Source organism: Lepidochelys kempii, chromosome 6 (genome assembly GCF_965140265.1).
Source record: "Lepidochelys kempii isolate rLepKem1 chromosome 6, rLepKem1.hap2, whole genome shotgun sequence".
In the NCBI taxonomy this organism is placed as follows: domain Eukaryota; kingdom Metazoa; phylum Chordata; order Testudines; family Cheloniidae; genus Lepidochelys; species Lepidochelys kempii.
This window is the reverse complement of record NC_133261.1, coordinates 121,520,919-121,665,097: the sequence shown is the minus strand read 5'-3', so window position 1 is coordinate 121,665,097 and position 144,179 is coordinate 121,520,919. Positions and strand designations below refer to the sequence as shown.

The 144,179-nt window shown below is 42.5% G+C and overlaps 1 protein-coding gene across 5 annotated transcripts; it reads left to right on the top strand.

The window, feature by feature from the left end:
* The first annotated feature begins 26,743 nt into the window (after positions 1-26,743).
* On the top strand, positions 26,744-105,457 carry LRRC9 (leucine rich repeat containing 9). 5 transcript variants are annotated; one of them, XM_073349955.1, is made up of 33 exons: positions 26,787-26,824; positions 27,633-27,674; positions 29,411-29,629; positions 30,261-30,401; positions 32,797-32,860; positions 33,493-33,563; positions 35,635-35,817; positions 37,620-37,775; positions 40,945-41,153; positions 42,559-42,690; positions 48,001-48,177; positions 51,133-51,250; positions 55,339-55,474; positions 56,745-56,891; positions 58,410-58,531; positions 59,644-59,856; positions 61,152-61,271; positions 62,518-62,709; positions 65,039-65,164; positions 66,206-66,346; positions 68,433-68,610; positions 69,769-69,989; positions 70,988-71,110; positions 71,501-71,631; positions 77,680-77,788; positions 78,215-78,354; positions 81,857-81,993; positions 82,959-83,176; positions 83,364-83,432; positions 86,738-86,863; positions 96,969-97,152; positions 97,458-97,629; positions 104,393-105,457. In XM_073349955.1, exons 3-33 carry the CDS (start codon positions 29,477-29,479, stop codon positions 104,430-104,432), a joined length of 4,449 nt encoding a protein of 1,482 aa, XP_073206056.1. In that variant the 5' UTR covers positions 26,787-26,824; positions 27,633-27,674; positions 29,411-29,476; the 3' UTR covers positions 104,433-105,457. The 5 variants fall into 5 exon arrangements, with proteins under 5 accessions (XP_073206053.1, XP_073206054.1, XP_073206056.1 ...); XM_073349952.1 differs by lacking the exon at positions 27,633-27,674 and having other exon boundaries at positions 26,744-26,824; XM_073349953.1 differs by lacking the exons at positions 27,633-27,674; positions 104,393-105,457 and adding an exon at positions 100,353-100,931 and having other exon boundaries at positions 26,744-26,824.
* Positions 105,458-144,179: the final 38,722 nt, after the last annotated feature.

The window sequence follows — 144,179 nt, the reverse complement described above, 5'->3', positions numbered from 1 at the left end:
CTGCCCATCCTTGTCTATCTCCCCTCCATCCCCTCTGCAAAGAATGCCAAAGTGACCGATTGCCTCTGGTGGTTATGAATTGCCAAACCTCCTCTCCCAGACTCCTTGGTGATCAACTGCTTTCTTCCTTGAACAAGAAGTATTGACGTTTCCCAAACCTGGCTGTCTAGGAACTCCTCAGCTTCTCAGTAGTATCTCTCCTTGCCCCTCCAATCCAAGAATCTTTTCCTACAAGAAAGCCACCAACTTGCGCTTCATGCACAGGAAGTCCCTTCTGGCCTCTAGCCTCATGGCACATCCTTTGCAGGTCACCACCACTGTTCCATTGCTGACCATCTTGAATTGCATGAAGAGCTGACCCTGACAGATAAGCCTTTCACATTCCCTCTCCAAATGCCCTCCACAACTTTCCTGTTATCTGCTTCCATTTGCTGCTCTTGAGTTCATCTAGCAAGTGATTTTTTTATATACTGAGTCTCTCTGCTTAGTTCAGCTCCACCCCTCACCATCAGGGAGCAATTAACCACTCACAATTTAAAATCCCTGGGTATAGCCTTCGGAGGTAGAACTCTATACAATGTTGTTTCAATTATTATTTATCTCTCTGAACCTAGTTCTGAAAGCAGTTTTTCTGTCAAGTGATCCTGGGTTGCATTTCTGATTGAGAAAGTAGAAGCCAACATTAGTGACAAAACGATGTAGCGTAGATTTCAACAGCTTGCAAGCCTTCAGGGACTGACTGAGGTTTAGGGCTTATTTTCCCTCTGTTATCTATAATGATGGTTATTTGGTTATCCTCAGATTTCTAACAACTAATTCTCTTAGGTTCACCAATTTCCACCTGGTCTTTATTTTAGTGTTCTCTAGCCTCACTAGCAGTCGGTATATCATCAAATCAGTGCTTAGTCACCAGCATCAATAGCAGAGCTTTTCAGTACAAGGGGACAGTACCAGAAGCCACACTTCAGAGAGCAACCTCCTTCTAGGAAGGCTATCGCCAGTATGTACTCATGATGGTAGAACATATTTTCCTATGCCAGTTGCTATAAATAGGGTTGTCACACCGGTCTCCCCTGCCCCCATCATGACACCCTCATTTGTTTAAAGCCACCCTTATCAAGGCAAGGAGCCAAATTCAGCAGAGCTTGTACAGTGAACTGTAAAATACAGCAAAACCCAGTACATTTGAGCCCATTGCATTGAAGGAGAGATTTACCCCTCTGTAGGGCAGCCAAAGTTCTGGACATTCTCCCCCCATCCTCTCTATGATCTTTTATAATTTGTGGGCCTTTAAGGATGTGGCATTTTGCACTACCAACAAAACATGGTGGTAATGGAGCAGAGGGGTTTGGGATCTAGCAGTGTCCTCTTTTTGTAAGGGTGAGAGACACTAGAGTGCACTAACTCTGCTCATGGCATTCACATCACCATGTTCCCTATTTGGTTCTACCTTCAGTATGCTCCAGTTCTCCCGTTCACACGACACAAGCATAGCACAGTCCTCTTCCAAAGCATGGAAAGTTTCAGTGCCTTGAGATGCCACTTTCGCCTCTAGCCAAGCTGCTGGTCCTGTCACCATGAATAGGCTCCTCCTTTTTATAGCCCATAGTGACACAGCAGACTCCCAAGAGGAAAAACCATTGTGGAGTTGAGAGACTTTGAACTGGAGTTTGGGGCAGCTGCAACGCTAAGGGTGTAATGGGATGGCAGCAAATAAACCAGCCTGTCTCCCACTTCTCCATGTGTCAGTTTTCCTATCTGTAAAATGGAGACCATGTTTATCTATGTCTTAGGGACCTTCCCTCTTAGGGAAGATGTGTAAAGCACATCTTCCAGGAAGGATTTTTTTTATGTGAAGTCATCAAGAGAGGGAGAATCCATCACTTCCCTTTTTAGTTTATTCCAATGGTTAATTACCTCACAGGTACAGATTTGTGCCTAGTTGCTCATTTGAATTTGTTTGGCTTCAGCTTCTATCCTTTAGTTCTTGTTTTGCCTTTCTCTGCTAGATTAAGGAGCCTTTAAGATTAAAGAGCCCTTTAGTACCAGGTATTTTCTCTCTGTGTATTTTCATTATACACTAATGAAGTCATATCTCAATCTTTTTGACAAACAACCGATAGAGTTCAGAGTCTCTCACTGCAAGGCATTTTCTCCAGCCCTTGAATAATTTGTGGCTCTTTCCTGTGCTCTCTATTTTTTCAACATCCTATTTAAAATATGGACATCAGAACTATACGGAGTATTCCAGTATTCGCCTCACCAACGTCGCATACAGAAGTGTTAAAAAAAACACCTTCCTACTCACTACTACCATGTTTATACATCCAAGGATCAGATGATCCCTTTTTACTAGCACCAAAGCCGCACACTGGGAGCCTGTGTTCAGTTGTTTGTCCATTACAATGCCTAAACCTTTTTCAGAGTCACTGCTGCCCAGGATACAATTCCCATTCTGTGGGTACAGCAAGTATTCCTTATTTCTAGATATGACCTTGCTGTTGGCTGTATTAAGACACTTTGTTTGAAAGGGCCCAGTTTACCCACTGATCCAGATTGCTCTGTATAATTGCCCTGTCCTCATCATTACTTACCATGCTGCTAATCTTTGGCTATGTCTACACTATTTATCAGTGTCAGTGGCATGTAGGGTATGTGTAGCTATATGCCACAGTGAATGACAAACTGCATCCACACTCTGGTGTGAAGTTATGTGTCAGTGAAAGGCTCCAGGATGGGGGAGACAAGAGAGAAAGGCTTCAGCAGCTCCCCAGTGACTCCCCCTTGCCACAGTCTTTCACCCCTGCCCAAGCCTTGTCTTGCAGCGGGGAAAGGCTCCAGCAATGGGGAGACAGTGGGACACTACACTGCTAAAAATAGCAGTGTAGATGGGGAGGCACTGCTTGGATGAGTAGAGAGTTGCATAGAGTAGGTACTCGCGTACATACCTACAGGCTTCAGGCATGTCTGTACTGTACTCACCTAAGTCATGCCTCACCACATACACTGCTATTAATACCTATCATTGGTGGGCTACCCATGTATGTAGTCTACATGTCACTTGAAGAAGCATGCAGTGTAGACATACATTTTATGTTATCTACAAGTTTTATCAGCAGGGATTTTATCATTTATTTCCAAATTATTGATTAAAGTTTTGAACAGCTCACCTGTTCTTTCCCAGAATCCTTAGATCACCCCTCTCCCCCAATCCTTCAGTCCTCCCCAAAAAGAAAAGAAAAATGCTACTTCTTCCCTTTCTCAGGGCCCTGGCTCCAGCCTGCCTCCTCTTTTGATCTTCCTCTTAACTGGAGGTCTCTCCCTCCTGAGTTAGCAGTTCAGGCAAGTTCTCTCCCTGTTCCCCGCTGTGGGCTGTTAACTCTCTCCCCTGGTCTAACTAGATCTAGGCTATCTTCCCCTTTGCTTGTGATCTTTTAGCCAGGTTTCAGTACACAGTGATTTGTGGCCACAAATGTATACCAAAAGGCTCCTTTCTACAATTTTCCTCCACACTCATTGATACAGATGATGCTCCCTGGGTAAAATACTCTCCTCTCCCTCCTTTCCCCTCCCCAGATCCATTCATTCCACACTGTTCCCTCACCTTTCCCCGCCCTCTTACTGTCACAAATCCATCAGCTCCCCACTCTCCTATCGGTCAGTCCTTTACTTCTCTCCCCAGTTCTGCTTTTCTCGCGAAACTCCCCTCTCAGCATCTCATTGATGCTCCTTTACCTGGCAGCATTTCCTTATAGCAGGGGGACTGTCCAGTAGCCATTATTGGCAGCCGTAGTGGCAGGCAAGGTATCCCTCAGTCTCTGGCTCTGTGGTGAGTGGTCAGTTGCGGAGAGAGACCCGCTTACTTCTTATGGGGGGAAGATCTCCCCTAGCTGCAGGTCTCTGGTGGACTGGGGAATAGGGCTCCATGCTTACTCTCAGCACCAGCTTTTCAGAGTGAAGGCCGGCAGGCTGGAGAGGCTAGAAGACTCCCAGCAGTAGCTTGGCTCAGCCTCTTCTCCTCCTCCTCCTTCTGCATTGCTGGTGGAGGGGCTCGCAGGGACCACTTGGTGAGTTTAGAGTCACTGGTAGGTGACCCAAGGAAGGTATTCCTCTTGCAGTAGCTGCTGAAGATGGCAACCCTGATTTTGTACAGTCAGAGTGGGGTGGCCATTTTCACAAGCAGAGCTAGAATTTGTATTTTGGGACAAGGTGCAGAACAATTTTTGCTGTTTTCCCAGACAAGTGCAACCAATTTGTGTCCATGACTGTTTTACCGTTATGCACAGAGCTGGCCTCAGGACTCGGGGAAGCATGATCTAGATGATTCTTTGGGATACACTCCACGCTCAGCTGTCAGACTAACTATGTTTACCATTAATTCAGCAGAATTAGGCCAATGCTGACTGCTTCTGAAAATCCCTATCAAAGTGTTTAAGTGGATGGGGAACCATTAGGTCCCCTAGCTTCCTGCAGCAGAAGTAGTATCCAGCTGCATGTTGCTATCAACTTTGGCTACTGGTTTGCATTGGATTACATTAGGTTATACTTTCAAGGGTATCTTTGCAAAGGAAAAGTTCTTCCCTCAAGACTTATTTATTTTATATGAAAACTGAGAGTCTCCTTTACATGCCCCCAAAGCTGGTTCTTTCAACAAGGGGCTTATCTGAGTGTCAGCCCCTCTCCTCTCCCCTCAGTCAGGGATAGTCCTCCAATCTGAATGGGCTTGAATTAATTTTTCAAGAAAAATTTCATGAGGCGCTGTATCAAATGCTTACTGTTACCCAAATACATGACATCTCCTGGATTCCCTCCATCCACTACATTTGTAATTCTATTAAAAAAGCAATCAGGGTTGCCTGACTCAATATATTCTATGTAGCCCCTGTGCTGCTTGCTGCTCGGATTTCATTCTCCTCTAGATATATGGTGATTTTTCTCTTTCTCAATATTTGTTTTCTGAGACAAGGTGAGTGAGGTAATATCTTGGACCAACTTCTGTCTTGGATCTGTCTCCCTGGGAGAAGCTGCTGTGGATTGTGTAGACCCTTTTCCCTGGTTGGCCAATGCCAAAGAAGCATAATACTAACAAATGCATTAACCTTCACCCTTATCTTTTTCAGTCTTGAGTCTGAAAGCTTGGCTGGCAGGCTGATAGCAATTATGGTGACTGGTAGAGCCGGTCTCTTCAAGATTTCTACAGCCAAGCTAGTAGAGCTTCCTTCTTTGTGGCTGTCCCTCTGCAAGGCCTTGATTCAGCAAAATACTTTAGCATATGCTTAGCTTTAAGCATGTGAGCAGCTTTGCTCAGAGGTTTAACCCACATCAGGCACAGAATCAAGGCCTAAGTCTCCTTTCTGGTTTACTTATTTAATTTTAAATCTCCCCAACTGTCTCAAATTAGAGACTGGAAATCAGGAAGAAAGTTTACTTGTCACTGTGGCTTCTGACATTTAAAACTACATGCCCCACTATGCTAATTACAAGGCCAACCAACAGCAATGATACAAAGCGATCGGACTCAAGTTCTCTTAGCAGTAATTTTATGTCACAGGTTTTCCCCTAAACTTATCGCGCTATGGTACAGAACATCTGCCAGGAAGCACAATAACATGTCAGCTATGTGTGTGTTTTAAGGAATTTTCTTTTTACCCTTTATTCATGACTTTATTTCCAGCTCCCTTTCTCTGTTCCCACTCTCTCTCACCCTCTCCTTTTTCTTTGTTCCCTAACTCTATGAAGTATTTTGTTTCCCTCTTATTTGTTCTGTCTTTTATCTTCGTCTTCCAAGCATTCTCCTTATTTGAAAATATAAACTACAGGCACAACTACTTGATCTTCTTGTTATCTCTTCCCCATTCCTTCATCTCTCTCCTTCTGGCTTGCTTCCCCTACTACCCTGTTCTTCTCCCATCCTGTTGTCTCCTCTCCCTCTGCTCTGTTCTATTATCTCACTTCCACTTCTGTTCTCCCTTACTGTTCCCTGATACCTTGCTCCATCCCAGGATTTTAATCCTAGCTGTAGCATTTAGCTTCTCATTCTGTGTAGCAATTGTTGCACTGCATAGTACCTTCTGACAGCATAGACCCTGCTGGCTCTTTCTTAGATCTGTTGATTAACTCATGGAAACTAGAGCAGGGCTGCAGTAGCAGCTGCCCAACCAGCACCCTTCTGGTTTTTTTTTTAAAGGGTCTTCTCCTAAGTAGAACCCCATTTGGTTTGTGGGAAGCAGACTAAAGAAACAATGGTTTTCTCGGGTTGCCCTTCTTTTTCCTGCTCTTCTTTAATTCCAGAAGATGCTGATGTCACTCAGATGTGGGTATTGCAGATGACACTGCCAATACTAAGCCCAGCATGAATCTGTTCATTGCCACTGTTGTTTGTTTGCTCCACTTCCTTCTGTGGTGTTTAGTTTAGCAGAAGGAATCATTTTAATTATGGCTGGACCAAGGATGGGTTGAAAATACAGTGCGGGTACCAAAAACAACATTCTGGGGAGCAATATGTTTTGGCTTTTCTGCCAGCAATAACAAGCAACAAATGATAAAGTCCTTTACGCCGGTAGTGTCTACTCTCTGTTCTTAGGGGATAGATAGGTATTTCTTTCTCTCCTGTTGCACTCATTGAAGTCCTTACAACGAGAGCCATGTCCTTCAGATAGCTCATTCCTTGAATAAATGTTTATTGGCATTAGGCCATGTCAGCTGCTTCTGAGCCAATTTCAATTTAATCTATGCTTTTAGTTGTTTTGTTTACTTGCTGCCTGTATTCTTTTCCCATCACATTTACATTCTCCTCACAGGAATTTTAATGAAGCTCCCACAGAGTATGAAAGCCTGACAAACTTCTTATTAAAAAGAATTGTGCATGTGATTTTATTATTAAATATGGAGGCTGAGTCGGCTAGATAAGGGTTGTGAGATGATGTGTACTTACGTCGTTATTTACATCAGACATCACAGAACTGACAGAAGTACCATAATTTCTCACTCCAGAAAGTCTCCAGAGTCTGGTCCCCCAGTTCTGGTATTCAACTAAAGACAACTGGAATGTTATTATATTGTTAAAATACTGTACAATAAAATAATTCTTCAGACATATGATTGGATCCTTTTAGAGATACTTCTGATGTTGTATTTCCAGTCTGGATGCAAAAGCAAGTCCTATGTCATGTTTAATCAGCACTCAGAAATCTGCCTCACAGACACAGAATGTTTTTTGTCTAGATGAGCAGCCCTTTCAGTCTGACTCCTAGCAGGCTTCTGAAAACTCTTAGTTTGCTCTGAGCACGGTCAGAAGCTTAACACAAGTCTTAGCACAGTTACTACTATACTAGCAACCGATACCTAACTTTTCACCCTGGGACATTTTTAATGTGCACATACATGACCAGAAGATTAAAAGAGCCATTTTTGCTACATCCTCCTAGCAAAAATACATGAGTTAAGATTTTCAAAGCAGAGCAGGAGGGTTAGCAAAACATCTTATTTTAAAATAATATAAACACGAATTTGGAGTGCTTCTTTGGAGAAAGGAATTGTTGTTTAGTTATGCTAGTTAATCTTTTTCCTTTTCTCATTCTTCCTTTGCTCAAAATATAATGTTTGTTTAATAACCTTTTGGAATAGTAACATTAGAAAGGATGTTGCATTAATTTAATCAGAATGTTATCCTCAAATTGCAGACAATTAAGTCACATCCTTCAAACCATATTTTGATGCATATTTATATATAATGTGGATGTAATGATCCTGAATGATAATGAAATGCAATATAATAGCTTGGCACTTCCCTATTAGATGTTAGTAGCAAATGGCTTTAAGTTCTTGGGCCTTTAGGTACATAACATCTTAAAATTATAAATCAGCTATCTTTATCACCAAAATAAACCTAAGGCATGCCTATCCTATTGCTTGGTATCAACCTTTAATTCAGAAATCTGAGCTACAGATGGGTGAATTATGCAGTATAAATGGATGGATGACTAGTTTTTTCATCATAAGAACTTGCATGGAGAATGCAGAAAAATGAAAGCCTCTCATATCTTAATTAACAGAGCATTAAAAGCTGCCAGGTTTTTGTTTCCTGGAGCAAAAATCTAAATAGCAGCATAGAAAAAAGCTGTCATTGGGCACACTGCAACTGTCTCTTACATTCACGGCTTCTCTCAACCAATAAATATCAACTTTTATAATTTTTCTTTTCTGGAGACTTTTTAAAAAACTTTTGTGAAATCCTGTTATGGATCACCATCTGATCAAAAAATATGCAATTAACGATAAAGCCAACTGAGAAAGCAGATCTTTAAAACCACCGGCTTTAAGCTGATTTTGTAGCAGGGCCAACTGGTTATCAAATCCAGGCTATGATACAACAATGTTGCAACATTCTTTTACTGTTAAATGATGTTACTGGATATCTCTACCATAGGATGTAAATAGTCCAATGAGGATTTGTTAACATTGGCTTCAGGATGTTTTTGCTCATAATATGCCTTAACCTGGACTGACAGGCCTTGGTCCTTATACCCCATACAGACAGGCCAATTAATGTACTATTGCACACTGTTCCACCCCAGCAGGTTTTCAATTTCCATTGTGCTTCGCAGACACAGAGACGTGCCAATACAACATGGAGAGAAATATGAGAGAAGAAAAAGGGCAGAAAATTCCTCATTTTCATTGCCGCTTTTGATTGCAGGCTGTTTTTGCCCTGCATATTAGACAAAATGCACCAGTAGTGCTGCTGCTAAGGTGAAAAGTCACCCTCCCTGTCCCACTGTCCCCTTTGGCTGGTAATCCACCAGTGGTTAAATAATAGGCTATGGCTACTCACGAACTCCCCCAAGCAACCCTCTTATTTCAGCTACTCCGGGTCTTCATCTAGTTATAATCCTGCTCCTGAAAGTGCATTTGTAGAGATGCTCCTGGGACAAGACAAGAACCATTCCGTCCACTCCTTCCTTGCCAGTTAAGAAGGTTCCAAAACTCCTGAACCTCTATACTCTAGAGCAACCCCCTATCAGGCTCTGGGTTCTATCTAGGCAGTCAGGCCTGGTGGTTGGAACCATGGTCAAGAACAGGTACCAAGGGTCAAAGCCAGCAGTAGCGTTTGGATTGGGCTGAGGGCAAGGCTGAAACTGGGGTCAGGAAACAGGCTGTGGGTCAGAACCAGGATCAGAGTCTAGATGCAAGCCAAAAGGCTGAAGCCAGATTGGAGTCCATCTGAGGGTCTGGGGTCAGGAGGCAGGTACAAGGCTGGAATAGGTCAGTAACAGGGCTGGAGCAAGGATGGAGTAGGGCACGGACAAGGCTGAAATGGGTTGGGACAAGGCTCAGGCAAGGATGGGGCAGGAAGAGGAATCAGATCAAGGGAGGTTGGAAGCCTAGGGAGTCTGTAACACTGCGAGGCAGCAGGAAGGTTCCTGCCTGGGTAGTGCTGTTGCACAGACTAACTGGCAGCTCTACCAAGTAGGGTTGCCAGGCATCCAGTTTTTTACCGGAACATCCGGTCAAAAAGTGACCCTGGCAGCTCCAGTCAGCACCGTTGACCAGGCCATTAAAAGTCCGGACAGCAGCGCAGTGGGGCTAAGGTAGGCTCCCTGCCTGCCCTGGCTCTGCGTAGCTCACTAGAAGTGGCCGGCATTTCCCTGCGGCCCCTAGGTACAGGGATCAAGGAAGCTCCGTGGGTTGCCCCCACCCCCCAGCGCCAGCTCCCATTGGCCATGAACCGTGGCCAATGGGAGCTGTGTGGGCAGCACCTGTGGGCATAGGCAGCACACACCGTGCAGCATCATCTGGCCATGCCTCCGCCTAGGGACTGGACATATCGGCCTCTTCCGGGAGCAGTGTGGAGCCAGGGCAGGCGGGGAGCCTGCCTTTGCCCTGCTGTGCCACCAACTGGGAGCCGCCTGAGGTAAGCACCGCCCGGCTGGAGCCCACATCCCGAACCCCCTCTTGCACCCCAACCCCCAGCCCCAGGTCGGAACCTCCTTCCACACCCTAACTCCCTCCGAGACCCTACACTCTACCCATACCCCAAACCCTGACTGCACCCAAACTCCCTTCCAGACCCCGCACCCAGACCCCAACCCCCTGCCCCATCCCTAAACCCCCTCCCAGAGCCTGCACCCCCTCTGCATCCCAACTCCCTGCCCCAGCCCTGAGCCCCCTCCCACCAAACCCCTCATCCTCAGCCCCACCCCAGAGTCCACACTCCCAGCTGGAGCCTTCATCCCCTCCTGCACCCCAACCCCCTGCCCCACCCCAGAGCCCCCTCCTGCAACCTGAATCCCTCATTTCTGGCCCCACCTCAGAGTACTCACCCCCTCCCGCACTCCAACCCCCTGCCCCAGCCCAGTGAAAGTGAGTGAGGGTGGGGGAGAGTGAGCGACTGAGGAAGGGGGCTGGAATGAGTGCGGGGTGGGGGGTCAGAGAAGGGGCAGGGCCTTGGGATAGGGGCTGGGCAAGGGTGTTCAGTTTTGTGCAATTAGAAACTTGGCAACCTTACTTGCAGGGTCAGTAAAATACCTGTGCTGAGGGTCATCTGACCTGAGCTCTGCCTAGGAATGGGTTGCTGCAGCTCTCTTGGATGGAATGTCATGACACCTATTGAAGCACTGCGGATGGGTGGGTGTGAGCCTGCCCACATCTAAAGGTCCCTCCCCACAGCCTAAGGGAAGGAGCCACTGGACCCAGGCATCAACTAGTCATGGCGGACAACAAATGAGAAACCAGGGATGGGAGTGAGGGTTACATGTTCAAAATCAGGGATCCAAAGAGGGGCACGGAGCAGAGAACACCAGACAGAGCCCCCTGCTCCTCAAAAGCTTCCAGGGAGCCAGTGGTCTCAGCCCAGAGGAAATCTGCCTGGAGGTATGCCTTCCACAGGGATCAGAAATAGGCCCCACAGTCACAGAGTACCCCCTGTCCAGTTTCTTCCTCCTGGGTGAGAGTCATGGCACCTGTTGAGCTCCCAGGGGTGGGCAAGCGCAAGCCTGCCCACATCTAAAGGCCTCTCCCCCCAGCCTAAGGGGAGGGGCCACTGGACCCAGGACTCAAGTGAATGCGGGGAAACAACAAATGAGAAACCAGGGATGGGAGTGAGGGTTACAAGGTCAAAATCAGAGAGCCAGAGGGGGACAACGAGCAGAGAACCCCAGACAGCATCCACTGCTCCTCAAAGGAATCCAGGGAGCCAGTGGACGCGGCTCAGAGGAACTCTGCCAAGAGACATGACTTCAGAAGAGATGAGAAATCGGCCCCACAGTGACAGAGCATTCCCCCACCCGATTCAGCTTCCTCCTCCTGGGGCAGAATCACGGCAGCTGAGTGAGCAGCCCTGATCTCGCTGTGGATTTGCCTCACCCCCCACAATGCCTTGAACCTCTACTCTCTACCTACTACAAACGAGGACATTTTCAATAGGGAAACTACACAAAGGCCAGAACCTCAGCTGGTGCAAAATTAGCATAGCCCCACTGGCTTCAGTAGAGTGACATCAATTTACACCAGCTGAGGATTTGAGCCAAAATGTTTTTCCTTCAATCACAAACACAAGAAATTGCTCCTCCCCACTTCTGAGTTAGTCTGATCCAATATCCACTGAAATCAGTGGAAAGACTCACAGTGATATCTGTGGAGCTTTATCATGCCCTATTGGCAGTTCAACCTGCATGTGTAGAAGAGAGAAGAAAGAAAAATCTGCTACTTTTTCAAGCTACTCCTGCTAGCAGAGTTTGTTCTCTTATTAAATTGGGAGGCATTCAGCTGCTAAAGTGATGGGGGTAATATTCATACCTAGAACAGAAGATATTGCCTGGAAAGGATGAGTAGTTTGAGTCCCATGTCAGACAAACTGATTTATTCTACTATTCTAAAACATTAAGGAAAATGTATTTTTAAAGCTTTTAAGCACTTGCTAGGCTTATATTTATTGATAGATTTCAGGAAGAAAAAATTAAATCAATAAAAAGGAAACCTTAAAAAGGGCTTGACGTTTCTTCTTAGATATTATTCTTGAAAACGTAGGGTGGGATTTTCTAAAGCTCTGAGTGTTGGCCTGGCTCTGCCTCCATTGAAGTCAATGGTTTAAAAGCACTAAGCATTGGCCCAGCACTGCTTTGGCTGCAGCCAATGATAAATTTCACATTTATTCTCCCTCATGCTTTTTTTTTTTTTTTATGGTTAGCCCAAGACGAATCAAAACCGTTGCCTTTTGCTGTTCATCTTGTCCCTCCAGCAAACAACTTCCTGATGCAGCTGCTGGAGGAACCAACCAGGGGCTGTTCTTCTCTTGACCTCCTGCTTTCAAAGAGGGAAGAATTGGTAGGGGAAGTAGAATTGGGTGGCAGCCGTGACCATGAGATGGTTGAGTTCAGGATTCTCACAAAAGGAAGAAAGGCGAGTAGCAAAATATATACCCTGGACTTCAGACTTTGACTCCCTTAGGGAACTGATGAGCAGGATCCCCTGGGAGGCTAATATGAGAGGGGAAGTAGTCCAGGAAAGCTGGCTGTATTTTGAAAAAGCCTTATTGAGGGCACAGGAACAAACCATCCCGAGGTGCAGAAAGAATAGCAAATATGGCAGGCGACCAGCTTGGCTTAACAATGAAATCTTCTGTGAGCTTAAACACAAAAAGGAATCTTACAAGGTTTGGAAACTTGGACAGATGACTAGGGAGGCGTATAAAGATATTGCTTGAGCATGCAGGGGTGTAATCAGGAAAGCCAAAACACAGTTGGAGTTGCAGCTAGCAAGGGACGTGAAGGGTAACAAGAAGGGTTTCTACATATATGTTAGCAGCAAGAAAAAGGTCAGGGAAAGTGTGGGACCCTTCCTGAATGGGGGAGGCAACCTAGTGACAGATGATGTGGAAAAAGCTGAAGTACTCAATGCTTTTTTTGCCTCAGTCTTCACAGTCAAGGTCAGCTCCCAGACTGCTGTCCTGGGCAACACAGTGTGGGGAGGAGATGAGCAGCCCTCATGGTGAAAGAACAGGTTAAGAACTATTTAGAAAAGTTGGACATGCACAAGTCCATGGGTCCAGGTCTAATGCATCTAAGGGTGCTGAAGGAGTTGGCTGATGTGATTGCAGAGCCATTGGCCATTATCTTTGAAAATTCATGGTGATTGGGGGAGGTCCTGGATGATTGGAAAAAGGCAAATACAGTGCCCATCTTTAAAAAAGGGAAGAAGGAGAATCTGGGGAACTACAGACTGGTCACCTTACCTCAGTCCCTGGAAAAATCATGGAGCAGGTCCTCAAGGAAACCATTTTGAAACACTTGGAGGAGAGGAAGGTGATCAGGAACAGTCAACATGGATTCACCAAGGGCAAGTCATGCCTGACCACCCTGATTACCTTCTATGATGAGATAACTGGCTCTGTGGATATGGGGAAAGTAGTGGACGTGATATATCTTGACTTTAGCAAAGCTTTTGATGCAGTCTCCCACTGTATTCTTGCCAGCAAGTTAAAGAAGTATGGGCTGGATGAATAGACTATAAGATGGATAGAAAGCTGGCTAGGTTGTTGGGCCCAACAGTGATCAACGGCTAGATATCTAGTTGGCAGCCAGTATTCATAGAATATCAGGGTTGGAAGGGACCTCAGGAGGTCATCTAGTCCAACCCCCTGCTCAAAGCAGGACTAATCCCCAATTTTTGCCCCAGATCCCTAAATGGCCCCCTCAAGGATTGAACTCACAACCCTGGGTTTAGTAGGCTAATACTCAAACCACTGAGCTATCCTTCCCCCCATCAAGCAGAGTACCCCAGGCTGATGCCTGGGGCTGGTTTTGTTCAACATCTTTGTTAATGATCTGGATGATGGGAGGGAGAGGGAGGGATAGCTCAGTGGTTTGAGCATTGGCCTGCTAAACCCAGGGTTGTGAGTTCAATCCTTGAGGAAGCCATTTAGGGATCTGGGGCAAAAATTGGGGATTGGTCCTGCTTTGAGCAGGGGGTTGGACTAGATGAGCTCCTGAGGTCCCTTCCAACCCTGATATTCTGTGATTCTATGGGATTAATTGCACCCTCAGCAAGTTCACAGATGACACTAAGATGGGGAGAGAGATAGATATGCTGGAGGGTAGGAATAGGGTCCAGAGTGACCTAGACTAATTGGAGGATTGGGCAAAAAGAAATCTGATGAGGTTCAACAAGGACAAGTGCAGAGTTCTGCACTTAGGACAGAAGAATCCCATGCACTGCTACAGGCTGGGGACCGACTGGCTAAGCAGCCGTTCTGCAGAAAAGGACCTGGGGATTACAGTGGACGCAAAGTCAGCAGTGTGCCCTTGTTGCCAAGAAGGTTAACGGCATATTGGGCTGCATTCGTAAGAGCGTTGCCAGCAGATCAAGGGAAGTGATTATTCCCCTCTATTCGGCACTGGCGAGGCAACATCTGGAGTATTGCATCCAGTTTTGGGCCCCCCACTACAGAAAGGATGAGGACAAATTGGAGAGAGTCCAGCGGAGAGCAACGAAAATGATCAGGGGGCTTGTGCACATGACTTACGAGGAGAGGCTGAGGGAACTGGGCTTGTTTAGTCTGCAGAAGAGAAGAGTGAGGGGGGATTTGATAGCAGCCTTCAACTACCTGAAGGGGGGTTTCAAAGAGGATGGAACTCGGCTGTTCTCAGTGGTGGCAGATGACAGAACAAGGAGCAATGGTCTCAAGTTGCAGTGAGGGAGGTCTAGGTGGGATATTAGGAAACACTGTTTCACTAGGAGGGTGGTGAAGCACTGGAATGGGTTACCTAGGGAGGTGGTGAAAACTCCATCCTTAGAGGTTTTTAAGGCCTGGCTTGACAAAGCCCTGGCTGGGATGATTTAGTTGGTGTTGGTCCTGCCTTGAGCAGGGGGTTGGACTAGATGATCTCCTGAGGTCTCTTCCAACCCCAATCTTCTCTGATTCTATGATTATGTTTACCAATGTTCATTACTTTGCACTTATCACCATTGAATTTCATCTGCCATTTTGTTGCCTAGACACCCAGCGAGATCCCTTTGCAACTCTTCACTGTCAACTTTGGACTTCACTATCTTGAGTAATTTTGTATCATCTGCAAATTTTTCCCCCTCACTGCTCAGCCCTTCTCCAGCTCATTTATGAATATGTTAAACAGCACAGGTCCCAGTACAGATTCTTGAGAGACCCTACTATTTACCTCTTTTCATTGTGAAAGCTGACCATTTATTCCTATCCAATGTTCCCTCTAATTTTTTACATCCATGTGCAGAATGAATTTTGTTATGTGCACCAATATGGAGATGATGAATGGCGGGGGCGGGGATGAGGGGTTCGGCTTGTGGGAGCAGGCTCAGGGCTGGGGCAGAGGGTTGGGGTGCGGGGTGTGAGGGCTGCGGCTGGGGGTGCAGGCTCTGAGGTGGGAACGGGGATGAGGAGTTTGGGGTGCAGGCTGCCCTGGGGCTGTGGCAGGGAGAGAGGATTCCCCCCAGCTCTCTCTCGCTGAAGCATCCCAGGGCTGGGGCTGGGGAAGAGGTGCCTCTCCCCAGCCACAACAGCTCCCAAGCTGGGCCCGATGGAGAGATGCCTCTCCCCACCACAGCCCTGCACACGCCACTACCTCTCTTCTCTCCAGTCCAGGCCCCTGTGGCTATGCGCCTGTGAGTCCCTTGATAGCCTGCTGCACAGCCTTAGTCCCTATCTTTTGTTTCCTATCTTTTAACTAGTTACTGATCCATGAGAGAACCTTTCCTCTTATCTCATGACTTACTAAGCTTACTTTGCTTAGAAGTCTTTGATGAGGAACCCTTTGTTTAATTCTAAGTAGCAGCAGTGAAGCATTTGGTCAGCTTGTTGAGAAGGAACTATTCTGAGTAAGGTTTCAGAGTAGCAGCCGTGTTAGTCTGTATTACGCAAAAAGAAAAGGAGGACTTGTGGCACCTTAGAGACTAACCAATTTATTTGAGCATAAGCTTTCGTGAGCTACAGCTCACTTCATCGGATGCATTCAGTGGAAAATACAGTGGGGAGATTTATATACATAGAGAACATGAAACAATGGGTGTTACCATACACACTGTAACGGGAGTGATCACTTAAGGTGAGCTATTACCAACAGGAGAGCGGGGGGGGGGGGGGGGGGATAGGGTGGGGGGGGGCTGAATCGAGGGTCCTTTTGTAGTGATAATCAAGGTGGGCCATTTCCAGCAGTTGACAAGAACGTCTGAGGAACAGTGCGGGGTGGGGGGGGGTTGGGAATAAACACGGGGAAATAGTTTTACTTTGTGTCATGACCCATCCATTCCCATTCTTTATTCAAGCCTAAGTTAAGTGTATCCAGTTGCAAATTAATTCCAATTCAGCAGTCTCTCGTTGGAGTCTGTTTTTGAAGTTCTTTTTGTTGAAGAATTGCCACTTTTAAGTCTGTAATCGAGTGACCAAAGAGATTGAAGTGTTCTCTGACTGGTTTTTGAACATTATAATTCTTGATGTCTGATTTGTGTCCATTTATTCTTTTACGTAGAGACTTTGTCCAGCTTGACCAATGTACATGGCAGAGGGGCATTGCTGGCACATGATGGCATATATCACATTGGTAGATGTGCAGGTGAACCAGCCTCTGATAGTGTGGCTGATGTGATTAGGTCCTATTTCCCCATGTTTATTCCCCCACCCCTCACCCCCCACTGTTCCTCAGATGTTTTTGTCACCCATTGTTTCATGTTCTCTATGTATATAAATCTCCCCACTGTATTTTCCACTGAATGCATCCGATGAAGTGAGCTGTAGCTCACGAAAGCTTATGGTCAAATAAATTTGTTAGTCTGTAAGGTGCCACAAGTACTCCTTTTCTTATTCTGAGAAAGTGTCCAATCAAGAAACACTTAACTGACAATGGATCTTGGGAGACTCCAATCCACATCTGAGGAGCCTTCCGGGGAAAGTTCAAGGTAGCAGGTGAGCAATGGCTGCCGCCTGCAAACTGAGTCATGCATGGACATGTGACTTGCCCATGTGACTCCAAACTCCATCTTGCTGCTGTGATTTTCCAAAGTAAGAACAAAGGGGTTTCCTTCCACATGGCAGAGGATATAAAAGGCCGTGGAAACGCCTCCATTTTGTCTTCAATCCTGCTTCTGACCTCTGGAGGAACTGTGCTTGAAACTGAAGCTCTGAAAAAAGGACTGAACGACCCATCCAAGCTGGAATGTTTGTACTCCAGAGACTTGATTGGTTTAAATCAGCAGTAATCCCATCAAGCCTGAAACAAGCCTGAACTAAGAACTTTGCAATTGTTGTATGTATTTGATTCCATTTAACGAATTATAACTTTCATCTATACTCCTTTCTTTTATGAATAAACATTTAGATTTTAGATTCTAAAGTATTGCAATGGCATGATTTGTGGGTAAGATCTGACTTGTATATTGACCTGGGTCTGGGGCTTGGTCCTTTGGGATCAGGAGAACCTTTTTTCTTTTACGGGGGTATTGGTTGTCATAACCATTCATCCCCATAAGGAGTGGTGCTGGTGGTGATCGTGTACTGTGAAATGGAGTGTCTGAGGGAATTGTTTGTATGATTTCTGGTTAGCCAGTGGGGTAAAACTGAAGTCCTCTCTGTTTGGCTGGTTTGGTGTGCGCTTTAGTGCCTTAGCCCTGCTCCGGGGCTACAGTCTGTTCAAGGGAGCCAGTGTTGATCATAGTTCAGCTGCAAATATTGAGAAGGATAAACTATGGTCAATATCTCTTCTCCTAAGCTAATTGTGCTATTTCCTAGTGTACATAATGACTTACTTGGAAAAGTCTTTTTTTAAACCTATCCAAAGACATAACTTTATTAGTCAATTAAACTTCATTAAAAATAGAGCCAAAACTAAGCATATAGCTGTCACATTTCTTAATTGATACTAAGAGTCTGCTAAAATGTCTTCAGTCTTATTGACAGGTTTCAGAGTAACAGCCGTGTTAGTCTGTATTCGCAAAAAGAAAAGGAGGACTTGTGGCACCTTAGAGACTAACCAATTTATCTGAGCATAAGCTTTCGTGAGCTACAGCTCACTTCATCGGATGCATCCGATGAAGTGAGCTGTAGCTCACAAAAGCTTATGCTCAAATAAATTGGTTAGTCTCTAAGGTGCCACAAGTACTCCTTTTCTTTTAGTCTTATTGACTACAACTCATTCAACTCACTGAAAATCCAGTTTCTAAAATGTAATCTGTTTTAGGTATTTTTACATGCCCATCACCATAGTATCTAAGCACTTAATCTGATGCTTTATGTAATGTAAGTATGTAGGCAGAAATGATACTGGAAATATTTTGATATAATGAAAGACACATTGGAAGTCAGAAGCATACACGTGACAGTTTACAAGTGGCTGCCTAAGAGCCGCATATAGATTGCAAACTATATTGATTTAAGGATGATAAGGATTCCAGAAACACATACAATGATGTCTGCTTAGCATGCCTGGTGCAAACACTTTGCCTGCTGCTTTATAAAAAATATCAATAGCAGTAAAAGGCAATGGCAGAAGTATGTACCCAGGATGCCCAGTGATCCAAGAGAATCTGATCAGTGATTTCAAAAGTTGCTGCAGCAGTCAGCAAAACTATAACAGGAAGAAGCCCAAAAGTAAGTGTCCATTAGTAAAGCATCATCAGCACTTAAAGAATTCCCTTCACTATCCTATGAAATGATCTCAAATTATACAAAAATGTTTTAGCAGAATTAAAGCAGAATGTATTAGGGCAGAAGGTAAAAGATAACGCACGGCAGAACTTTGAAATGATTAATTCAGTCATTTTAAGAGAGGTTTGAAAATCCTTTACATTAAAAGAGAGACCCTAACTGCTGCTGCCTTACAGTTTGAAAATGCTGTACATGCAAACATTATATAAGTGTTAACAGCTTCATAAACCTGCAGGGAATTATCTAGCAGTAATGTCAGTTTTGCTTCTTGTTGAGTTGAGCTCATAATTAATATTGCCATGCTTCTCTGCATGTCTGTAGCAGTTGAAGAGATTAGAGATATTATGCAAACAGATTCCAATGATGAGTCATTCAGCTACAGGCTCAAAAACAAAGCCTGTTTTATTATTACTATTAGTACTACTAACCATTCAGTTTTGGACACAAGTGCTTATTTTTAAGTGGCCATCTAATCACTGTTTTAAAATTATGAGCCAGATAATCAACTGGTGTAAATTGGTGTAGCTAAAATGGAACTATGCTGATTTACACCAGCTGAGGATCTGGCCCCATGGTGCCTTGTTTGTTGATCTAGAACAGTGGTTTTCAACCTTTTTTTCATTTGTGAACACCTAAAAAATTTCAAATGGAGGCGTGGACCACTGTGGAAATTCAACCTGTGTTCCACGGACCCCTACCATGGAAGTCTTAGACTGAAAATTGATTGGACAGAATTCAACTATAAATGTTACACGTGCATGGCATGGCATTTAAGGCAGCTTGTGAGATAGGGTGTTAAACTGTGGACTTCTATATTAATGACAACTCTTCTGGGTTTTGACCAGTAGGTGTGGGTATTCACATACTTTTGAGGGATCAAAAAATGGACAGCGTTTTCTGGCATCTGAAACTTTATTTTCATCATCACCCTTCGTGGACCCCTTAAACATAGTCTGTGGATCCCCAGGGATTTGCAGATCACAGGTTGAAAACCACTGATTTAGAAAATAAATTAAAGTAACTTACTAGGCAAGACAGACTTTTATTACAGAACCCAATGTAGTAGCATTTAAATTTGTGCAGCAGAAATAGAAATTAGACTAGGCAGAGTAGATAACTGATGGCTGTTTTTTCTCTGAAGTGAAAAAATGAGCATTCTTTTCATCGGCAGTCATAACTACCATGCTTTTAACCTGATTTTATATAAAAAGGTTTTGTGTTTCTATGTAAATGTTATATGTGGGTTATGATTGGAATCCTAAAAGGGCATATAAAAATTGATAAATTCACTTTATTTGGTACAAAAAAGCCTACTACATTTACGTGAACTAATAAGTCACACGCAATGTTGATAGCTGGGAGGTATGCAGGTCCCAAATAGAAAATCTTTAATCAAATATTAAATGAATGAAAATTGCATTATATGGAATCAGAGTGACATCTGGTGACATGAAAGAGCAATGCAAACACATGTAAAGAGCTTGAGGTTAGGATTTGTCTAGTAGGGCTGGTTGAAAAATGGGGGAGTTGTTGGAAATGTTGATGAAAATAAAAGAAATTAGAAATGTTTTCAGACAAAAACGTTTTCAATGAAAATTCAAAAATTTCCATAGAAAGCAGACACTTTTCATAAAAAAAATTCTGCCAAAAACAGTTTTAATGGACGTTTCAGAGTAGCAGCCGTGTTAGTCTGTATTCGCAAAAAGAAAAGGAGTACTTATGGCACCTTAGAGACTAACAAATCTCTAAGGTGCCATAAGTACTCCTTTTCTTTTAGTTTTAATGGAAATTTTTCAACCAGTCCTATTGTCTACCCAAGAAAGTTACGGGTTTAATTTAGTTTTTAAATAGTTACATGTGTGCAAAAGGCTGTGTGGATACTTATTTCAGGTTAGGAATGGATCACTTGGGTTTACGTTAAACTTAAATTAAAATTTCTAATCAATTAAAGTGAAGACCAAATAAGCCACTCTCACTGAAAGAAGAGTGTCTCCATAGCTTTTTGCACCAGTTTACCTATAGCTGTTTAAATTCACATTTGAAGGTAAACCAGTGCAACTTTCTTGTGTGTACAAGTGTCACCCAGATCAAGAAAGACAAATGAGCCAGAATAAAAGTGTCACCCTGGCTACAAGCTTCAGGATATTTGGCAAAGTCGCTTGTAGGCTGACAATGACGTACCTAGAGATCCAGAGAGAACGAGTCATCTCAACTGAAACTAGTAGCGCAGAGCTAGAGTTGCACCTTTGGGGAATACTATGTTTTTAACACAAGCATAAATGTGGTAAATTTTCATTTTTAAAGAGAACAGAATGCTACCACCTTCCCTTTTCTTCCCACTGTGATAAGTGAAGGACCTGGGGCCTGATTCTTCCCTTGTTTGGTCTGGTGTAAACCCAGAGTAACTCAGCTGAAATCAGGACACTTACAAATCTGGTCTCAGGAGAGAATCAAGGCCCGCCATTCTTTTTATCCTAACGGAGATACAACACTAGATTCATGCCTAGGGAAAGGCCATAGCAGGATGGATGAGACTCCTTGAATGACATAAAAAGAAAAGGAGGACTTGTGGCACCTTCGAGACTAACAAATTTATTTGAGCGTGAGCTTTCGTGAGCTGCAGCTCACCTCATCGGATGCATTCAGTGGAAATTACATGTTCACTTTCTACAAGGGTTCGTGCTGCTTTCGGCTCTAAGGCACATAATTCTATGTAGGTTTCAGAGTAACAGCTGTGTTAGTCTGTATTCGCAAAAAGAAAAGGAAAAGGAGGACTTGTGGCACCTTAGAGACTAGCCAATTTATTTGAGCATAAGCTTTCGTGAGCCACAGCTTACGCTCAAATAAATTGGTTAGTCTCTAAGGTGCCACAAGTACTCCTTTTCTTTTTGCAAATTCTATGCAGGGATTTCACGTAGGATTTCAGAGGTGGGGTGGGACTGGAGACTGCTTTGTATCCTTCCCAGCAAGAGAAGGCGGGGTAGCTCGCCTCTCCCCTCTGCACTGCCAATGCTCCTGCTGTGAGCGCTTCGCCCAGGGAGTGACCCTTGGTGCTGGGCCTCACAGACGACACTGTGTGCAGGGGTGGACACTGGGGGGCAGGTCTGAGCCCCTTTTCCCCCCCTCCCCCCGGAGAGAGACTGGGGGCAGGTCTGAGACTCTCATCCCCCCCCCCGGAGAGAGACTGGGGGGCAGGTGTGAGACCCTCATCCCGCCCCGGAGAGAGACTGGGGGCAGGTCTGAGACCCTTTTCCTCCCCTCCCCCCGGAGAGAGACTGGAGGGCAGGTGTGAGACCCTCATCCCGCCCCGCAGAGAGACTGGGGGCAGGTCTGAGACCCTTTTCCTCCCCTCCCCCCGGAGAGAGACTGGAGGGCAGGTCTGAGACCCTCATCCCGCCCCGCAGAGAGACTGGGGGCAGGTCTGAGACCCTTTTCCCCCCCTCCCCCCGGAGAGAGACTGGGGGGCAGGTCTGAGACCCTCATCCCGCCCCAGAGAGAGACTGGGGGCAGGTCTGAGACTCTCATCCCCCCCCCCCCCGGAGAGAGACTGGGGGGCAGGTGTGAGACCCTCATCCCGCCCCGCAGAGAGACTGGGGGCAGGTCTGAGACCCTTTTCCTCCCCTCCCCCCGGAGAGAGACTGGAGGGCAGGTCTGAGACCCTCATCCCGCCCCGGAGAGAGACTGGGGGGCAGGTCTGAGACCCTCATCCCGCCCCGGAGAGAGACTGGGGGGCAGGTCTGAGACCCTCATCCCGCCCCGGAGAGAGACTGGGGACAGGTCTGAGACCCTCATCCCGCCCCGGAGAGAGACTGGGGGCAGGTCTGAGACCCTCATCCCGCCCCGGAGAGAGACTGGGGGGCAGGTCTGAGACCCTCTTTTCCCACCCGGAGAGAGACGGTGGATGGAGCGACGGACAGGTCTGACCTCCACCCCCGCCCCCGCCCCCGCCCCCGCGCGACACGGTGGAGAGAGAGGTGTAAGCCCCGCCCCCACCGGTATCACGTGACACCGTCTTTCCTGCGGTTTGCTGCTCCTCCGCGTGGGCGGGGAGGTGGTTTCCTAGGCGACGGCAGAGGCTGCCGAACACAGCGTGCGCCGCGCTCAGCCCGCTCCGGCCCTGCCCACGCGGGGTCCTTGGAGGCCCAGGTACGTGACTGCCCCGGCCCCCTTCCCACCCCTCACCCCATAGCGGGTAACCCCCCCGCCTGGGCCCCATTCCCCCCCTGCCCCCAAAGGGGGTAACCCCCCCGCCTCGCCCCCCTTCCCACCCCGCCTCGCCCCAAAGCGGGTAACCCCCCCGCCTGGGCTCCTTCTCACCCCAAAGGGGGTAACCCCCCCCGCCTGGGCCCCATTCCCCCCCTTGCCCCCAAAGCGGGTAACCCCCCCGCCTGGGCCCCTTCCCACCCCGCCTCACCCCATAGCGGGTAACCCCCCCGCCTAGCCCCCCTTCTCACCCCGCCTCACCCCATAGCGGGTAACCCCCCTGCCTGGGTCCCCCTTCTCACCCCACCTCACCCCAAAGCGGGTAACCCCACCTGGGCCCCTTTCCACCCCTTGCCCCGAAAGGGGGTGTCCCCCCATCTGGGCCCCCCTTCCCAGCCTTCTGTCCCCAAAGGGAGTGTCCCCTCTGCCTGGGTCCCCTTTCGCAGCCTTCTGCCCCAAAACAGGGTTTCCCCCATCTGGGCCCCCCTTCTTCCCCAAAGGGGTATCCCTGCTGGTGCCCCCCCTTTTCACTCCTCATCTCCCAAAGGGGGGTGTCCCCTGCCTGGGCCACCCCCTTCCTAGCCTTCTGCCCCCAAAGGGGGTATCATAGAATCATAGAATATCAGGGTTGGAAGGGACCCCAGAAGGTCATCTAGTCCAACCCCCTGCTCAAAGCAGGACCAATTCCCAGTTAAATCATCCCAGCCAGGGCTTTGTCAAGCCTGACCTTAAAAACCTCTAAGGAAGGAGATTCTACCACCTCCCTAGGTAACGCATTCCAGTGTTTCACCACCCTCTTAGTGAAAAAGTATTTCCTAATATCCAACCTAAACCTCCCCCACTGCAACTTGAGACCATTACTCCTCGTTCTGTCATCTGCTACCATTGAGAACAGTCTAGAGCCATCCTCTTTGGAACCCCCTTTCAGGTAGTTGAAAGCAGCTATCAAATCCCCCCTCATTCTTCTCTTCTGCAGGCTAAACAATCCCAGCTCCCTCAGCCTCTCCTCATAACTCATGTGTTCCAGTCCCCTAATCATTTTTGTTGCCCTTCGCTGGACTCTCTCCAATTTATCCACATCCTTCTTGAAGTGTGGGGCCCAAAACTGGACACAGTACTCCAGATGAGGCCTCACCAATGTCGAATAGAGGGGGACGATCACGTCCCTCGATCTGCTCACTATGCCCCTACTTATACATCCCAAAATGCCATTGGCCTTCTTGGCAACAAGGGCACACTGCTGACTCATATCCAGCTTCTCGTCCACTGTCACCCCTAGGTCCTTTTCTGCAGAACTGCTGCCTAGCCATTCGGTCCCTAGTCTGTAGCTGTGCATTGGGTTCTTCCGTCCTAAGTGCAGGACCCTGCACTTATCCTTATTGAACCTCATCAGATTCCTTTTGGCCCAATCTTCCAATTGGTCTAGGTCCTTCTGTATCCTATCCCTCCCCTCCAGCGTATCTACCACTCCTCCCAGTTTAGTATCATCCGCAAATTTGCTGAGAGTGCAATCCACACCATCCTCCAGATCATTTATGAAGATATTGAATAAAACCGGCCCCAGGACCGACCCTTGGGGCACTCCACTTGATACCGGCTGCCAACTAGACATGGAGCCATTGATCACTACCCGTTGAGCCCGACAATTTAGCCAGCTTTCTACCCACCTTATAGTGCATTCATCCAGCCCATACTTCCTTAACTTGCTGACAAGAATACTATGGTATCCTCCTCCTGGGTCCCCCCTTCCCATCTCTCACCCCCAAAGGGGGTATCCCCTGCCTGGAACCCTTATCCCCTTTGCAGAGGCTGGGATCCCCTGCATGGTACCCACCTTCCCAACACCCCTGACCTCCAAAGGGGGTATCCCATGCCTGGCACCCTTCTTCCCAATCCTCTCCCCCTCACCTCCAAAGGGTATCCCCTGCCCAGCCCCCCACACCTATCTACTCCCAGGAAGGGTTTCCAGCCCCTGCTGCCTATGTTGTCTTCAGATATTTCTCTCCCCCACCCGCAACTGAATTAAGCCCCCTCTCCATGAAATCCAAAACAGTAAAAGAGTGGGGATGCTTGCCTCTCCTCACTGTGGGAGGTTGCTGATGGAAGACTCAGTAGTTATTGTTTTCCCCTCTGCATCAGTCCTGAGCGGATACCAACTGACATTGTGCCAGCACAGGACATTGCCCTGCTAGAGGTGATGTTAGAGACTAAGTAGGTGGCATTTTTCCCTCGGTCTTAGTAGTACAGGAACAATGCCCCCAAAACTGCGCCAGGAGTTATGCTGTTGCTGGGTGTGTCATCTTTTGGATGAGTTTGAAAAAACTTTATTGATTCTGTGTAGTTCTTTAAGATCCCACGGTTATCTCTGGGATTCTATCTATGTTCTAACTCTTATCTCATTCAATTCCACTTACTTCAATTTTCCCAGCAATTTCAACTGGATAAAATATTCTTCATTTCCTGCTTTAAACTGTTGGGTAGAGATACTTTGTGTTAAATATTGCAGCAGCATTTCAAAGGTGAGTGGAACGATCTGTTTTGTGTAGTCTGTACATATTTAATAAAATAAAAATGTGTAAAGTGCTTTCAGATTCTTGGAGAAGAAACATGCGATGTAAATTACAATATTGTTTGTACAAATATCAAGCTGATAATGTTAAGGATTAGCTAATGTGACTGTATGTGATCATGTGTGTAACAAAAAAGTGGTCCATTCTCAGCAGGACATCTCTGTTATGTTTTGATGTCTTCAGCATATTTTCATATCTGTGTATGGGTTCTTTACCTCTTAATTTGGGAATTTCCTTCTTGAGGAATAATGAATTTATCAAACATTGTGACTAATTTTAAGGTGCCTTTCCTTTGCTTTTATTAACAGCAAGAGCAACAAATTAAAAACGCAGATACTACAGATATGTGTTTTAATGCAGCAAAATGGAAGGGTCAAACATCTAGGAACAAAGAGTGCAGCCCATACCATAGTGCTTACACAACTGAACATGAGCTCCCAGTGTGGTACTGTGGGGGAAAAGGACTTTAATGTATAAACAGGGGACTAGTGAGTAGGAATAGATAGGTAATTTTTATCTCTGAATACAGCATTGGTGAGACTGATACTGGAATACTGCATGTAGTTCTAGTGTCCATATTTTAAAAAGAATATTGAAAAAATTGAGAGGGAGCAGAAAAGAGCCACTAAAATGATTTGGGGCTGCAGAAAATGCCTTACAGTGAGAAACTTAAATAATTCAATCTATTTACTTTATGAAAAAGAAGATTGAGAGGTGTAAGTACTTTCACAGGGAGAAAATACCGAGTAGTAAAGGTCTCTTTAAACTAGATAAGAAAGGCATAATGAGTACCAATATCTGGAACTTAAAATCAGACAAATTCAAGGACAAAATAAGGCACACATTTTTAATAGTGAGCGTGATTAACCATTGGAACAAACTATCTAGGGAAGTGATGGATTCTCCATTTCCTGATGTCTTCAAGTCAACACTGGATGCTTTCTGGAAGACATGTTTTAGTCAAACATGAGTTATCAGGTTCATTATAGGGGGTAACTGGATAAAATTCTTTGGTCTGTGTTATACAAGAGGTCATATTAGATGATCAACCTTAATCTGTGGTCTCTTCTGACTTTAAACTCTATGAGTATAAATAAAAAAGTAATTATTCCAAACATTCAGGACATTGCTAATTTTCTTCCATTAATGTAACTGTAATCCTGTGAAAGACACGCCTGTTCTAACTGTATCTATTTGGAACTGAGATTTTTTCCCCCAGACTTATTTGAAATTCTGTGGCTTTTAAATTATGTGGGTGGATACACAACAGATAATTATGTTGTCATTCTTTCAAGCAGATACTCTACTGTGATTATTACTTTTAAATACTCAGAAAATGATCCAAAGTCATAACCAGAACACAGAGGAAATAATTAAAGAGCTGGTAAGTTTTTGTTTTTGTTATTTTTTAACTCTCAAAATATCGGTCACTATTAATATTTTTTTGCCAAAACTATGTGGAAATATATACTTCTCTAATAATACCATCAGTGCAGGATTCTCACTCCTGGACTGTTCAGAGGGGAGTACATGGCATACAATGACAACAGGGGTCTGCAAAGGTCAAAAACCTTAAGAATGAGGGGAGGGCCACTAGTCACATGTTAAGAAGAAAAGTCCCAGGAGTGAGAATCTTGCAAGAGGACATCATCAGAGAAGCAGAATTTCAAGGTAATTTTCCCTTCGTCCCTTTTTGTTGTGACGTATAGTGCAGAGATATTCAAATTTTTAAGGGGGGAGGGATAGCTCAGTGGTTTGAGCATTGACCTGCTAAACCCAGGGTTGTGAGTTCAATTCTTGAGGGTGCCCTTTAGGGATCTGGGGCAAAAATTGGGGATTGGTCCTGCTTTGAGCAGAGGGTTGGACTAGATGACCTCCTGAGGTCCCTTCCAACCCTGATATTCTATGAAATAAATAAGCTTTCGTAATGTAACTGAACAAAATAAACCCACAGCCTTTACTTTACAAGTTCTTAAAGCCTATCTTGCACCAGGTAAGTCAATGGAAGCTTTGCCATTGACTCAGTTGGAAGTCGGATCAGGCCATTAGTGAAGTTAATGGGAGTTTTACCTGGTAGGTACTGAAGGAAGAGGCTCAACAGTATTTATTCTTTTTTGGAAAAGTCATGTTTTGCTATTTTGTCATGTTTAGAACTTTAATGAAATTTTATGTAATTTTTGTTTTCTGGACAGAGACTTGTATTTACTATGGCTACGCTGGTGGTGGCGTGAAGGGTATGTGTAGCTACATGTTGCAGTGAATAGCAAGCTGCATCCCTGCTGTGCTGTGTCCATGTGTCAGTGAAAGGCTTCCCCCTGCCTGAGTCTTTCCCAGCTGTGAAGAAGGGCTCCAGCTGGAGTATTTCTTTGCGGGGAAAGGCTGCAGCAGCAGGCAGGCAGCAGGACACTACTCTGCTAAAAACAGTAGTGTAGACGGGCATGTCTTGGGCAAGTAGAGAGCCATGTAGGGTATGTACTCATGTATATCCCCACACCAATCAGGCATGTCTTTACTTGTATTACCTGATCAAAATTCTCCATTACTCACACACTCCAGGAGCACCCACCTTTACCCTGTTCCCAGGGCTCAGGTGTAACCCTGTTAATTTAGGCACCCACTCTTACCCTTCTGTGGGCTCGTAATCTTACACTCTGTGGCTTTGCAGGGTCTTTTACTAGTGAACGAGCCTTACACATAATAGCCTGCTTAATCTCTATTTCTTAACAATTACCAAAACAAAATGCACACACTAAACATACAATGCTCACCACTCCCAATAAGGCAGATGAACTTTTCTTGATGGCCGATCAGGTCATCTGGGGGACTCCATCTTCTGCACGGTGTGGTTGGCAGGGTGTTGAGGTCTGTCAACTCTGATTTTGTGGCTGTGTCCTGAAATTGGTTCCCAAGAACTTCCTTTTGGACCCCAGTTTATATAGTGAAGCTTGAGTCATGCTTAGCTATACCTTAACCAATCATTTTACTGAAATATTACTAAACAATTCTCTAACCAATTATATGCCACCACCTTAATTGATTTACACCCAGCAAAATTAATTATGTAACAGACAGAAACAATCAAAGAACCAGACAAAGACCACACACACAAACAATAGAGAAGTGGGGACCATAAAGACAAAACAAGAAATGGGGATTTTACAGCCACAACTATTGATAAATGATTGCTTGCTAGACAGAATGCTATCAAACTAAGTTTTCTTTAATCACCTTAAAATCTGTTTTTTTATTTGTTGATGGTGGGTACTATTAGGACAGGATTTCCTTCTTAACAGCCTGATATTACATTGTTTTAATGTTATTTAAATGGAATATGAGGATGTGATTTTCTGCTTCTTGGCTGCTGCTCTCTTAATATGGCTGCAGACAAAGGCCTTACAATATGGCTACAGGAAAAGGCCTTATCCTTACACTTGCCTAACGAGTGCCTCCCTATCTATGCTGCTGTTTATATCTGTGGTAGGGGGGCTACCCAAGTATATACTTTACACGCAGCTGAAAGAAGCATGCAGTGTAGACGTACCCTATAGTTCATTTGAACCAAGTACTCCAGAACTGAAAAAATAGATTACTGATCCACTACATCATATATTCCTTTTATCATATAAATATATGATAAATGGAAATGTATTTTGGTGCTTTTTATAATTACATTAGGATACAACTGGATTTTTTGTTAATGAAACAGAAGGTGCATTTTGAGGCTAGAGCTGAACTTTGTCATTGTGAACGAAAAACTAAACATCATATACCAGATGTGGCCAAAAACATTACGGAGTTGCATACATATTTGAAGATGAGGGCAGGAGAGGTGGGACTTTTCAAGGGCACGAATGACAATTAAGCAGCCACCTCCAACTGACTTTCAGTGGGGGTTGGGCATTCTCCTCCAAAATGCATTTTTCATACTAGAGAAATAAAAAGAGCAATAATAGTCGTGTTTTATTTGCAGTGCACTTCTAATGGATTGTCTTATGAGAAAATTGATCAAGAGGGACCAGAAACGTCTACACTGGAGATGTTTTTTTCAGGCTATCCCATGATAGCAGGCATGCCATTTTTCCCAAATTTGACAACTCTCACTCTCGTTGGACAAAGCATTCAGAAGATTTCAGATCTGGAGTATTGTCCATTACTCAAAAACCTATGGATTGCTGAATGTTGCTTAACGGTAAGTTAACTCTATGATTTTTCTTTTCAGGTAACTGATCGATCGATTCTGATTCCCTTACTCATACTGAATAGCACATTCCTGCAGTGGTAATCCCACTGATGTCAATCTGCCTACTCGAGGAGAAAGGTACTACTCACTGTGAGCAAGGGGGTTCAGGATCTGGCCCTCTATTATCTGTAATCACACCAGTTGTTAGATCAGAAAAGATTCTATTTTAGATGATCAAGTTACCTCTTTTGATAATTTTTATATTCTTGCATGGTGGAACCCCATTGTTGTGTTTCTAAAACAACTTTTTAAAATACTGACACTACAGAGTACAAATCAATTTTAGGAAACTGATAAGAAAAATGTTTTCTTGAAAATTATATCGTTTTAAGAGAATCACTTCAACATTAATCAAGAAGTGCTCCATCAGCTACCGCTTTTTCTTTGTGGGCCATATCCAAAGCCCACTGAAGTCAGTGGGAGTCTTTTCATTGATGTGATGAGCATTGAATTAAGCCCTCTAAGACTGACTTGCCACGTTGCTCTCTAGTTTTCTGTATAGATATACTGTATGTTGACGAGCAGGATTTCTTTCTTCCTTGTCGTTCATTGAGAAGTAATACAACTTCTTCTAATGCAGAAAATTGATGGTCTACAACACTGCACTAATTTGGAAAAGCTTTACCTGTACTACAATGAAATTTCTACAATTGAAAATCTGGAGACCCTAATGAAGCTGGAGATAATTTGGTTGAATAACAACCAAATTAAGGAGATACAGGTGAAAATGTTTTTTTTTCTCCTTTGATTTTCTCCTATCTAATCCATTCTATTTATGCCGCATGGATCCAATGGTATCTGAATACAACTTATAAACTAAGCTATCTTTTAAGACCATTAAACCACAAAAAGGTTTAACCACAGTCATAAAGAATTAGGGCTGAAACATCAAGAACTAATGGCATATGCTATGGTATGCTGCATATACATAACAAAATCACCCGCTTTTCTGAGACCTCTGCATTTCCTGTGCACACCAAGGTGATTTCAGGAAGGGACTTGAGCTTTAAATCTGAGTTTTCTTGTTTTTGTCAGGACCTCAGAATTATGTCAGTGCTTTTTTGCTTTTTTTTTTTTTTTTTTTGCAATTTATTTCCATTTTAATGGGTTTTCAGTAAAAACAAAAACAAAAAAACCCAATCACCTAAATCTGTCTCATGGAGGAAAAATAGGGGAACAAGCCGTCAGCCAGAGAGTTAAAGAGGCCCATTCAGCCAAATGACTATTTCAAACATCCCACAGAAAATGGTGATCCTATGGAGAAGAGGAGGAGGAAGACTGCTCTGGAGTCTTCAGTGATGTGGGTGATTGATACAGGAAGCCTTCTGCTTCCTCAGCCCTCACAGAACTTCTTCCAGTTTAAAAAAAAAAAAAAAATTGGGAATCTGCCTGTTTCTCCTGACCTGGCTGCACTAGTGCTTGGTACTACCACTGCATGGGCTAAATAGCTCTGGGTGGCAGAAAATAATAGATCTCAAGACTCAGAATTAGAGAGCATAGGAGGAGGAGAACTCTTTTGCAGAGGCGTTTGCTGTCCGATCTTCTCTGTAGTTCCCTGAAATTAGATTTTGCACAGCTTGAAGAGTCACTAATCTGTTTTGCTGGATTGGACCCCTTAGAGTTCTAGTTAGCAAAGGGCAGCCACTTTCAGTGTAATAAACTGTTACTTTTTAATAGCTTCTGCCTTTTTTCACTTATAAGAACATTTGGCCTTGCCACTCACTTTACAGCCCAAGGGCACTTGCAGCCTTTAGCACGTCCATGTGCCGTGTGGCCTTGCTATCACTTGATAATATCAGAAGAATATTTTGCAGTTACCATTTCCTTTCCTCCTGGTGTTGTGTCAAAGCAGCTCATATGCACAAGCTTTACAAAATAAATGGATGCCAGTCTACTGCTAATCTTTGGGATGGAGTGCTCATCACAGAGTAAGTGGGAGCTCTTGCAGTCGGAGTGTTGTAGAGGGAGCTGTGTAAAGGGAGGAAAAAGGCATAAACACAACCTTCTGCCAGAAGAGGACACACCTGCCTCTCTCCACCTCGGGGGAGACGAGAGGAATCTCAATCCCCATCTTCAAATGAGTGTGAGAAACAGCAGAAGAGAGATTCTAGCCTAAGATGAAGATTTAGAGAGAGAAGAAATTGACAAGGGCAGATTAAACCAGGAGTCTTGGAATTTGGATACTACATTCAGAGGGCTTCACAGGGAACAGAAATTCTGAGGTAGAGGAGTAAAGTGGCAGCACACCACACAACTCAGTGGTGCTGTCTGATGCATGTTGAAGTACCCTGGGCATAGGAGATTGAGTGAGAAGTGGAAGGAAAACAGGTGTGAATCCTAGTGAGAAGAAGAATGGGGCTGATCTGGAGTCTGAGACAACCCACTAGACTCCATTTAAACCCAATCAATTCATGGACATTAATGGAGAAAGAGGAAAGACTGATGGGAATGGATAGAAAATAGAATACTGGAGAGATTACAGTGGCAGAGGATAGGCGTAGGGAGTGATAAAATAGGGGATAAGATGATAAGGGGAGATTAGTGCTGTGGAAAATGTGAGAGAGGAAGTAGTGACTGAAGAGTTAGGGCTTAGGAAGAACAAAATGAAAGGAGACAGAGTACATTAACAACATTATTTATTGTGACACATCTAATATATAATAATGCTGGCATCTCATCCCAGGACATTATGATCTCCATCACACAGAGAAATGATTGACATCACTACTGCATCCCACTTTGATGTCCCAAGGCCTGAGATATGGGCTGAAGCCAAAAGTTAGTGAATACCCAGGACATGGGATATTGTTCTGTTAAGTTTTTGATGAACAGTTGTGAAGCTAACGAGCTGCCAGACTGAGTTTATTTTTAATTTTAGTGTAAATTACAAGGCTTTCCAAAGTAATTCTTTTTGAGCAGCATTCATTGTCTGTTTACATGCCAGAACAAAATGAAGCTTACAATGAAAGCTAATATTGTTGAATAAAAATGTGACTAGACCCTTACCAAATTACTCTTAAATCGGAATGATCTGCCTTCCGATTTTTAGTCTATAGGAACTTCATCATTTGCAGTATTGTATTAGACTGAAGCTTTATCTTTTCAAATATTTACAGGGATTACACACTCTGCAGAATTTAAAGGAGCTCAATCTGGCTGGAAACTTAATACGTAAAATTGGTAGGTGATATTTACTTGACGCCTGGCATTTCTGCTTAGTAATTCTTATTGCTGTGAGGTCTAATGTATATGAACTTGATTCTGCTCCCATTCAAGTCCACAGAAAACACCTATCAACTTGAATGGTGCAGAATCAAGCCCTGTATGCCCATTGCTGCTCCTACGGAAAGCAGCGGCAAAACTCTCCTGGCCTAATTCTCATTTACATTAAAGCCCTTTAACCTTGTTTTGGCTGTGTAAAAGAGCCGTAAAATGGATATCAATGGAATGTGCACCCACTTTAAGGCTCCTTTACACAGCCTGAGTTGGTTAGATGGGCTTTAGTGTACATGAAAATCAGCTCTTTATTGACTTAAGTGAGAGTAGAATCAGGCACTATATATTTTTTTTTAAACAGCTACTAGTAAATCTGCTAATTTTTCTCAGATTCTTTTTTATGTTAGGTTTGGTTTTGCATGGAAAAAGAAAAGGTTGCTCTGCGTAAGATCTGTTCACTCGTGATAATGAATTATCTTGTGCAATTATATTTTGTGGTTAAAACTTGTATGTCTGATGAAAATTTGTACTTCACCAAGTACAGTAGGTGCAACCATATTCTCTTTAATTCTGTTTGTCCTTGTGTTTTATTTTAGGAACTTGCTTTGACCCCAATGAACAACTGGAAAGATTAAACCTCTCTGGTAACAGAATATGTTCCTTCAAGGTATGTTGAGGCTTCACATTTCATTTTTATGTTCTTTTAATTGTCACCTCAGTCTCAGTAGCAATCAGGCTCTGGATTCTAAGTTGATCAGTCCTGGTGGTTGGAGTGGTGGTCGAGGACAGGTACCAAGGGTTGAAGCCAGATGTAGAGCTGAGAGCAGGCCAAGGGCAGTGCTGAAACTGGGGCCTGGGGACAAGCCCTGGGTCAGAATCCGTAGACAAGCCAAATCAGGATCTTAGAGCCCAGAAGCAGGCCAAAGACTGATGCTGGGTTGGAATCAATCTGAGGGTCAGGAGGTGGGTGCAGGACTGGAGCAAGGTTGAAACAGGGCCCAAATAAGGCTGAAGCAGGCTGGAACATGGCTTGGACTGGGACAGGATTGAGGGCAGGCTGGAAACCTAGGGCATCTGTAACACTGCAAGGCAGCAGGAGGGTTCCTAGATGAGTGTTCCTAGATGCACAAACTAACTTGCAGCTCTGACGGTGAGAGTGAAATTCCTGTGCCTGAGGGGGTTCATCTGACCTGGGCCCTGCCCAGGGATAGGCTGCTGCAGAATGCTTGAGGGATGAGTCATTGCACCCACTGAAGCTCTGAGGAACTGGCTGGGGGGTAAGGAAACCGAGAGTGGGGGTCAGACTCAGAAGGGAAGGGGATTGTGACTAGGAAAGAGCCTGGAGTGGGAGGAAACTGGAATGAGTCTTATTCTCCACCCAGGCTTCTAATAGGTGAGGAGAACGGGACTGGAACAAGGAGCTAGGGATGGGAAAGAGACAGGATTGGGACAGGGACATGTAATAGTTCTCAGAGGGCCAGGTAGTCTAGTGGGTAGTGCACCCAGTTTGCAGTCTCTCAGCTCCCGGTAGGAAGAGCTTTCAGACCAGTTCTAAACCCTTGTATGTAGCTTATTCTCACCTCAGGGTTTTCAGTGTCTTTATGCTATCCTCACGGTGGGTGCAGGGTGGGGTGCAGTGGAAATTAGGCTTATGCCCCCTGCAACAAAGAGCAGTTGGTAGGGGAGCCCAGGCCCTCCCACTCCACCAGGCTCCAATAAGGGCCCTATGAGAGACAACAGTGTCAGGTACTCTGGCGTGCACCCAAAGCTGCCTCCCTGGGTCACTTTCTACCATCCATCTCCCCCAATGTCTCCAAATCCAATATAAGATAGCAAAAGAAAAGACAACTAAACCTTCAGCTCCAACCAGGCTGAGCAGGCAGTCTTCTTTCTCTCAGGGAGGCTTTTTTGGCACTGTTGTTCAGGAGCCCTTAGGGTAGGTCTGACTTCCTCTCTGTTCTGAGCTGAGTTGCTCGCTTTTAAGCTTCCTCTCCATCTTGAGATAGCAGTTCCAAGTATGACCTCAGACATGTCTGTTTGCAGGAGAATGGGCTTTGAGAAATCTGAGTGGAATAGCACTGGTTCCTGGGTCAGCTGGTCTTGTAGTGTTCTAAATATTTTGTCATAGTTTTTGGTCCAACGGACCCTTTTGGGTTCAGGTCTTTGAGCGAGTTTGTCAAAGGGGCAGCAATGGTAGTGAAGTTTGGAATGAATCGCTGACAGTACCTCGCTAATCCCAAGAAATAGTGAACTTGCTTCTTTGTGGAGGGGATGGGGCAGCCTGCTAGGGCTTGGAGTTTGTCCACCAGGGGTCACAAGTGTGCGCCCCCCTCTCCTCCCCCCCACTGAAGATCCTAGGTAGGTGACTTCACAACACCAAGGGGAAAACAGGTAAGTTATTGTTACAGGTTAGCTATTCCCTGCTAAAATTCACAGGTTTGGGAGATATGCTGCCAGAGAGAGTGACCACTCCACAGTTTCTACTTGTCTCTCTCCGCTGTATGGAGCTGGCTTCCAATAGACTCCCTGCAGGGTTGCTTCTCCGGGGCTGGGGGAAGAAGAGGACGATACTCCTGCCTTTAATACTACCCCAGATCTGCTTGATTTTGCCCCCTCTGCTGTTGCATATATCCTCTTAATAATTAAAAGTAATGTCCTGCCTTCATGCTGAAATGCAGACTTTTTGAAATAAGGACCACCAATATGTTGTTGATTTACTATTTTCATTGTTTTTCCAGGAACTCTCTAATTTAGCAAGCCTACCGCATTTAAAAGATTTGAGTCTGAATGATCCTCAGTATGACCCCAATCCTGTTTGTCTTCTCTGTAATTATGCTACACATGTGCTGTATCATATGCCTCAGCTTCAAAGGCTGGATACATATAATGTGTCTCAAAAGCAAATCAAGGTCCTGGCAGAGGTAAGGATAAGATTTTCACCACATAGCTATGCCAGCAATATTTATGACCTCTTTTCCTCTTTATTTATCATTTTTTGGTAACACACTTCCACTGCCCAAGATCGGTCTTTCAGCCAACAAAATTGAAGTGCTTATGTTAAAACTAATACCATGCAGTGTTGCCAACTTTTGTGATTTTTATCATGAGTCTCACAATATCTGGTGATTGAATGATTATGAAAGAATCTCAGCGTTAATTAAAAAAAGTAAGTTTCTACTTCACATGCGGAGAAAAACGTGAAACCTAAAGGCTCAAAACCTGAAAGCAAATAAAACTAGCCCAATCTTTATTATTACTTTTAAAATCTCGTGATTTTGGGAGGCCCAGCTCATGATTTTTGAATGCTTGGGGTTTGCCTTATTGGCCACCTTTCTTTGTTGGTGAGAGGCAGTGTTGTTGTATTGAAAGAAGCCATTCCCTCCCTTTGAAAACTGATTGCAAGTCCTTTTAAAATATATTTTTCATTATTTAAAAGGTTCTATTACAGAATGCAAAGACTGCCTTTAGATAAATATTCTGTAAACAGATTACGGTTCATAGAATAGCAATAACTACAAGCAAGTTAGCTGAAAATCAAGTATAACTTTGTTTTAAAAATAAAAAAGCTTACTAGTATTCTCATATACAGTTTCCATGTATTCATATTTTATATTTTATTTTTTTAAACATTCTTAAACAAGGATAATATTTTAACGAAGACAAATCATCCAATGTGCAATATATAGGCTTGGAAGGATTAGGTTTTTATTGGTAAATGTCAATTATACCATACACACACACAGGTGAAAAATATTTCCATTGATAACGAAAAATTACAGATAGACAAAATTAGAAAAATGCTGCTTGAGGAACTTAGAGTTTGATTTTAAGGATATTTACTTTGTATATTTTGACATGATGTTGACCACTTGTGTTTTAACGGTTATAAAGCTTTAACTTTTTGAATCTCAGCATATATCATTAAATAACTATTGTCTGACCCCACTATTGTCTGCAATTGAGAAACTTTAAATTGATAAAAATACAAAAAATGACTACTGTTGAAATCATAAGAAAGTAAAAATTGAACTCTGCTAAGCCTAACAGTATACAATACCTAGGGCTTCTGATTTTTCAGTTGTAACCAATAAACACTGATAAAATGTCCCTGATATTACAAAAATGAAATCAGTGTTTATCCAATAAACATTGGAAAAACACTAGAAATGGTTAATTGTATCTAAGGGCTTGTCTACATGGAGCAGACGTGGACTACAGGGTGTACATTTCTAAAATGCACAAACATGTTGTGCATTAATTGATCCATGTAGACCCTGTTGGTGCACGCTAAAGATCCCCTAATATGCATTAATGTAGTGCTATTTGAAACAATACTACATGGATCACTTGATGATTACCTGTTCTGTTCGTTCCCTCTGGGGCACCTGGCACTGGCCACTGTCAGAAGACAGGATACTGGGCTAGATGGACCCTTGGTCTGACTCAGTAGGGCCATTCTTATGTTCTTATCTAAGTGGACTGGGAACATCACAAAGAGATTGAAAACAAACCCCCCCAAATGAAATGAATGAAGCCCTTACAACACCATAAAAATCTAGTATACAATTCCAGAAGTGATAGTTTAAAATTTAAGAGCCAAACTTAAATATAAAATTTAATGTCACAAGGTTGCTGAATTATTAGAAAACAGCCTGTAGGAACAATTATATGTTGCTGACATTATTCTGATGAATAACTTTTCCTGTTTTCCTGACACTTGAAGGCTACAGTGATGAAAAAGATAATGTACTATAACATGCGCGTAAAGAGTGTTCATAGGCAGCTCAATGTGGAGCTTGAAAAGCTGAAAGAAAGAAAATGCAAATTGCAGAAATTGCCAGAAGATCGAATAAAATTGTTCAACTGCAACATAAAACATGTAAGTTTAAATAGTCGAAAATATCAAGAAAACAATGTATCCTTTGACAGAAATTTTAATGTCTATCATGGGAGGAGATATGAGTTTGGATGAAGAAATTCTTTTATAGGCTTATTTGGCTAAATCATGCCTTCAGATATACCCATTTGGGTTGGACAATGTAACTGAGTGCAGAATATAGCCCAAAGTTCTTAGGGGCTGATCAACTGATTGAAGTCAATGGAAAACTTACCTTAAAAAGAAAAAAACAAACGAAAAACAACAACCCAGCGTTTATTCAAATGCCTAAGCTCTGTTTAAAATAAATTACTTGTGCCGCAAGTTGATGCCTCGCCTATCGTCATCACCCCCTGCAGACCCACCTCAATCCAAGTACTGCAGGGTCCTCTTCCTGGCTTGGCCCTATGGCCATGTCGCTGTTAGTGTTTTTCCCCCTTCCAGAAAGAGAGGGGGGATATTTCAGTTCTAGAGTCTGGCCACTTCCCTACTCCCAACTCAAGATGAAATCACTGTACAATTTAAGCCTGAAATGCTTGGTAAATTAATACTAGAAATGAAGGGTAAAATATTTTCATTTCTAGAGGATTTATGGACCCTTTATTTTTCTACCATTTTCTGCACTACAGAGGGCCAGCACAAAGCCTGTGAAGTAATTACCTCTTACTCAAACCCTGTTGAGGCCTCAGTTTTACTTAAGTGACACATTTGCCATCCTGCAATACAGGTGTGAATTTCACTTAGGGTTGCCAACTTTCTACTCGCACAAAATTGAACACCCTTTCCCCGCCCCCGTCTATGGCCCTGCCCTTCTCCGAGGCCCTGCCCCCACTCACTCCGTCCCCCCCTTCTTCTGTCGCTCGCTCTCCCCCACTCTCACTCACTCGCTCATTTTCACTGGGCTGGCTCAGGGAGTTGGGATTTGGGAAAGGGTGAGGGTTCGGCTGGGGGTGCGGACTCTGGGGTGGAGCCAGCAATGAGGAGTTCAGGGTGCAGGAAGGGGCTTTGGGCTGAGGCAGTGGGGAGGGAAGTGGAAGGGGGTGAGGGCTCTGGTTAGTGGTGCAGGCTCTGGTGTGGGGGCAGGGATGAGGGATTTGGGCTGCAGGAGGAGTTCTGGGCTGCGGGGTGGAGCCAGAGTGTTCAAAGTATCGGAGGGGGCTACTGGCTGATGCACGAGGTTGGGGTGTGGGAGGGGGTATGGGCTCTGGGCTGGGTGTGCAGGTTCCAGTGTGGAGCCAGAAATGAGGGTTTTGGGGTGCAGGAGGGGGGTCCATGCTGAGGTGGGGGGGTGAGGCTCCAGCTGGGGGGGTGAGGCTCCAGTATGGGGCCGGAGATGAGGGATTTTTGGTACAGGAGGGGGCTCTGGGCTGGGACTGAGGGGTTTGGAGTGTGGGAGGAGGCTCTGGGCTGGGACAGAGGGTTGTGGTGGGGGAATGAGGCTCTGGCTGGGGGTGTGGGCCCTGGGGTGGGGCTGGGGCTGAGGGGTTTTGGGTGCAGGAGGGTGCTCCGGGCTGGGGCCAAGGGGTTCAGAGGGCGGGAGGGGAATTGGGGCAGGGGGTTAGGGTGTGGGAGGGGGTGTGGTCTTTGGGAGGGAATTTGGGTGTGTGGGGGGAAACAGGGTGGCGGAAGGGGGTTGGGGCATGGGAGAGGGTGAGGGGTGCAGGTACCAGGCAGTGCTTACCTCAGGCAGCTCCCAGAAGCAGTGGCATGTACCCCTTCCGGCTCCTACACAGAGGTATGGCCAGGCAGCTCTGCATGCTGCCCCATCCACAGCTGCTGCCCCCGCAGCTCCCATTGGCTGTGGTTCCTGGCCAATGGGAACTGAGGAGCCAGCACTTGGGGTGGGAGCAGCGCGTGGAGCCCCTTGGCTGCCCCTATGCCTAGGAGATGGAGTGGGGACATGCCGCTACTTCCGGGAGCTGCACAGAGGCACGGCAGCAGGGAGGCTGCCTTAGCCCTGCTGTGTCACCGACCGGTGCTGATCGGAGCCGCCAGGGTCCCTTTTCGACCAGGCGTTCTGTTCGAAAACCAGACACCTGGCAATTCTACTTAAGATGAATTTATCTAAATCTCAGTTACGGTGCTGCTCAAAAGAAATCCTAAATTGCAATAGCAAGGGAGTTGTATGTCAGCACTGTAGTGCGAAGGGTTCAATCCTGGATGCGGGTAGTGAGGGGGATGAGAGCCTGGCCTCCTTGAAATGAACAAGGCCAAGATTTCACCCTGGGTGCATTAGAAAAGTCAGTGAGTCTGTTCAGGTCAGAGCTGAGCTATTTGTCATCTTGGTCGGTAAGGGAGCAGTGTAACCCTGGCTTCACTTCTGCTGAAGTACTGGCTTTTTTCCCCTAAGGTGATGGCTACTGAGCACCTCATTATTATGCTGTAGAGCTGAGGTTGGCCCCTTTGCTCCAGAGTAAACCTGTCCTCATTTCTTTAACCCACGCACTTGTCGGTGCTGAGCACCCATGACAAAGAGCTTGTGGATGCAGATGCTAGCTCAAAGTTCAGAGCATGGTTTATCTTTTAGTATAACATGCAGTTGTTGTCTGTATCCCTGCTGAGCATATCCCTTCTGCACCTTCCTCTATGCACTGCAGTTTCAAGCCCTAAGTGGGGAAACTTATACAGTGCCTGCCCTCACCATGCCTAACTTTAGGTTGTGCTGATAGTCTCTCATATTCATGAGTATCAAATTCATATAAAAACCTCATAGCCATGACAATATAAGGGGATAAAGGTCCATGACAGCTGAAGATATCCAGGAAGGAAAAGGAAATTCAAATTTAAACACAGTAGGCTATCAGGAAATCATTATTTCATATTCTTGATCATAATATAAGCTACTACAAGCCATAGAAATGTATTTAGTTCTAAAAGAGTGGGAGTTTCCACTTTGCAGGATGTATCATAACTGAAGCCGTGTTCAGTACATGTTTTTAAGTAACTTGTTACAAATTGCAGAATTATTTAACTAAATAAACAAGAAGATTCTATTGTCAGGAAAAAATCAAGAAAATTATTGTTTTATTAAATTAGTTTTCTGGTAAATATTTTCATGATCACTTTATAGTGTATAGTTAGAAGACTTATCTTCTGTGGAAAAAGAAATACTGTAATTTTCTACCAAAACTTCACCTATTGCCTTTGAATCCTGATGCATTCTTTTTAACAGCTGGAACATGAACTGACAGAGCTGCAGACATCAGGCAAAATACAGAATAACAAATCTATTAAGAGTAAAAGGCTGGAAATTGAAAAATCAATTGACGATGGTGAGAACACGGATGAAGCCAGTGAGGAGTCAAGTCTTGAGAGGAAGTTCCTTCTGAAATTAGATGCACTGAGGGAAAGGATAACATTCTGGAACAGAAAACTAGATGAGTATGTTTAGTGAATTGTATAAAAGCTGCAATGTGAAATATGTATACATTCCAATTCATTGTAATGGGGCTTGGTAATTGAAGGGACTGATAATAGGATTTGTAGCCTGTATTACATTTATTTCAGCTGAGGTCCAAACTGATAAAATTAATGACTTTTGGAATAGTGTTAATATAGTTTGGGAGAAAGAGTTCTGTTCAGAGGACTAGAAGAAAGATGTATTTTATAAAATATCAAAGAAAGGCAACTTAAGGGTGTGTGATAACTGGCGAGGAAAAAACTACTTTAGAACACAGAAAAGTTGAACAGAATTAACCTGGGCATAGATGAAGTACTGAAATAATAAGCAAGCAGGCTTTAGATTAAAAAAAAAAAAAGTGTAGATCACATCTTTATCCTGAGATGATTGATTGAGAAAGGGCTTGCCTACAGACAATTAGTCTTGAACTTCATAGATTTCACCAAAACTTTCACCTGCATTCATGGAGTCACTATTGAAGATCTTGCAACGATATGGGCTTCCTAGAAAGGTAATGTCACTGGTCGAGATGCCATGTGAAAGTTCAAACTACTGCATAAGGACAGAAAATGGAGAGACTGATTAGGTTGATATTACTGGCGTGCAGCAGAGTTTCATCATCTTTTCGGCGTTGTGATGGATTAGGTGATGCACAAAGCAACATCATAGGAAGATACAGGACTTAAGTGGAGTAAAAGAAAAATTCAAGCTCTTGACTTTACATGTGATACTGAATTTTGGCAAATGCTAGAAGCCCACAGCAGGAAATTTAATGCATTCAGCCTTCTTGGCTTGCTGAAAATACTTGGTGTTCACTTGTGCGATAAAGTAACCAATGCTGCTGATATACAAAGAACTGACCAACAGACTGCAGAGACTGTGATTCAAGAAAGAAGGCTGAAGTGGTTTGGACATATACGGATGTCAAAAAAGGGTGTTTCTAGACCAACCCTTGACTGGACACTACTTGGCAGAAGATGAAAAAGAGGATGACAACAGGTGACATAAAAAAACCATTGAGAGAGATGCCGCTGTCATGGAAACAGACTACAATGGAGCAAGAAATGTGTCACTGGACACATTGCCTCATGTGCCACAAGTCCCAAGAACATCTAATAGAAATAAAGTAAATAACAGCCATTTTAATGACTTTTATTAACTACCATATGTGAACTGAGAGTTGCTGGATTCAATCTACTTCCTAGTAGACAGGTGTCCTTATTTAAAAAAATTATTAGCAGTCTCAAAGATAGGACAAGGATTGAACAAAAATCTCAATCCCTATTTTTTTCTGAATTTGCTATCAAAAAAGCAAGATGAATTTTGTGTCTGTCCTTAGTATTTATTATATTCCCACCAAAATTTACCATGTTGTTTCTGTTGCAGAATTGAGAAAATTTACCAGATGGAAGTTAAAAAAAAGAAGAAAAGCAATAGCTTAGTAGTGCAGTTCTTGGTGACTGAATTGGAAACAGTGGGCAACACTCGCTTTGAAGAAGGTTCACCAAGTGATTCTTGGTAAAGTTATTTTAGACATTACATTTTAAACCCTGTTTCTGCGGCCCAATGCCACCCACAATTCTTGATAATTGGGCTGATCTCTTCTCTCTGCAGCTCATAGAGGCAGATCAGAGTTTTGAAATGACATGGTTTGGCTATACCCACTGTGCTCCTGCTTGCTTCCAGTTTCTCTGCCTCTGTGGCTGCCTGTGGAAGGCGGCAGCTTTCATAGCTCCCTCCTTCACATCTGAACAAGCTAGTAGACAATGCTTCAAAATCTAACAGTCCCTTCTGATGCCGCACCATGCCTTTGAGAAAGAGTACAGACTGGCCTTCGCACAAAGGCATTCCTTTCGGACCTCATCCTTACAGAAATACCAGCAAAGAGACAGCAGGCTCCCCAGATGAAAGCTGTGGAACCATGGCTTGGAAAGAAAGCCCCAGGAGAATCCTGCTGCTCCCAAAGCCTCTCTATGACAAAGACCACCTAGGTCTTCCCCCCAGAATGGAAGCTTGGGGGCAGGATTTCCCAGTTCCTGGAGGAATGTGTTGCTTAGCTCATGGACTAGTGAGTGAGGGATATTCCCTTGAGTTACGGGCTCCACCCGATCCGTTTTTCATCCAGTCCCCCATTTCAAATGACCCCGTAAATCACAGTCTAAGCTAGAACAAGATTTCTCACCTCCTGGGTATGGGAGTGATATAGAGCATTCCCTCACAAGAAAGATTCTCAGGGTTCTGCTCCATCTTCTCTATCATTTAGAACAGCGGTTCTCAAACTGTGAGTCGGGATCCTGTTTTAATGGGGTTGCCAGAACTGGCATTAGACTTGCTGGGGATGAAGCGGAAGCCTGAGCCCCACCACCCAGGGCTGAAGCCGAAGCCTAAGGGCTTCAGCCCTGAGTGGTGGGGATCAGGTTACAGGCCCCCCTGCCTGGGGGAGAAGACCTTGGGCTTTGTCTTTGGTCCACCCAACTGGGGTCATATAGTAATTTTTATTGTCAGAAGAGGGTCAAGGTGCAATGAAGTTTGAGAACCCCTGCTTTAGGAGCATGCAGGGGGAATCCGAGCCATTCTAGATCTCAGAAGGCTCAACAAATGGATGAAGAAAATGAAGTTCTGGCTGAAGACCCTGACTTCTATAGTGTCATCCCTGTCCCAGAGGGATTTTCTGTCTTCTGTGGATCTCACAGATGCATACCTACATATCCTGATCAGAACATGCCATTGCAGGTTCCTAATTGCCTACAGCAGAAAGCATTATCAATATCAGGCACTCCTACTATGCTTATCCTCAATCCCCAGGTCTTTACAAAGATTTGGTGATAATCATAGCCAGACTCAGAACATGGGAGAGCTATCTATATCCCTTCCTGGAAGACATTTTTATCAGAGCTCCATCCCCTGTAATGGCACAAACAACTATGTTTCTGACTTTGACTCTCCTGCAGATGCATGGTTTTATTATTAACATCCAGAAAAACACCTTGATTCCATCCACCCAAATAACTTACTTAGGAGCAGACATAGACACCTTGATAGCAAGGATATATCCATCTCTCGAGAGGTTCCAGAAGGTTCAAGACCTCCTTGCATTGTTTTGGAACTGCAAGAGGCCCACGATCGCAGTGAGCCTTCAACTGCTAGGCCTCCTAGTATTGTGCATACGGATCGCCCCATGGACACGGTCACTCATCATGCGCCTTCAAGGGCTTCATCTTAATGGTATGGGACCACACCCCTGAGTACATGAAAGATCAAATGAGGATCCTGGCACAGGTGATCAACTGCTTAAAGTGGTGACCAGCTCAGGGCATTCCTTATGCCTTCCAGATCCCCTGATCCCCATAACTGACTTCAATCTAAAGAGATGGGAAACATATCTAGGGTCCCAAACAGCTCAAGGCTTCTGGAACTTGGAGGAGAGACCCATAGCATAAACCTCCTAGAACTAAGAGCAGTCAAGCTGGTGCTATGAAGGTTTCTGTCCAGCCTAGAGAGGAACCGCTTGCTGATTTAGTCAGACAACACAACCACAGTCACATATGTGAACAACCGAGAGGGAATAAGAACCCCAGTACTATGTGCTGAAGTTACGCATTTTTAACATCTTGGGAATAACTCCTCTGGAAGCAAGCAGGAGCTGAGGGGCCTGGCCAGTTCACATGGCTTCTAAAGTTTGAGCTGCAGAGAGAGGAGAGTAGCTGAGACGTCAAGGATGTGGGAGATTCTGCTAGCAGAAGGGAAATTGATAAATTTTCTGTTCTTACCATTCAGAGTTAGTGAATTTTAACAAACCTCCCCTGCCCCCCCCCCCCAAAAAAAAACCAAAACACCAGTTAATACATTGTGACCTGAAATTCTCTGAAGGAACTGTTTTCTTCAGAAACATGTGTAGGGCTAAATCTGACCTTGGCCTAAGTAGGCATGACTCTCATTGACATTCGCTGGGAGTACTACGTGCTTATGATATGGATAAACTTAGTCCTGGTGGTTAAATTCATGACCCCGGCTTTGTATGGGAGAACTACATAGGAGCTTAGAGAGAAATGGAATCAGTATCTAACCCATGGGCAGAGCGGGGAGTGGGCACACAGCCCTTCTATAAATGCTATTCACGGATTGAGCAAGAGCAGTGAACTATCTGGACTCGTATAGAAGTTTGTGACCTTTGGATCTGCCCATTTCCATATCTCTCTACCCTGCCCTATATGAAACTAACACAGAGCCCATCAGTGCTGCATGCAGGGAATGCATAGTCACCCTGCTCACCTTTAGGGAAAGGTGCAAGAAACTCTAATATAGACTTATAGAATAACAGGCTTGTGGAAGAATTTACTTCCTAACCCTCAAGTTATTTATTGCCTTATGTCCTGAAGTATACAATTTTATCATCTATTTATTGTGGTATATAAGCTATAATAAACCATCAGTAGAGCTCAAAGCACTTTACAAAGGAGGTAAATATAATTATTCACCATTTTACCGATGGGGAAACCAAGCCACAGAGAGAGGCAGTGATTGTTCAAGGTCATCCAGCAGACCAGTGGCAAAGCTGGGAATAGACCCCATACTGTTCTGTCCACTGGGCCACGCCACCCTCTCATAAAAATACAAAAATACTCTCTCGCTCTGGTACCAGTGTTTTTCTTTAAAATGCAGAGAGTGCTCAAAATGAAAGAAGACGTTTGTTCTATAAAACATTCTTCAAAAGAAATTCAGTAATTTAAAAAAAAATAAATTAGTCCTTTATTTAATAAAATGTTCCAGTAGCTATAATCATGACTATCAAAAAGTACACACGTATTTTGGAAAAAAATAGATCTTTTATTGTGGGGGTTGGGGTCTTCTTAGTATATCTAAAACTGAAATGTGACTGTTTTTGTAATTTGTTCAATAGTTATTTAATTAACATTCACTCCATTGTTGCCTGATGTAAAGGCATAAAATGTCTAAGGATTCCATTAACTTTTAGGTAAGTTCTTTGGACCAAATGCAACACCAGAGGTTTGGGGCCTCATTGAAGTCAATTGAAGTTTTGCCATTCATTTCAATGGGAGCTGTGTTGGGTCCATAGTAATACTTAGGCACAGTAGAAGATAAATATTCCATTATTTGTATAGTATATATTATCAAGACTTTGATTCCTCTGTAGACTAATTATTTGCTATCTTTTTTTATATTTTTTCACATCCAGGAAATTCTTTATAAAATAAGATGGTAGATAAAAGAGGAATATGGAAATCTGAAATGACTAATAGCTATTTTAACTACTGTGGCAGCAGTGACAGCGAGCTCCTGGATAGCTTTACTACTTGTTGTAAAGAAGCATTAAAGGTTGTTTACATGATCTCAGTATAAATAACCTTGACACTTTGTTGAGGGGAGACTCAAATTTAGGTTGGCATTATTTCAAGGACAGTTTTCTGCTTGAGTATTCCAAGCTTGTCCACCTCAGCTGTGCCTTTCTCTTATGTTCAGACATGTCTGCTAAAGTGCTGCCAGGTGCGATGTGCTCAGAGGTTCTCTCTGTACTTTCCTTTATAAACAGCGTTCTTTGTTAGTATTGTCATTTTATTTAATTAATTTTATTTTAAAGCTGCTTTTTCAAGCCAAGGATTTTTAATATTGACAAGGAGAAATGCTAAATGAATCCAATGTTTGAATCAGGGTCTTAGCACAGGTTTCAGAGTAGCAGCCGTGTTAGTCTGTATTCACAAAAAGAAAAGGAGTACTTGTGGCACCTTAGAGACTAACAAATTTATTTGAGCATAAGCTTTTGTGAGCTACAGCTCACTTCATCAGATGCATTCAGTGGAAAACACAGTGGGGAGATTTATATACATAGAGAACATGAAACGATGGGTGTTACCATACATACTGTAACCAGAGTGATCACTTAAGGTGAGCTGTCCTTTAGAGAAAGAGCAGTGTTTTTATTCATTGCAAGTCGATCTGCATTTGTTGTTTATCTTTTTCTAGAAAATTGTCCTCTGATTATTGAAAAGAGTATTTGGTTTTCAGTTTGGTTTTCTCAGCTTTTGGGAAACCGCTACATTTCCATAATAGACTTATTTTAAGAACTGTATTTTAGCTGTCTGTCGAAGCTGTTGATATGGCCCCATTACTGTAGTATCTGAGCACTTCACAGTCTTTAATGTATTTATCTTCACAACGCCCCAATGAGGCATGGAAGTGCAATTATTCCATTTTGTTGGTGGAGAACTGAGCCTCAGTGATTGCCTTGGAAGGCTGTAGGAGAGTAGGGAAGTGATCCCAGATCTCCTGGGTCCTAGGGTAGTGCCCTTACTGCTGGATCGTTGTTCCTCTTTTAATGTTTCGGTGTAGTAATATAGGTCCATGTTCACCATGCTCACTTTATGCAAGTAATCCCATTGACTCCAGTAGAATTACTCACTTGCATGAGGCAAACAGGATGTGGCAGTGTTCCAGACAAGAAGCCTAAAGCTGTGGCCATAAGCATGTGTGGAGGACTTTATGGAATCTGCGATGCAATGTGGAATCCTAGAGGCAGGAGAGAAACGTGGTGGATCACAAACTCATTAACATTAGTATTTGCTGCCAAATGTAATCTGTAATGTTCAAAATGAGGTAACACAAGGTCATCCATCTCTAGTTGAAAAGAGAGATTTTCTAAAAGTATTAAAAAAAAGAAACTACCCCAAAATATCATTTATTTTTCTTTCCCTCTTCATTTGAAAACTGAAGAAAAACCAGGTTCTGGTTGGAAAAAAAAAAAAAAAAGTTTAAAAAAATGAAGAAAACGTTATTAATTCATTGCTCTCCATGGTTCATTCCTGGACACAGGTTTAATTCCTGCTATGATTTAATTCTGTCACGATTTTGTGCCTGGGACTTCAAAGCATATAGTATCACAGGACTGAAAATAAATCGTATCATTCGAGTGCACAACCGTATCCTGAGGATGATATTTGAAGAGAAGTTTCAAATGTTTTTGGATAAAGAAGTTTTAAGTGAAACAGAGTGAGTAGATTATTTTTAAGGACAATTTAGTGAAGCAGTTATATGTGAAGCAATATGAACTTAGTGATTTTAAGTGATATATTTTACAAAGCAACACATAAACCAGCATAAGGCTGTGAATTCAGTTTAAATATAGATGTGAATGGCCAGATTTTTTTTTTAAAAGGAAAGGCAGAGATATAGTGCAAAAAGAGGAAAAAAATACATGCATGTATGCCTCTGTATTGAACACACATCTCAGTAGTGTACATGCAGATACCTGGTTGCATATTCACCCAGTTGATTTGTATTCTCCAGTGCTGGTGTGTCCAAATTTCTTATATGTGGATTTCAGCCTTTACTTTAGAAAGGTTTGGCTATTATAGAAACTAAAGATTGGTTTATATGGAAGTTCCCTGCAGGGTGGATAATATAACTGACAAATGAGTTCACTGCGGGTTCTGTGTGTGGTGTGATAGCAGGATCAGATGCTGAAGCTTTAAAAATTTAACAGTGATTCTTCCTCTAGTGATTGTCCATATGCATTCTACTTCTGGCGCACATGCATGCAAGTTAGGATTATTTTAGCCAACAAGTATCCATTGGGGCAGTGCCTGCAGCCTGGATGACTTTGTGCCCACCCATACTTCAGTTTGTTCTTGCAACCCATGGCTGGAAGATGGAACTCCTGCAGTGCCCTCTTCTCTGTACAGTGTATGACTTTACTGATGTTTTGTGTGTGTGTGTAAATGAGTTAGATAGTGACCTTGTATAATGTGTTTTTGTCTTTTTTTATGTCTGACTATATATATATATATGAAAGAGCAAAAACCTTTTATTAGTGTTAGGGAGCTTCCTGGTATCGAGGTTTAGCCATTGGGACTGAAATGAAGTTCATGGAGTTCAAAACTTGCCTCCTGTGATATGACTATTCCACTTAATGATGGGTGTTTTAAGTGCCTTTTTTGTTTTGGAGAGGAGAATATGCCTGATAGATGCTCATTCTGTGGCTCCTTCGCCAAGAGAATTCTGAAACTGAGAGAGGTCCATCTTAAATTTTTCTCCTGGAGTGCTCAACAGGATCCTCAGAGTCGGAGAAAAAGGGCCTACTGGGCCTCAGCAGGCTTTCCCCATCAGTGTGCTTATGAGCTGTGGCTCAGCTCCAAGTTCCCGGGCTCCCTCTTCAGAGAAACTTCTGTTTGCTGAGACTGGTAGAGTCTCTAAGTCCTCCTCCATCCAGTCATCTGAAAGGGATAGGAAGGAACATGGTTCCCAGATTGAGTACCAGTGTAGCTCACCCTCCTGGGACTTAGAAAAAGGAGGCATAGATCTCCTCAGACTCTTGTCGGCTCAGCCCCCAACGGTATTACCTGACTTACCCAATGTGATCTCTCAGAATGAAGGTCAGATCCTACCCTGGACCCAGCATTGTTGCTTCTAACAGCATGGAAGCTGGCTGGTTAACTACCATCAACAGGAGCTGAACAGCTGACGTCCAGAATACACTGGTGCACAGCAGAAAGGATTCCTCTAGACTGACTTATGTAGGAAAATGGGAGATTGCCACCTGTCTCCTTTAGAAGACTCAATTCCTGCTGTTCTGGACTATCTGCTGTCCCTAAGCATTCAGAACCATACATCAGCTTCATAAGAATACATTTAGTATCTATATCAGGTCACCATCTTCCTGTCCAGAGTCGCACCATATTTTCCCACCCTGCAGTTGATAAGTTCCTCATGCCCTTTATTCATGTGCTTCCTCCAGTTTGAGTGCTCCCTCTTTCCTGTGACCTTTATATAGTCTTAGCGGGGTTAATGGGACCTCCTTTTCAGCCCCTAAAATCTTTCTCTCTATATCATCCATCTTTTAAAATGTGGTTTTTTTTAGTTGCTATGACATCAGTGTGATGGTTAAGAGAGATTCAGGCCCTCATAGCTGGTACATCTTACACGCTGTTACATAAAGACACAGTGATCCTTAGGTCTCACCCACAGTTTTTACTGAAGATTATTTCAGATGGTCATCTGAATCACATGAATCACCAACCAGTTTTCTTTCCCAAGCCTCACCCCAACGAAGGGAAGCAACGTTGCATGCCCCTGATGTGGTTAATGCTCTTTCATATTGCCTTGACACAACAAAACCCTTCAGGAGTTCCCCAAGAATCTTTGTAGCAGTTGCTGATAGGGTAAAAGGTCAGGCAATGCATACCCAGAGACTGTCTACATGGATGTCTAATTGTATTAGATCATGTTATGAGTTAGCTAGATTAGATCCACCCAGGCAGGTTAGAGCCCACTCCACCAGGACTCAGGCACTTTTATATTTATGGTATGAAAAGCATATCAGTTTCAGAAATTTGCAGGGCAGCTATCTAGGGATCAGTCCTTGATTTCACCCACCACTATTCCTTAATTGAGGCCTCAGGATGCCCATTCTGGCAAAGCTGTACTACAGTCATGATCCTGATTGTGAGGTCACTGATTGCCAGTCACCAGAAGTGGAGTCCACGTGGACTATCACTCAAAGAGGAAAGAACGGTTATTTCTCTTATGGACACGGTGGTTTTTTGAGATGTTTTGTTCACATGGATTCCATTATCCACTCTCCTTCCCAGCTACTTACAGTAATCTTGCCAAGGACCTCCAGCAAAGAGAAGGAAGTAAGAACTTGACATTTTGAAATGCAAAAAAAAAAAAAATTTTTTTTGAGGGGGCACCGGAAATGGAGACCACCCTTATGCGTTAAAGGACGAAAACACTTGTTTTATCATGCATTTTATCTTTAATGTTCACCAGATATTGCACACTGAATATCAATGTTATTTGTAGTTCTTAAAATAAGTGGAAGTCACCTTAATTGCAATCCAGCTAATTCTTAGTGAACATTGTAAAATGAACATGCTCCACTTAGGCTGCATATTATTTTTGCAACAGAAGCACTGAAATATTTTCCTGTTTCTTATTTTTGTTAAGAAACTACAGGAAGATGCTGGAATGTCTCTTTTATGTATTTGACCCAGACTTGCCAGTTAAGAAAAAGCAACTGTTACAAGTGCTTGAGGATGGGTTCCAGGCAATAGAAGAGCACAAGGTGAGATAAAATCTGCATAGAAGAATGTTTATTACTTAGCCCTGGTCTACATTGTGTGTGTGGGGGCGGGGAATCAATCTAAGTTATGCAGCTTCAGCTACGTGAATAACACAGCTGAAGTTGACGTACTGAGATTGATTTATAGTGGTGTCTCCACCGCAGTGAATCAACTGCTGCCGCTCCCCCATAGACTCTGCTTGCGCCTCTCATGGCGCTGGAGTACAGGAGTCGACCAGAGAGTGCTCAGGGGTCGATTTGTTGCATCTAGACTAGACGCAATAAATGGATCCCCACTGGATTGATTGCTGCCTGCCAATTCGGTGGGTCGTGAAGACTTACCCTTAGTAGTTGGTAGCCCAGCTCAGAAAGGCCTAATTGTTGCTGCTGTACCTTTCTCTCTTCTTTCGTCTCTTCTTAGCCCTTTGTCCCACTCATCTTTCCCCTCGTTTTCTGTGTTTATTCTTGTCCTTCCTCCTTGTTGTCTCCACTTTCTTCTTTGCTTTTTCCCTTCCTGGCACAGGAATGATCGGTGCTTTGCTACTTCTTTTTAACTCCCGTTTCATGCCTTCCCTGTTTCTTCTTCTCTCCCTCCTTTTCGATTGCACAGCTTCTGTCCTCGTTCATCACGAATACTCAGTTGGGAGGCAGTCCAGCATTGTTGGTGGAAGCTTCAGGACTAAGTCTCGCCCTTCAGCTCAGGCTCCCAAATTTTCTGCCTCCAGTAGTGTAACAAGTTAGTTTAGTTTCTCCAAACCAGATTGTTTTATAATTTAATTTTTATTTGTTTTTGTGTAGCAGCGACTTATCTATCTTCCTCCTCCCCCCTCCCCCCCAGATTAGGTATTTGGTAGCATGGAGACTTCAAAGCCTCAGCTATAGCTATTCAGACCAAAGGTGTTTCACATACTTAGTAAGAAAAGCCTGCTTGGTGGTAAAAAGTCATCATCTCTGGGTATAATTCTTGCTTGGAGTGAGATGTTTCACATTGTATCCTAGTCTAACCCTTGATGTGATTTGTGACGAGCAGTGGCTTCTAACTTGATGGCTACAAGGATGTTACACTCACGAATAGCCATCAGTCTTTCTAAACAGATCTTGTGCATCCGAACTTACAGGTGAGGAGCTGTTCTTCATAGCCAGGAAGAGCTTTTGAATCCAATGCAGAAAATTGCTCACTTGTGGTTTTAAAAAAAAAAAAAAAAAGAGCCTGGCTCTGGCCACACTTTTACCCTCATGGAAAAGATTTCCAAAGACCCAAAACTTCATTGCACTAGTCATTTCCTGATAGAGGTTAACCGTAGCAATTTTCTGCAATGAACAGGATTGCTGGTGGCATGCATTGGCTTCATTCCCTAAGTTGTTTCTCAATATGCACCTGAAGAAATTCATTCTGGGGATGTGGAACCACACACCTGCTACAATGCAAAATTAGGTGTCCTTCTCTGATCACATCCAAATATCCCCTTGTGGGCAGGTCAGTACAAACAACATGCTGAAAGCCAACCCAATTTGCACTCTAGACCCTTGCATACTCACTAAAGAAGTAAGCCATTCAGGTTGAGGAGCATACTTGGAAGACAAATTTCCAAAATCTCAGCGCACCCATCCTTTTAGTTCACCATGACAGCTCTGTCAGTAGTGTGTCTGAACAACCTCCTTACCCAAAACCCACAAACATGGCCACGTGGGATCAGATCAATGGTCCATCAAATCCAGTATGACAGTGGTCAGTACCATCTACTTCAGAAGACGGTGCAAGAAACCACATTGCAGGCAATTTTGTGTCTCATGGAGGAAGTCTTCCCTGTTAGAGGTTGGTTTATGATTGAGGCATGAGTGTTTGTCCCTTCTAAAATCAGGGAGTAACGAGGTCAAATAGAAGTAATGTTGTGGGAAGAGAAGAATCTGCTATCTTTCAAGATAGTTTGCATAAAGAATATAGAAAAGAGGAAAAGGGAGTTGAAGTCCTTCTTCTAATCCTCCACTGACCCAGAAGGCATTTTGCACTTGCTAGATAGCTAAGCAACCCACATTGCATCTTCAGAAAAGACCAGACCTCTTGAAGCAGGGACCCCTTTCATTCAGACCAGAAACACCTACAGTTACCAGCCTAGGCATCCTAAGAAAAGTGTAGTTCAGCATGGATTCTCCATTGGTCTCTGATATAGTTTAGGCTATCCAGATAAAACTCAACCAGGAAGTTTCACTCATTGATCTGGTCAAATTTGTTTCATGTGCAAGAGGAAACAGAAGGCTTTTTGGGGCAGGGACTTCTTCTTTGTACCGTGCCAACTGCATTGGGTCCCTGACCTCTAGATGCTACTGTAATACAAATATATAATAATAATTACAAGGTGCTGGCCATCTCAGCTGCACTTGAGTTTCTCCAGATTGATTTATTGGAGTCCTACAACCAAGCACAATAGAATCATGGGTCCCAGTCCCAGCCCTAGCAGTGTTCTGTAAGTAGGCACATTGGACTCTTCTGGGGAAGTAGTTCTTCTATCATTTTGTTTGAACACTTGACCGTCCTTTGGAAGTTTGTGGCATAAATGGGCATTCCTAGTGCTGTAAAGTTATAGCTTGGGCATATGGAATACGCCTGCCAGTTGTATGCTGTTTATTTCATTCTATCCAAAACATGAAGGCATTAGGGCCTCAAAGTTCCTGCAGGCAAGATGTTAAAATCCTGCACCATATGGCATGCTTGGCATCTGGGAAACTATTCACAGAATTCCACAGGGGCACTGGGAAGAAAGAGTATGAGCCTCATGTGAGGAAGATTTGCAAAATAAGTTTCCATTCCTCTGCAAAGTCATCCTTGATAGGAAGGTGCTATAGGTGGGTTGGTTCCTACATACATTCCTGCCTATTATTCTACTAGAAGAATAATGAAAACTCTGTTTATTCACCCCTCCCTACCTCCAACTTGTGTGAATCACTGTCTGCTACTTCCAACTGCTGGTGAATGAGGAGAGAACCCGTGTAAAGGAAAGAAAAAAAATTCTTACCTGATCATTTTGTTTCTGTTAGCAGATTCTCTTCTCATTCAGCCCACCCTGGGAGTCTGATAAATGACCAGAATACAAACTGAATTCTTTTTCTAAAGGGAGACTTAGACATATACCTGTCTTAAAACATATTATATCAAGTTGTTATCTTAATGCTAATAATCAGTTGCTGGAGTGTTCCCACAGCTGTGGAAGAACTCTTCTGGCAACCTGAGCTGAAGGTGGGGCTTTGTCTTGGAGCCTCCAGCAAAAACATTGGACTGCCTTGTTGAATTCCATACATAGGGGTCATTGTCTCATTAGTGATGAATGAGGAGAGAAGCTATTAACACTGAATTATCAGGTAAGAAATGTCTCATTCTGACCCATGAAAAGCAAAATGTAGAGAGATGGGATAGGAGAGCCTTCTCTCTTTCTTCTTCTGCAGCATCCTCATTTCGTCTTCCCTACTTATAGCCCACCTCTCCCTGGTTTTCTGTTTTGTGAACAGCTTGTTGTTGAGTGATGGGATTGTATCTTCAGAAATACCTGTCTCTCCCATTTCTCTCTCTGCTTCTTTGTTGTTGTTATATTGTGGTAGAGCTCAAAGGCCCCAGTTAGGACTGCCCCCTCCCATTGTGCTAGGTGCTGTTCAAAGATATAGAAAAATCTGATTCCTGCTCCAAAGAAAAAGGAGTCCGGTGGCACCTTAAAGACTAACCGATTTATTTGGGCATAAGCTTTGCATCTGAAGTGGGTTTTTTACCAACGAAAGCTTATGCCCAAATAAATCGGTTAGTTTTTAAGGTGCCAACAGACTCTTTGTTGTTTTTGTGGATACAGACTAACATGGCTACCCCTCTGATACTCTGCTCCAAAGAGTTTACGATCTAACTTTCTTTTCTCCTGACTAGATTGTGATATCACAAGTAAATGAGCCTGCCCTTCTTGTTTTTTACTCCTCCCTCTTCCACTCTCCACCTCTTCCTTAATTCATTTGCATATTGTAAAGCTGCTGATTTAGGATATATGTCTTGAAATTCTTACAGGGGGCATTGGTCAAATAAACATACTTAGACCTTACTTTAATCTTTGCAGCTTTCAAGAAGAGAAGAAGCTGTTCTCCTGTCTAACAGTTTAAGTATATGTGAATGTCCCAGAATAGAATTTTTGCAGCAACAAATGAAGGATGAACGTAAAAATAACAATGATCTTGAGGAACCATTCATACATGGTAATGTAATAGCTTGGAAAGGTGGTTTAAAACATCATTGATAGGTGTAAGGCTCATTTCATAAATCACTTCAAAGTGTTTTGTCTTGTAAGTACAAGAAAATCTTGTAACTACAGTAGATTGTGACAGAGTATACAGGTCTTTTTGTGGAGGGACCCTAAAGACCTGCTGCAATCTGGCCCAGTGTCCTTTCTATTAGGAAACCTCAACAAGCTATATAATGGCCTGGAGCTAACTCCTAGACTGGTTCAGAGGCACCTAAGAGAGGCACTCCTATCTGGAAGCTAATTAGATGTAGTTTAACCTTTCTAGACTCAACAGTTCGAAAGAAGGGTGAGTTTTAGGGAGTGAGGGGAGACACAAGGGGGTTGTACTAACTTGAAGCCAGGACAGGGCACTCTGAGGAAACAGGCATCACTAGTGACAGGATGTATCAACCCTTCACCGGCATGGAATGGGTTAAGAAGCTTCTTTGTGCTAGAAAAGCGTCACTGTGCCACACTGGCAAGTCATGCCAGGAATGGAGAAATTTAAAAGGAGGCATCACTACTTAGCAGTGGGCAGCTCAGGAAGGGAGCAGTCTGTTAAGGTTCCCAGCTCCCAGGAAGAGGCCTGATAACTAGCAGAACCTGGTCCCTCAAAAAAGGGAGCACAGGTCCCCTGTGCTAAAAGGGTGAAGTGACTGTGTCCCATAACTTGTGCTGGAGACCCCAAGTGGCCTCTAGGATAGACTGTGGCCCATCCAGGGCCCCTCTGAAGAAAGGGAGGCCAATATCCTGGCTTAGAACTGCCTTTAGGTTTGTTTGTTTTTTTTTAATTTGCCCTTTTGTTTAGCTTTGTTTGCTGACTTTGGATTGTTTGTTTCACCTGAGACTCTGAAAAGGGGAGAAATAGCCAGAAGGCCTTGGCCAGAAGGCTGAGAGCTGGCCACTGCTAAACTGACACTGACCTTTCCAGCTAGAAGGACTGGACTTGTGTGAAGTAACATCAAACGAAGTGTTCTGATGGGGACAGATCCTTGACACCACCCTCTTTTATTTTTGTACGTCTGAGTTTACTGCTTATAAATCTTAGCCAAATCCTACTGTTCTGGGAAAAAATTGTCGGAAGTCTTTCTTCCCAAAATGTACTTGTTAGATCGTTAATCTGCCAGGCCAGAATGTAGTCTCCTGTAGTATGGTATCGAACTGACAACCAACATTTTATTGCCCTGTGTTTATACTAAATTTGGTAGCATTATTATTAAATCTTCTTTTCTTTCCATCCCTAGGGAAACTCATAATTGCAAAAGTTTTTCTTGGACATAGTGTTCCAGCTTGTGAAAAAGATCCCATCAGTCAAGTCAACTATCCAGGGGCTAATTCAGTGTTCAGGCCTCGGAAACATTTACTAAGTGATACATCTGCTGCCAATGATGGTAATGTATCTGTAGACTGTTAGCACAAAGTGGAGGTTGTATCAGTGTTGTATTCTAAACACTGTCTTTCACACATCTAGGAGCCTGTTGTGGAATTTTGGTCCTGGTGGGAACTCGGAATACGGTCTTGACCCAGCCTAAGTGCATGTTGTTTTGAACTAAGGTTAAAGAGGATAATAAAAGATGCTCACTGTTTTAGTGATTACTTGTGGTAGTTTAATTCACACAGAATTTAAAGGAAAGCACGAAAGACCAGATTGGACTAGTGGCTGAAGAGCACATACTAGAAATAGTATGGTGTACACAATCCCTCTCCCAGCTTTGCATTGTTCAGGGCGGGTGTGTGTGTGTGTATGTGTAATAACTGGGGCCACGTACACATACCTCAGTGGAGATCAAACACCTTCATCATTAAAACCCCCAAGCCATCTCTGCTTGAGCAGAAGGAGAATTCCTTTAACGCTGAGAAGCATGCTTTATTGTCTCTAGAGGGAGTCATGATCACCCGCACTAAGTCTGTGTATTACCTATGTACAATGCAACAAACTTTGAGTGGTCGATCCTGCTTGCTCCATGTGGCCAGTCAACTTTGCAGGACAGTGCAGAATGGGAACAGGGCCATGGCTTCACCTCTTCCCTGTCCAGTCGGGGGGATTTGCAGTCATTGGAATACTAGAAGAGAGCAATCCGTTTGTTTACCTTAGTGCAGGAACTGTGATTGTACCTGTCCTTCCATGGGCAGGAAGACAAGAAAACCAATCTGTTAGGTGATTACACCATAAAATGATGGACTAGTTTTGGGTAACAGTGCAGTATAGCAGATTGTGCCATGGGGACCGAAGCAAAGTTCCCTTTTCCAATAGTCCACCATGAAAGAAAAGCTGTGATTCTCTCCTTGGCTCCCCCCTCACTCCAGATAGAAAATAATCTGTACCAGGAGATTTCATTTAGCCCATTGGGTATTGGGAGGGGGGTGGGTGGGAAATGGAGCCAAGTCTCTTGTCCAATCCCTATCCCTGCTTGCCCACTCCCTTCCAACCGGCAGGAGAGGGAGTAATGGCCCCAGAGAGGTTGCCTCCCACTCATACTGGAACCTGCCAGCTGTGCAGGAGTAAGAGGGCATGTTACTACCCTCTGAGGATGTGTAGCGCAAGGAACAGGGTTGCCATAGGAAAATAAAAAGCTAAATGATACGGTTCTGCAATAAGATTTTTAGATGCTGCTTTAGGGCACCTAAAGAGAATTAAGATCCTAAGAAAACAAATCTCCCTTGACAGTTTTCAGAGTAGCAGCCGTGTTAGTCTGTATTCACAAAAAGAAAAGGAGTACTTGTGGCAACTTAGAGACTAACAAATTTATTTGAGCATAAGCTTTCATGAGCTACAGCTCACTTCATCGGATGCATTCAACTCAAAACTTAAATGAGAGAAGTGTTTGTTCACTACATCCTGTGGGGAACATGAAACAGTCTTGTATTTATTCCTTCCGCTTGTGTTTATTCCTTTTCTTTTGCTGTAGAAACATATTCTTCCATGGAACATAGAAACTGTGACTGCCGCCATCGACAGTGTGAGTGGTTTGTGTTTGATCACGAACTGGTCTTGCCTGAATACGTCGTTGAATTTGAGTACACTACACTGGTATGAACTTTGTTTTCCCTAGTAGGATGTTAGACAGTAAGCTTTAGATCTCAAAGATCAAGAGAAAAACAACTAGTTGAAATTACTCCTCCTTCACTCAAATTACCTGACAAGGACCTAAGTTCAGGGTTCTGTTCCCTCTAACTGTTTAAAGGCTTGATAAAACTCCCATTGAAGTCAATGGGAAACTTCATACACTACAATGAGAGTTACATCAGATTCTTATTTTGTAACATTATCAAATGTGATGGGAAGGCACAGAGACTTAAATGAAGTCTTAGCAGTGCAATGAAGCACAATTGAAAATTAGCTCCTCTCTCACTAAATGCACCATCCATCGAGGTAGTGAGACACTAAAATGAATGAGATTTGACAGTGTTTAAAACCTTGCTTCATGGAGTCCTGAATGAGAGAGCAACTCATTATCAGTTTGTAGTTTGGTTTAAAGTGTGATGTATGTAGTTTTGAAGCATGCACAGATATTCTGCTACTGGGTTGGGATCCTGAACAGGTTTTTTCTTAAATAAAAAAGCTTTTATGATTTTTTTTATAAGCTAAGCGGTGGACTGGCCTTGTGGTTATGTGGCTATGTAATTTGCTTTCATCATGCAGGGGTCTCAGTTCAGGTCCTGAGCTCTGCTACCTGGCAGAAGCAGGGTGTGCTGCAAAAGTAAAATATTCAGCTCCTGGAGGGGAGCGTAGGGGAGATTTCCCCCCTTTCTGTCACATTTGAGTGGTCCACTGCCAAAACAATTGCAGTACTGATGAGCTACGATGGTTCTACATCTAACTCTCCCTCATAGGAGAGTGAGCTATTGCAGTGCTTGGACTTAGGGGGTTTGGGTGAAGAAGCAGACTTCTGTTGTCTTCAGTGTGCGTTCTATATGTGACAGGATATGTCCCATAGACTCTTCATTACTTTTTGTTCATAACATACTGTAATGTGTAAATGCTTGTGCAAACAAAAGCATTGTTGTTCTCTTCTGAAAGTGCTGCATTACCGAAAGATAGTTTCATAACTCTACTTTCTGCATATTTGTATGCAATTTTAAATAATTTACCTAATTTAAAATAGAAATTTTACAAATGTTGACAAATGTTATTTTGCATAGGTCAAAGTTCAGTCCCTGTTTTCTACGCTCAGCAATGTAATTGTAGAAGAAAGAAAGAAAAATACAGAAGGATTTATATTGTCTAGTGATTTGCAATGTGATGACAAAGTTATGAGTATGGAGCCTACAGTAAAAGCCAGACCCAAAATTGTTTGCTTGGATGAAAAGACAGTGCTTTCAGTTGCTAAGGCCAATATTTACAGTCAAATAACGGTGAGTATTGTCTGTTAAACTTACAGCGGGACAAGTTTATTACATAATCAATGTCATATTATTCAGATTGCCTCATAAACTAGTCAAAAGTAGGAAGTCACAAATTAAGGCTAGCATTTGGGCTTGATTCTGGTGTTACACTTGTTTTACAACAGTGCAGTGCTTTGGGAGTAACTGGAGATCCAAAACTAGCGTGAAATCTCAGTGTCTTCTGTCCCTAAATTATGCCATTTTTTTTTTTCATAAAAATATGAATGACAAATATTGGGCAGGATTCTGATCTTACTGACTATTGTATAAATAACTCCACTGAAATCACATGCAGAACTAGTGTTTGTGAGACCCGGTTAAGGCCTAAAATGTCAGCTTTAACTGCGAGTCTTAAAGTTTTCTTGGCTGCATGGTTGCGTCGTCATAGTGATCACTCCTGAAAAGATTTTGTCAGTTTTGGCATCAGAAAAATATAAATCCAGTGAAGGGGAGAACTTTTGACAGCCACATAGCTACACGCAGTTTTCAGTATCATTGCAACTGATGGGCCCACAAAACCCTTTATGCAAATACCTATTTGCATACAGAACTCCTTTCATTGCACAGCTAACTGCAGTTTTGCATTTGCAGTTACTCATTTTGTCTGTACAAACTTGGTGCAGGAAGCCTGCTGAACATTTGACCTTTCAAATTGTTAAATAGTTTTGATCTCCTCTCCTGTCTGTGTCTTTGATGCAGTAGCAGTTCTCCACTCCCCCTTGCACTCACCCATAACTCCCTTTCCTGAGTTTGGCTTCAGGTGGCTGGTTCCTCCCCTCTTCTGGGTGCCACTCTCCCCAAACTGTACTCCGGGCATGGAGGAATTCCCAACTGGCAGTCTTCCAACCAGTCTCCCCAAGCAACAAGATCTCTCCTAGTGGGGAAGGATTGGAAACTGTCCTCCCTTCTTGCCCCTACCATGACCTCTTTCAGTGGACCAGTAAAAACCATTTCTCAACTGAATCTCCATCTTCCCATCCTCTGTTACTTCAGGGAGAAGGTAGAGGTGAAGAACAAATATCCTTCAAAATAGAAAATAAAAGCAATACTTTGTCCCAGGGTCCCTGCAACTGATCTTCACAAACTTCATATCACTTACAAGTAACTTTTCTTAGCCCTTTTTATAATCTAGAGAATAGAGTTACATTTACTCTTACACGCTAGCAGTTGAAGCTCTGTAATGTTGAAAAACGGTGATGGAGTAGCACAGAATTTGGTTGTGTATATATATGGTACAGTTGTAATCTCATTAATGTTTTACCTAGGTTCTGAATTTGCATGGGAACAGCCTGAGCAAACTGCGGGACATCTCTAAACTGACAGGGCTTCGAAAACTTATTGTCAGCTTCAATGAATTTACTAGTTTAGATGATGTTTACCACATGGTAAGAAATGTTGCTCTATATTTTAATTGAAAAAAATCCTTTGTGTGTACAACTTAAATATATTAATGTCTATTGAATGACAGCAAGCCTGATTTATTCCTAATGAGTGAAGTTCACTGCCTCTAAACAGAGCCTTTGTTCCTACTTTTGCTTTGTAGTAGGTAGTGTGGACTAGCAGGCAGAGCACTGGATTGGGACTTGGGTGACCTGGGTTCTATTTCTGGCTCTGCAGTTGGCCTGCTTAGTGGTGTTAGGCAAGTCATTTCACCTCCCTTGCCTCAGTTCTCCATCCATGCGATGGAATAATGATACCTACCTCCTTTGTAGAGCGCTTTGAGATCTGCAGATGGAAAGTGTTATGTAAGAGGTAGATGGTGGTGGTGGTGTTACTCCTCTCTCTACTTCCTGTCTCCCACCCTTTGTCTCTCTTGTCTACTTAGATTGTAAATGCTTCAGGTTGGAGACCGTTCCTTCTTGTGTGTGTCTACAATGCCTAGCACAATGGGCCCTGATCTTGGTTGGAGTCTCTATGCACTATCCTAATACAAATAAATAATAATAAGTAACACAACAATTAATAACACCCAACTGATTAGACTTGGAGTGGGGCTCTGACTGTGGGGTAGGAAGGATGACTTTCATCTCCAGGCCCTACAGTGCTGTTCCTCCAGGGCTACCATTCTAGTGTAGCTGTTAAGTATCCCCTTCCCAGGATTTCTGGGCCACTGGATCTGTGTGATTTCAGATCATGTGACTAAAATCACAACCTGCCTGCAACCCTCTCTTTTGCATAGTTTGGGACCAGTACGGAGTCACCCTCCATGCGGTGTACAAGATATAGACCCCTTCCCCCACCTTCCAAGGACTCTCTAGATCCCGCCACTCTCAAATGGTGTGATTGTCTCACTCACCCTGGCTAAAGTAGTGCACAGGGCCTTCCATGGCTGAGCACACTAGGGATGAATTCCACCCTGAAAAAGAAAATTAAAACTGTACTGTATTCTACTGGTGGATCAGGAAATATCAGAGGGTGGGCTGGATTCAGATATACATTCCAAGGTTCAGTTGCTTAACCAGACTGCTCTCCAAACAGACTTTCTGCTGCTGAGCAAGGGGCACTTGGGGCATTGAATCTGGATGACAGTGCCTTCTGTGAGACGGTCTATTAAAACTGAGTTTATTACCAAATATTTCCTTGCTTTATTTTTTTCTGTGCAATTATTCTCAAATCGGTATTGTCTTGCAGCCCAATCTGGAGTATTTTGACGCAAGCCACAACCATGTGATCACGCTGGAGGGTATTAGAGGCTTAAGCAGATTGAAGTATTTAGACTTGAGCTGGAATCAACTGAAAAAGACTGGAGAGGAAATAAATGTCTTACATAAACACACTTCAAATGTACTCGGTCTTGATATCAGACATAACCCATGGCATAAGGTATGTGTCAGTGCTTAAAATTCTCAGAAAACCTTCTAACCAAAACAATAATTAGACTGTATAGTGCTAAATTTTGGGCCTGGTTTTCATTTACATTGAGGCCCCTTTACACCACTCTGGCTGTGTAAGGGGCCTCAAAGTGGATGTATATGTAATTAGTGCCCGCTTTAAGGACGATTTACACTGTCAGACCCTTTGACTTCGTAAACAGTCCTGAGCAAGGGGTTGTGCATAATCTGCAGGAGTGACTCCTAGAAGCATTGTGACTCAGTGATGCTACTCTGAGGCATAATTCGTCTCCTCCTTGCTTCGAGTAGGTGGTAACTTTACTGATGATCTATGCCAGCCGTAAAAAGCCACCCTTTGCCCCCACTGCACTGACTCAGCTGTGCTGGCCAGTGCAAGGGGACAGGGCAGAGACAGTTTCCCTCACTTTCAAGGGAAATATACAGTGCCAGCCTTCTACCTGGTGACACACACATCCCCCAGAGCAGCAGCCCAGCTGTGCTGGCTGTGGCATTGGGGAGCAATCCAAGACTCAGTCCATTTCACACCCTCTCCATCCATTCCCTGAGTACCTCTGTAGTCCTCTTCTCCTGAATACTTGGATCCGAGAGCTATGTATCCTAGTTAAGAGGTGTGCGTACTCCTCCTTTCTCCCATGCACAGGTGCATAGTCCCATCTAGTTTATAAAGTTGAAATTGATCATTATTATTTTGGTAGTTTCGGTAAGTATATTTTCCAGCTAGAAATAAGGATGTTGTTATTCACTTTCCTTACAAGTATGATTATCCAGTCTGTGTTTTTCTTGCTCTATATTTAATTTAATGGGAATTTTAAAATGTTTCTGTATAAGAGTTAGGGCTGTTGTTCCACCTTGAGTTTAGGTTGACATGTCCAAATCCCCTTGAGCTTCTCTTTCACCTCCTCTGAGGTCATCAAATTCCTTGCATTTAATAACACTGTAGTATTTGCAAACTTCTGGCTTATAAGGCAGGTGCTAACAACTTTGTTATGTACCGCACTTAATGTCTTACATAGCTGTGTATAACTGCAATCCTTCAGGGCTAGTTTTTTTATTTTATACACACATGTAAATCCAGAGTAATTTATTGACATCTGTCAAGGTTGTTTCCCCACTCTGAACTCTAGGGTACAGATGTGGGGACCTGCATGAAAACCCCCTAAGCTTATTTTTACCGGCTTAGGTTAAAACTTCCCCAAGGTACAAACTATTTTACCTTTTGCCCTTGGACTTTATTGCTGCCACCACCAAGCGTCTAACAAATATATAACAGGGAAAGAGCCCGTTTGGAAACGTATTTTCCCCCCAGAATCCTCCCAAACCCTACACCCCCTTTCCTGAGGAAGGCTTGATAAAAATCCTCACCAGTTTGCATAGGTGAACACAGACCCAAACCCTTGGATCTCAAGAACAATGAAAAAGCAATCAGGTTCTCAAAAGAAGAATTTTAATTGAAGAAAAAATAAAAGAATCACCTCTGTAAAATCAGGATGGTAAATACCTTACAGGGTAATCAGATTTAAAACATAGAGAATCCCTCTAGGCAAAACCTTAAGTTACAAAAAGACACAAAAACAGGAATATCCATTCCATTCAGCACAGCTTATTTTCTCAGCCATTTAAACAAAACAGAATCTAACGCATATCTAGCTAGATTATTTACTAAGTTCTAAGACTCCATTCCTTTTCTGTTCCTGGCAAAAACAACACACAGACCGAGAGAGCCTTTGTTTCTCCCTCCTTCCAGCTTTTGAAAGTATCTTGTCTCCTCATTGGTCATTTTGGTCAGGTGCCAGTGAGGTTATCCTAGCTTCTTAACCCTTTACAGGTGAAAGGGTTTTTCCTCTGGCCAGGAGGGATTTTAAAGGTGTTTACCCTTCCCTTTATATTTATGACAACATCAGTGTCACATTAGATCAGTGTAACCAAACCTAGCCCAAATATGTTATTCCTTATAGTTTTCTACACGTGTGGCAAGATTCAGCCCCTTCCCCACCCCTTTTCACCCATTCCCAATCCAGATGAGCAGGGAGGACATAGCATAGCAACCTTGTGGAGGCTGCTTTCTCATGCACACTGCTGTCAATGGTAGGCATAGCTGGGACATGGGAGCAAGGGGTGCATCTTCTATCTCCTTTTTTACTTTCTTGTGTGAGCACACAGGATGGACCACAATCTAGCCCTTAGCATACATAACATGAGAGGAGACTGGATTGAAAGCAATCATATGTCCTTTTTTTGTATGTAACCGTATAGACAATTTAAAAAAACTCAATTACACCACTTCACTTTTTTTCTCCAAGCCAGCCTCATTGCGTTTGAGTGTTATTGGCCGATTAAAGGCTCTTACTCATTTAGATGGAGTCCAGATTACTGAAGAAGAGGCTGCAGCTGCTTTGTGTTTTATTGCTGGATCAAAGATTTCTCAGGTAGGATATTCCATTTTGCTGTAACTTGTAGCAAATGCAAGATTGGAAACAAGAAGTTATAGGCACAATCATACAATCTGACTTCTATTTTAAAATTTGTATTTAATCATATTTTTAAAATCACCTAGTTGCCCTCTGAAAATGCCATATTTTGTGCTCTGAGCAGCTGGCTGGGAAGCAGCAGTTATTTCACAAACATTGTTCTTACTCAGAGCTTCGCTGATATTGGTAATGATGCTGGTTCACAATGAAGGGTATTTCATAATGTTCGATTTTAGATCACTTTAAAGTTGTTAAAAATGACTGTTTAATTTCAGCTCTATTCAAAACATGGGAAATTAAATATGTTTGCCAAATAAAAAAAAGGATAAATCAAGTAGCAGAAAAACTGTCTAGGCTTCTGAGAGCTTGTGTACGTGGCAAGTTAGTGTGCAGCAAGCCGAGTGTGATCTACTGTGCACCAGCTTGCCACTCACTAACTCACTGTGTGGACACTGCTACAACACGGTAAAAGTCCTGGAATTCGACTTAGCATTAGTGTGTGCAAGATGTTGCACTGTAGATTCACACCCTAGCTTGCTACACACTAACTCGCCACAGTATGCAAGCCCTGAGAAGGTATTCCAGACAGTGGCAAGCAAAAAAAGGGCTAAATTATTTGACACTAATCTTTACATATCTTAGCCCAAATTGTATTCTTTATTCAGGTTTTACTCTGTCCATTCTCTAGCAATCCCCCATGACTAGAATTGGACTTTACTGTGGTAAGAACTGATCAAAAACAGAGTAAGGACCTCAAGATTTGCCCCGATCATTTTTTTAGTAGAATAATAAACATTAGAAATGGATGAGATCTATTACCATGTTTCAGATCTACTAGACCTATTAGTTCTACAGACATATTAGATCTACTAACATACGATAATCTCCTTATAATTGGGAGACTGTAAGCCATAAAGACCTATTCATGTTACACTGTGGAAAATGTACATTATTTATACCGTTATATTATCTGTTTATTAAGTATTTTCATTTTGTCAGGCATCTCTATTAGAACATTCTAGGACTGATGAAGCTAGACCACGCGTTCTGAGTGTACATCCTTATGCCAAAATTCTGACTCAAATTAGCAAGAACAAGGTGGATTCACAAACACATTTCAATAGCAGCTGGTATCCTAGGGTAAGGCTGTCTCTATTAAATATAGTTCATTAGGTGTTAGATTTATCTCTGTCACATGTTTATTTTGTTATATTTGTTATGAGTTGATGCATGTTAATTAAAAATATATATTTTTGAGCACTTAAAAATGTAATGTACCAACTGAAGTAGAATATAAAAACATAAGAGTTTCCATATCGGATCACAATCTTCTCTTCTGTACATACTAGCTCTTTTCTTGTGAGCTGGCAGGATATTGAAACTTTAATATTCAATGTTCGCGCACTGAATTTTCACTGCTGAGCCCATATTACATGAAGAATGGTGGTAGGTCTAATTTCAGGCCTACACACATTGCCTCTTGTCTGGCATGACAACTTACAATTACAACTCCACTACATAACAAAAAGCCATAGAACACTACATAGGAAGATCCAAGTTCACCGTAGCCTGTCATGATCCATGTCCTGACCTCTCCTCTGAAATCATGTTAATCTGCCAAGAATAAAAGGTTAAAAGCTCCTCTGTCAGTTCAATTTGTTGTGTAGAGTATAGAATAGCTCGAGGAAAACACATTTCTGCTGATGAGCATAGTGTTTTATTCTGTGTGCATTAAGAAATACACGTTTACAGACATTTCCAAAAGAACCAACATTTCAGCATATGGTGTCAACGTTACGCTTTGTGACATCAAAATGAAATAGGGTTCATATAGGGATATAGTATGTTGTTGTAGAAAGAAAAAATCCTATCCAAAAGGAATATCACCACAGACAGAAGAGAGAACATAAGTTGTCCTTTGGCTGTCAGCATAGCCTGTATAAGAAACAGCTTTGAATTCTGTAAAGGTTGTTTGGCATAGGTAGGAGACAGAGCTGAATATCCTGGGCTGCCAGAGACTTAACTTGCTAAATTAAGCTATGTGGCCATTTTTTTTCATCATTGCATGATTGGTTAGCCTGATGAAGAAAACTGCAGCCTTACTCAGGGCTGGCGTTAGACTCGCTGGGGCCCAGGGCAGAAACTAAGAAGTAGGCCCCCACGGAAGGCGTTTGTGATGGTCTCTGGGAGTACAGCCAGCAGTTGACACTGACCCATAGGCTGGGTGACCTGGTGAGGTGAATCAGAGGGTGAAGTTGGGGCTCCCTTCACAAGCCCTGCTGCCTGGGGTTGGGGCCTGTAACTTAGCTTTGCGGGGCCTCCAGTGGTGTCGGACCCTGGGCAGTTGCACTGCTTGCCACCCACTAATGCCAGCCTTGGCCTTACTGGTTGTTTTCTGAGAAAGGGTGGAATCATGGATTGGTTGCTCTCTTTCTGTAGAGTGTGTTGTGAAGTGAGTGTTTACAGCCAGTGTCTGTGAAAGAAAGTTCTGCGATGACACCGAAGGATAAAAATGTGTTTTGGATTCTAATTTAATTTGTTCCTGCCCAAGAATTTTGCAAAGGAGAAAAATAGAATGAATTGGGATGTTACATACATTAAAGCGAAAGGAATGCTTATCTGTGGATCAAAATTGTAAGGGATAAATCCTTCCTTAGCAAGCACTCAAACTCTGCCACAACACTGAGCTAGAAAGATACTAGATACAGGGTGAAATCCTGATCCCACTGAAGTCATTATATGTTTCGCCATTGACTTCAGTTCAGGCCATGATTTCATCCCTAGATCATAGAATGAAAACGTGTAAGCAGGCGAATCAATAATATAATCATATGTAACATTGGTAGATGAGGTTAAATTAATCTTAATACTGAGGTCTGATGTACACTAGAAAAAATGTGTACCTGTTTTCTAGCTGTAACTGCACAGGTGCATTTGGAAGCTGGTTAGTTTATATTGTGGAATCATTGCTTGTTCTGGTGCAAGATGCTGAGGGTTTGGGGTTTCTTGAGGGTTTTGAAAATGAAGTCCTGAATTGCAAAATGAGGGCTCTGTGATGTCCAGTATCCAAAAAGAAATGCCTGTTGATATTACTGGAAAATATCTATGAAGAATGTGAAGGCAATATATGGTCCTCGGTGTATAATTTGTTGTATTGTCCTTTTAGTATCTATGTTGGAATTAATTGACTTAAATCTTTCAATACTAAAGTTGAGTTTTCTCACAGATCACAGTCTTAGATCTGGATGGACAACATCTCTCCAAAATTGCCAACTTGGAAAAATTGGAGAATTTAAGATGGGCCTCATTTAGCAACAATAATCTCACTAAAATAGAAGGACTGGAATCTTGCCTTAATCTTGAAGAGCTCACTTTAGATGGAAACTGCATCTCAAATCTAGAAGGTACTGTATTTAGGAAGTTAATGAAAATCAAGACATTAAGTTAGACACAACAGAAATGTTCCCATATAGTCCAGTGTTTCAGACGGTGACTTTTTACTATTAACTTTATCAGTAGCATACAATTTAAAAGCTTTCATATTAAAAATATATATAATTGCCTTCTCTTTATCTTTGTGGTGAGTCTTTAGCAGAAGTGAAGAAAAGAGACAAAGCAGATCAATTGTTTCAGAAAAGCAAAACAAATTTATTTATGTTAATAGGAATTTTTCAGAACTGATAGGAGTGCATGGTTTTTAGTATGTAGACTTACTGAACATGTAACATTCCTGCAGTGAACCATAAATTTTCTTATGACAGTTATATGTTGGCTCAATAATTTCAAAAATAAGAAGTTCGTAAACTAATGATTCCAAAAGGTCAAAAATTCACTTTTTAAAAGAACAGATTTACCTTATGCCCGCTATGTGACTATTCCAAAACCTATTGGGTAGTTGCTACATTTCCTCATGTCCCCACATAGATACTGTTATTGTCGGTTGATTTTAAAATTAGGTTCATAGACCCAGATTTTTAAAGGTATTTAGGTGTTTTTGTGATCCGTGTTGCAGTGCCTAATGGAGTTAGGAGCCTAAGTGCCATTTTCTTAAAGTATATAGGCACTTAGAAATCTAAATACCGTTGATGGTCAATGACATTTTGGCTCCAAAGTGCCTAAATCCCTTTTGAACATGAGATTTAGGCTCCTAAATCAGTTAGGCGTTGCAGTGCTGAGCTCAGAGCTTAATACCTTTAAAAAGCTAGGCCATAGTCTTCTGTGTAGTGAAAGAAAGCCCATCTGTAGCATATGAAGGAAGAGGGAGCAAGGAAAAGAACCTGCTGCATGAGAGAGGAGTGGACAATTAGTCCCCCTCACCATGCTCTTTGCTACTCCTGGAGGAAGAATCAGAGGGGTGAAGTGGACTGTGAGTAGCCTCTTTCTGGAAAATGTTCTAGCGATCACAGAAGGGCAGGCCACGAATGATCGCCCCTGATCCTGCCTGAATCACAGTCTGAGTGTGCAGGCCATCTCTCATGTGTAGCTTGTTTTACTATCTAAGTTAACCACTTCTTTTGCTTCTCACTCTATATGCTTTAAGAACATCTTATTTATTTTTCCAGGAATTTCAAAACTCACGAAACTAACACGACTTAGTGTAAATAATAATCATCTCACCACCCTGGAAAGACGCGTTTTTGAAAACTTGTCTCATCTTCACTACCTCTCTCTTGAGAGCAACAGAATTACTTCATTGGTTGGTTTGCAGAAAGCCTATGCACTAATAGAACTATACATCAGCAATAACTATGTTTCTACCTACCAAGAGATATATCATTTAAAGGTAAATGTGGACTTGATTGCTTTAGGATTTGTGGGTAAAAGTAAATTCACAACTTGCTTGTTACGTCAGTACAAATGTATCTTTCCCATTTTTAAATATGGGAAGCCATATTTTTTTTTAATGGCTGCCTAAATGGTACCTGCAGTGGTGTTGTAGCCAGGTTGGTCCCAGGATATTAGGGAGACAAAGTGGGTGAGGTAATATCTTTTATTGGACCAACTTCTGTTGGTGAGAAAGAGACACAGAGCTCTTCTTCAGGTTTTTCTTCAGGACCTGAAGAAGAGCTCTCTGTAGCTCGAAAGCTTGTCTCTCTCACCAACAGACGTTGGTCCAATACCTCACCCACCTTATCTCTAAATTGTGCCTGACTCTTGTATTTGCATATGCAATTTAGATGTCCACGTTTAAAAATTGGGCCCAGAGTAATTGTCCTTTGTAAGAGCCTTAGTCTGAAGTTTCTTTTGGAATTGAGTGTGCTCAGTACTTTGAAGGAGGTGCTGAGTAACTAACAGGATTGGACCCAAAGTTTTCCAGGTAGAGCCACACTCTATGCATCTCTATTGTGTCTAGCCTAACTCTGCAATTAGAAGAATTGCACTGGAAATAAAGTCAAGAGCACAAGCATGCACACATGCAGCAACCCCAGTTCCTTTCACCTGGAGCTGCTGGCATATATACAAGCATTATTGTCTTGATTGGAGACCGGGGGCCTGACTCTCACTTACAGCACTCTGGTAGAGTAAAAAGACTTTAAAGTGAGTGTAAGTGTAACTTATGCCCACTTTAGGGCTCCTTTACACTGCCAGAGTTATGTAAAGGCACTTTAGTGTAAATGAAAATTAAGCCCTGGGTTTTATTAAACGATGCTTCAGATTTGACACATGCAGTCATAAGATGAAGAGAATGGTTAAAGATAAAGGGAGTAGCCTAGGTTTCATTCCTTACAAACATTTAAAAATTATACTATTAAACCTTGATCTATGTGTTTTATTTCTTAGGGTTTAAATAATCTGGTCATGCTGGACATGTATGGAAATCTAATTGTATGGAAACAAGATAACTACCGATTGTTTGTAATATTCCATCTTCCATCTCTCAAAGCCTTAGATGGCACTGCAGTAGTAAGTTATACTATATATCAGAAGATTATTGTAATTGTTGTTAAAACTATCTTTTTTACAAATCAGGATGGCATCGGCATCCTGATGATTTCTGACCCTTATTAAAGCAATTACCTAATATTGTTTTAGGGCATGTAACAAATCTGTAGTTTAAACTTAATTAGAGCATATGAACATTTCCATAATCTATTCAATAAGAATGCAGGCAACATAGATGGTATAAAGCTACAGTGATGGTTATGGAGACATTTTTAGTTTAAGCCCTGATTTTCAGGCACTTTTTTTTTTAAACTGCCTTTGGGGCTGAAAATGTTCACGCCTACCTTATTATTACAGTTCTAGGTCTGCTTTCGTATAACAAAATTCATTTTAAATGTAAATGTAATACAGGAGACAGCAGACATCGAGAGTGCTAAAGATTTATTTGGTGGCAGACTTACCTGTGATATGATTGCAGAAAGACTAGGACATTCGGACTTCACTAAAATGCATGAATTAAATTGGACAACCTCTACGATCAGGTACAGTAATTTTCAAATTTCAAATGTTACAAATAGCATTTAATATCATGGCTAGAAAAATATAATTAAAACCAGGTTTCAGAGTAACAGCCGTGTTAGTCTGTATTCGCAAAAAGAAAAGGAGTACTTGTGGCACCTTAGAGACTAACCAATTTATTTGAGCATGAGCTTTCGAAACCAGAGCCTATGTTTAGATAATTCAGTTCATATGTCTCTGTGTTTATGGGCAAAATCCTCTTGACTGGTCCACAGAGTAGATAAATGATCCACACGAATAAAAGGTGACTTCAGTTTCGGACTTTCCTATCTCTCAGCAGATTATTCCATTTTTCAAACAGAGTTTTGTGCGGCCTATGCACATTTTGGACAGACAACTCTAGAAAAGAGACTTATTTTGGTCAAAAACATCATATTTGCCTTAACCTGACTCTGTTCTGAATCCTTCTATCCCAAATCTAGCCCAAACAAGGATAGCCATGTTAAGTGTAAATGAGATTCTTCTTTGAGTTATGGCCTCTATATGTGTCCCAAACATGGGTGCACATGCGCTCCATATGCCGGAGCCAGGTTTCCTTAGCAGTGTCTGTTGACCCATATGTGCGTTGTACATCCCCTTGTGCTCCCAGCCAAGGTTATAACAGGCTGTGCGGGGCAACACCTCTCCAGTTCCCTCTTGCTGCCACATTGCTTGAGTGAGAACCTCCTGTTCCTTTGCGCTCTTAGTCTTCCGGCTAAAAGAGTGACTTAGTATGTTGTGTATAGTTCTTTGTTGTTTTCTTGCATATAGATAGTTGTAGATAGCATTAGTTTAACCCATTTGGGGTACATTTCCCCCCCCCGACTATGCTCGTGTTTTGGGGTTTAAAAGCTGTGTTTTGTGCCTACACTGTTTCTCTGTGAGTGACGAGCACCAGCACTGTCTTTACTGCCTTGGGGAGGCTCATATCACTGCTCGTTGCACAATTTGCAAGTCTTCCATGCCCTGGACCCAGGAAGTGCGAGAGCTCCACCTCAGAAAATACCTCATGGAGGAAGCCATGAGACTGTGCACCCACTCAGATCCGGAACCATCAGTGCAGCATCTGTCACCAGTGGTGAGCACTCCTCCCAGCACTTTGCATGCCCCGGATCCAGCAGCACCAGTGGCTAAGGACAAGCCCAGACATGAGGGTAGGAAGCGCTCTCATGGGCTTAGGAGCAAGTCCCCGTCAAGGACCGCTTCTAAGTATAGCGTTCCTCCCCAAACCAGGTCGAGTGAGATGTTGCATGCAGAACCTGCCACGCCAGTGCCCAAGCTTCCCCGCATCAAGGTTAAAGCTAAGCTCAAGAAGGATCGGGCAGTACCGCTGGTTGCCCCAGTGCCTGCCCACCTGGAGCGGTCTCCAGCATGAGCACAGCCTGTCCCACCACCGAGTCCGCGACCTTCGGTTCCGCTGGCCCCGTGGGCCTCACCTTGATCTTCCAGCGTTTCCAGGGGCACTCCCTGGACCTCCGGCTGTATGGAGCCCCTTCTCTCCTCGCCATACCCACCCTCCCTGGTTCTCTCCGGTCTCTCACTCACCCGGGGGATCCCCACTCTGGGGGATGAACTGCTCCTGTTGGACCAGCCCCTACCGACTAAGCACCATGTACCACTAGCTCCACTGCTGCTGGACTCTTCAGACTTGGAGGGATTTTCTGAGCTGGAGCCCCCTTCTCTCTCGTGGACTCCCATCCACGGCTGCCTCATCCTCCAGCTTATGACTCGGCTGCGATGGTGTGGTACCGTACCCCTGGGGGCCACAGCACCCCCAGACTCCCACTCCATGGCTGCACTGGGAGCCATCTCTCCATCTTCCAAGCCTTGTACCACTCGACCCAGGCTCCTCCACCAGTGGCGTCAGGCTCCAAGGTCCAAACCACTATAGAACACCTCCCCTCTGATGAGGACAAGTTGTTCTATTCCAAGATGAATTAGTCTCTTTACTCATTAAAAGACTGCCAAGCCATGCTATAATCCCTAGGGAGCTATACCCTGGCCCTGCATTGCAGTCAACAGTTCCACCCCTGCCCCTGTGCGCCCTATCAAGCCTACTACCAGTGACACCAGGAAACCCCATGTAGGTGCCACCAGTCCCAGCAACAGTCACTCATGGCCACCTTCTTGTCCCTTGCCCACCAACAACCTACACAGTTTTGATGCATCCGTTGAGAGCTCTGAACTCTCCCTGTTGCCACCCGTGGTGCCCCATGTTATCTTTGGGGGCTGTCTTGTCCCATTTGCCCACAATTGGGGGAAGATCACCATGAACCATTGGGTACTGGAGATTATCCATCACAGGTACTCCATAGAGTTTTTGTTTTCCCCGGTACCACCCTCCTCCCCAGACGCCTCCAACGGACCCTTCCCATCAATACCTTTTCCAACAGGTGGCAGATGCTCTTCTTGCAAAGGGTACCATCGAGGGAGTGGCACCTCCCTATGAGGGGAGAGGCTTTCTACTCTTTGTACTTCCTCATCCCAAAGAAGGGCAGAGGGCATCCATTCTTGAACTTTGGCTACTAAACAACTTTATCAGGAAATCCAAGTTCAGTACGGTGACACTGGCATCTGTTATCCGCTGTCACCCTCATGGGGCCTGCTTTGCAGTGCTCGATATGAAGGACACCTCCTTCCAAATCAGCATCCACCCAGCCCACCAGAAATTTCTCCATTTCCAGGTAGGACAGCACCACTTCCAATTCAAAGTCCTCCCTTTTGGCATCACGATGGCTCCGCAAGTCTTCATGAAGGTCTTCGCGGTTGTGGCAGCCACAAATGTACCACCTTGGCTTCTTGGTGTACCCGTACCTGGACAACTGGCTCCTTATTGTAGTATCCCAACAAGAACTTGCCTTGGCCAACCTTCCTCTTTGCGCTCTCCTGGCCTCTCTAGGTGTCTGTATCAATGAGGAGAAATTTGTGCTTGTCCCGACCCAATCAACTTCATTGGGTCACAGCAGTCTCCGTGTCCTGTCCGGGGGCATGTGAGCCACTTGCACACACTAGCGTGACCAGGGACAGCTGCTGGTGAGCCTGGTGCCCGCCCAAGTGGGTGGGGCTGGAGGGGCGGTACAGCCATGCTGGAGGAGCTGCCCACACGGGGCTGCGGCTCCTGCAGGAGGCAGCCCAACATGTTGCTGCTTTCGCTGCTCAGTTCCCGGTAGAGCCCTGCAGCTCTGCGCATATCCAGTTTATATCCACATCTACAGATATAAATTTTGTATCTGCACAGGGCTCTACCCAAGGGGCAGCTGCGGATGCTACTCTGGGCCACGCAATACAACAGAGTGCACTCCTCTTGCTTCCTCACATCCACCTCCACACTGCTCGCTACGCACCCATGTTTGGAATACATATAGGGATTATCATTTGAAGAAGAAGAGGGGTTACTTATCTGTAACTGGAGGTTCTTTGAGATGTGTGGTCCCTATTTATATTCCAAAACCCATCCTCCACCCCTCTGCTGCGGACTGCATTACTCAGCAGTATGAGGGTCACTGGAGGGGTATCGACTCTCATGGCCTACTATAACCTCAGCTGGTAGCTTGAGGGGACACATGACACATGTGTGGGTCAACAGACACTGTTAAGGAAACCTTCCAGCTCCGGTGCATGGCACGCATGTGCACCTACATTTGGAATACAAATAGGGACCATGCATCTCAAAGAACCTCCAGTCACAGATAAGTAACCTCCTTTTTGGTTGCCACTATTTCCTGATTAAAGATCTGGCTGATATCACCCTATCCTAGATCTTAAAACACCTCACTAAATCATCAAGAGCAATTAGTTTTTTGCATGACCTTCTCATAAACAAACTAGGGAAATACAACCTAGATGAAGCTACTATAAGATGGGTGCATAACTGATTGGAAAACCGTTCCCAGAGAGTGGTTCACAGTCAAGCTGGAAGGACATATCAAGTGGGGTCCTGCAGGGATCTGTTCTGGGTCCGGTTCTATTCAATGTCTTCATCAATGATTTAGGTAATGGCATTGAGAGGACACTTATAAAGTTTGTGGATGATACTAAACTGGGAGAGGTCACAGGTGCTTTGGAAGATAGGATTATAATTCAAAATGATCTGGAGAAACGGTCTGAAGTAAACAGAATGAAATTCAAGAATGATGCATTCAAAGTACTTCACTTAGGAAGGAACTATCAGTTGCATACATACAAAATGGGCAATGATTGCCTAGGAAGGAGTACTGCAGAAATGGATTTGGGGATCACAAACTAAATATAAGTCAACAGTGTATCACCATTGCAAAAAAAGGAAACCTCATTCTGGGATGTATTAGCAGGGGTACTGTAAGGAAGACACGAGAAGTAATTCTTCCGCTCTTCTCTGTGCTGATATGGCCTCAACTGGAGTATTGTGTCCAATTTTGGGTGCCACATTTCAGGAAAGATGTGGACAAATTGGAGAAAGTCCAGAGCGGAGAAACAAAAATGATTAAAGGTCTAGAAAACATGACCCATGAGGGAAGACTGAAAAAATTGTGTTTGTTTAGTCTGGAAAAGAGAAGACTGAGAGGGGATGTTATAACAGTTTTCAAGTACATAAAAGTTTGTTACAAGGAGGAGGGAGACAAATGGTTCTTGTTAACCTCTGAGGATGGGACAAGAAGCAATGGGCTTAACTTGCAGCAAGGCCAGTTTAGATTGGACATAGGAAAAAGTTCCTAACTGTCAGGGTAGTTAAGCACTGAAATAAACTGCCTAGGGAGGTTGTGGGATCTCTATCATTTGAGATTTTGAAGAGCAGATTAGGCAAACACCTGTCAGGGATGGTCTAGATAATACTTAGTCCTGCCATGACTGCAGAGGACTGGACTGGATGACCTCTCCAGGTCTCTTCCAGTTCTGTGATTCTATGGCTTTGTATTTATGGTGTGAAATTGCTTAGTATACCATGCACACTCTGCCCTACTATAGCACAACATATTCTACAGCAGAGTGTATGCTGTGACTGTTTGCCATGATCGATTTGTGATTTATATTTTTTTGGAAAGCATTTCTGTGGTATGCATAGTTGTACATCTGTCAATGAAAGTTACCTCCGTTTTGTAGTCTGTAAAGATGTCTTATCTTTTATAACCCGATTCTATTGATGCCAGCGTCAAATCTCCCATTGACTTCACTACGGTCATGCCCATACCCATGACCATATTCATAAACAAATCTCTACTCTTACCAGTGCAACACTTGTGTTTGAAAGAGACCATTTTAGACATGGGGACAGACTGTTTAAATGCTGCTGTGAGACTGAGTCTCTTCCACCACAGACATTCTATCTCTGAAGATGTTGGCTGTTATGAAAGGTTTTTAGGCAATATTAAAATACCTCTTGTGTATCTCTGATGGTATAGCTTTCAGCTTCTGTAGAGGGATATTATGTCACGGGGTCTAATTTCTTGAAATAGCTTATTTATAACACTGCAGGTGAGGGAATCCTTTCAAGTGATGGTGTTCTCTCATCTGGGAGCTGTCCCTCTTCTGCTTTCTCCTCAGTTGACTCTGCCTCGTAACAGACATCTCCAGACTAGGCATGTGATCCAGCTGGGATGCTTTCACAATCTATACAGCACTTCAGCAGGCTGTCGGGAGGATGTGGACTGGAGGGAGCAACCACTGTCTATATAAATGCAGATCCTGTGACACTACTGTCCCATGCAAACAGCATGGAGGGGGCTTCAGCCAGTATTTCAGCCCATACGCTGGAGAGGTTGCCATGGGAGTCTGCAGCATACCTTCAATAGGGTAGATTTCACCTCCTCAAGCCCTCACCTCTCATACTTCACACACTTAAAGTGTAAATACTCAGACTTTATGTGGGTGAAGTGGATTTTGCCTTTAACATAGAAATTATATCAACTCTGTATTACTACATCTGAGAAAACAGCACAATGTATTTATTGTAGAGTTTTATCAGGATGCTCCTGTAAAAGGAAGGTGTTAGATTTCTGGTGAGAAATCTGTCGCATGATACCTTTTTCTGTAATTATTTTCTTTATCCAATTCAGAACGGTGGATCTTGTACCAGCAGACCAGTTTAGAAATGTTTGTAATGTGAATTTACAGAACAACAATCTCACCTCTTTCAGTGGTTTAATCTTCTTGCCTAATGTCAAGGTGAGTTACTCACTCATTCTGTGCTTTTCTTTCCTATTTTTATAGTGACAGTATCTTCTCTCTTTATATAAAGTTCTAAATCTCTTTACTCCTGCCTGACAGATTTATTTTATAATAGAGCAAGGGGAAATCTTTATTACATTACTTATATTATGTACTAATTTACTAAATAGAGCTTTCTAAAGTTATTTCAGTCAGCAGTATTCATATGGTACAAATGAGTCCCAAAAAGACTAAAAACCACTTATTTAACCATATGTTGCATCAAGAATTTTTGAAGCCCTAAATACCAGTGATTCAGCAGCCAATCTCTTATTAGCTCATTATCTGAATTTGAAAGACTAGAGGTATGTTGTAACTGGCACCTTTGCTACTATATTAGCAGAGCAGTGTTCTGTTTCATTTCATGTGGTTTGCTTTATGCAGATATTGTGTCTGAATTACAATCACATTGAATCAGTACTGCCCAGACAAAAGCCTCAAAATCACTTAACAAACAGACAGCAGCTGTACCAGAAAGTGACCTCTAGTGGCTATGGACAGCAAGGACCTTCAAAAGTAAGCAGGTACTGTCACATTTTAAAATGAACTTGTGTAATTCCTTCATCCTTTTGCTGAAAAAGGCAGTCCCTGGAGGACAATGAGTTTGGGATGCTCTCTTCTCCCCACCTAACGTGAGCTGCCTTCTGGCAAGAAAGCCCGGTGGCCTTTTGCCCCCAACTCAGGCACTGCTGACATCATTGGGAGTATCTAGCTGGTCTCTCTCCTAGGCTCTTTGGCTCGCTTCTTCCCATTGGGATGGGAGGGGGACTGGCAGTGTAGGGTTGCGCCATCTCTCCCCACTCTCTTCGGGAGGGAAAAGTGTGCTACTCCCAGTCTGCAACAGCAGTGGCTACTCCTTCAGCTGTGCCACTGACCCTTTAGCTCTGTGGCTCAGAGACACCCTAGAGTGCACTGATTCAGATGGGTAAACTGAAGCACCAAGAAGTTGAGTGAAGGTCACGCTGAATCTCTGGCAGAGCCAGGAATAGAAAGTAAGTGCTGCTTGCTCTAACCACCAGACAGAGGGCCTCTCATCAGCTTCTGTACCCATGGAAGTCAAACTAATTATCCCAGTCTTCTCTCCTCCCGCTCTCCTTGTGTAGCACTGCATAACTGGACCAATATATTATGGGGCTTGTTTGCCTTCCTCTCAAGCATTTGACATTGATCACAGGCAAGTTATCTGAGTCCATGGTCACTGGTTTGATCAGGTGTGGCATGTTTATAGGTCTCTAATCAGGCCTATCAGGGACATTAGGTACTTGAAATCTTTAAAAGCTATATAAAGTCCTGCTATAATATTGAATCACTGTAATCTTGACACTGAGGTAATAGTACACCTCTTTGAGCCAAAACTGTGAAAACTCAGCTACTTATAGACATGCAAATATTCTGATAGCAGTTACAACCAATTATTCGAATCAGTGAGCTCCATGCCCTAGTGACTGATTCATGCTACTATTTGTATAATAGAGTCAAGCAGTGCTTTTGCATATTCATCCAAACTTCCTTCTTAATATTGTGTCTAGTCAGAGCAGTCTTTTATCCGCCAATAACCGCTTCTCCTATCTCATCTCCTAAAAGAGCTCTTTTTCTCATCCCCTGCAGCAGAAATCCATACCGATTTTTTTTCTTTCTTTTGGCACCAATGCATTAGGTCAGTTTATGTCCTGAAGAACTTTTTCAAATCAGCTTTCAGTTTGCATTTCTTATTTTTGCATTCTAACAGGACTGAAACTTCAGGAACGTGTCAGGTTTCATTCAGTCAGGTCTTTACAACTTTGACAGTGTCTATAGCCAATTTCAGTCCAATCCCATCAAACAGGACTTGCCAAGCTGCTACCCAGAGTTCCCTCCATGCTTTTAGGAAATATTATTAGTGACAGAGCAGCACAGAGAAATGTAAGATTTGGTTGTGTATGTGTATTTCTCAAATGTGTGTCCAGCTCTTCCTACCCTCATTTTTTGTGTTCAGTTAGTATATGTATGTGTTTATTTCTTGTCCCAAACTCTCCTTCTCTAGGGGACACGACTAATTTAAGGAACAGTAAGATTTAGTAGGGAATGGGAAGCTTCTGTACAAAAGCATGTGGTGTTCTTTTTTTAGTTCTTTTGGGGGAAAAGGGCACTGGCTGAAATAGGCATGTGACAATTCTTCAAAAAGGAGAATTTCAGAGTTTATTGTACCCTACCCCACACACATCCACATCATGTATTATTTGAAAGCTTATTTTATGTACACTAGGGTCAGGTATGATGCGGAGCTGTCAAGTGGTGTTGTAAGCTTGTAGGCAAGGTGAAACAATGGTACCCAGAATGAGAGAGGTGTCATTCTTTGCACAGTTCCAGAAACACTGCACTATGACTATGACTACAGTTTTTATACATTTCAGCACCTTAATGTTATGTTTTATTGATCAAAGCTGCCAAATGACAATGTATTATAAGATTTTTATTGGTTTTGAATGGACAACTATTTTTTTCAGAAATGAGTAAGCCGTTCAGCATGCAGCAAAAATGGCAAATATCAACATTTTGCAGTATACTAACGTTAATGGTTTCATATTGCATATTCTTAAATATAAAAGTGTCTCACAAGTGTTTACAAAAGCATTTCAATTGAAATGTACTGACCAGATCTGTCTCGTACTGAAAGTTGTGCATCAGTGGCAGTAGATTGCTGACCAGTTTGTACTGCATAGTGGGTAGATATAAATGTACGTTTATGTAGGTTTTAATTTGTAACTGCTTTGTATTCAGTACTAGCCTTTGAAATATTCTAGAAAACTAGCTTTTTAATTCAGTGACACTTATGCAAATGTAACCCTTCTGCCAGGTGGAGCCAGCTGCAACAAGGGCCAGGTTCAGTAGCTAGGGGTTCCTTTTCAACAATACAAACACAAAACCGGCTCGAGCTCCCACCCAGTGACCTGGGACAATTGCACACCATCCCCTGGGTGCCTCTGAGAGGCAATACTTCCCCTCTAGCAAGCACAGAGTCTGAGGGTAGCAAAAACTTTTAATAAAAGGAGGGAAGTAACTCAGCATTAATTTGAGAAAACACCACAACTAGGGTTCATAAACATAAACCATGAGCAAAAGACCCACCTCCAAGTAAGTTGGACAGTGTCCTTTTCCCCTCAGGTTCTTAAGTCTAGCAACCCAAAAGTCCCTTTAACGTGCCCGTGCCTTCTCTGCAACCCACACACAGTTGCTGTCCTTGGTCAGTGCTTAAATTCTCTCTTCCAGCTGATTTGGTTTATAATTATTAGATTTGTGAAATTGGCTTTTTTAAAGTAATATGTGTATATATAGCACTGGTTTGAGCTTTACTCTGCACATAACAGTGTAATCCAGTCATGATCACTTGCACCTAAGCAACCACTAATTTTAGTGGTTTAATGAGAATTCAGGTTGCTCTGGACCTCCAGGAATCATTCAGTTACCACTGTGATTGGGTCAAGAGGCAGTGGCAAAGCTGAAATAAGAACTCAAGAGTTCCTGCCAATGCCTTTCTCAATCTATCATACCACACTCCCTCATTATGGTCATATGTTACAAAAATGAAGCTTTTATAAGTAAAGTAGTCAGAAATTACATGCTGTTGTTTGGTTTTGCCACACCATCACATGGCTCTTGTGAGAATACAGCCAAAGGTTACATAAATATTTTACTAAATTAAACAGCAAATTCCAGCTGTTGCCATTGTATGTATTCAGGCCTTTTGTGGGCAGAAGAGTGGTTTTCCATGTTTGTTTGATTTCCATGGTCTGCATCCTGTAAAACCTGACCTACCTTCCGTAAGCGTAGAAGTCTGTATAAAGCTATTGAAACTTCAAAAATTAGATTTTTCAGTGCTTTTTAGTCTTTCTGTAATAGACAGGTATAATTTCTGTTGAACCTGGTTGAGTTAGTAAAGTGTCTATAACTGATGTTAATTGGAGATAAATGCTTAAATTACTGTTTACAAGGAAAAATGTTTGGAAATTATCTGGCTTCATGTTCCTACTTGCTTAATTGTTTTAGGGATGCAGGATTTGGTGAAAATCTGCCCCCAATAATGCAAAGTTTAGAAGTTCTTCATTTGGGCTACAATGGAATTAGTAACTTGGCCCAGCTACAACTTAGTAGACTAAAAAATTTGAAATTGCTGTTTCTACAGGGTAAGTAATAAGAGCATTTGTTTATATTTGTGCAGCCCCTATACAATGTTTTACAGGGAAGCTAATTTGATTCCAGTCCTGCAAACACTGGCCAACACAGGGCCAAGCTCAACTCAGCTATGGGGATGCTCTAATGTATGCCCTTGGTTTAGGTATAGAATAGTGTCCCTCACCACACTCTCTCATAATCCCTCCCCAACCCTGACACATCCCTGCACTGAAAAGAGAAGGGACAGCTAGTGCAGAAAGATACCTCTGCCAGTTTTATGCCAGGGGATATTCTCCTATGCCAAAGAAATTCCTTGCTGGCTATTTGTGGCTAGAATATGTCCCCATTATGCCACTGGGGCTGGATCTCAGTTGAGAATCTTGCCCACAGCACTTACAGCAATGATTAGCTTCATGGACATCATTGGGACTACTCATGGTAGTAAGTACTTGTAAGATTGGAACCATTAATTGAGAGATTGATCCTGACATATATGATACTGTATCATTAAAATCCAGCTATTTTACAGCATTTGAACAGCAATAATGATTTGATCTTAGTCTTCTTCAGCAGCCTATTAATTAGAAAGATAAATTGCTTTAAATGGAGATTAGCCAAGCAGTTTTGGACATTCAGATCTCTAGAAGCACGGGGGAATATAAAGCAAGATAGTACTTCCCAAAGGGAAAAGTTTAAGGCGCAACACTGTAGTAGCTGTAATGGCATAGAGAAGGCCCATTGGGCACTCAAATGCATCCTTTTCTGTAACACAGTAACAAAGAGGCATTCTGTGGTATTGGAAGGCAGTGGATCAAAAAGCATTAAAATGGATCAAAAGAAATGCCTTTTTACACAGCGTATAGATAATCTGGGAAGTTCTCTACCACAGGCAGTTTTTGTTAAAGGTTGTTTTGTGTTACAATCGAATACCAACTGTATTTCATCTCATTTCCCACGTATAATCTTGGTTCATCAGGTAATGAAATCAGTCAAATCGAAGGACTTGAAGGTCTACAGCTTCTGCAGGAGTTGGTATTGGATCATAATCGTGTCAAAACAATTACAGAGGGCTCCTTTGCTCGACAGACCTCCCTTTTGGCACTTCACCTAGAGGAAAACCGACTACGAGAACTGAACAATTTACAGCCTTTAGTAAAATTACAGAAACTTTTCCTGGGATTTAATAAAATTCAGGTAAAATATATTGGTGTTGAGACTATAGGTTCAATGGGCCAGATATTAAGATCCTTATTCAGACAAAACTCATTACCTTCAGTGGGTTTGCCTGGGTAAAGACCCCTGCATTTGGCCAAAGTAAATAAATTTGGTTCAGAAGCTTTGAAATGTGATAGCAAATAACTTATTTTTTAACTTGTGACAGGAATTGTCTGAACTGGAAAAACTTGAAGTTGTTTCTAGTCTTAAAGAGCTTTCGATATATGGAAATCCAGTGAGTATGTTACTTTGTATGATCATGTAAACTAGATGTATATTTAAGTTTGTGTTGTGGGTAATTAACCTTTCTAATTCATTATAATTGGGAATTTTTCCTTAATTAACTACTAAGTTCCAGTCACTTACCATTTTGTAGCCATAATATGGATGTTGATTCATCTCTTAGTGCCTGTCAGGTTGGTATAGGGGTGATTTGAGTGCAATCATTCTTTTACATATTATGCTTTTCAGTCCTGCAAGGTAAATTCAGAAAGTGAGTGCGTGGTGGTGAGCTGTCTTTTTAATCCACAACAGGTCAGGTCTATGAAATAGATCAAAGAATGTTAAAGGAGATCTGAACCATTTTTTATAGACTGTAAGAAGATGTTCCCTGATAGTAATAATGTTCATTTATGCAGTGCCCTTCATGAGACGTCCATCAGGATTTTTAGGTTTGAATTTGTCTCTGGTTACAATTGTTTGGCTTCTCCTCTCCTTGAGAACACAAAGTTTATAAGATTATAAAATAGAAGTGAAAAACTTGCCTCAACCATTTCCACATGGAAAGTCCTGTGCCTTTGGTCCTACACATATATAACTATGGATCCTGCCAACCCTTACAGACATGAGTGGGTCCAATCAGTCAAATACTGATTGACTTTAAAGGGGCAGAAGTGATCTGACTGGGACCACATGCTTAAGTAAGGATTGCAGGATCTCAGCCTGATGTAATTTGCCTTATAACTAGCACACTCAAAAGCAATGTCAAACAAAACCTTTTCAGTTGTGAATTTAAAACAGAAATATATTTACTTTCTAATAGGAAAACAAATTTGGAACTATAAATGTAGATCTAAATACCAGGGCTTGATCCTCAGCACCTGCAACTCCCTTTGGTATCATTGGAGTTTACAATGTCAGGCTTCTCAGGAGATACTCAGCACCTCGCAGGATCAAATTACAAAAGCGAGAGTCCTAAATGTGTCTGCATTTATTTTTACAGTTAGTAAATCTGCAGACTTTGACCTTTAAAAACAAAATCAGCCTGGGACACAGAGAAAAAGCAAGTCAGGTTGCTGTTTAGGTCCAGTACTAGTAGGTAAGCTACAATGGTATAAAATCAGTGTGAAACCTCTCTGCTAGCCAAGGAAGACATTTGAAAATGGGATCATATAGTTAAATAAACCAGGCACAGGAGAACAGTAATAGCAGCTTTCTGCATCAGCTGCAATCTGTTAACAGAACAGACTATCAGTAGGTTATAAACAATGCAAGGGGCATTTTAGGAATGTGTTATTTACCTTTTACAAAGTTTAGAATTCATATTGATCAGCAGGAACCAATTATACACCAAAAGACACTACTGGTAAAGTTACACCTATCAAAAACCAGGCCTGTAGCCTGCAAGGTCACTTGTAGGTGACAGGTAAGTCACAATTTTTCCAGTGTTAGAGCTTTTAAAAGTTATAAGTTTTATACTGGTTTCAGAGGAACAGCCGTGTTAGTCTGTATTCGCAAAAAGAAAAGGAGTACTTGTGGCACCTTAGAGACTAACCAATTTATTTGAGCATGAGCTTTCGTGAGCGACAGCTCACTTCATCAGCTCCTTGGCTGGTTAAAGTTATTATTGCTCCATTGATTTCAATAGGGCTATGACAATTTACACCAACTGAGGATCTGCCCCAATATATTTTATTTTATACCCTTTAAGATATAAAAATAAGAATATTGATTAGAGAAACATACAATACTGCCAAAAACAGGATTCCTTTAGGCCATTAAAGGGCAGGTCTGGTGGGAGTGGCATGAAAGGCAGAGTGAATGCTAGAGTGTTGCATCAAGCAACTGCTGATAGTCTGAAGTGAGTTTTGATTTCACCAAAGCTTAATTTACTAATGTACTCTGCTGTTCTTTACACTTGTTTTGGACCATTCAGAATCTGCTATTAAAACGCTGACATACTACAGGTAGTTTTTATAGCACAGCATTAAAAGTTCTCACCTCTGGGTTCTATTCTGGTCTATGCCACTATGTAACCATGAGCAAATCTCTCGGGAGAAATTTTCAGTTTGACCTCAACCATGCCTTGATTTTGCTAGTGCAAATTTGTGGACACACATAATTTCAGGCCCATTTTTTGGACTTCTGTTTATTTAGACCTGCAGTTTAAAGCACTTTGACATCCAAATGATCTAAATTGTGGATGCAGATAATTCAGGCACAGAATTATTTACACATTTATTTGCACCTCTCAAATTAAGGTCAGGAGCTAAAAATTTGGCCTCTAATTTCTTTTTGCCTCAGTTTCTCTCCCTACAAATATTTATACCTACAAAAGCCCTTTGAGAGATCCTTGGATGAAAGACACTGTAAAAAGTGAAAGGTATTATGATTTGCCTTTTTTTTTTTTTTTTTTTTTTTTAAATGTGCTAACTGTAAAAGCCACAGTAGTGGTATTAGAATGAGCCCTGCAGAATTTTGATCAGGTGCTTGAACCTGGAACGGTGGCAAAAATTTTCTGTAGAACCTACTGTTGTTTGTTTGTGTTACCTTGTTAATAGAGAGAAACCCCTCAAAGAAGTGAGATTTGACCCTGTAGACAATGTGCTGGCTGTGTTTTGTAGCAGGATGGAAATGCCATTTCCTCAAATATGTTTTCTGGAGTTGTGAGATTTTTCAAACTTTCTGTATTAGAGCAATGTAAAAAGGGAAAATGAATGAGATTCTGAAATGGATGAAAACCCAGCGGAATCAACTCCAGCAAGTTCATGCTATAGCCCAGTAAAAGCAGGAAAAAACCTGGGTGCAATTTATGAAGGAGCAGAAAGCCCAACAGGAAGTGCAGGAAGCCAAGCAACATCAACTCCTACCCAAACTTTCTCTCCAGACTTGGCGTTCCTTCCTTAGAATTGCATAATTCCAAACCCTAAAATCCTTATTCAGAGGGGCACTCTCACCTCTCATATCCAAGGTGGTGTTAACAAGGTACACCTGCTACCATAAATCAGCAAGCATCAGCTAGCATCTGTCAGCAGGGTTCAGACACTAACAGGGTGGAATAACAGGAGAACCCTATTTACAGATCTTCAGATAATATATTTATCTTTCCTCTTTCAATCCTATTTTGTGCTAAATTATAGAATATCAATTTTTATGTCCTGTCTATAACACTGCCTGGGACAGGAACAGAGCATTGTCATCTCCATTCATTTTTAGCTCTCTGGTTTCGTTCAGATATTTATTCTTAAGGCAAGTTATTCTCAGGTTTTTCTTCTGGATCAGGATTCCATTTTTTGTATAACTTATATTGTCTCTCCTCAGGTTACTCGCAAGATGTCCCACCGTCCACTGCTTGTGTTTCGATTGCCCAACCTGCAAGTGTTAGATGGAATTACAGTGAGCATGGAGGAGAGGGCAAGAGCTGAGCTTCATTTAATAGAACAACAAGTAAAGAAAAATTCAACATTATTAGAGTCAAACTGAAATCTTAGAACTTTGAAATGAAAAGACCTATTACATCCAGAAGGTCATCTCTTTTAATGAAGGATTGTTTTCACATACACCTTTATGCATTGTTCAATTCAGTCTCAAGTAGTGGAACTTCCACCACTTCACTTAAGGGGCTATTGCATAACCTAACACTGTAGAATTTACTGTCAGGAAATTTGTCCAGATATTCAGCCTAAATTTAACCTTAATTTAGTTCTATTGCCCCTAGTTTTACCCACCTTTACTATTCTAGTAATTCCTCTTCCACCCTCAGATATTTGTAGAATCTTAGCATGTTCCTCTCTACTTTGCTCTGTAGACTCTCTTAATCTTTCCTCCTAAAACAAATCTCTAGCCCCTGATCATTTTTGATGCTTTCCCTATGTTCCCTTCAATTTGTAAATGGCTTTCTAGTAATGAGATGTACAGAAATGAACACAGTACTCCAGGTGCTATTATACAACATTGTATAGACAAGGGCTGAGATGAAGAAATCAGGTCGCCACTGAATTTCATGGGCACTTGTGCACCCAACTAATTTAGGCTCCTTTGAAAATCTTAGTCTGGGACTATTACTTTCTACTTCCTGACAACGATGGCTCTGCATATGCTGTCCAAAATTGCATCGACCTCTTTTGCTACTAGATGCATCACAAACTGAACTGGTACCTATTTTGCTCTTCACTATTACCCTTAAATCTCTTGCCACCCATGACAGTCTTAAATCTCTTTTCAGAGAAAAACAGGAGTTTGACTGCCTTATTTTGTTCGGTCTGCCTCTCTTATTTATAAGATACACTTAATCTTGACATTATTTGGTGAGTCCTTTAGTACAATGATCTTGCCTCTTATTTAACCAACAATATAATTGTGCTCAAGTTAAGACTCTAGCTCAAACAGAGGTTACAGGCTTGATGCAGAAATTACTGAGCGAGGTTCTGTGGTTTGTGTAGGTCAGGCTAGATGATCACGATGGTCCTTTCTGACCTTAACATCTATGAATCTTAAGAGAAATTCAAGTTTTCATGAAATGTGGATTTCAGATGCAGGCTTAATGGGCCTAAACCAGTCCTTTGTGTAAGGAGGTATAACTCCATTCATTGTCGTGGAAGGAGTTACAACCACTTATAACAAGGCTGAATTTGGACTGATATGTTCACGGGTGTATGGAGGCCTTTTGCATGGAGAGAAGTGTATTTATGTGGCACTTACTAATTGCATCCTTCATCTGATACTTTTATAAAAAGTTCCAGGAAAATCCAACTTTATTACAAGTACAATGTTATTACCATGATTCAATATTCGCAAAAAGAAAAGGAGTACTTTTGGCACCTTACAGACTAACCAATTTATTTGAGCATAAGCTTTCGTGAGCTACAGTTAGTCTCTAAGGTGCCACAAGTACTCCTTTTCTTTTCATGATTCAATATTGACAGTTACAATGACTTCCACACAAATATACTGTCCTCTTTGGTTCTGATAATACCAGACTGATAAGCTTTTGATACAGCAAAGTGACAGGAACAGGACTTGCCATAGGAGGATCCACTCATACAACATCTGTCATCCTCCTCATTGGATCAGTCCATAGTCCCAGACTCATCTTCCCCATTTCCAGAAGACTATAAGTCTTACTAAGACCTCCTAAGGAGGATGGCTACAGAAGCTTTGGGCATCCAGGCTTAGTTTGTCTAAGCGAATACTCAAACTTTTGGACATTCTTCAGTCCTCAGCCCCAGGGAGGATTGCCCTCCCTATAAATGAACCTCTCTGGGAGCCAGTGAAGACCTTGCAGCACATGCTAGCTTCCTTAGTTCCCTTAACTAAGCATGTGGGCAAGCAGTACTAAGTCCGCATTCAAGGCGTTTAATATTTCTCCTCTCTCCCAGGTCCAAACTCCCTTGTGGTTACTGCCACAAACAAGAGGACACAACAGGGAAGGTACAAATTGATTCCCAAAGAGAAAAAGGCCAAGAGACTGGATTTAATGGACAGATTTATTCCACCTTGTCTCTCCAAATGCGCATAGCTAATAGGAGGCTCTTTTATCTAAGTATGATTTTGTGAACTAGAACACATTAACTGGAACTGGAAGATGCGAGGGAGGAATGTCAGGCTTTCCTGGTAGAAGGCTACCTAGTAGCCAAGACATCACTCCAGCTGGCGCTTGATGTAGCAGATGCTTCTTCCAGGATTATGGCCTCAGCTGTAACAATGAGAAGAGCCTCCTAAATACAGAACTCCAGCATAGCGCTTGAAGTTCAACATGATATAGAAGACCTCCCCTTTGATAGGTGGTTTCTGTTTTCTGAGAAAACCAGTGAGACTCAACGCTTATTTAAAGTGTGTTACATTAAGCTGTTTTGGGAGGAGGAGAGATCTATACCCCAGCCATCCAGAGAGGGCAACGAGGGGGTCAGCAACAATATGCTCAATACTTCCAGCAGTATTCTAGGCAGCATTCCTTTTCAAAGAGGAGGCATAAACAGAGGAAGTGGTTCTCTGATTCCACCTGTAACCAGCTAGCTCATCCTCAATCTGCTTTGGGCGAAAAGCCCTTTTGACTTTTGCCTCAAGGACAGCATTCTAGCCACCAGCAATCTCCTCTCATATTCCTTTTCTCTGGGGACAGACTGTCCCACTTTTGCTATGATTGGGAAGCCATAACTGGAGGCAAATGGGTCTTAAGCACTTTGAGAGTAGGATATACTATCCAATTCCTCCCATCCCTTTTCAGGGATCCATCTCAAAAATTGTTACTTCATCAAGAACTTCAAAGGTCATAGAAGAAGTCCTTCTTCAAAAATTAGGGGATGATATTTTATTCCTGGTACTTTCTGATCCCCCAAGTGAAAGGTGGGGTCAAAAACCCATACTTGATCTTTGAAATGGCAACGAGTACGTCATGTATATTAGGTTTTATATGGTCACCCTAGTGACCCTCCCCTTGTTAGATCACGATGACTGGTTTGCTGCCCTCAGTCTTCAGGACACCTACTTCCATATGGCACAGCCACAGGAAGTTGCTGAGACTTGTAGTAGGAGACCAACATTAGCAATACACAGTCCTCTCCTTTTGCCCATCCTCTGCCTTGCATATATTCACCCAATGCATGCCGCCATTACTGCCATATCTTAGGATGGAGGGAGTGTCTCCCTTAACAGGACTATTCGCTTATGCAGGGCAAATCAGAAGACCAAGTCCTTAGTCGTGTCCAGTTTATACCATGTCTCTTTGATCATCTGGGACTCATCCTGTACAAATTAAAATCCACATTAGTTCTAAAATCTTGCCCCTTCTCCACACTCTGAGTATGTTTTGAAGTTGCTGTCCACATGGCCCTTTGTACTTATGTCATTTGGCATGCAAGATTGGCTCCATACTCTTCAGGGAAGATTAAAATTGGTTTTACGCCCAAACTGTCATTATTTGCCCATTCTAGTTTGGGTGCCTCAGGGATGCCAGGACTGCCAAAAGCAGTGGACAGATCAGAGCAATATTTGTGCAGTTGTACATTTTGCTCATTTCCACCCGTCCCTGCCCCCAAACACAACCATAGTTACATTTGTCTTGATAGGTTGATGTACACATCTGGGGACACTGAGAGCCCAACTTTGTGGACAGAACAGGAGACATAAGGACAGCCATACTGGGTCAGACCAAAGGTCTGTCTAGCCCAGTATGCTGTCTTCCGACAGTGGCCAGTGCCAGGTGCCCCAAAGGGAATGAACAGGTAATCATCAAGTGATCCATCCCCTGTTGCCCATTTCCAGCTTCTTGGAAACAGAGGCTAGAGACACCATCCCTGCCCATTCTGGCTAATAGCCATTGATGGACCCTATCCTCTATGAATTTATCTAGTTCTTTTCTGAACCCTGTTATAGTTTTGGCCTTCACAACATCCTCTGCAAAGAGTTCCACAGGTTGACTGTGCATTGTGTGAGAAAATACTTCTTTTGTTTGTTTTAAACCTGCTGCCTATTTCCTTTGGTGGCCCCTAGTTCGTGTGTTATGAGAAGGAGTAAATAACACTTCATGTCACAGTGTGGGACTCACCCCTGTGGCGCCTCCTGCTGGTCTCTCAAGGAATTAGCTCTTCCAGCCTCTGGAGCGCCCTCTGCAGGCCGGTGTCCCGCTTGCCATTGGCCCCGTGTCCCTCCCAGACCCCGGTGCCCCTTCTATTCAGGGTGCTGCCCCCTGGCAGTACCCCCACAGTCTCTGGGTCTCCCCTCCCGGGGAACCCCCACCCGCTATCCCCACTTCGCCTCAGTCTTTGGCTACTGCCAGTCACCATTGAGCTCCCGCACACTGAGGCAGAGTGCAGTGTATAAGCCAATCATCACAGGCAAGGGGGGTTTGGACCTGCTGCCTCTGCGTACCTTTGGGCTGCCCCCTGCAACCCCAGTACCTATCCTAGGCCGTCTGCCAGGCCTGCAGCCTGGGGGCTTTCCAGTCTGGAGTCTCCCAGCTTCTCTGGCCTTCCCCAGCCCTGCTTCACCTCAGGTACCCAGGTATGCTCCCTAATAGCCAGGCCCATCTCCCTCCACAGCTAGAGGAGACTTTGTCAGCTCCTGGCCCACTGCCCTCTTATAAGGGCCAGGGCCAGCTGAGCCCCGGTTGGGGTGTGGCCATAGCTGAGCCTACTTCCCCAATCATCCTGGGAACTGCTTGCTCCCAGCCACAGCCCTCTCATGGGCTGTTTTAAGCCCGTCAAGGCTGGAGCGGGTGACCACCCCGCTACATTTCCTTATTTACTTTCTCCACACCAGTCATGATTTTATAGACCTCTATCATATCCCACATTTAGTCGTCTCTTTTCCAAGCTGAAAAGTCCCAGTCTTATTAATCTCTCATCATACGGAAGCCATTCCATACCCCTAATCATTTTTGTTGCTCTTTTCTGAATCTTTTCCAGTGTATCTTTTTTGAGATGGGGTGACCAAATCTGCACGCAGTATTCAAGATGTGGGCGTACCATGGATTTATACAGAGGCAATATGATATTTTCTGTCTTATTATCTATCCCTTTCTTAATGATTCCCAACATTCTGTTAGCTTTTCTGACTGCCACTGCACATTGAGTGGATGTTTTCAGAGAACTATCCACAATGACTCCAAGATCTTTCTTGAGTGGTAACTGCTAATTTAGACCCCATCATTTTATATGTATAGTAGAGATTGTTTTCCAATGTGCATCACTTTGCATTTATCAACATTGAATTTAATTTGCCATTTTGTTGCCCAGTCACACAATTTTGAGAGATCCTTTTGTAGCTCTTCGCAGTCTGCCTGGCACTTAACTATTGTGAGTAGTTTTGTATCATCTGCACATTTTGCCACCTCACTGTTTTACCCCTTCTTCCAGATCATTTATGAATGTTAAATAGGACTGGGCCCAGTACAGACCCCTGGGGGACACCACTATTTACCTCTCTGCATTCGGAAAACTGACCATTTATTTCTACCCTTTGTTTCCTATCATTTAACCAGTTAACACCAATCCATGAGAGAACCTTCCCTCTTATCCCATGACTGCTTACTTTGCTTAAGAGCCTTTGGTGAGGGACCTTGTCAAAGGCATTCTGAAAGTCTAAATTCACTATATCCACTGGATCCAGCCTTGTCCACATGCTTGTTGACCCCCTCAAAGAATTCTAGTAGATTGGTGAGGCATGATTTCCCTTTACAAAAAACATGTTGACTATTCCTCAACATATTATGTTCAGCTATGTGTCTGACAATTTTGTTCTTTACGTATCATATTACATGTCAGTTTTCTAAAGCTTTGAGCAATTTACATTTGCCAACCCTTTCTCCTTCACATCAGGAGCTTGTCCATTCATGTATTTACCAGCAATACAACAGCAATGTATTATGTGAACAAGCAGGGAGGAGCTCAGTCCAGTCAGATCTATCAGGAAGCGATGAAGTAATTTTGCATCAAGGAAGACATTGTCCCCATGGCCGCTCACTACCTGGTCCAAGAATCAGCTGATTGACCACCTCAGCAGGAATTTCTCCAGAAATCTCAAGTGATCTGTGAAGAACAGCATCTTGAGGTCGATTTTCAGGGCCTAGGTCAACCGATGGAATGCCCCATTTGCAATAAATGACTACAAGAAATGCTCACAATTTTGCTCTCGAGTGGGTCAGTCCCTGCTCTCTCTCTGATGCCTTCTAACTGAGCTTGGGGTTTTTGCTAATCTATGCCTTCCCTCCCATTCTGCTCATTCCTCAGGTCTGTCTCAGACAAGATCACACCAAACTGATATTCATTGTTCCAACCTTGTCGAGATGTCAGTTCTCCGATCTACTCAGTCTATTGGTCCAACCTCTAAGACTTCTTCCCCTCCTTCGAGATCTTCTGTCAGAACACTGTGGTCAGATGTGGCATCCAGATCTGGGCAGCCTGTACCTCCATGGTGTGGATGCTAAACGGTTAGATAAAGCAGAAGAGAGATGTTGAACAGTACAAACCAATGCACTGGATCAAACCTACTTGGCCAAATGGAAACACTTCTCAATCTGGACTGCTGGTCAGGGAATTCAGCCAATGGAAGCCCAGATTCAGGATGTTTTAGAGTACCTGTTGCACCTTAAATTGTCAGACCTTTCTCTCAGTTCTCTGAGGGCCCACGTAGCAGTGGTTTCGGTGTTCCATCCCCTGATCCAAAGAAAAGTTCTCTTTTTGTTTTTCCCCCAACTCTGTGGTAGTTAGGTTTCTGAAAGGTGTTACTCGCCTCTTCCCTCCAATAAAGAACACAGTTCCCTTTTGGGACCTTCACACTGTGCTCACTACCCTCATGGGTTCCCCATTCAAGCCTTAACTGCTCGCTCTCTCTTTGACAAAAGATGACCTTTCTTTTTGCACTAACATCTGCCAGAAGGATAGATGTACTTCAGGCACTGGTGGCAGGACCTCCATATACCCAGTTTTTCAAAGGCAAAGTAACCTTAAGGCCACATTCAAAACTAACTAAAATGGTAACGAGCGATTCATCTCAACCAAATATTATATTTGCCTCTATATTTTCTGAAGCCACAGACAAATGTAGGTGTCTGTGCTGTGTCTCATTCCTATGGAGGAAAGTCTGTTTGGAAATTTGTTGATTTATAAGCTTGAAAATTATGATTTGGTACGGAGTCTGCATGCCACAGGTGCAGCAGATTGCTTAGCTTTAAGTCTCCTGGTTGTCCTGTGTCAATCATTTTGTTGTAGTAAACCATAACGGATTTTTATTAAAAACAGATATCACAGGAAATGTTCTTGACATAGACTGATTTTTGCATTTTATACTTTAAGACATCCAAGAACTTCCAGGGATCTAAGTGGCCCCAGGACCTCCATCCCCTCCCACTGAAAGTTCCCCACCACCACCATTGAAATCTGAGACCACTGGCTATCATGCTGCCCAATGGAATCTTAGTATTTCCTTATGCGCCTTCACCGGGCGGTCTGTATCCACATGTTCTCTTACACTTGGATTGTAAGCTCTGTGGGACAGGGAGCATGTTTTCATTTGGTGTTTGTACAGGGCCTAGCATAGGGGGAGCCTGATCCATAGTTGGGCTCCTAGGTGCTACCCCAATATGAAGGAGCCATGCAGTGAGCATTCTTTGGTTCCATTGCAGACTGGTGATTTTCACATCACTGGGTGCACTTTCTTCAGATCTTTGTTTAATTGATCCATTATTTGCCTGCTGTCCAGAAGGTAGTACACATTTTAACCATCCATCCCTACCACAGCATATGTGTAAAACAGTGAGGAGAGCTGGGTTCGTTTCCCAGCTCTGCCACTTACTTGCTATGTGGCTTTATATTGGGCAAGCCACTTAACCTCTTCATGCCTCAGTTTCTCTGTTTATAAAGCACAGTAACACCACTTTCTCACCTGAGTAAAGCATTTTGAAGTCTATGGATAAAACACTGTAAGTAGTCAGGATTAATATAGGCATCACTAGTCAGCTTTGATTGCCCATTTGTCCAACTTTCTCCCAAACACCTCCGTATCATACTGTCCCGTATGTATGAGAGGAACTCCGCATAACATCTACAAAGCCATTATATGCCAATATTCTCCTTTAAACTCAACTCTGCCAGGATACCTACAAACCACTTGACAATGGCTAAGCAGTTGCTGTGACCGCTGCTTACACTAATCCTAATCATCTCACTGTTGCCTTGTGCTCCCCATCTGCTTGTAATAATTACCCATTCTCTCATCAGACATTTCGACTGTAAGCTCTTGGGGGTAGAAACACTCTTTTTGTCATATGTGTGCAACATGCTTTATTGTGATAAGGCTCTCTTGGTGCTACTGCAATACAAATAATAAAGGTGTCAATTTAATAAAGGTGTAATTGATTTCCCTGATCTTAGGGCTAACATTGATAGTAAATCACACACAATCCAGATATGTCAAAATCCCTGTATATCGGGTTCTGCCTTAAACCTGACCTTGCAAACACATGCAATCACAGACCTCCTTATGGATATGCTAGCATGTCAATTGGTAGGATCAGGGCTTTAGTGAGTTACTTTGCTACTGAACACATTTTTGCCACTTGAAGCCACAGTCCTTGTATACAAGAGTTCAAGGCACTTGTGGATTGAGTCACTGCATGTGTAAATGTTTTATTTCAAAACTGACCTGTATTCTTATACATTGGAAATCACTTAAATAGAAAACATAGCAGGATTAGCAAAGCAAGAGAAGTATGTTAAGGCAGTATCTTTAGAGATATCTCTGTTTTATGTTAAGGTTCAATGAAGATGTTATACCTAGTTAGCTAGAACAGAACTGAGCCATTATCTCATTAGGTCATTGAAGTGGAACAACAGAAAAGATTTTTCAAGTTTGTCAGTTGCATTCTAGTTGTGCTTTTTCAAGTCCTTGTTAGAAAGTAAGGAGTGAAACCCTATGGTGTCATTTAAGTGGAAAAAATGCTTTTGATGTTAAACTTCAAAACAAATTTTCTCAGCAGTAAGTAGGTTAGCACCTTATTTCCTACTACTCAGGTTGTTGTTGGAATGCTTGGTACATAGTATGCCATTGCTTTTTTGTCTTCATGCTTATATTTCTCTCCTCTTGTTAATGCTTTTCACATTGACTTGGAGATGGTTTTAAGGATGGACAGTCACTTTACTTGCATATTTTGTAGGGTTTTTTTACAATTTATTTCTGCATTTCAAAAACAATAGTAAATTTCTTTTAACCAGACAAATGAGCACTGACTTATACTCAGCATAACATCAGACACTAGGATTTTACTTATGAAACAGTATACATAGATTTATTTATGAATTGGTTGGTATGGTATTATAAAGATCTTTTCAACACTGCAATTTTACAAGCCCTCTGCTGATCATCAGTTTACACATTAGATGTATTCTTCTTTTTTATAAATAGCTCTGGTGTGCTACCGTAGCTTAGCTCCCAGAGTGCTCCCCAAACTTTAGCAATCCCCAGATTTTGTAAATATATAATCGTTAATCCATTCAGCATGCACAGCTTCTATTTTTGTGCTGCAGTTCAACTGGCAACTAAAATAGTTTAATCTCAAGTTAGTAACAGTAGACTGACTGCCCGATCCTATAATCCTTTACGTAAAGTTTTCCCATTGACATTATTATTATGAATTATTTGTACCACAGTAGTGCCTAGAGACCCTGAACAGAATTGGAGCTCCATTTTTCTTGGTGCTAACACGGAGACAATCCCTGCCCCAGAAATCTTAGTCTTCATTGACAAGAAAAAGGGCAGGAGAAGGAAAATATTATTATCCCCATTTGAAAGCCAGAAACACAGAGGTTATCTGACTTGCCCAAGGTCACATGGAGTCTATAACAGAACCAGGAACCTAACAGAGTTCTCTTCAGTCCTAGTCCAGTGTCTTAACTACAAGACCAAAGACTCCTCTCAAAGACTGTTTTAGTAAGTATTATTTGTGCATATGTTTTTCTGGGATCATGCTCTAATACAGTATCTATGCAGCTTATGTATTTTGCCTCAAAGACCAAACTATGAGACCTATTTACTTGCCTTTTGTTTTATTATGTAGGGAATCCCAGTTACAAACTCCCCTATGGACTGTGGATTTCCTGGATTACCAATTACCTTTTCAAAACATCCTCCCATGAGAGTAACAAATGTGAATCTGCTTGAGGGCATCAACCATTTATTTGGATCTGACCTCATGTTTCCTCATGTATTTGAAGATCCTTTACTGAATGAGGCAAATAAACGTGAGTATAGTATTCTGGTTCCTTTCCTGAATGTAAAATATCATTATATATTTTCCAGTACTGGACATTACATATAGGCTAAATAGAGTAATTTTAATAAGGGCATTTTGACTTGCCAAAGATATCTTGGAGACTATCTGGAACTAATGGTATTTCAGTTGCATTTTTTTAAAAAAAAAAAAAGACATTCGTTCATTCATAGTTGACTTTATTTTGTACTATTTATATATAACTAAATCTTTGTGCACACCCTGTTATTACTGTTGTGATGTCTGGAGGGTGTCCATATACATTTTGTGATTCAGATAAGAAATCTAAGAACCCAGGAATGGTGACAAATAATCCTCGAAGCATCCATGCAGAAATAGCTCTCAGGCAAGTAAAAGGAGCAACAGCTAATCTTCTAAACCAGTTGACACAGAGTGGTACTACCCGAACTGCATTTGTACACCAGAACAGCAGAGAAAATGACGGCAGGTGAGACTCTTATCAGCAGGAAACATTGTTTTTCCTATTTTTGCTAGCACGATGCTTCCCTTCTTCCTTAATCACTCTACAACTGGGAAAATCTGACTTTTTCTTCTTTCCAGGGCTGACAGCGTTTTCTTTCCTCCAACCCCTTCTCCCGTCATCCAAAAGATGTGTTTTAATTGAGTCCTCATTCCCAGCTTCCCCTGAGGGATATGTTTTCCTGTCCCCTGATAAAGCTCCTAATGTGACTAGTAAGACCAAAAAACATGCAGATAAAAAGGTTAGCGCTAGATGTGATTAAGATAACGTAATGAACAGGAGCAAGCAAGTGTCCCACAAATCCAAGCTGATTCTGTAATGTAGCTTGCTCAAGCCTTCCTGTTTCATTTTTTGTTTTCTTCACAGTTCCTAATTTTTTGTTTACTATTTTAAAAATTGAATATATCACAGTAGCAGCAATTAAGAGTGAACCTGTTGTTATGACCAGGAATGCTCAAGGTTAAAAATGATTATCTCAAAACAAAGGCCCGACCCCACTAACACTTAATGCCAAGCATAGTACTTATTACCTTGAGACTACAAGCCGGTGAGACTATTAATGAATAATAATGTGCAATGATTATTTGTATTACTGTTGGACCTAAGAAACCTAGTCCTGGGGCAAGACCCCATTATGCTAGGCACTGTACATTGAAATCAGAACTACACTCAGTAGCTGGTGTTTGCAAGATCAAGGCCCAAGAGAGCATTTGTCTTAGGACAAATGTCACACATTATTATACCTACAGACCATACAGTTCTATGGCAGCTTAAATCCCATTTCTTGTGTCATTGCATTAGTGCTACAGTGCAATCAGTTGATGCCCAAAATACAACTCAAAATGTGTTACATAGCAAGGATTCTGTCTATCATACTTTGAGAGTTAATTCCATGCTTTTTCTTACTAGAAAAATGTGCATGAAGATGGAGAATCACATTTTGCCCCTCGGGCTCAAAGCACACTGGCAAAACGTTAGGAAGTAAAAAGAATTGGATAGAAAATAATACTGAAAATATTATATTGCCTTCTTATAAGTTGGTGGTACACCCTTCACCTTGAATAGTGTGTGCAAATCTGGTTACGCAGTCTCAGAAAATATACACCAGAAACAGGAGTCCAGAAATGAACATGAAAATGTTGAGGGATAGATGTGTTCCCTATGGTGTTTGGAAGATAAACGCTTGAGTTCTAGAGTTTGGTGCTGAGGTATTAGATCTGCGTAAGGCCCTCCTCGTAAGGCACTACTTTCAGGGTACTGGGAGACTGTAGGGGCTGAAGTCCTTGACCTTCCCTGTCTGACAAACCGCATTTTGGTTACTGTCTAGAACACAGCATGGAGCAGATTTCTGAAAGTGACTGAGTTGAAGCATCCAGAGCAGCCAAGCACCATGGGCTTATCCAGGGAAACCCTGGGCTCCTCTGTTCTGATAAATGGCTCTTATACCAAAGTGTCCCATGCCAAGGAGCAGTACTGACTGGGTACAATTGCCATAGTAACCCTTTTGAAGCAACCTAGCACAGAAAAGAAACATGAAGGACAGGAAACCAGCTGCCATTTGTAAGCAACTTCCTCCTCTGAGCCACTATGCCTGTACTCCTTTACTGTCCAGCATCCTGGGCACCTACTGAACAGAATATTGACCTGATTATACAGTAGAGCCCATGTATCAACTATGACAGGTTTCAGAGTAACAGCCGTGTTAGTCTGTATTTGCAAAAAGAAAAGGAGTACTTGTGGCACCTTAGAGACTAACCAATTTATTTGAGCATGAGCTTTCGTGAGCTACAGCTCACTTCAAGCTCATGCTCAAATAAATTGGTTAGTCTCTAAGGTGCCACAAGTACTCCTGTTCTTGTATCAACTATGTTTGCCACTTAGACAATACAGTGATAGGCTCCTGAGAAATAAGCAAGATATAATTATTTCAATTTAAATAATAAAAAGAAGCTCTGGGTGACCTAACACATAATTAATAGTGTAAAACCTCAGTAGCATTAAAATAATTATTCAAAAAGGAACAGGCAGCCTCCACCTACATAAAAGAGCCTTTTCACCCCTTCAGCACATGGGAAGCAAACCTAAAGCCTTCTCCAAGAACCTTGAACAGATGTGTTTTGCAGTCTGTCCAAAGATCTAGACAGATCCAAAAGTGCATCCACAGTAAACTGGTGCATCAGACTGGCCGCAGAAAAGAGCCAGGGTATCAACCTAGATCCAGGGACCAGTGCCTTTGAAGTGCTAGAGATATCTGGTTTCATGCCACCATCACTCCTCATGCGGTTTGGTTCAGCTCTGCACTTCATCAGGGACTGCTGTGAGATTTTCTCCTGACCACAGGTAGCCTAAACTCAGATCTCAGGGTGATGAGTGTGATATTGAAACCTAGATTGCTGGAGTCAGTGGTCCAGCACTATTCACAGGGCTGTTCAGAGTGCATGGAGCAATTTCATTGCTCACACTAACCTGTGCAGCTCCATTCCATGAGGACATTCCAGAATGCCTGGCCAATTCCACTCTGCCTTGTACGTGATCTGTAAGAATTGTGCAACGTACCACCTCAAGGACAGTTAGCATTAATAGGTCCACTTTGTGCTGACTGGCTCAGGTACTCCTGTGACCTTAGACAACTCTTGCCTTATTTCAAGATGAGCTCTGGGAGTCTCATACAAACCTATACTTCCTTGCAGGTGGGCTCCCTTGCCTGAATAGTTCCAAGCTAACACAGATGTTCCAGGGCAAATGGTCAGAGGAAATGACCAACGGACATTCATAGCTAATTCATAAAGGGTGAATTTTACCCCCAGTGTGTAGGCTTTTGCTGGCCGTCTGTGCAGGACTCAGTCTCCCACACTACTTAATTAGAATGTTGTTGCTCTGATGTGTGCACTTATTTTTACTTGGGGCAGAAGTACTTTTCACTTAAAGCTGTGTGCATTATTCTTTCCTTGGCAAGTGGATTGACTTACACTAGAACAGAGGTAGTCACACCAGTCCTTTTTATATTTAAAAGAACCAACTACACAGAGAGTGGAGATGATGCTGTGGGAAGGATTCTGCATTAATAGAAATGCCAGCTTTACCGGAAACAGCACATTTGTTCCTAAAATCTCTTCCAGCTCTTTTGCACGATGGCCATGCTTTCCTTGGTGGTTTTCTTTATTATCTTCATGAAGACGACGAACATATTAAGACCATCTTGTTGTAACCTGTTTACTATTGTAGTATAATTCAGAGACAAAAATACATTAAAATGGATTAAGGTTGAGAGGGCATTTCAATAACTTGATGAAAAAACATTACAGGGATATTGTAACATCACAAAGCCACGCATTGTAAACTGAGGAAAGTCAAACTTAAGGTTACACTTCAAAGAAATCCAACCCTGTTAAGGTAACAAAAACACAGTGAAGGCACCCAAACTACGTAACTATTGCATAGCATCATGCAATAGTCATATGATTTTAATATTTGTGGTCCTGGATTAGATCAAACTGAATCTAAAGACACATTAGATTTTTTGAATACCCTCCACGCCCACCATGACATCATTACAGGGCACCGTTAAGGTTCTTTGTGTACCTTAACTGTACATTTCTTAACTTAATGTGTTTTTAGAGTTCTTTGAAGTATAACTTTAACTGAATTTCCTGGGCTTATAATGCTTGGTTTGTGGATAATATGATAGCTCTGTAATGATTTTTACATTTAAATTACGGACATACACTCTTGACCTTAGCTCTATTTTACCATAATTTTTTACCTGGGGATTTCTTTGGTTTTTTTTAATGTATTAAAAATGTTGTACACATACAACAATAAACAATAAACCCAAAGGAAAATGGGTTTTTAATTTGAAAATTTATAGATTAACTTTAAATCATTTTTTATTTTAACTTTTATGGGCAGCTTCCCAGTACTCCAAAAAAGTCAGTGTGCACCAGCCAGTGAAGTAGTGTTTTATAGCTGCTTTGCATCACCAGAGCAGCAGAAAACAGCTGAAGTGTGCTGGTGAATCTAGCCCTTAATTTACAATTGACTGATTGGTTTACAGGGCTTATGAGTGAGATTGTGCTATGCAAAGGGCTCATGGAAAGCCCAGCCCAGCCCAAGTCCAAAATAACTGTGTGTTAAAGGCTCTCCCGTCAGTTCCATTGGCAGCGTGCTTTAGTGCACAGGGGTTCCCCGCTGCATTGTTGCCTTCACTCCACTCAAGCACTGCGGCCCAAACTAGCCTGCAGCAATAGACTCTTTAAAGAGCAGTTGGGCCAGTTAATCTACCAATGAGAACTTTAGATACATGTTCAGTCTCCCTCATACCAATGAGTCATTACCACTATTTGCATGAAAATTAACTGTAGTTGAATGATTGGCTGATTTACCTCTGACACACTAGCACTACTTAAGAGTTACCTGTGCTGTTGACCTGAGCCATCCATGGCCTACAGAATTATAACAATTACAGACAACAAGCAGTAATAATTTAGCTTAATTACAACCTAATTTATTCAAATACAGCCTATGCACAAGACTTCAATTAATTTTACATTTATGAAAAATGTGAAGTGTGTTGTTTTGCTGTTAATATAACATGGACCAAAGAAAAGACTCACAAAGGATGCTACAATTTTTCAAAGGACAGAGTTTTTAATTAATTTATAAACTAATGAATAGACTTGTCAATTCTCGAAAATTCATTCTGTAGTCAGAGAGCAAGTGCTGTAAATTTAGATGTACCCTATTTTTCCATACAAAGCAAAGAGGTTGAATCCCTGATTTAAGTGCAAAATGGAACTTAACCTCACTCTGAATTCCCAAACAGTACCTTCAGAATATAATTTTTCTTGTCTTTGTTCCCTCAAGTGGTTGAATATTAAAATATCCCAGGCCTCAATGTGGCAAGTTTTCAACATTTTATTAATTTACATTTTAGGCTAAAAGAAACTTCATGCCAAAGAGATACTGCCAAGTCATAGGAGCTGCACCTTTTGAAAAAAAAAAACAAAAACGCTTTCATTTAAATGCCTAAAGAGGGTTGTAAGCACCTAGTGGCACACAGCTAGGTTTTAAAATATTGGTTTTTACTTCTTTTTAAGCTAAGGTAACAGTTGGAGACAATTCAGGGCACTATATCCCTTAAGCAGGAATGGAAAGTCCTATCAGCTGGTCGTGGAGTATAAGTGAATCCCACATTAAAAAGCTGGGAGGGGTTCTTGCAAGTCGCATGCTAACAGCACAGACCCAGGAATGACCCTCTGTTACCATACATACTTTCAGATTACACACTAACAAATGGTCAAAATCTCTCTCAGGGTATGTCTACACTGCAATTAGACACCCAGGGCTGACGTGAGCCTAGTGCCAGCAGGCTCAGGCTAGGGGGCTGTTTAATTGCATTGTAGACATTTGGGCTCAGGGACCCTCACAGCCCCAGCCTCAGGTTATCTGCAGTATAGACATACCCTCCATCTTCAGAGACATCACCAAGTTGGAATTGGCTGAAAACCCATCCGAGTGGAACATATAATCAGCTGTTGAATGTTGTCATTTATAAGCCAGTAATGGCACATTTCATTTGCTTAACATCTGTGAACCAGCTAGTCATACATATGTAGGGTAAAATTTTCAGAAGCACATATGTCACAGGGTCTGCAACTCACCGTTTGGTTCAGCTGGGGAATTACCTCACCACTGTCCACACCGCATCTGGCAGTTGCTCAGCCTGTTGCTTCAGTCACTCACACTGCAGCCGAACTCCCGTTAGTCCGAAGCTGCAGTGCCTCTCCTTCGTGGCTTAGCCCTCTGGCCGAGTTGTCATCATCTGCCTCTTCCGGCAGATTACCAGAGTCTCCTTCCTCAAAGTCTCAGACCGTGTCCCAAATCCACTGTAGTGGCTGGGACGCTCCCACAGTGGCTGGTAGGGGAACTTGGGCTCATCCTCTATACCAGGTTCTAATCCAGGGACCCTTGAACCAGCAGTTCAGGTCTATCCCTCTTGGACCTTGCTGCGCCTTCCCCAGTCTGCTTCCTACTCTGCCGTTCTGAGGCCCCTACTACCTCCTTGCATCAGGGAGCGTGACTGGAGGCTGACCTCCCTGCAACCCCATTCCAGCCTCAACTCCTAGGCTTTGTAGAAGCCCCGCCTGTTCCTGCCCAGGTGAGCTTCCTTCTCAGTCTCATTGCCCCTTAGCTACCCAGCAGATGTGGTCCAAGGCTCTCTTGGCACTTTTAACTCCATCCATGCCCCATCACAATGTAAGTTGTGAGCTTAAGTCCCAAATTAAAGTCAAAGGGATTTAGGCTCCTAAGCGACTTAAGTGCTTTTCAAAATGGTATTTAGCCATCTAAATCACTTAGACCTGGCAACACTGAGTGGAGCAATGCCTAAATACCTTTACAAATCTAGGCCTGCATGATGTAGGTGCTTTTGAACGTTTTATTCATCATCCTTATTTCATAGGATTTGCTATGAAAGTATTCACAGAGCAGAGAGGGTGAAATCCAGGCCCCAGTGCGATCAATGGTAAATTTCCTCCTGAGTTCAGCAAGGCCAGGATTTCACCCATATGTATATATATGATGGTTGTTATTTACTTATATGATAGGAATAAACATCCAATTAGCGGATTTGTTATTGTGCTATAAAATTGAGAGTTTTTACTGCTCTAAATTAATTCCTCCTTTATAAAGCTGTCACTATGGTTTGACTTGTAATGTTTCTTTCTTGCAGGATGCCAGCCAATAGCCCCTCCAGGCTAAATCGAATGTAAACTTCTATAAGAAAAATGGACAAGTGAAATATTGAGCCAGACTCATCCTTGGTATTACTCCATTGACTTTAGTGGAGTTACACCATGGAAGAATTTGTCCTGTTCTGTTTATATTCAGTTGCCAGGTAAAAATTAATAATGATTGATATGAAGTGTGAACTAACTAAGTTTCTATGGTTGATGAAGCAAACATTCATGCACATAGAACATCATGATCCAAACAATGGATACGACTTGAGACAAATACTGCTTTCACTTATGCTGATGTATATCCATTGAATACAGTAGAAAAGATCCCCTGAAGTAAATACTTAGTCCAGATTTACACTGGTGTAGCTGAAGGCAGAATCTGGTCTCTCCATCTTTTACAGGATTTTTTTCAACAACCTCAGGAACTTTCACAAAAATATGAATTAATTGCTCTTTGGTTTAACTGGACTGGAAAAAATCGTAGTATGGTCCGTCATCTTGCAACAGTAAATGAGAGGGAACAGTATCAATAGATAAGGAGCAATCTTGCAAATTCTTACTCTGGCAAAACTCCTGTGCAGGATTTGGGCAACTGATCTGAAAATATGACTGTCAGTCTACCACTCAGTTATAATACACGTACCTATTTTATCTAGTGAGCCTTTCGCATATACATGTATTTCAGTGTGGCCACTGAAGTCAGGAGGAGTCATGCAAGTGTAGCTGAAGCCAGAATATGGCCTCTAATATTTAGAACCCAAATGTACTTGTTCCTTAACTTTATATTTTATTTTTTAAGTTATATTACAGAAATTGAAAATACCAGATGATATCACTAGCATCAGTTATTAAACCATCAAAATTCCATTAAACTGGTTCTGTTTTTTAAAAACTTAGCATGACTGTTTAAATAATTATTTGAGTAAACTGCCATGTTACACTTTGAAATTAAAGCAGTGAAAGACATCAGAGCACATTTTAATGTAATAAAGTATACCATTCAGAGCTTCATGTAATTTTCACAACATAAATTTTATGTCAGGCCCAAAGTAAATGGTTACTAAAATTATTGCATTTTCTTAAAATTTCATCAGTTAGGTCTGTTAATATTTTGGAAATGTGTAATTCTTGAGAATGGTGTATCTGAGAGAATTTTTTAAATTAAAATAGTTTTATTTTTCCTCTGTAAGCACTGTAAATTTGTAAGAAAGAATTGGTGTTTCTTACATTTAATTATAGATGAATATATAGCTGCTAAACACAAAGACTGCTTATCAGGCCACCACTATACCCGCTTGTGTCAGATAGCCCTTTTTGGTGGCATTTTCCTTTGTTTTTTGTAGTCATTTAAAAGATGTGCAGTTTGCAGGACAGCCACCAGGTGTCTTTGTTGCACTTTGGATTTTCTAGTAATTTGCCACAACATAGTAGTAGTTTAGAAATTGGATCAGTTTCTGCTCTGTTACACCCATGTAAATCCAGAGTAACTCCACTGATTTGAGTAGAGTTATTCTGAATTTACACTGGGATAAGGGAGATCACAGTTTAGGCCATGCAATTTACAGGCCAGACTGCTGCCTCTGTGCGAAGTCAGCAGGGTTCTGCACAGGCACTGCAGTCTGCCCATGCATTGTAAATTGCAGGTTCAGGGGCTTAGTTACTAGGTAGCGACATATGTCATATACAGATTTCCATTGTTATTTGTATTGTGTTGGTGCCTTGGAGCCCCTATCATGCTGGAGCTATACAAACCTGGGGCTTGATCCAAAGCCTGTTAAAAGCAATGGAAAGGCCTATATGGAGAGGAAGTCCGAGCTCCAAAGAGCTTGCAGTCTGGATTAATACATGATGCACCAGGTGGGTGTAGCAAATAACAAAGAGGATGAGGAGGGGAGACAAGGGTAGCAGAAATGGGAACACAGGTTACGTAGTACATAGACTAGCTATGGGCTTGATCCTTCACCACTGGTGTCATTGGGAACTTTTGCCACTGACTTCATTGGGAGCAGGAGTAGGTCTTGTGTGCATAACTTGCCAGTCTGAAGGTTGTTGGGTGCTTTAAATAAACAAATTGGATAGGGTCACGAATTTCTTTAGCCAACCTGCCTAGCTGCTATTAGCTGGCTGTGTCTCATGGGCATTGTGGGAGATGTAACAAGGACCTCGGGGAGGACAGGGTACTTGCTTTGGGGTAATCATTCCATCAGTAGGGGCAACATGGAAGAAGATGCTTGTGAAAGGAGGCCAAAAGCAGCCACTGAAGGCCGGTGGTGTTGGTGGAACAAAGGGGATGGAAGATGACCATGTAAGTTATGAGAGTGGACAAACTGTGGCAGGACCAGTAGTTTGTGTTTGATGTGGAGAAGAGGGAGTAATCCCATTGTTTTCAGTCTGGCTACTCATGGAGTGAGGTAATATGCACAGGCCTCAGTCTGCTGGGCCCTATACAAACAGTCTTTTCCCTGTAAAGCTAACAATCTAATGTTAAGGCAAGATGCAATAAGTGGGTTTAATGATTGGACGGAGAAGGGGAAGGGAGAATGAGGGTAACATGATTGTCCATACAGGATGTTCAGTACAGATTCCTGCTCTTGGGACACTCATGTGGACTGTGCACAAGCCGTGAACCATCTGGAAAGCCACGAGTATAACTTTGAATGGAAGTGTCCCATGCCTTCAGGCAGAGTCTGGGTGACCCCAAACAGTCAAAAATTGGGCAGACACCCCAAACTGGTGGTACGTTCTATGATTAGATTTCACCAACCCAGTAACAAATGTGAACTCCTGGATCACTATAACAGTTTTACCATGTAGTCACAGACAGTCCTCTGAGGTTCTCCAGTCTGTCTTGCCACGCAGTCAAGCTGGACTTGGTGATAAATGGTCATTTATAGTAACCAACCCCACCCCCCCACAAAATATTCAGGTTGCTTCCAGTCCCCAGAGACCAGTCACTTACCCCAGATCATTTGGTACCCTAGACCTTACACCAAAGACAATGCCTATAGCCAATCCTGTAATAAACTATCTAAAGATTTATTAACTAGGAAAAGGAAATGAGTTATTTACAGATTAAAGCAAGCATATAACACAAATGAGTTGCAAACTAAACCCTAAGAGTGACAAAGTTGTAGAAATCTGTCAATTCAAAATGTTTTTCAGGGCAAACCCAGGGATAACCCTGGGGAATCTCCCACTTCAGTTTAGAGTCTCTGGCCCTGTGAAAGTTCAGACAGCATTATCATTTTTCCTTGTGAGACATTTTTATATCTTCTTCCCTCAGAAATCAAGCTGATAGCAACAGTTTCCACCCAAGTCCCTTCTTCATGGGGTGGCGGGAAGAATGCACTTATCAAAGTCTATGATCTTTGATCTTGTACAATGGCTCATTTGCATGTAATGAACAGAATGTAACCTCTTCTTGTTAGAGACCACCATCTGCTTTACACAAGGCTTTTTCCCTGTTTGATGAGATATAGTCAGAGGTTTATAACGCAAATGCTTGTTATCACTTTATAACATGGGGTATAGGTGAGTGAGAACAATACATGCAGCATCCTACAAGCATTGTATAAAACATTAAACACTTTCTTATCAAATTATCTAACATTTATTTTGATAATGCTAACACACAGGTAAGCAAGACTGACTTGCTAGTGCAGACCAGACCTAATTGGGCAGACAACCCACAGGCGGTTCAACAAGGACTCTCTCTGATTAGATTACTCATAAAAAAGGGATAAACCTCAAAAAGAGCCAACACCAAGGATTTAAAGTCAGATAGTGGAGACACACTCAGCTCCCTGGCTGGAGGCACCCATAGTGTTCTGTGCACATCTATCATTTCTTGTAAGGAGAAGGGTCTTAAAGAGACAGTGTGCTCAGAGTAGCTTTGCTATACCACCATTACAGTCAGCAAGCTTAATTCCATTGAAATCAATGGCATTGCATCTGCTTATACCAATGATGGATTTGGCCCACGGAATTCTAGTGGAATTCCACCAGGGATGAATTTGGCCCTATGCATCCACTGAAGTCAATGGCAGGTTTTACCTGCGAAAGTAGTGAAGAAATGGCCCTTTGTTTTTCTGGCTCCAAAGGTTAAAAAAACAAACCTGTTTTCATTGTTTAAACTCCCCTTTCCAGCCTGGCTTCCTCCAAACATTCAATTTTTTTTAAATGAAGGCTTAGTTTTGAAGATCAGAGAGAAATGCTCTGCGAGGCCTCAGTTCTGTGATTTTACCCTTGTGCATATTTGTTAATGCAGGAATCAGTGTCTCTAAGGGCAACCATTGCTGCATTACATACGCACATACAGAGATAGTGATATGTATAAAAAAACAAACCTTGGAAGCTCCCTAACTCTGTGTGGGTGGGTGGGTGGAGACCTTTAAAAGGTACTGCTATTTTCAATAACTTTTGTCTGCAAAGTGTCATACACTTCACCTAGCATTTAATTCTTCTAAATGGATGTTACTCTTCCTCCCATTATGGATTCCCTATGCTTCTGTGAAACACTATTTGCATAAAAGGAATTGAATAATTTATAGCACTATGAGTAGCAGCTAGCACATATCTTGGTAGGGGTTTGCTGGTAATCCCAGTGAGTCTAACACATAGCTCATAGCTTATTTAATGGGATGGAAACTGACAGTTTTTTCTTGTACCGCTGCTATAGAACTCATAGCTTCTGGATGACCTCCATGTACTTAGCTACTTTTCTTGTTGATCTTGCTGCTCTTTTCCTCCATTAATAGGAGAATTCTTAAAGGAAAACATGCACTCTGCTGCAATGTGTGTGCATGGTATTCCATAAAATAATAGTTTAGGTCTGGCAGTATTTCCATTGCTTATATAAAATAGTAGTAATAATTAAGAAAAACTCTACCTGAGTTGTATTGCTAAAGATAATGTTACATTGCTGTGGCTATGCTTTCATTTAATAGAACTAAAGGTTTGATCATTAGTCATATTTTTTATTTTAATAGTCCCTGGTGAGAAGAACTAATTTGGGGGAGTTTTTAAATCTATTGTATGCCAATTAATTTTTGAGAAATTCTTCTGCATTTTAGACATTTCAGTTTAGTGGAGCTACTGCCAAAATGAATTTATAGGTAGCTTTTTTCAAAAAAAAAAAAAAAAAAAATTAAAAATCCCTCTGTTAGCTTGTAGACCAAACCTATAGGTCTCAAAAGGCAATTGTTTGAAAAAAGAAATGAGAAATTTAAAATCCAGTAATTATTCTTTTCTATAATCATTAAAGCATTTAAATATATATTTATTGGTAATAAACTGCAACATTGAGAGAGTTTAGAAACAGCTTGATTGGTTGCTATCTTGTTCACTGGCGGGAGCAGTCTCAACTGCTTTGACAACCTAGCTGCCATTTTCAGTTTAATCACTTGTGATTCTGAAGCACTTGTTTCCTTTTAAACTTTGTGCAAATCCCTCGGGATATTTCTCTTTTTAAAGTAAGATTCATTTTAATATGTTCATACAATTTTTCTCTCTCATATTATGTGCTGTCCAGAAATTACTCTCCTTCCTCCTGGGGGGTGACTTGCCAAATAAGGTTTCTTTGTTAATTAGTTGCACATGTACTGAACATTAGACATGCCTAATGTTTTCAGCCATTGCACACAAGTCTTTTCACTGAAAGAAGCCTTAAAGTTTCAGTTTTACTGAACATTTTTGTTTTTAAAGCAGTATCTTACCCACTCTTTCTAACCCTGATAAATATGTTGTGTGGTTTAAAAATTACTCGAGTCAACTTAAAATTAGGTGACTGGCAATATTAACTAAAGAGAAACATTTTGAGAACAAGAATTATTTTTCCCTTTAAAAATAATGAAAATAATAACAGGATAATCTAAATATGTTAGTTAATCCATTTCCTCTCTTTATGTTTAAGAGATGAAAAGGTTTTAAGTAACAAAAACCTACAGGATGGCACATTTCTCAATATTTTATTCCCCAAAATGTTTGACATGTACTTTGCCAATTCACACAAATAGGTAGCATATAAACATGTATCAACAGCATTTTTAAGTTTTCAATTCTTTCTTATTCCGTCCCATCAATGTGGCTGAAAACAGGTATTTGCAAACACTGGTAGCCTAATTTCTTATGGCTTTTCATTTTTTATGAAGTGTTTTCAAAAGACTTCAATCAACCTTAATGGTGCATTTTTAGTTAAGGATACAGAATAGAGAGAAGTCAATTTAAGCTCCCCAGTGAACAAGTGTGTACAGGGAAAAAAAAAAAAAGGCATAAATGGGCTTAGAAAACAGAGCCAGTACAAATAAAATGCAGCGAGCAGAGCACTCAGGGAAGCCAAGATACAATGGAAAGAGTAAAATACTGCAGAGATTTTTAAACTATATACAATTGGAACAATGGACTGGACCCAGACATCTATGTTAAACTGTTAGCAGACAGGTGAAAAGCAAGCTTCAATTCTATAATGGGTGCTGGAGAACACCAGAATGGAAGGATTTACAGCTGAAGCAAATAAATGCAGGGTAGTTCAATGGGACACAAATCAAATCAAAATTGGTATATTTTACTGTTTAATTTACCATGTAAAGAATTGTCTCCTGGTTTTATGTATTAAAGCATTATTAGTACTAGCCTACATCTTCCTTTATGACCCCTCTGAAATAATAAATATCTTTTCCAGGGTACCCCAAAGCTCTTTAAAAAATGGAATAATTAGATAATGTAGGAATAAATCACATATCCATAAATAGAGATACACCTGGGAAATTATCACCTGCTGATTGTTCAATTGTCTGTCATTATTTAAACCTGGCATTACTAATACATCTAATACATTTTTCCAGTGTCTCAACTATACTGGTGAAAGGGTAAGTACATACCCATTAAAAATCTAAAGACACAAACAATTCAGATCCACTAAGCCAGTATGATGCATGCTCTCAGTTGTCTAGGTCCAATCACCTCTTTAAAACAAATTACTGTACAGTGTACTGGCAATTATTAACACTTGTACTGTAGTGTATCAATTTATACTATGCTTTTATGCCGTCTTACAGCTGAGTGAATTGTTTACTGTCTGCCTTACACTATGATTCAATCCATTTGTTTAGCTTAATGCAAAGATTTCATAATGTATACAAGGGTGAGGAGTATGAAGGCAGTGCACGTAGTACTCTTTTTTTTTTTTTTAAACGTGAATGTCACAAGAAGAGGAATTAAGAAGGAAATCATTGTAACTCCAAAAGAACATCTGACTAACCACCACAGACATGTTTTTTTTCCCCTTTTTTATCCTCTTCACAATTTATAAAGGAGGATTTTTCCAAAACAATTCATTTGGTTGCGAAACCCTTCTTAATTCTAAGGAGATTTAAAACTCATCTACTTGGAGACTGTCTCGATAGAAACCTACAACCGGATTACAAGATATTCCATCATATTATGGTTGTTAGCCTGATTGCGGTTACATGGCACATAATAGGACTGCTTAAAAAAAGAGGAAGACATAATCCTTCCCCACCCACCCACCCCCCAAAATCTTTGCATTAAATCTACTAGCACCTTCAGCATTTTGTTATTTGCATTACTTTCTCCTCAAAACCAAGAATGTGGCAGAATAATGGAGATGGCAAGAAATTTTTTAAAAAATTCACTCAAGTAATGCTGATATAATTTAATACAATCCCAACAAATGATATTTAAAGACTTAAAAGCTCTAAGTCAAACCAGCCATGTACAGCAATATGTACGCCAATGCATAACAAAATGGGGCACATTAAGAAAGAGCTTAAGGTGGCTCATCTTTGTATCTAGGTATTGGAGAACATATGGTGAACTTCCACTTAAGAACATGTTGCTTTGCAACACAAACTAAGTCCTATCTTAATTCTTTTAATTATTCTGTGTGAATGTGTGTTTGTGGAGTGCCTTGTTTCTTTGGAGTGAGTTAATAAAAAGTCTGACACGTCTTTGATCCGGCTTCACCCCCTGCTTGAACTCCACTGACTTAGTGTTGGGATCAGATTGTTGCTGCTGCTGTTATTGTTTTTCCCCCTGGTAATAGTAGATGGGCCACATTCAGTATTCGGTCTTTGTACCACAGTGCAAGAAGTCATACAGTAAGGAAGTCCTGAACACCTTAGAGTTCTCAAATAAAGATTTAATCCTGAACTGTAATTGCTTTCATTGGCTCTCTCGTATCGTTAATGTTCTTTCAATGTATTTTTTTTAGTTCACTTTAGGCATGTAGCAGTTATTAAGCTTTTAAACATCACCTATAGAAGCCCTTAAAGTGCAGTTGTGTGCCCATCAAAGCACAAAGTTAACAGGTATTGATAGGCACTAATATAATACACTGCAGACTTAGTGAGCTGTGGTTTCATGCATTAGTAGAGAGGTCCTCTTTACCCACTAGATTTTTTAAAAAAAGAAAATTTAATATGTTAGTATTCATGAAAAGTGCCAGGTTTACAGGCCTTAAGTCCCATATTTGACAAGAGAATGGATACTGCCCTTGAATATTGCAGTGCAAGATTCCCTACATTGACCTACCAATATTCCTCAACACTGATCTGATGATCTATAAGGGTGTGGATATAGTTCCTGCCCCATGACCATTAAATCTGAGCTCTCTCTTCTGAAACTACTAACAAGCCAAAGGATGGACCACTGACATCACACTGAACAGCTCTCAGAAAGGAACCGCTTTCAAATACTTCTTACCTGGGCTGGATTCAAAATAAGAGCCTAGAACTGAAAAGAGCTATATGCCATTCCCAATCCCCTGAGCCATTCAGTCCTTTTGTTTTCAAATTTGTGACTGAGTAAGGATCATCATCACTGAGAACTATCCCTGAACATATTTTCTTTCTTTCTTTTGTGCTGACTTCTTTTGACTATTCTTCCAGGTTTAAATTTAGGCTGAGTTCAAGCACAGAGAAGAGTAACTTGGGATGACTCCAGACCTGGCTGTTCAATACACATCAACACCTGAGAAAATATATGGCGCAGCTGAGTATTTCAAAAGGAAGAATAAACAAATTAGAGAAGACAGGGAAAAGAAGGTGAAATTTGAAAAGTAGGTTGAGTAAATTATTACAAGATAGATTCTAATGCATTCTGGATGAAAGAACAAATACATCTGGATCCTCTATAGTCATACTGCAATCTGAAGGGATGAAACGTGGATGGGAGGGTGTACATGTGTGAAGAGGATTTTGATGCGAGGATCTACATCATTTAAATTAATTTTACTTTCTAAAGGTTGGGATCCTTTTCAGCTGAAAAATAGATTTGTTAAAATTTTTTCTACAGTTAAATTTAGGACATCATGTAATTTGAAACTATTGCTGTTAGAAAGATACACAGTGGCATGAGATTTTCACTCTCGGATCTCAAGCTTCCAGCTGGTGATAAGCCAGGAATTCACAAAGGCATACATGTTAGCAGGTAGTATATTCCTGTAAATGGAATGGCCCACTGGTGCAGCCAAACTGCTGGAACTTTGGGGGTTTTTTTAAAGTGAAAAGATGCAGTATTAGCTTCTACTGCATTTCAGCTATTGCATCCAGTCTGTTTGCAAAGTAAGTTTTATCATCCTCTTACATAACCAAAGCTCCGGGAGACTGCAGAACAGGACATTGCATCTTCTGATCTGTTCTGCGGACTTGTCTGAAATCTATTTTTGGCCTACCACAAAGATACAAAAGGATCTGGAAATGCCATTAACCTTTTTCATTCTCCACTCTGGGGCTGAAAGGAAACTTTCCTTCTTGACTGCCCTCTTTTTTGTGTGTGTATTAAGCCAACTTTAGCAACATGAATTAACAATAGGAACTATGCTCTTACTATTCCCACTCCTGCTTCATTCAATCCCTGACTTCGCCTAGTACAAACAAGCCAACAGTTTCCCTAAAACAGAAGTAGTTGTGTTAAAAATTCAGGCTGGTCAGTTCTCTGAGCTTGAAATCCTGCCTCTAGTACACACACGACACTCCTACATGGCCTCTTGGCTACTTACAGCTCTGTCCATCTCTTTGAATGGTATGTTGCCAGCTCACAAGTTACTCAGACCCTTATCATACTGTATAGGTGCCAAAGAAACATAGTTTTGGACTAACAACCTGTAATGGGGGGCATTCACCTTTTGAGCATCTCCTGCTACAGCAGGACTGCCATCCTTTTCCTGCTCCTGGTGCCCTCTGTAGGTTGTCGACCTCGCCTGGCAGATCTTCAGTGGCTCGGCCCTCCAGCCAAGTCATAAAGTCCAACACAGTAGTAAAAAGTCCAATAAAAATTGTCTCTCTTACCCTCACCACAGTCCTCAGCCCTAGCTCTGTAGTCTTTAAATTCAACCCTTTTTCTCAGGTTTCAAAACAAGTCTTGTCCCCTTCTCAGGGCTTAGGCCACTTCACCAGCAGCTGGTGGGGGAACCTGGGCCTGCCCACGACTCCAGGTTCCAGCCCAGGGACCGTATAAACAGCAGCCAGATACTGCTCACTTCAATATGTTGCTGCTGTTTCCCTGGGCCTCTTCCCACCTGGCCTCTTTATCTTCATCCCTTAGCTCAGGTTAAAGTTCTCAGGTTCTCTCTATTCCATCTAAGCAAATGCAGCGAGAACCAAACTCTGGTTATCGCTGAAGCTTCTTTGGCCAGAGAGGAGCACCCTTCCTTGCCCCCTGGTCCCAGCCAAGAACTGACCCACTAAGGCCTTGCAGCAACTTTTATCTGAACCTGCTCTGGGCTATGATTGGCTACTTCCATGTGGCCTCTCTAGGACCCACCTTTGCTGCTCCTTTCTTGGCAGGGTGTAGTAGGACCATGTGTTCTGCAGCAGAGGGCCACAAAGGGCCTGGTACACCCCATCTCACAGCCCAAATAACCACAAATGTCATTTCTTCTCTAGGAAGTCCCTCTTCTGTGACAGCATTTCTCCTACTAGATTGTTAGGTCATGCTAGTATCTTTTGCTCTTATTGGTCTTTCAGCTACATTTTGAGTCCTCCTCCATTCCAGTCTGTCTTGAAGCAATTCCTCAAAAACTCCACAGCTAATCAAATCCTTTTGTATGACATCTATCCATCAAGTTTTGGGTCTTCCCCTTTACTGCTAAGTTTACCCTCTGTTTCCCATATAGTCTTCTGATCTTCTTTTCACAGGTCCAAATCATCTAAGCCTAGATTCCCTCCGCTTTTCTATAATTGGTACCACTTTCACACGCCCCCAGTTCATTCACTTCTAACTGCAAGCATCCATCTTAACATTTTCAGTTCCACTGTATTCAAGTTCTACTCCTGTCTCTTTCTTTTTCAAAACCCAGCATTTGGAGCCATTCAAATTGCAGTCCTTGTAGATCTCACCTTTTGATTTGATAGGCATTCTCCTATTGCAGATCACTCTGTTGACTTCTCTCCATTTAATCCATGCCTTTCCTGTTGCTTATAAGTTTGTTATTGAATTCATCATTATCCAGTACTATAGAACCTAGCTACTTGAACTTCTGTAGTAGTAGTGGCTGGCCCCCAGACTTACAGTCTCATTGTCTTCCTGCAAGGTATCATCAAGTCTACAGACCATATACTCTCTTTTATTTCTGCTGATTGTCATGCCATTTCTCTCTAGTGCACACTTCCATTTCTCTAAATCTCATTCCAATTCCTCTTTGCTCTCCCCCACGAGCACCACATCATCTGCAAAAGGCATGCACCAGGCTGCCATTCTGTGGATGTTTTCTTTGAGCACCAATGTGAACAAAAAGGGGCTTAGTGCCAACCTTTGATATACTCTGATGCTTGCTAGAAACTCTTCAGTTTCTCCACGTGGCTGCCTTTTAGCACCCTCATACATTTCCTGGTCAAGTCTGATACAATATTCAGGTAGCTGTTTCGTTCTCATACACCACCAGATGACTTCTCTCAGAATGTGATCATAAGCCTTCTCAAGACCAATAAATATTACGTGCAGGGTTGTCCTCTTTGTATTTTTCCACAAGTAACCTTAATGCAAAGATAGCATCCACTGCTGGCTTGCCTGGCATGAATCTAAACTGATTGTTACTGACCTTTATTTCTCTTTGTAGTCTCTTATCTATAACAATCTCCCAGATCTTCATTGTGTGGCTTATGAGTTTTTAATTTTGCAGTAGTTCACAGTCTTGTACAGTAACTCCTCACTGAACGTTGTAGTTATGTTCCTGAAAAACGCAACTTTAAGTGAAACAATGTTAAACTAATCGAATTTTCCCATAAGATTTCATGTAAATGCAGGGGGTTAGGTTCCAAGGAAATTTTTGGGGGGCAGACAAAAGGCATTATATACTGTACAGTACTGTACTGTGGTTGGGAAGTGCCCCTGGCTTACCCCATACAGGTACAGCCCCCTGCAGGCAAGGACGCTAGGAAGCACCTTCGCAGCAGCAGTGGCAGCTTAGCCGGAGAAGAACAGGCACCGACTTTGCTGGGGGGTGCTCCAGGCCCGCCTCTTCGCATCCCCGCTCCATTCCAGGCCCACCTCTTCCCAGGCCCACTCCACCTCCTCCCCGGAGCACACCACATCCCTGCTCCTTCCCCTCCCGCAGAAAGTCCTAAGCACTGCCAAACAGCTGTTTGGCGGGCTTAGGACTTTCTGAGAGGGAAGGGGAGGAGTGGAGATGTGGCGCTTCCTCACTCCTCCCCCTCCCTCCCAGCGCTTCGCGCTTAGGACTTTCTCGGAGGGAGGGGGAGGAGCAGAGATGCAGTGCTTCCCCGCTCTTCCCCCTCCCTCCCAGCCCTTCCCTGGGAACAGCTGTTTGGCGGCACTTAGGACTTTCTGGGAGGGAGGAGTGGAGACACAGCACTTCCCTGCGCCTCCCCTTCCCTCCCAGAAAGTCCTAAGCACTGCCAAACAGCTGTTTGGCGGTGGGGGAAGTGCTGGGACAGAGGGGGAGGAGGCGGAGAAGACGAACTTGTGCAATGCTCCCTTGTAAAGTTGCTGCTCTTCCACAAAATCTTATATGCAGTGGACAGAGCAGGCAGCCAAACGACGTCATAAGGGAACACTGCACAACTTTAAACTAGCATGTTCCCTATTTAAGCAGTGACATAACTTTGAAACAACGTTAAGCAGGAGGACGTTAAGTGAGGAGTTACTGTATGTCTCCTTTTCTCCTAAAAATTGGGACTGATGTGCTCTTTCTCCAGGCATCTTCTCAGTCCTCATGATAAAATTAAACAGTTGTGTCAATATGTTCACCTCTACTTGCCCTAAGCACTTCCGTACTTCTGCTGGTATGCCATCGGGGCCGAGAGCTTTCTTATTTTTCATGTTGCTCAATGCTTCTGCACAGGGCTGTCCGTAGCCCTATGCAGCCCCCCGCAGGGTGGAGGTGGGGCCCCAGGCCTCCACAGGGGGAGGGCAGGGCTGGCCCCAGGCCTCCGCAGGGGAGCAGGAGCAGGTTTGGGGGGTTGGGGGAAACCGCCCCCCAGCACTTACTGGTGGAGCGGGCTGCGGCCAGGTCACTCCACTTCCTGACCCCCAGTGATTGATGGACAGGCCCGACCCCACACTCAGGGGGCGGCAGGAAGTGGAGCGACCTGGCCCCAGCCCGCTCTGCTCTGCTCCTCTGGGTCCCAGGCTTGGGGGGCAGGGGGAACCGCCCCCCAGCACTCACCGGTGGCGTGGCTGAGAGCAGGCAGCGCGGTGTGGCCTGGGGCTGGGTTGCTCCACTTACCTCGGCCAGTGAGTGCAGGCCCAACCCCTGCTGGAGTCCTCAGGGGAGTGGGAGCGGAGCAGGGGCAGGAAGAGGCAGGGCCCGGGGCTTTGGGGGAGGGGTGGAGTGGGGGTGGGGCTGGGGCATAGCAGGGGCCATGTGGAAGAAGCGGAGCAGGGGCTGCTGCAGCACACAGCTGTGTAGGGCGCCGGGAAATTCCTGGTGCCCTACACAGCTGCGTACCTTGTGTATGGGTAGGGATAGCCCTGCTTCTGCAACTACGTTTTCTAAGACTGGTGCCACCAGATACAGACAGCTTGTTTCTCTTGGGTTCTGTTCATTCATAAGGCTTTCAAAATAATTTCTCCACTGTTCCTTACTCTGGTTCTCATTGATTAACATAGTTCCACTTTCATCTTTAATTACTTTGCTCTCACTGATATCTTTAGTTCTCTCAGTGTGAGTCTTTGCCAGTCTGTATATTTTGTTCTCACCCTTCGTTTCAAGACGGGCAGATAAGCTTTCATCGTGTTAGCTTTAGTGGCTGCAACCATTTCTTCACTATTTTTTTTGGGGCGGGGGGGGGTTTATACTTCTGAAAATCCTGCCACTGAAGCGTCACTTGCCAAAACTGAAAACACTTTTTCTTTTCTTTTGCAGACTCTCCAACTTTCTCATTCTACCAGATCTCACTGGGGGGAAAGGCTCTTGCTTTTGTTTCACCAGCCAGGCTCTTTGCACATTCTTGAATTTTGCTTGTAATATGAGTCCACCATTTATTCGTATTTTCTCTTAACCCTTCTAAAAAGATCTTCTTCAACACCTTCATTTTAAACTCCTTGCTCACTTCATTAAGCTTCCTCCACTTGGTTTTCTGTACTGCTTTGGACCATTTTCATCTCTTGTATGATGTGTATTCATAGTCAAAAACCAGCATTCTATGCTTTATGTTCTTCAGCTCAGCTCGATTTATCAGGAAGTAATCTGCACCCTCATACCACCACTCTTATAGGTAATCAAATGTTCTTTCTTCCTTAGTGAAAAATGTATGAATGTCTATCAAATCATATGTCTAATACTGTAAGATAGTTCCCCTTCCTTCTTCGTATGTCCATATCCATGGCTGCTAAGGTACTTCTTGAAGCATTTACCATCTCTCCCCAAGTGACCATTAAAGTTGGCTCCAGTGATGAATTATTCTTTTTTTCTTATCACTTTCTGTACAACAGTGTCCATTTTTCCCCCAGCAATCCTTTTTTGTTGTTGTTGTTGTTTGGCACATCTCACTTGGAGTGCATATGCACATGTAACATAAAGGGGGCTATTTTCAAGAGCAACTTAACCAAAATTATCTTGTCACTTTCCATACCCACAACCACTATGCACTCCTGCATCACTTTGTCTAAAACTATACCAAATCAATTTCTCTTATTCAGCATGCCATAGTATAGTAGCTTATAGCCTTCCCTGATACCTCTTGCCTTTGCTTCCTTCCGTTTGGCCTCTTTAATGCATGCAGTCTATACTTTCCTTTTCATCAGTGTCTGAACCAGCTCTGCACTTTTTCCACTTAATGTCCCATATTACTAGATACCAGTCTTATTTTCTGGATTCTTTTCCTTGATCGCATCTGTCCAAAATGATGTAGTAACACTCTACTACACTTCATTTCCCAGGAATGCCCTCATTTCATATGGTGTCTCATTTCATGGATTTCTTTAGCAAAGATTTACTGCTGGCTGCAAGTCTGATGCCAACCCTCCTCCTTTTTCACCAGGGGCTGATACTGGCTATGGGTGGAGTTTACTTCCATTATATGCAAATATATAATTATATTTAACAGTTACATATTCAAGGTACCCATGAAAGCTTAAGAAAAGCTAAAGCATACTTATTATTGTACTAGTAGCTGAAAGCCCATGCTGTCGCAAGGACATGGCAATTGGGCCAAGTAATCCACCATCTGTGCAGTCGGCCTCATACAACCAGTGAAATTGTTGCATACAAATCAGCTGTGGAGTGAGGTTGGTGACTGGCTGAGTTAACTCTGATATCACAGTGATCTAGGACTCTTGGCATGGCATAGATACATGCCTTACTATAGCTGTACATCACATGGGTGTAATTTGTTAAGCCAAAATGGCTGAGAATTAAAAAATTGGATGGTAACAGACTGCGAATCTTGGTGAGATTGAACCTGGTGCTATTCTAAACAAAAAGAGCTCTCAGCCATACCTGTAGCTTTTCCCATCACTTCAAACTAACTCAACAGACATTCTGGGCCAGGTGTGGGTAAACTTTTTGGCCTGAGGGCCACATTAGGGTTGCGAAACAGTATGGAGGGCCGGATAGGGAAGGCTGTGCCTCCCCATACAGCCTGGGCCCTGCCCCCATCCGCCCCCTCCCACTTCCCGCCCCCTGACTGCCCCCCTCAGTACCCCTGACCCATCCAACCCCCCCTGCTCCTTGTCCCTTGGGACCCCCCCCACCCCTAACCACCCCCCCAGGACCCCACCCCCTACCCAACCCTCCCTGTCCCCTGACTGCCCTTCTGGACCCCCATCCTTAACTGCCCACCCAGGATCCCCCCTGCTCCCTTCCCCCACCCCCTATCCAACCCCCCCCGTTCGGTCTCCTGACCGCCCCACCCCCAAACCTCCGCCCAATCCAACTGCCCCGTCCTCTGACTGCCCCTTATCCAAACACCCCCTTCCCCTCTTACCCTTACCAGGCCGCTCAGAGCGGCAGGACAGGCTTATTTGAAAGCCTGGGAGGTGGGCGGGCGCAAGCCGAGCTGCCCATGTGGTGGTGGTGCTGCAGAGGAGGGAGGACAGCGGGGGAGGATCCGGAGACTAGCCTCCCCAGCCGGGAGCTCAGGGGCTGGGCAGGACAGTCCTGCAGGCCGGGTGTGGCCCGCGGGCTGTAGTTTGCCCACCCCTGTTCTAGGCTCAGAGTGACACACCAACAGAATGACAATCCTGTAATCTTATTATATAGATTCTCTAATGCACAGGGACAAATCTGGGCACCATTGAAGTCAATGGCAAAAGCGCTAAGGAATATTTTTAAAGTATTTTAGTTAAATCCTTTGTTTAGATTGGACCCGGTTCTGTCACCCTTAGGCCTGTTGAGTGGTACCTTAACCCATAAGCAGTCCCACTGAAATCTATAAGACTCTTGCCAAATAAGATCGTATTATGAGTGTGAGTGGCAGGACCTGGCCCATTTTCTCTGACCATGGCTCTCCAACATTTTCAGTCTTCGGATGGGCTCATAAGAGAATGATGCAATTTAAGTGGACATCCTTCCCCAGACCTCAATGGTTCATGCCTTTTTCTATTCTCCCATGGATGGATTTTCTTGTTGGGCTTATGACAATTTACAAGTCCTGGACACTTTACAAGCATTCCAACAAATGTAGTCCCAAATAATTTCTAGTCCAAATTCTTCATAATTTTGGTACTTGCATTTGCTCCGCTATGCTTACAAATTAATGCTGCATTTTCCCCCTAACAGGTCTAGAGGTTATATTGGAAGGAAGAAGAATATCACTGTGTCCAATTTTTAGCCATATTTTATTTCTCAGTCACAGATACCTTAACATTGTGGTTTGTCGTTATAGTTTTACTATAGAATAGGAATTAAAGGATACAAAATATTCATCTTGAAATAACAGAAATATTTTGCTATCCCCTTTTTATCATTTTGACCGTAATATTTCCCTGTTTTATTTTCAGAGTTCAGCTGTTCCATATTGGTATCTTTGGGGATGTATACAGTACACCTCTTCAATGTTAGATTCTTGCTACTTGTAAGCATGTTTCATTCTTGTTTGACTGTCCATAGGTGCAGATAAGAGGTGTCGGTTTGTTTAACTTAAATGCTAATTAACACATTTCCCCTTAGGGTTGGTCTACACTTACAGCAGCGTGTAGGGTATGCAGAGTACACACACTGCATGCCTAGCTACCACGGGTATAAATAGCTGTGTAGATGGTGCGGCAGTGCTTAGGTGAGTAGAGATACCCCAAAGACCTAGAGTGTGTACCCTACACATCACAGTGTGGACACAGTCTGCCTTTTTCTGAGGTGTGTAGCTATACATATACTATATGCTGCCACAAGTGTAGACAACGCCTCAGATTTCTTTTTATAAATTTCCATGGAAATATTTTATTCAGTAATTTCCTTTCTGCTAGCACTGTCTCCCACAATTCTGATACATATGGGCTATTCCCTTCTGGTCTGCAGTTTCTGGGAGGTAGTTCAAAACTGTAGCACAGCCCATGCTGGCCATGTCCCCTTCTCCAGCTTGCCACCAGATGATTCATTCCAAAGGTGTGTAAAAACTTGAAGAAAATAATTAGAAGCAAAATTGGTCCAGATGGTGGAACAGACTTTTAGCATGGAAAGTCTCCTGGATGAGAGCAAAGCCCTGATCGCTTTGAAAGATAGGCAGGCTTGGCAGAATTTGATTTGTATTTTTTTTTTGTAATTTCAATTATTTTTATTGATTTTTACTTTTAAGGTTTTTTTCCCTATCTTTAACTATTTTTATTTTTACAGTTGTGGGGGTCAGGTCAGGATTAGGGCAGTGCTGACAGTGGCGGTGTGGAGGGCTCCCTGTACAGCCAAGGGGCCCAAGACACCAGGGCACAAAGCAGGGGCAGGCTGCAGTCCTGGTGGGCATAGCAGAGACCCCCCACAGTCAGAGCCATGAGGAGGAGGAGTCATCCCCAGCTGTGGGGGAGACCACCCCACTACTGAATGGCTCCTGGCTGGGGACGGAACCATTCAGCAGCAGGGTCTCCTCCACAACCAGGGATGACAACCTTTCCTCCGTGCACTTTGTGCCTGCAGGGATCCAGTGTCACTGTCCTCAGAGGCACGCAGGGAGCCCTCTGCTGTCATGACCCCACTTGCTCACTCACCAGCCAGGGGTGTGCAAGCTGTTCACAGGCAGGAACCGTTCAGGGGTGGGGTGGCCTGGCCTCCTCTGCAACCGGGGACTCGTCTTCCTTCTTGCAGTCCTGGCCAGGGGTCTTTGCTCCACTGGGCCAGGACGACTGCAGCCTCCTCGCACCTTCTGCTTACAGGCATCCAGTGCCTTCTGCCAAGTCCTGAGCCCTCTAGATATGTCTCCTTTGGCACCCTCCCCTGCAGGCTTCCACTCTTCCTGGTCGGGGGACTGGGTCTCATTGCGAGAGCTCCCTAAGGCTGAGAAGGACGGGGTCTAGCTCTCTCCCGAGAGAACTTAGGATCCATTTTAGGACTTGGGAAAGGGGCTGGGAGCCACGTGAGTGTCTCATCTTTGTGATCCTGTATTGCCCCAGGACTTACCCTCCTAGGCCAGCTGAATGAAGTCCTCTTTGTCCTTAGCACTTTTCCCTGTTCTGCTCTGTGTTTTCTGGATGGGCTTCTCTGGGGTGAGTCGTGGCTTTGTAGGGTGATAGGGGACCCCACATGCCTCTTGGACTCAAAGCTCCATGCCCTAGCAACGTTAGAGTCAGCTGGCTGCGAACAGGCAGGGCATAATTCACCTTCTGCGGAGCCTGTTACAGGTGCCTTGCCATTGGAGCACCTTTCGGACTTAGCCTGGTGCTTGCATAGTTGCTCTGCCATGCCTGAAAGGGAGAATAGGAGCCCAGCAAGGAGGTGCTGCAGCAGGGACTCCAGCTGACTACAGCCACTCTGCTGCTGAATGCCTAGTCCAGGAGGAGAGAGAACAAAGAATGCTGCTTGCTACTGCCTGAAAACTATTTAAAATAACGAAGCAAAGGAAAGGATGGGAGCAAAGAACGGCCACTGACTGCTGTCACAGAGACAAGATCAAACTGGAGAAAAGAACAGGGTCAGCCTGGCTGTGCTGCAGCTTTAAACCAGAATTGTGGGAGACACTGGGCTGTAGAAAGGTGTGACAGACGTTGACATGTGTTTGGTGAAATTGTATCAAGAAAATATCTAGATATGAATTATAAAACAAAGGCAGTCCTAGCATTTTACAGTTGTAATGACAATGAACAGAAACATCTGACCTGGCTCTATGGGACTCAGTGTGATTTGACAAAGTAGTAAGGGGCATAAAGTGCTATTCCCTTGTGCAGGTGGGATGCATTGTTGGTCTGTGTGTGGATGCATAGAGCAGCTGATGCTGAGCCACATGTTCCTCCTCTCACACAGGCCAGCTTTGTGCCCCTCCTACGCACTGACCTGCTGGAGCAGAAGAGGAACCAAGCTGCCTTAGGTATTAGTCCCTGCCCCTGGAGCAAGAGGGAAGCAAGGGCTGAACTGTGACTCTGAATCACAATTCAGCCCAGGGTCTGCTCCTGGAGAAGAACAAGTCTGCACTGCCCTGACACATGGCTCCTGGTAAAGCCACAATCTAGCCCTGAGTAAAATAACTAGTCTGTCCCTCCACTGCATGGGCAAATACCCATTTCATCTCCCTTGTCACCTTTCCTCCTCATTCCTCACTAATAGTGTGAATGCTAATAAAAGTGATTTTAATACGCAGAAGACATATAGGGCAACATTTTCAAGTCTTGAAATTTAGGCATTTAAATCTGTATTTAAACATCTAAATAAAAGTGAGGTGCCCAACTTCAGGTGGCTGGCGTGGTGTGAAAAGCACCAGGCTCTAAAGGGTATGAAAGTACTATACATTCCTGCCTTCACAAAGACAATCACTGGAATGATTCAACTTCCACACATAAATATATTTTTTCAAGGAGCATATAGCTAAGAACAGTCTATGCTGACTATAAAAGTCTTATAGAAAACATTGTTTATGAACAGTGAATATTTCACAAGCTTTTAACAAGACAGAACTGCAAAATGGAGACTTAGAACATTCTAAAAGTCCTTTTTTCACCCTTTACATGTTTCTATTTTCTGTACCTTGCTAAAGTTTACACCAATCTGTTAATCAGTAACTATAAAGGCTGTCTGAGAATCAGCCTAAGCGTAAACCTGGACAGAAAATCTATATGCAGTACAGAATACAGTATCTTAGAGAAACCGTACAAAATCTGCAGCCACAGAGAGCTATCCTAAACAACTCCAACACTTATTCTAGTATTCAGGCCTTGTCAGTATTCTTCAGAGGCTGTAATAACATTATAATGGGACTGGTAGACAACACTGTCAAATTCTTTCCAAGACAATCGTCTAGGCTCATCAGCATACACAATCATTCCTTTCATTTCTACAGTAATAGGAAGATTTTAAGCAATATCTTTTGATTGGAGTTGGACTTGAAAAATGACTTAGCTGGGGGCCTTATTTTAAATGCAATGAGACTGAAATGTAAAGTGCAATTTCCCATGCAGTCTCTGCAGAGAATGAGGCACTTGTCCCAGTTCACTTAATTGTCCCTGATTGCTGTTTGTGCAGCACAGTCACTTCTCCATCTTCAAAATCACCTTCAAGGGTTCCAACATTTTTCACTGCTGTTTTAAATCAAGAAGGGCTAAACACCAAATCATTTGACCATTACAGGTCTTTATGTTATTTATGTCTTTATGTCATTAGGCTTTAAAATTCTGTTTATTTAATTGACCTTAAATGGTATTTAAGTAACAGTTTTGAGAACACATCAGAGGTACTCCATCCATGTTGATTACAGTGGGACACAGAAGATGACTGTTAATATTTTGTACCATTTTTTCACAGGATTAGTTACTTTTATGGAAAAGGTGCTAATTTTCTAGAAATATTTAGGGCTTGATGATTATGTTTGTTCTTTATTCACATGGTACCATTATTTTTGACTTGCTCTGTGAGAGATGAGGCAGAGCTATTGTTATGCTTCCAGTGCCTTTCTATTTCAGGCCCCAATCATCTAGGCATACAAATAACTTTGCTCACATGAGTACACCCAGTGACTTCAAGGAGCCTGTTCATGTGAATAAAGTTATAGTTGAGCTTGTGTTTTCTGATTTAGTGTTCTTCCATCTACTCAAGAAAAGTAGCTCGTCTTAAAAAATATAACAAAAGCCATGACTAACCATGCTGAGCTTGGTGAACAGGAAACATTAAAATCGTGTTCTTGTGTCACTCCAAATCTTTTTCTTAAAAGTAAATTATTTTAGTTCAAAACAGAAGTTCAGTAAGATGGAAGAAATCAAAGAGCGCTCTCCAACTCCTGGGCGAATGAGCTGGGCAGCATGAAGGATTTGGGTAGCTAATGGAGGCAATGCAGAGCAGTGGGTGTTTCAAAGACTGGTGCTGTCTGAGGATGCAAGGAGACCACTTTGGTCTCTGAAAAGGGGAGAGCTATTTTGGGTCTACAGTGGAGTGGAGTGCAGAGGCCTGTACTCTAACAAAAGTCCAACTCAGTCTGTTATGTAAAATTGTTCATGAAAGTCAGCAAAAATTGGAGACAGACTGAAATGAAATTAATTAAGTTAAAAGAACCGTGCTAAGTGGTCTTCAAGGCTTCTAGTAAAGTCACAGGTTGATGAGACAACGAGCAGAAAAATTCTAGAAATGGGAGGAAATGTTCATAATTGAAATCACTGAAGTATGTTTTCTTTGGCTACTTCTAATGGAATGAGGTTGCCACCCCTGCTTGGATATCGTTTAGCTTGGGATCACTGAATGGGAATAGAGGGGGATGTGTGGACTGGAAGGGAGCAAGCTTTACTATCATGGCTGCTACCCCCACTGTCTCCTGGGACTCCACGATCCACCGTGACACCACTGGGTCTTCATGATCCTGATCCTGAAAGGCAGCCTGACCAGACTGGGCCAGAAAGAGGGGAACTGATAACATCACCCTCTACAGGCTTCAGCTAAATCCTGGACAACGCCAGGCATGTGAATCTTGGGTGCCTGCTATCATCCACTTCCTTGTGTGTCATTTTCCTTCCTCATCTTATTTATTCTCTTTCCTATTTTTCTCATATTAAATAAAGGCAACCAAAAAAAAGAGTCTGGCTTAATTGCTAAGACAACACCTTTTGCAACACTGCCGGGGCCTGTGATAGCAGAGGCAAGATAAAAGCAATACTTTAAACAGCGTGATGCTGGTACAAGTTTGCCAGATCTCAGAGTGGCTGATCAGACCACGTGCTGGGCCTGTGTTTCTCCAGCAGTGAGGTTGCAAATAAAAATTAGCACCAGCCAGAAGCTGCATTTTCTATCTTTGCTATTCTTTTCTCTTCTGCTTTGTGAGTTTGTCCTCTTTTGTCACAAGGAAAACAGGGTCAGACTCCAACAGCAGCAGCTGACCATCTCACTAAATTTTTATGTTTTCCCCTCAAAGGGACAGTCCATATAGTCGAAAAATCTGTCAAGTATGACTTTCTCCCTATAAAAGGCTCTATGCAGGAAAAGGAAATAAATTATATTTTTAAAATAAAAACCTTACTTAGAGCACTTTAAAGCTAAAGTATTAACTGTTTTTCTTCCCCCTCCCATTTAATAAAAGTTTAAAGAGATTTTTAATGGTGGTTGGTACAATGGGAATAAGCCAGTGACCATTTGACATGAAACCCTGAACTACACTTAGCTGTTCCTTAGCTGTAGCAGTGACCAAGGCTTTATTAATGTCTTATCTCTTGTTTGGCCCAATACACCCCTTTTCAACGCAACAGGGACTTGCTGTCTAAATTTAAAGGAGCAGCTCCTGGTGGGAGATTTGGAAAATTGTTCTTTAGGAATAACTGGACACAAATAACTGGGACTATTAACATTCTCTGGGAGAAGCAGAGATGTTAAAATACAAAACTCCATCAAAAACAGGTCTGAAGGACATTAAAAAGCAAACATGAAAAACCTTACTAATCCCAAACCCATCTCTGTGCTATTGTTTCCCTCCCATAACACAAGGAGGGAGCGGAAAAGAGGCGTCTTTTAGATGTCTTTTTGGTCACCCAGGGTATGCCTACATTGCAATGTAAGCCCAGGGTTTGAACTCTGGCTCAAGCCTATCCCCACCCTTCCCTATACACACAAATTGCACTAACGCAGGACTCAGACCCAGGGTCCCAGGACTCTGTGGGGGTGGAGAGTCTGAGCTTGAGTCAAGCTGGGACCCAGGGTTCTATTACTTTGCATTGTAGATGCAGCCTCACTAGATCTGTGTTCTGGGAATCTGCCAAAAGCATCCCACAATCCCATGGGCCAACTATAGGTGAGAGGTTTTTCGCAGGAGTGGTGGGTGAAATTCTGTGGCCTGCGTTGTGCAGGAAGTCAGACTAGATGATCATAATGGTCCCTTCTGACCTAAATATCTATGAATCTATGAACTTCGTTTGTCCTCTGGACAGCTACGTTTGATGGACAGTCAAGTTTTCCCACACTGCACCATACACAAAGGTTTAAAGCAGCCACATTTGGGAGGGAGCTGGGAAGTCTAGGGTAAGGGTGGTTAGACTCGGGCCCACATAATGCAATGTAGATGCTGGTGCCCCAAGTTGGGATCCAGGGTTCAACAATTCCTAACCTGGGGTTACAAATGGGTGTAGGTGTTCAAGCTGTCGGCAACAAACCTAGGGTCTGCTAACTCGAGTTCTGCTTACTCTGGGCTCACACAGCAGTGTAGCGAGGCCCCAACTCTTGACACGAGCAGAGCACTTGGGGCAAGTGAATTCTAAAGGCAAGAACCCCTCGCTGAGGACAGCCTGCGCCCTGGGCTTTGCTGCTTGCAGCTGTCCTGGTGTCACAGTTGCTGCCATTTCCAAGTGGTTTGCGCACTCTGCAGTTCTCCAGTTGTGAGGTGACAAACATATGAGTAACCATGATAAGAGTCACACTTGAAAAAAAGGAAAAAACTGTAATGCGAAATGCCAATGACAGGCTCTTCACAACTGTTATGGCCTGAGTATCCAAAAGCAGCTGGAAACCCAGTAAGATACACCCCTTCCCCCCCGCAGATTGGAGACCTGATCAACAAATAGCAAGCAATCTCCTACTCCATTTGGGGATGCTGATATAATGTTTGATGTTTCCTCCTTCCTCCAAGCGTTATCTTTATCTTTTCTTAGTTGAGCCTCATCAGCTAACCCTCGTCCCTACTGCAATTTCCACTGGGTAAGTCACCAAACTGCACCAGCCGGGATAGGAAGAGATGGGAATATGAAGACTGGAGTTCGACACGTTTAAAACACTGTAGCCCACACACACTTACTAAAAGGCCCATTTGTACACTGAGCGGGAACAGTGAGAAAATGCCCACAATTCCTGTACAGAATCTTTTGGAAAGAGGGGAGTGGAGACACTCGAACAGACCCATCTGCCCCTGCAAGCCTTCACAGTAATGCCAGCAATGCCCCATAGTCAACTACATTGGAAGCAGCCAATAGAGCAAATAAAGAACTAAATCAGCATGGTCCCCTGATCTTCATACAAACCCTAGCCCAGTCTAAAACCTAACTGGCCTGGTTCAAAGAGGACTGAGAGAACTCCAAATTTTGCTAGAGGTATCATCCCTAACCCAGGCTCAAGACTAGGCAATATCTGGAGGGATTGCTTGTGGCAAGAGACGGTTTCTGGGAGCTGACAATCATTTCTTTAAGAGAAGTTGGCAGCTTGTACTTCCTCAAAGAAATACTGGCAATCATATGCAACTCAATACCTTCCCACTGGCTTTCACCAGCCATGGGGACCATAGATCTGAGTCACACAACACACTACTCATTTAACCTGTGCACACGTCAACACTGAATAGTTGCTAATGCTGCTGAGGTTGTAATTAAGATTTTGTGTCAAATTGTGAGAGATTACTGTGTTGTTTTAAGTGTGGTTCCTTAGCTTTTGGAGGCAGAATGTAGTACTTTGCAATGATCCAGAGTCTTACTGTTACTCTCAGTGGGAACATGCTGTTTGGGCATTAGAGTACAGTTAAGAGGTGTCCCATAACTTGGCTTTTCCTTGCTTTAAAGGGTTTATAGTGTGGAGACATTACACTCAACCAACCTTACTTCTTTTCTCAGTGAAGCTTTTGTGTATGGCATTACACTGGGAATGCGTAGGAAACCCTATCAAGAGGCAAGAGCTTCTTCTGGACTGACACATTAGAAAATGTGAAAAGGAGTACTTGTGACACCTTAGAGACTAACCAATTTATCTGAGCATGAGCTTTCGTGAGCTACAGCTCACTTCATCGGATGCATACCGTGGAAACACATGCATCCGATGAAGTGAGCAGTAGCTCACGAAAGCTCATGCTCAAATAAATTGGTTAGTCTCTAAGGTGCCACAAGTACTCCTTTTCTTTTTGCGAATACGGACTAACACGGCTGTTACTCTGAAACCTAGAAAATGTGAATGATGGCACTAAAATAATAGAACCATTGAAATGTAGGAATAGAAGGGCCCTCAAGAAATCACCTAGTCCATCCCCCCATGCTGAGGCAGGACTAGGTATAAAATGGTCCACTGATTTCATTTTTAGTTGTTTATCTGTTACATGGAACTTTGCTTTAAAAATTTAAATGATTTTCCAGCTACATACACTAAGAATTGTGTTTTTACTTCAGCAGTCCCAAAAGCAAGGCAAGCTTCTGTGACTGAATAAAGTGTGTTCATGTTTTTTGAAATTTTCTGTCCTCAAGAGGGCACTAAAAGACAGTTGGGAAAAAATGGAGAAGATCAACTTTATGTCTGACTAGAAACACTCCTGCAATGAGGATATTCTAGTTATGGTAAATAAAAACAATATCATAGCAATCGGCTGGTCCCTCAATGCTCCTCCCCAAAGAAAAGAGTCTGCAGTTCCCCCTAATTAAAACCTCAGGGACAGATTTGTATTCTGTCAAAATATACTTCCTTCTGTAAAAAGAAAAGGAGGACTTGTGGCACCTTAGAGACTGCTCAAATAAACTGGTTAGTCTCTAAGGTGCCACAAGTCCTTCTTTTCTTTTTGCGGATACAGAGCGGATACAGACTAACACGGCTGCTACTCTGAAACTTCCTTCTGTGTAAGGGTGCATAACAAGAGTATAGTAGAGAGCGTCAGCAGTAAGACTCCTTCTAGGTTCAGCTCCTGGGCACTTCTTCTAGAAGCTGCCCCACATTTCATAGTTTTTTTGGGAGGAAGACAATGTTCAGCCCAACTGTGAATTCACTATCATTTGCAGAGTTATGAAAGCATCTCACAAATTGGAATCAGCTGTTACTTGTCACAAGGGAATATGTAATAATTTTTGGTTACTCTAGTTACAAGGTAGGAGGGTAGACCTCTAGGTCTTACTTTAGCTGCTCACCAGTTCACCAAGGATGTTACCAAAATTAAATGAAACAGACTTAGGAAAGTATAGTGCATTGAGGTTAATCTGGTGTCCACTTTCTTGGTCTTATTGGCACAGAACATTAATAGAATAATAATACTTTGCACTTACATAGTTTCTTTCATTCAAGGATCTCAAATCACTTTTGCATGCATTAATTAAGATTTACAAGACCTGCGAGGTGGGTATTTCATCTGTTTTACAGATGGGAAAACTACATCACAGAGAGGTTCAGTGTAGAGATAGTCCTTAGCTGCGAGTTAGATCTGAATTTTGAATGCTCTCACTCTTAGGAGTGATTTGGGTAATGTTGAACTTTTTTAATAGATGGGGCCTATAGCACCAGAAATTCAGTGATAGAAAAGGACAAGGAAGTAAGATCAAATTATTCCCCTCTCTGATTTTTAGAGTGAGGGGATTTTTTGTTTACCCAACCATATAACATTTGTGTTATAGCAGTGGTTCTCAACCAGGGGTACACATACCCCTGGGGATAAGCTGAGGTCTTCCGGGGGTACAGCAGCTCATCTAGATATTTGCCTAGTTTTACAACAGGCTACATAAAAACAATAGCGAAGTCAGGACAAACTAAAATGTCATACAGACAATGACTTGTTTATACTGCTCTGTATACTGTACACTGAAATATAAGTACAATATTTATATTCCAATCAATTTATTTTATAATAATACGGTAAAAATGAGAAAGTAAGCAATTGTTCAATAATAGTGTGCTGTAACACTTCTGTATGTTTGTCTGATTTTGTAAGCAAGTCGTTTTTAAGTGAGGTGGTACTTGGGGGTATGCAAGACAAATCAGCCTCCGGAAAGGGTTACAGTAGTCTGGAAAGGTTCACCAGCATTCCACACATATTTTGCTGGTAGAATGCTGAAAAGCGCCAAGATAGTTGCCACCCCAGGGGAACCAAGGTGCTGCATAACAATACGCACATCTGACAGCTCTGAGATTTCCCCTTTTGGTAATGAGGGTGTACTGGTAAGTGGATTTCATTAATATTCTTGCATTTGCGGCAGAAAACCCAAGAAAGAAGGCCAAGAAATTTTATCTTGAGTGACTGGAAAAGTGAATACAGTACAGTCATCTGTTTAAAAAAATATGATGATGCTGGATAAAAGGAAGGGAGCTGCAGGTTTCTGAAGTAGCCTAAGTTACTTGGGTAAAAACAAAAGTAGCCAGCTGGAGACTTCAGACCTTAGAATGGGCCACAGGCACAGGCCCTATTGAACTCAATGGCCAAACTCCCATTGACTTCACTGACGGCCAACATTTCACCCCAAATGGCCTTGGTGAAGGATTTTGGTTCATCCATTATAAAGCTAAGAAAGCTGGATTCAGGTCGGAGTCCAAAACACCAGTTCTGGGGATTTAGTTCTGAGTCCATCTCTAGTAAAGTGAATAATCCAAGGTAGGTGGCAGAGCTGGGGAAAGAACCTGAGAGCCCTGACTACACATCCACTGCATTAACCCCTAAATACCACTCATCCCAAGAGGGACAGATGGCAAGGCAGGAGTAAAGAAGAAGATGGATTCACTAGGCATTTAATAATCTGTTTTATGGAGAGTCGAGTTTATGAGAAATTTCATAGCCTCTGTATCCCCATATTTAGCATAACCAGAGACACCCAACAGGGATGATGTCGCACTTTCCCACTATTGTTAGATAAGAGTGCAGAACTAGTGTGTCCTGGCTGGATGGATGAAATCCCTTATAGAGAGAATATACTTGGTGAGAGTTGGTATGAATTATGTATGCAGAAAATATTTTTATTAAATTAACTATTGCAAGAACAGGATTTTAAGATAAAAATGAAAATACAGGAAGTTAAATATCCAGGTCAATGCTTTTTGCAAAGGTTATTCAGCCAGTCATTTTCTTATTTACTTTTGCTATCAAGTCAGATATTTGAGTTTTGAACAGGAACATCCTGCTTTATGACCTGGCTACTCCTGCATGACACTGCAATGAAGTCATATTCCTGGGCTTAGGATGGCATGGCATGTTGTCATGGACAGGAGTGTGGTGGCACAAATTCAGAATTATAGTGTCACTGAAGGAGTAACAGGATGGAGCAAACCATTTTTCATCAGAAATCTTTAATTATTGCAAAAGAGTCACAGGAAAAAAATATTAAAACAACTATCCATGGACTTTTGCTGAAGTCTAACATAATTAAGACTCCCTTTTGCCCATCCCCAGTCTGGAAGGTTCTCTTTAATTATTTTTTATTAAGGATTCCCTTTAATACTCCAGGTTATTGATCTGAGTAGATTATGAGAGTACTAAAGTTCTTGTTGTGCAATAGGAAACAATCATCCGTCAAACTGGTGCCACAGTTGAAAGTGGTTGCTAGAAATTCACCAAGAAATCTGAGGGGAGTAGTGTGGGTTTCTGTTGGAAGGACTTCCAATGTAAATGCTACAGGGGCAGAGTCTGAGGCCAGACACTGGATTTCTTAATGTGGCTCAAGAAATGTCTGGAATGTTACTAATCACAACCAAATAATTGCACATGACAATGACTAGCCCACGTGCTGGGAGTCAGAAAGAACGGTGAGAAGTTTCCGTGCCGAAGTCTCTGTGCCCCCACTGTGCACCCAACACAAGGGCATGTCACAATTGAAGTCCCTGTGCTCTGGGGAGTACGTGATCCGGTCCATCAATGTGTCCCTGAGGGTTCACATCATTTCCACATCTCCCACAGTATTCTTGTCACACGGTCTCCCACAGTATTCTTGTCAGCAAGTTAAGGAAGTATGGGCTGGATGAATGCACTATAAGGTGGGTAGAAAGCTGGCTAGATTGTCGGGCTCAACGGGTAGTGATCAATGGCTCCATGTCTAGTTGGCAGCCGGTATCAAGTGGAGTGCCCCAAGGGTCGGTCCTGGGGCCGGTTTTGTTCAATATCTTCATAAATGATCTGGAGGATGGTGTGGATTGCACTCTCAGCAAATTTGCGGATGATACTAAACTGGGAGGAGTGGTAGATACGCTGGAGGGGAGGAATAGGATACAGAAGGACCTAGACAAATTGGAGGATTGGGCCAAAAGAAATCTGATGAGGTTCAATAAGGATAAGTGCAGGGTCCTGCACTTAGGACGGAAGAACTCAATGCACAGCTACAGACTAGGGACCGAATGGCTAGCCAGCAGTTCTGCGGAAAAGGACCTAGGGGTGACAGTGGACGAGAAGCTGGATATGAGTCAGCAGTGTGCCCTTGTTGCCAAGAAGGCCAATGGCATTTTGGGATGTATAAGTCGGGGCATAGCGAGCAGATCGAGGGACGTGATCGTTCCCCTCTATTCAACATTGTTGAGGCCTCATCTGGAGTACTGTGTCCAGTTTTGGGCCCCACACTTCAAGAAGCATGTGGATAAATTGGAGAGAGTCCAGCGAAGGGCAACAAAAATGATTAGGGGACTGGAACACATGAGTTATGAGGAGAGGCTGAGGGAGCTGGGATTGTTTAGCCTGCAGAAGAGAAGAATATGGGGGGATTTGATAGCTGCTTTCAACTACCTGAAAGGGGGTTCCAAAGAGGATGGCTCTAGACTGTTCTCAATGGTAGCAGATGACAGAACGAGGAGTAATGGTCTCAAGTTGCAGTGGGGGAGGTTTAGATTGGATATTAGGAAAAACTTTTTCACTAAGAGGGTGGTGAAACACTGGAATGCGTTACCTAGGGAGGTGGTAGAATCTCCTTCCTTAGAGGTTTTTAAGGTCAGGCTTGACAAAGCCCTGGCTGGGATGATTTAACTGGGAATTGGTCCTGCTTCGAGCAGGGGGTTGGACTAGATGACCTTCTGGGGTCCCTTCCAACCCTGATATTCTACGATTCTATGTTGTAGTACCCTGAGCCTCTGAGTGCATGAGGAAAGAAGGGTGGTGGAAGAATTGTGCATGGGAAGTTCCTTCCCTCTTCCTTTTTCTGTTTCCTGCTTAGACTGTGAGCACTTCAGTGCAGGGACCTATCTTCCTTTATAGCCACAAATGATTTTGTTGCAAGCCTCAGGAATTTTTGTTTTTGTTGGGGGGGAGGGGAGAAGGGTCGTAAAGACCCAGCTCCTGTAATACGTTTCAGCTTTCTTTCTTTTTTTAAGTAGGTTTTGAGCCCTCACGGTTCCATGGAAAAGCTTGAAAATGTGACACCTAAAGACTCAAAAAACAGAAGTCAAATAAAAACACAATGTGTTTTTTTAATCTCATAATTTTTAAATCAGTCTGATAATTTTCGGGGATTGACTCATGATTTTTGAACATTTGTGTTTGGGAATACTGCATAAAGCAGATCCTAAAATACATCAAATATATCCTAATGTGCACTTTTGGGCTCTACATAAATAATACCTTGCATACAATTGTGTGCTGTTACAATAACCATAGAAGTTTATTCTTGTATGACAACATGGTAGCATTGACCATTATATAAACATTTCTGTTCATGGTATTTAATGGATTTGATAATAATGCCCATCTGACCCCTACTGTATGTTTGACACTAAATTTTGGGGAAGTTCTATGATCTGTGATATACAGGAGGTCAAACTAGATTATCATAATGGCGGTCCATGCTGGCCTTAGAATCTATGGAAATAATGAAAGAGATCTGGACACTGAACAATTACTTGTTTTGAATGATTAGTATGAATTTTTAAAAGTGACTAAAACGGTCATTAGAAAAAACACATTTGGGCCGATATACAACTTTGGGCAGTATTTTGTAGCCTGTAATTGTTTTTCATCTAAGTACTCTCTATCTAGCTTCTTTTTATGTTCACATTATATTGCTGCTTTTGTAGTCCATTCCACATGTTAAAATACAGAGTGGAAAGGAAGGTCTTTTAAATTCCCTTAGTAAGTTTCACTAAATCCCTTGTTGTTCTTGAGCTTTTTGCTTTCTTGGACAGTTTTGCACAACAGATTTCTACTCACATCAGAGTTTTATGCCCCTCAGATTAGGAATATAGCTTGCTTGCTTCACTTATTTGAGAGGACTGTGGGAATCCTAGTATTTAACATTCAACTTCACCAATGCAAGCATAATTTATGCTCATTGGAACTATTCCATGAGGTCCTGATCTAGCAGAGCACTTAAACACATGCTTAACTCTAAGCATGCGAGTAGTCCCATTGCCTTCAATAGGACTAGGCCTTCAGTTAAGGCATCAGTAGGACTTATCGTGCTTAAGTTATGCACAAGTCTAAGTGTTTCACTGAATTGATGCCTGAGCGCCTGGCAAACTGTGTGTAGCAACTGGACTAAAATAAACTGCCATTTGTTTTTCAACAACTAAATTTGCTACTTTTGTTATAGTTACAGTATGCAACAGACTCCTGAAACTCAAACCAGAATTTGCCAAAGATGTTGCATGGCTAAAATAAATGAGATTTAAAATTACATGGAATTTCAAGTTTATGGTTTTCTGATTAACAAAAACAACTTTAGTTGGGATAGTTGATTTTTATAAAATTACTTGAGATGATCACAGAATCATAGGACTGGAAGGGACCTTGAGAGGTCATCTAATCCAGTCCCCTGCACTCATAGCAGGACTAAGTATTATCTAGACCATCCTGACAACTGTTTGTCTAACCCGCTCTTAAAAATCCCCAATGATGGAGATTCCACAACCTCCCTAGACAATTTATTCCAGTGCTTAACTACCCTGACAGTTAGGAAGTTTTTCCTAATGTCCAACCTAAACCTTTAAGTGAGAATACTTTAATATGAGGAAAGTAGTTGACAGTGAGGATGGGAAAGAAGTGCATTTTGTATGGATAAAAGCAAAATATTCTTCAAATGAAAAAAACTGCCATCATATTTATATCACAGACAGGCATCAGATATCAAACAGTATTTTTGGAAGGAGCTGGCACACCTTATGAGCATGGATGGTGTTTACACTAGATCTTGTAATGCATAACTGTCAAGAAAGTGAAACAGGCATAGTGCTTATGCCTCACATCATTCTCTACACTTTTTAAACTACATCACTCCAGGGGGCCATTTCCATATTCAGAAGAACCCTAAATACTAAAAGCAATGTCACTACAGTTTTAAAGTTGATGTATACAGAAACCATAGTGAAGTGGCAAATCAAAGCAGAATATGGGATAATACTTTGAGAATTACAACCATTAAACCCCACAATAGCCATGCAAAATGGAGACTAAAGAACACGCAGTCTAAGAGACTTGCTCAATATGATACACCATGTTCCTCGAAGAGCTATGAATAGAATCTGAGTCTTGTTTCCCAGTTCCCTGTTCTAACCATTAGATAATTCTCCCTACACAGCTCCCTTATCCATATCTACCATACTTAACTCAAGAGTGGTATCATCAGCACTGAGACCAAACACAGGCATTAAACTGAAGAACAAAAGCAACAGGTGTCTTGCAGTTAAATATCAGTTTCCCACTACCTCTCCATGCAAATGTGAGGTTTCCCATCAAAATATCACCTCAAAGAGTACAGAGGAAATAGGGAAGATCCTACTACATAATTCTGGCCTGTCACTGCACGTGAACCTAGTTTCACACAAGACATATTCCATGAGGGTGACTGACTAAAACCACCACAGACATTGAGTCATTTTGTCAGTCAAAGCATACTAAAATATTTCTGTAAAATTAGACTTTAATAACCAAAAAGTACATATAACTACATTTTCAAAAGACTTTTCTGTACTGCAGTGAAAGAAGAAAAGCTTTGGTGGCACAGTAATTAAAGAACATATCACATAATTCCCTTTCAAATGAAGAACTTCAGATTACAAGAAAAAAATAAGGCATCACCTATTACCGCCAAGACAGAAAGGAGTATAATTTGTCTTCTAGTTCCATGCTCTTTCTAGAAAGTTAAGAACTCAAGAAGAGAGATGAGCCATACAGAACTAGTTAAGGTACCTCTTCAAGATAATTTGGAAATAGATTGATAAACTTCCCAACTGTTGCATACTTCTGGATGGAAGCTATCTAAAAATCTACTGCGTGAAGTTCTCAATGCACATCAAGAATTCAATTCAAGATGAAAAGAAGCAGCGTTGGAAGAGATACTGACATTCAAAAGGGGAGGAGAATAAAAGAGGGAGTGAGGTTACATAGGCTCAGCCTGCACCATTACTATAATTAGATCATTCCTTTTGTTCTCCTGAACTTTCTGCTCTATTTGCTGGGAATTGTATTAGCAATAGAAACTGTGAGAATCTGTCCAACCTTATTAGAGAAGTTAGATACAAAGAAATTATGAAAATCCATTTTGAATTCACTCACACACACAAAAAGGCAGTGTCTTCTAAGCTTTAAAGTGTAGACTAAAAAGAAATCGTGACCCATTTTGGAAAAAACCAATATCAACCTGACAAAGGTTATTTAATCTTATTACAGTATATTAAGCACCAGACCATAACCAACGAGTACTTTATAATTTGTGCACATATATCTTTTTACCATTTAGGCTCCATTGTGTGCAACTATATAGAGGGATATTTCCTGCATCTCCCCTATGGCAGTCTGCTTACTCAGGAACTTCCTCTCGTGTGCAAGCAACCCATCTAATACTACAGTGGCTATCCAGCTGAGATCTAGACAACCTTTTTAATATCTGCAAGCATTTTGATGCTTTGTTCCTCAGTTTCCAGAACAATGACTCACTTCTCCATTCTCTTCCAGTCGCCCTGCCCCATCTTCATCTATCATATTTTCTAGGATTTTTTTTATGATTTTAGCACAGTAAAAAAAAATATAAGACTTCCTTGTTGCCTGGATGACAAAGCATAGCTCTCTAAGAGTATTTTAGGTGTTATAGCAGAAATGTATTTAGAGAAAGCTACAGATTTACCAGTCAGTCTAATGGTTTTTAATGCCATGGCAGCAAGTGAAGATTGTGATGGGGATTGGAATGCAATGGTTGATCTGTAAGTGTTCTGGGAATTTTACTTAAGAATTTTTCTAATGAGATCATACCCTTATTCTTCCGCTTGTTTTTGGGATATAATCAGAAGAGGAAGGTAGGTATTAACTATCAATATAGGGAGGAAAAAACAAACAACTACAGTAGAATCTCAGAGTTATGAACTGACCAGTGAACCACACACCTCATTTGGAACCTGAAGTATGCAGTCAGGCATTAATGGAAACAAACAAAACAAAAACAAAAAAAGGCAAATAAAGCACCGGGCTGTTACACATAAACTACTAAAAAAAGGGAAAGCAGCATTTTTCTTCTGCATAGTAAAGTTTCAAAGCTGTATTAAGTCAATATTCAGTTGTAAACTTTTGAAAGAACCACCATAACATTTTGTTCAGAGTTACGAACAACCTCCATTCGCAAGGTATTCGTAACTCTGATGTTCTACTGTATCTATACAATGTGTGTGTGTTATGCACACACACATATATTACCTGCCACTAATTATCTTGCACAAAGAAAGTAAAATAATGTAGAAAAAGGAAGTATCTGATACTATGTACCTAAATGTGTGCAAGATCAGGACCTTAGAGTAGAGCAGGTCTGCAGCACAGTTTACCCAAAACAAACATATATTAGATTTGTTTGACTTCATTTTGGTTTAAATAAACGATCACTTCTTTACTAATTTTTAGTAACTCACAAAAGCAAACCAATTCAGAGCTATGGTTCTAATGCTGGTTAGCTAAACCAAACTTGCTGCCAAAAATTTAAAACAACTTAAAACACTTGGAGGAAAACATCAGCCTAGTATGCTGTATGTCAGTTTTAGGCTTCCTGTAAAGCAAACACTGGTCTCCTTTCCTAGAACATTGAGGCAGGTGGGAAACCCAATCATAAATATGGTAGCTTGAAATGGATCACACAGTTTGGTAATTTACTAGCTAGAGTGTATGTATACTACTGCCCTCTACTAAATGAAGTGCACAAGGGCATGTGATGTCGTAGCTTGCACACAAATAAATACACACTACTACTACTGCAGCTACAAATTGTTCTTAAGTTCTAGTGGTGGGGGTCTGTGTTCTTGGAGCAGAAAGTCTTGCATTCTGTCCTCACTTACATAACCATGAAGTCTATGTGGCCATGGAACAAGATATAAATGACTACTGTAAAGTCTATGCGGCCACAGAACTGTTACACCCTGTCAGACTAAAGATACAGAATATACCTGAGTCAATATTGGTTTGTCACTTGTGATTCAAGTAGCACACAGATTAGCAATTTGTAATTCTCTCTGTCCTCAGGTCAGTGATAGCTTTTCAAAATACTGCAACTGAAAGAGCCTTTCAAGACAGAAGAGCCCTTCCCAAAACATTAAATATTTAACTAAATTGCCTCCATAATCAGAGATTTTTGCATTAACTGCAAGCAAGGGAAAGGGGAAAAAAATCTAGCTATGTAATCAACAAAAAATATAATTTTTCATTTATCCTAAATGAAAACTGAGAAGATGAAAGGAAGATAATTGCAAACTTTTAAGTGGTCCTTTGTCCATTTACAAGTCTATTCTCATTCCACTTGACAATAATAATATTGGTGGTATTATATATTTCTGTTTGTAAATTCCAAAACACTTTACAATCCTGCCTTGATAGTGTAGATACTTTCCATCTTACGTTTCTTTTTATGCTGTATGGGATTCGTTATTCAGCTGTGAACTGATGAAACACCTCAGTGTTTATGCTTAATAGACAGGCTGTCAGTGAGTTGAAGCTTTCATCAACAAAGTTCCTTACACTGGAGGAATGTAAATCCTAAACCTCAGACAACGTTTTTAATGATAATTTAGAAATATTACTGAAACCCTCTGCCACTACAAAACCAGATACAGACCTCACCTGCAGGAAAAGTTTAATTATTTGTAAGGTGGATTTATTTTAATGGAATAAAATCAGCTGGAAAGAAACAAGCTCGCTAGTGTGTGATGCAACACATTTACCCTAATTGCAAGCTCAACTTTAAAAAATAAGTATAAATTTACAGTCTCACAATGACCTATAAAAATAAATGTTAATGGAAAAAGGTGCAAACTAAAAAGTCTACTAATATAATTCAAGGACTGTATTAAAATCATGCCAGGTAAACAAGAAAAGTGTGGAACCAAATATCAATAAACCAAAATTGGTGTGTCAAAAATTACACTTAATTGGTGGACAAAATAGTGAAAGGACAGGCTATTCCATCCAGCACTCCTTTTGGGGTCCACAAAAGCAAACACCTGGCTCCGCCTTTCTTAAAAAAAAGGAAAGGCACAAGCTTCACTGTCTTGGCTGCCACGCTCACCTTCTCCTGGGACTCTGGCCCTTCTTCATCCAGATCCCAAAAAATGTTCTGACTAAACCGGGCCAGAGAGAAGGACCCAGATGACATTGCCATCTCCACCAGCTAAATCCTGAACATCACTTGGCATGTGAGTTCATCAGAACTATCTTCTTCTCTTTTCCTCAAAAAGACAGTTATTACCATCTTTAATAATATCTACAAGACTGTCAAACAATGGGAATGGGTGACAGGGGGATAGATCACTTGATGATTACCTGTGCTGTTCATTCTCTCTGAAGCACCCAGCATTAGCCACTGTCCTAGGATAGGATAGGATAGGATCCGATCCTTTAGGATCCCAAGATAGGATACTGGGCTAGAAGGCCCTTTTGTCTGACCCAGTATTGCCGTTCCTATATTCTTAAAACAAGGTGGGTTTTTTTCCAAAAACTCTCTAGAGCCAAAGGGAAAGGGAACAAAAGATGTTAAAATAAAAGCCTTATTTTTATTTCATATTTTATATTTCAGATGCTTTAACTGTTTTCCTTATTTTGCTGTATCTTTAATAAATGGTTAAAAAGAATTGTTAATGGTGTGTTTTCCACGTTTCTAAGCAGGCTAAGGTCTCTATATGCCAAACTCCAAACCTTGTTTAAAACCATTTCATGTTGGACAGCTTCAGGGTCAAGTTAACATCTTTGATTCTTGGACCCTTTATTCCATATAAATTAACATACGTACCACATCTTCCTGCTGTCCCAGAGCCAAGTTGTCTACAAGACTTATTTTCAATGCAGTGATAGAGAAGCAGGCGTGAGTGCACCTTTCCAGGACTGTGTATGGCGTGGGCATGACATCTAGAATCAAAAGTCTATGTAAAATGGGAACAAATTAGGGTTGTAACACATCCCTGATTTCACTCAGACACATTAATTTAGAGATTAAAAAACATCTTTTAGTTTGGGTAGGAAAAAAGAGAGAAAAACTTTTGACTCCCTGATTCAACCTGCAAGCAACTGTTGGTTCACCCAACATTTATTATCTTTAAAAACAATGGTTATTAATCTTTTCTATAACTGTTGTTCTTCGAGATGTGTTGCACATGTCCGTTCTGATTTAGGTGTGTGTGCCCCGAGCACATCTGGCAGAAATTTTTCCCCTAGTGGTATCTGTCGGCTCGGCTCTGGCGCCCCCTGGTGTCATGCACTCATAGCACTGGTATAAGGGGGCCCTGCCAAGCCTGTGCGCCTCAGTTTCTTCTTACCAACCTCTCCGAGAGAGGGGCCGTCGGGTGGGTCTTGGAATGGACATGTGCCACACATCTCAAAGAACAACAATTACAGAAAGGTTAGTAATCAGTTTTTCTTCTTCGAGTGCTTGCACATGTCCATTCAGATTTAGGTGACTAACAAGCAGTAGTCTCGGAGGTGGGCTTGGAGATTAAGGACAAGGCAACTGTAGAACCACTCTGCCAAAGCAGGCGCTGTCTCTAGCCTGTTGTGTGATAGTATAGTGCGCCGAGAACATGTGTCCCGAGGATCAGGTTGCTGCCCTGTATATGTCCTGGATCGGGACCTGACCTCGGGACCTGAGCTTGAGGAGGCTTGGGATCTTGTAGAGTGGACCATTAAGTTCGATGGAGGGGAAACCCTGCGAGGTCGTAGCATGTTCTTATGCAGGTTGTGATCCAAGACGAGATCCTCTGGGCAGAGAGAGAGGAAACCCTTTCATTCTCTCGGCAATTGCCATAAAGAGCTGTGGTGACGTACGAAACCGTTTGGTCCTTTCAATGTAAAAGGCTAGAGCACGTGTGACGTCCAGGGAATGCAGGCATTGTTCTTCCCTATTTGCATGAGGGTTGGGGTAAAAGACTGGCAGAAAGATAGGTGGTTGTAATGGAATTGGGACACAACCTTCGGAAGAAACTTAGGGTTTGGCCAAAGCTGTGCCTTGTCCTTAAAGAAAACCATGTAGGGGGGGCTCCGACATGAGGGCTCGAATCTCTGAAACCCTCCTGGCTGAAGTAATTGCCACCAGGAAGACTGTCTTACATCAAAGATGCAGCAGAAAGCTCGCTGCCATCAGCTCAAAGGGTAGCCCCATTAGTTTCGAGAGGATAAGGTTTAAGTCCCATGGAGGGAGAGGTTCTCTTATCTGCAGAAAAGTCTTTTCTAGGCCTTTGAGGAAACGGATCACCATTTCATGTGAAAACACCGATCTATTGTCTACCTTTGGGTGGAATGCTGAAATGGCTGCCAGGTAGACCTTTAAAGAGGAAAAGGCCATGCCCTGCTCTTTCAATGATAAAAGGTAGTTCAAGATAAGATGGACTGACACTTACATTGATGGGACCCCATGAGCTGAAGACCAGAGGGAGAACCGCTTCCATTTTGCACAATAAGGTGACCTCGTGGACGATTTTGCACACCTGTTCTGAACGAGCCGTTCCTCGGGGTTCAGCCACGCAGATTCCAGGCCATCAAATGCAGGGAGCTGAGGTTCTGTTGGAGAAACTAACCATGATCTTATGAGATAAAGTCTGAGCACAGAGGAAGCTTGACTGGAGCCTCACGGGAGAGACAGACAAGCAAGGTGTACCAGTGT

Coding starts and splice junctions, on each gene's coding strand:
- LRRC9 (XM_073349952.1), top strand. CDS start 26,777: ATGATCCAAAGTCATAACCAGAACACAGAGGAAATAATTAAAGAGCTG. Junction 35,818..37,619: donor AAATCAAGGTCCTGGCAGAG/GTAAGGATAAGA, acceptor TGACACTTGAAG/GCTACAGTGATGAAAAAGAT. Junction 97,630..104,392: donor AGCAGAGAAAATGACGGCAG/GTGAGACTCTTA, acceptor TCTTTCTTGCAG/GATGCCAGCCAATAGCCCCT.